The sequence below is a fragment of the Candida oxycetoniae genome (genome assembly GCF_023343755.2).
Source record: "Candida oxycetoniae strain CBS 10844 chromosome Unknown scaffold7, whole genome shotgun sequence".
NCBI lineage: Eukaryota > Fungi > Ascomycota > Pichiomycetes > Serinales > Debaryomycetaceae > Lodderomyces > Lodderomyces oxycetoniae.
In genome coordinates, this window is record NW_026055364.1 from 1 (window position 1) to 138,850 (window position 138,850).

Here is a 138,850-nt window from a genome sequence, read left to right on the forward strand (position 1 = left end):
CGAGTTGGAGGATCTTTAACCTAATAACGGAGATCTTGACATGACAAAAAAAAAAAAAAAAAAAAAAAATAACCTTTTTTGAGCTCAGGATAAAACCTATTTCCGTAAAATCTCAATTAGCAACAGGCTATTGGTTTCCTCTTTCTCGCTTTTCCAGCTTAGCAACTATTTCCTACAGCAAAAGGTGTTGTTCAATACCAATGTTGTGTTGAAGAATGTCGATTATTCTAAATAAATAAAAAAAAAAAACTGAAAAATTATTCAATTTTTTTAAAAATGAGTCAACGGGTAGAGATTAAGGTTAAAAATTTCTTTTTAATACAAGAGCCATTACTAGTAGTTATGAGCACCATCACTAGACAAAAGGATATATAGTCAGGAAAAGGAAATCGTATTTACAGTCCTGAACTATTTTTAGTTGTACGATTTTAAATAGTTCAGTAAATAGGTTTGCTTGACTAAGTGAATTTCTTGCTGTAGAGATTTTTCTAGGTTTTCACAGTCTCGGCACTATCAAGCAGATCGAGATAGTGGAGCTTACTGACTTGGCTAAAAGGATAACATCTCTAAAGGAGATGCCATCTACTAACTACTCTGATTCCAAGTCACGTGATTTCGGCGAATAGTAGAAAAAACCGTTGAATTGCACAGCTCCAGAGAACCATCCAATTCCAAGTGCTCAGTGGGGGGGGGTTGGGTTTATTTTTTTTTTAGAGTTAAAGATTGCTATTTGCAATACATTTATTTAAGCCTTTGCTTCTACATAGAGTTGACTGATATTCGAAAAGTTTTATTGAGCAGTATGTATCGTTTCAAATATTCTCTTTGTGTCATTGGTCAAAATTTGCAGCCATTTTAGCAAAACTTGTAAGACAAAATATTGAGTAGAATAAACAGCCAAACACGGGCAAAAGCAGGTAAAAGCAGGGAAATTATTGTTCCAGGTAAAATCAGGGAAATTATGGTTCCAGGTAAAAGCAGGGAAATTATGGTTCCAGGTAAAAGCAGGTAAACTCATGGTTCCAGGTAAAAGCATGTCTTTCAAGAGTTATTACTTGAAGAACGACTGTTTGATACTGGCTCAATTGTTGCATGCACACGGGTTTGATTGGTCAATGAGAGTGTTTCGAAATGATTGAATATTTGCATACTTGACGACTTTAACTTTCAAGTCCTATTAAATGTCAAGGATCCTCGCAAGTTAGAGGTTAAACCAACACCTTTCAAGGTATTACAGCTATATGGTGTCCCTTTAAAGAGTACTGTATCCACTAGAACACTACTACTAGAGACTTCTACTATCTCGAGGGGAGACCACTAGAGTACTTTTATTGAGTACTATCTACTATTTGTTCCTAGATAGTAGATACTCAAAAGCAGATTATAGAGCACTACTACTAGAGACTTTCTTCTATCGAGTATCTATTGGTCAGTACTGCTCAAAAGGATGCTCAGTACTGCTCAAAAGTGTTGGTCAGTACTCCACTATCGAGCAAAGCGAGATAGTGGCTAGGTTGGTCAGTACTGCTCAAAAGTGTTGGTCAGTACTCTACTATCTCGCTTTGCTCGATAGTGTCTAGTTTCCCCTTTTATATCACGTGACCAGATTCAAAAAGAGGAGTCAAGGATGTAATCAGTTGTAGTTTATAATGATTCATTTCTCCTCATTTCAACCAAACTGTAGTGAAACATTAAGCTTTTCTTGAATGAATTTCAAGAGTAGAAAGGAGTAAGAAAAGTAAAATTTGAGGTTGCATGCCCAAAAGTAGCTACACTCTACACTATCGAGCGAAGCGAGATAGTGGAGCAAGAGGCTGTTTAAAAATGCTACAAATCTCTAGCTACACTATCGAGCGAGTCTCTAGCTACACTATCGAGCGAGTCTCTAGCTACACTATCGAGCGAGTCTCTAGCTACACTATCGAGCGAATCTCTAGCTACACTATCGAGCGAATCTCTAGCTACACTATCGAGCGAATTTCTAGCTACACTATCGAGCGAATCTTTAGCTACAATATCTCGCATTGCTCGATAGTGGAGCAAGAGGCTATTTAAAAATTCTACAAATTTCTATTGACAAATCTTTATTGGTATTTATTTCTTGTATTTCTACTCATCTCTTTGATACTATCGATTATTGACTATCAATCACTACAACACAACTATAGTATTTATAGAGTACTACTATCTTATCGCTACTATCGAGCGAAGCGAGATAGTGGAGCAGTACTGACCAATACTCTTGAGCAGTCAGTGATTGATAGTCAGTGATTGATAGTCAGTGATTGATAGTATCAGTCAGTGATAGTATCAGTTAGTGATGCTCCACTATCTCGCTTCGCTCGATAGTGTCGCTCAATAGTGTCGCTCAATAGTGTCGCACAATAGTGTCGCTCGATAATAGCAGTCAGTGATGCTCCACTATCTCGCTTCGCTCGATAGTGTCGCTTGATAGTGTCTCTTCCTATTGTCTCTTGTCACACCTCCTGTAGACCTAAAAAATTTTTCTTCTTCCAACTGGTTCGTTTGATCGTCTGTTTTTGATTTCCCTTTCTGAAAATTGTAATTTTTTACAATAATAAAACAACAACAAGACAAGTTGAGCAAAGTAACTCTTGGTTGGTAAACGCTTTTTAGAGTTGATATTACTGGTACTAGTATACAGCTACTACTATACTTTCGCTTAGGCTACAGTTTCCCCCCCACACCCACACCCACACCCACAGACACCCACTCCTTTGTTATTTGGGAAACGCAGATTGGTTCCGATTTCAGACTTATGATTGATTACTTATTCCCCTGTTAATGTCCCTATCCAGTTCGTCGCTACAAAATGATCAAGATTATGAGTATGCTGTACAGGATCTTGAAAAGGAAAAGCAGATGGTTACTGCTTTGAAACGTTTGTCCATAGGCCATATGATGCAGTATGATCCTGATCTTCCTCCAAATACCAGCTTGTCAGATATCAATAGTGGCTCCATTTTCCCCACTTGTAATTCAAGTGGCTCTGCTAACCCGGCCCAGGTTTTCGCTGCAACTGGCTCCATTTTCCCCACTTGTAATTCAAGTGGCTCTGCTAACCCAGCCCAGGTTCTCGCTGCAACTGGCGTCCTGTTGCAAGGCGACGAAAACGAAGGTGCTGATGAAGAGATACCTTACCACACAATACCCGTCTCAAGAACCTCTCCAAGAAGGCAAATAACCCACCATCACCACCATCCTTCTCGTCAACATTCAACTTCCTCCAATGAAAATCATCAAACTGCAACAACAAGCAAATCCCCTAGTCCCATCAAGAGAAAAAGCCTCTTGAATGATAACTCGAGTATAACCACCGCAGAAAGTCAAGATCTGTATTCCGACGCGACAGATGATCAAGTTTATGACTCCTCTAGTGGCTTAATTTGGGTACCTGCAAATATGCACCCGCAGATTAATCCGGAATCTTTTAAATCGCTAATTAAGAATCAGTTTGAGGAGATTTTGGATAAAAAGTTGACAAAACAGAAAGTCTTGTCGAGAAGATCGACATTGTCACATAGCACTTTGGACACTACAGAAACAACAACACAAGGAGGAACAGGTGGAGAAGAAGGAGGAGAAGAAGAAGGAGAAGGAGAAGGAGAAGGAGGAGAAGAGGAGGAGGAGGAGGAGGAGGAAGCATCATTATTAGCTGCTGCTGCTACTGCTGCATCGGGAGCAAGAGATGGCACAACAGACATGAAATCACATTCACTTGAGCAAAATGCTGGTGATGAACTCGATCAGAAAAGATTCTCATTGTCAAAATCTCTGAACTCAGAGTCGAATTCACCTCTGAAAGACTCATCGGCAAAAAGAGAATCTCAAAAGAGAATTCTGAACCCATCGTTGAGAGAATTAACTTCAGAATTACAACAATTGTCGAAAAAGGCTGGATTGGATAAATCAGATGCAGTCACTGTGGCTAGAACATTATCTTCAAACTTACTAGGGTATACCGATGTGGAAAAAATGGCATTTGATGAGTTGAATAGATCTCCTCCTAATGAACTGGATGAGGGAAATGCCCCCTCGAATACTTTACATTTGCAACACCGCTTACAGCAACAGTTTAAACAATCCTTGTTACGTTCATATAAAGATTCAATAGATAATCTTGATTTGAGTATTGGGCCCTTTCCAACCAACACCAATAATTCAAGTGATTTTGCACTAAAAAGGAGTAGGAGAACAGATTATCGAAAACGGGACATGGACTATTCTCCTGCTAGTGAGTCAATGGCTACATCATTGCCATCACCAACATCATCATCATCGGCGTCAGCGCCATCATTATTGCCATCTAAACACACCAATAAAATACTCCCCTTCCCACCAACTCCAACTACCCTGTCATCACCTTCCTTTCAAAGGAAATATAACTCAAGGAATTCTCAATTATTATTTAATTATAGAAAACCTAGTGATCCTAGTTTAGAATCACGAAGAAGCTCTTCTAGTAAGGGTAACTTACAGTTCCCAATTGACCTATCAGTGGAGAATATGCTGACATCATTGTCAAATAGTGGTCCATACATGACTGAGTCCCCACTTGTGAATTTCAATCGTATGCCTACTAAGAAATCCAAAGACTCTCCACCAATTAAGTCAGAATTTTTACACATTAATAAAGACAGGAAAAATGCAAATACATCAAACTCTTATGGTGGTGGTGGTGGAAACCATCGGAGAAAAGATGAAGAGTCTCGTCGTCACCGACCGACTTCACCTCCACAGCAGTCTATGTATGGATCGGCCTCAGTGCATAATCATAATTACCAAGAACAAACTCAGCTGTTGCATATGTATCCGGAACAAGGGTTATATCAACAAAAAAGCCGTCATAGTTCAATGCCAGATGGATCAGTACGCTCAAAACAACAACAACAACAACAACAACAACAACAACAACAACAACAACAACAACAACAATACCAACAATACCAACATCAGCACCAGTACCAACAACGCCAGAGCCAACACCAACACCAACACCAACACCAGCAACAACACCAGCATTCAAATTACTCACTCTCGCCAATTTCTCAGACCCCCTCTCAGAGGCACAGAGCAGCAACAAGTAACAAGCTCTCTTCCGCCTCTAACATTGACACTAACGATTTTATGGTTCTGACTCCTACACGATATAAGCAACAGAGATTACAATACAAAGAAATAAATCGAAATCAAGTACAAAAAGGGTTAAAGGTCAAAGACACAAATACTTTGAAACATCCCACTAAAGAGAAACAACATGGCTATCCACCAGTGTCCAATGTCATGGTCCCGCGCTCACAGCAATTGCATCAAAATTTAGATTTGTTAAGGTCAGAAATTAATGAGTTTAAGGAAAGTTTAAGCAAAAGTGAAGAAATTAGTGAAAAACAAACAAGTAGGAAACATAGACAAGCCAATTATGACGATTATTATCGTACACGTCCCCCACTTTCCGATTCTCGTCATAGCCGTTTTGGTTCTCGTCATCATGCCAATGAATATGACAAAGTAGATGAGCCAAAAAGCCAGCTAAAATTTGTTGAGCAAGACGATGTTATTGGTAAAGGCGTAAGTCACCCTGAGATCAGTTTTGACTTGAGCTATCAAGATTTATCTACTGATGATCCTTTAGGTATGCAGAATGATACAGAATTGGAGTTTAGAGGTATGGAGAACATTAGAACACCATTCCAAGTTAGGGAATCGGTAGCTTCTAAGGTCAAGGATGAAGATGAAGATATTTTTGCAAATATCCCTACTGTTGATGGTGCTTATTTGGATACTGTTGATGATGATGACAACAACAACATCGAGCAAGGAAAACCAAATCAACAACCATCTAATCAAAATGGATCATTCACACCTCAAAATAAGGAGTTACGTCTCGATTATGCCCTTCCGGCAACGCCACTGTTACAAGAATATTATTCTCCGTTTACCGAATTGGAACAACAACAACAACGACAACAGCAGCAGCAGCAGCAGCAACAACAACAACAACGACAACAACAACAACAGCAACAACAGCAACAACAACAACAACAACAGCAACAACAACAACAGCAACAACAACAGCAGCAGCAGCAGCAGCAGCAACAGCAGCAACAACAACAACAGCAGCAACAAAGTAAATCCGGCACGGAACGTAAATATGGTAATACTTCAGATGCTCTGACGGTGAAAACATCTTCCAAGGCAACCAAGGTCAATACCAAATTATTCAACAAGGCTAGTGTTCAAATTATTGATTCAAATAATTACGAGGAGAAAATGGGTATTAAACAAGGAAAGAAGAGTGATGACAACAACAATAACAAGAAGAAGGAAGATGATAGTCAATCGATGAAGAATGTAAGAAAGAAAAAATCGTTTGGATTGTTACCAGGTGCAATTACTGACGAAGAAGCAAAATTGAAGAAGAAGAAAAGCTGGAATTGGCTAAGAGATAGATCGTCTAGTTTGTCTTCCATTGATACTTCGAACCTACCACCCGTTTCCGAAAATAACAAGGTACCTATTAGATCATTTTCTAGTCCCGAAGTGCGTGACGAGTCAAAAGAAACATTGTTACTACTGCAAGAACCAAAACATCGAAAATCATCATCGTCACATACAGAGAATGCCGAACTTGCTTCGTTCAATTCGGATAAGGAGAATGTTTTATCTAAATTGTTCAAGAAGAAATCCAAGGCGAATTTGAATAACGCCTCAACCACGCAGTCCATTCACTCACAGGATAGTAATAATAGTAATGGTAATAATAATAATAATAACAATAACAGTAATAGTAACCAAATGGACGGTGTTGCAGTTGATTATGAATCCAACCATCATAGTCCCACTAAGCCATTGAAGAAGAAAACTAGTGGATTGTTTAAGAAGAGATCGAAAGTGAAATTAAATGAAGTGAAGGATAAATTAAATTCGTTGAATGTTTTGAAAAATGAAGGTTTAGCACAAAAGAAGAGGTTGAGTGAAGAAAAAGCTGAAGAACAAAAGAGTCATACTATCAAGAAATCTTTTTTGCATCAGCATGGTGCGAACCAATCACCATTAGCTAGTGACGATGTTGATAGGATGGAAGTGGTGCAGTCGAAAACTATGACTCAAGATCAACCTTTAGAACTGAGCAGCAGCAACAACAACAACAAATCCAGTAAATCCAGTAAATCCGGTAAATTCAGTAAAGATGAAAAAGTAAAAGAATCAATAATATTAGTTGATGATAAGGGAAAAGCAGCAGCAGCAGAAGGAGAACGCAAAGACACTGATGAAAATGAAGAAGAGGAAGAAGTAGAAGAAGAAGAGGAAATTAGGAAGAAACTGATTATAAAGAAACATAAACGAAATCGTCACAACAATAAAAGAAAAGAAAAAGCAACACCAACATCATCATCATCTTCTTCTTCATCATCATCATCATCTTCATCAGCGCCCCAAGTTGATGATAATACCAAAACTTCACAATTAGAGCAATGCGAATCCGAACAACAAGCTCCATTATCACCTACCAGCATAGAAAAAGAACACCTTAATAAACTTGATATTCAAGAAAAAATCAAGAAACAGATCAAAAGAACGTCAAAAGCCAACCAGCCCATACAATTCACTGATTCAGCATTTGGTTTCCCCTTGCCACCACCATCACAATCCACCATTGTAATGTTGGATTATAGATTTCCTGTTCATGTTGAGCGGGCCATTTATCGATTGAGCCACCTAAAATTGGCCAACCCCAAGAGATCACTTCGTGAGCAAGTACTCTTGTCTAACTTTATGTACGCATACTTGAATTTGGTTGACCATACTTTACATGTAGAGCACATGGAAAGTGAGGATATGAGTGTTAGTGGCAAGCTCAGTGATGATGAAGATGAAGATCTTGAACATGATGGTGACGACGATGACAACAACGAGGAAGTTGTTGTTCAAATTAAGGAAGATCAGATGCACTTTAGTGAAAACGAGGTGATTTTTGAGGAGGAGGATATGCTAGTACCATTAACAACTGAAGAATATAAAAATGAAGGAAGAAAAAGAGGTCCTGTTGCAGAGTACATTACTGCCGACAATATTCATTACGAGGAGGAAGATGAGAGGGATTCGATATCCATTGAATTGGATGTGGTTTCTAATGAAGATGGTGCAAATGTAACGTTGAGTAGAGACTCTAGTATAATTGCATGAAAATGAATTAGGAATGAATATACAAAAAGAGAAGAAGGGCGTTTTTTCCATAGAGGGGTTTGTTGTAGTGTTTACTTTGAGCCATTATAAGCCACTGTGGGCCACCACAGTGGGTCTAGGGTTCGTTGTAAGCCACTTGTAGGAACACATTTCTGGTTTTCAGTTGAACCAAATGGGTGTTTGTCTCTATGTATAGATACAATTTTTTTTTGCAACCAAATATTAATTCCATTGGTAAAGAGTCTTGGTGTAGTTAATACACGACAGGCAAGTATGATCACATATACGGACCCATTTATGACGAGCAGTAATGATAGTAGCCCACAAACTTCCAACTCCGAACGAGAAGTACTTGATGGTGATTTGCTTCAAGATTTGTTATCTACGGAAGGAAGTTTCTATTTTACGCCAACATCGCCATTGGCAGAATCCTTGGTAGAGGAGTATGAGTATACTACATTAGATCCAAAAGCTAGAGGATTTGAGATTGAATTTGGTAGAAACGTGAATGATGGTGGTGAAGGTGGTGAAAATGTAAATTTGCTTGATGGTGGTGAAGGTGGTGAGGATGAAAATTTGCTTGACGGTTTTTTTGTCCCCGTGCTTCCTGTACTGGTGAGCACTGAAGTTGGGGAAGAAATTGAAAAAGGTTATACATCCCTACATGGGGGGGTGTACAGTGGTGGAGGGTGCAAGCGCATCAAGGCTAAAAACGATAGAGAATTAGAAGTTATAGCTGAAATCAGTTCATTATTACAGATTTTGATCGAGATTGATTTGCAAATTGTTGACGAATTGAAAAAACTACTCACTATCGAGGAACTAGACTGCACACTATCGAGGAACTAGACTGCACACTATCGAGGAACGAGATAGTGTAGTCGCATGGCTGTAGTCCAGTTCCTCGAGTGTGTAGACGCATAGCTGTAGTCTAGTTCCTCGAGTGTGTAGACGCATAGCTGTAGTCCAGTTCCTCGAGTGTGTAGTCGCATAGCTGTAGTCTAGTTCCTCGAGTGTGTAGACGCATAGCTGTAGTCTAGTTCCTCGATAGTGAGTCTAGTTCCTCGATAGTGTAGTCGTATGGCTTGAATAGGAAAAAAGAAAGGCATAAACAGCAGGAAATAATCTCTAACAAAATAAGGAAATAATCAAACAAAATGACGATAATCTCTAAAAAAATGAGGAGATAATATTTAACAAAGTCTACAAATCATATGGTCTTGTAATCCCAGAGTCTAGTAATCTACAGTCTATTAATCTACAGCCCAGTCCTCCCACAGTCTAGTCATCTTGTGTTACTTTGATTAATTACTAGGTGGAAAAACGCGTGAGATTATTTTTCCATTGCTCGGCTCATAGTGGTACAGAAAAAAAACAAAAACTTAAACGACAAGATGAAAGATTAGCTGGAAAAGAATACAATACATAAACCATTAGACAAAAATTCACAGAAGCAACTAAAAGGATTTAAGGATTTAAGGATTTAAGGATTTGGTTAGATGTTTTGTAAAAGAAAAACTACTATTGGCTAATGGAGGGCACACTAGCTTCGCTCGAGAATGTCGCGATGGTGTCGCAATAGTGCCGGTGGCAGCTAGTGCTGCTCCACCATCTCGCTTCGCTCGAGAGTGTCGCGATAGTGCCGCTACTTTAGATAGAGTCAGTGGTGCTCCACCATCTCGGCTTCACTCGATGGTGCAGAAAAAAAAAACATAAATTGAAGCTACGCGAGAAAAAAGATTCCCCATTGCCTATTTAAGCCAAACTTGTCAATTACACCCCAACTCTCTTCTAAGCTTTGAGGTGGGTCCTTGTTATTGCTTTTTCTTTTTTCAACACAACCCACTGCTGCTGAAAAAAGAAAAAGAAAATGGCGAAAACCCATATGTATGTATTGGTGCACATGCCAAATGTCAAAGGACTGGATGAAAAGGAAAATAGAATAGAGTTTTGAAAAATTGAAAAATTGAAAAATTGAAAAATTGAAAAATTTTTTTTTTGGTGCATTTCAAAATAGATATAAAACTAAACTTATTTGTCACACCACTTGGTACCACGGAGCAAAGAAAGTGTGTGAGTGTGAGTGCAAGTGTGTGAGTTGAAACGCGTAATTTGTTTTATAAAAATAGTCAAAGGTACCAACAAAAAAAATAACAAACAAATCAAATAAAAGCCAAATCAAATAAAAGCCAAATCAAATAAGTGCTAAACCAAATAAGTGCTAAATCAAATAAGTGCTAAACCAAATAAGTGCTAAACCAAATAAGGTCCAACCAATAAGTGCTACACCAAATAAGGTTCTCCTCAGATTAAGGCAAACCAAATAAGGTCAACTTAGACTAGGCCAACTTAGAATAAAGGCGATTCAAACAGAGTTTTCCTCAGATTAAGGCAAACCAAATAAGGTCAACTTAGAATAAGGGCAATTCAAACAGAGTCCTTTCAGATTAAGGCAATTCAAACAGAGTCCTTCTCAGATTAAGGCAATTCAAACAGAGTCCTTCTCAGATTAAGGCAATTCAAACAGAGTCCTTCTCAGATTAAGGCAATTCAAACAGAGTTCTCCCCAAGCTAGATCCATTTTGTAGATGTCACGAAGTTTACCCTTGATATCGGCAGCAGAAGTTGCTAAACATAACCAAAAAACCGACTGTTGGGTGACATTGTATCAAAGAAAAATCTATAATGTTACCGGCTTTCTCGATGAGCACCCTGGTGGCGGAGATTTGATATTGCAGTACGCAGGTAAAGATGTAACCGAGATCATGGCTGATTCCGCAAGTCATAAGCATTCAGAAAGTGCTTATGAAATGTTGGACGATGGTATGCTTGTTGGATACATGGCCACGGAGGTTGAGGAGCGAGAATTGATAAATAACAAGAATAAAACCTTGGTTGAAGTCAAGTTGAATTATCCCAACGAAACAGAGTATGACATGTACGAATTTCACGAGAATTTACCTACATTGGATAAATTATGGATTCAAACTGATTTCTCCAAGGATGCCACAGTGCACAAGTTTTTGGATTTAAACAAACCTTTGCTCATGCAACTATTGAAAAGTAACTTTACAAAGGATTTTTACTTGGATCAAGTTCATAGACCAAGACACTATGGTAAAGGCTCAGCACCATTATTTGGTAACTTTTTGGAACCTATTTCATTAACTCCTTGGTGGGTCGTTCCTTTGGTTTGGATTCCTCCAAATTTTTATTTGTTCTATATCGGATTCACGAACCAACATCCAGTTGTTGCTTTGAGCCTTTGGGCTATGGGATTATTTGTTTGGACACTTGTGGAATACTGCTTGCACAGGTTTCTTTTCCATGTCGATAAACATTTACCTGATCATCCTTATTTCTTTTGTGTGCACTTTTTGTTACATGGAATTCACCATTATTTACCTATGGATGGTTATAGGTTAGTTTTACCCCCTACCTTGTTTGTCGTATTGGCATTCCCATTCTACAAATTGATTTTCAAGTTGTTTCCATTTTATATGGCTTGTTCAGGATTTGCTGGTGGTACTTTGGGTTACATCATATATGACGTTACTCATTATGTCTTGCATCATTCTAGGTTACCAAAATTTTATCAGAGTTTGAAAACCTATCATTTAGAACATCACTACAAGAATTACGAAATGGGTTTTGGTGTCAGTTCGAGGTTTTGGGATGTAATCTTCAACACAGAGATTGAGACTACTTACGAAAAGGGAAACTAAAGGTATTTCTCACTAGTGTTTTTAGTGGGGGGGGGAGGTTTTTTGCTTTTGTTTTATTTGTAAATTTTGTTTTTGTTTTTGTTTGGTTTGGGCATAGATTAGGAGGGAAAAAGAGTAGAAGAGGTAATTTATTTGGGGAATATAAAATGTTCATATAATAATGTAAAACTAAATTGATTAATTTTGAATATGATCTTTAGATTGTATAGGTTTTGACTAAACTTTCCTTGTCTAACATCACCAGCTGCTGCTGTTTTTGTTGTTGTTGTTGCTCTCTGGCAAGTTTCATGATGTTTAAAATGTTCTGTTCTATTTTTTTCTTCTTGAGCACTTCTTTTTTTTGATTCATAGTTAAAGGAGAAGAGGAATCGTAACCAACTCCACCACGAGAGCGTGGGAAATTCGTTAAATACTCGCGATAGCTGGACACGTTAAAGCCTCCGCTTTCTGTGATTATTGAGTTGCGTTGAGACTCGTCCATTGTGTCGTCGAATTCATAAACGTTCCTTACATTTTCAAATAGATCTTTAAATCGTTGATGTAGCCTTTCATACATTTCAATAGTACTAGCTGTACTACCTGAAGCTGATTGTAAGTCATTGGTCATTGCTGCTTGTAACACATCGTACCATCGTATTACATCATTAAGTTTTTTCTTTTGGTTCGTAGGAACATGCAGTTGCATTAAAGTATTGAGCATCAGATCAAATTTATTAGCAAGTTGACTGTGTACGACAAGGATGTCCCCCGTTAGTCCCGAGTCAGTCATGCTCAAGTTTGTTTCTATTTTACCCTCCTGTTTCATTTTAACAATCTTTTGATGTATCTTAAATTCAATAAGGGCATGTATGCAATTCATCAAGGCCAGTTTTGCGTTCGGTAGCAGCTCGATATAGGTAACTTCATGAATTGGCTTATTTAGATCCTGCTCTTGGTGCTCTAGGTCCTGGTGCTGCTGCTCTAGGTCCTGCTCCTGCTGCTCTAGGTCCTGCTCCTGCTGCTCTAGGTCCTGCTCCTGCTCCTGCTGCTCTAGGTCCTTTACTCTTTTTTGGTTTTTACGCCGCGGTTTGATCACCCTATCATACTGAAGCAAACAGCTTTCGAATATTGTATTTTCCACCTCAATATCTTGTTCATATACCTCATTGTCATACACATTAATCAAGTTATCAACATATTTGACATTTGGGATAGGTACGTCATTAAACAGTTTTGGCCAATTTGCCCATATTTTGCGAGGAAATTCACAATTAACTCGGTGTAGTAAGAATGTAGAGTACAAATGAATGGACAAATTGTCAATAAACTCTTGTTCTAATGAATTAAGAATTTGGTTTATCTCTGTTTTACTAGCCATTTCCTCATACTAAACATTACCTCATCGCGATGTCCTAAAGTCCAATTGAAAAATTAAAAAGAAAAAAAAGAAATTCACACTATTCTACTCCACTATTGAGGTACACTATTGAGCTGCTACACTATCGAGCTACTCAACTATTGAGCTACACTATCGAGCTGCTCCTCTATTGAGCTACACTATCGAGCTACTCAACTATTGAGCTACACTATCGAGCTGCTCCTCTATTGAGCTACACTATCGAGCTGCTCCTCTATTGAGCTACACTATTGAGCTACTCCTCTATTGAGCTACACTATTGAGCTGCTCCTCTATTGAGCTACACTATTGAGCTGCTCCACTATTGAGCTACACTATTGAGCTACACTATTGAGCTACTCCTCTATTGAGCTGCTCCTCTATTGAGTTACACTATTGAGCTACACTATTGAGCTACTCCTCTATTGAGCTGCTACACTATCGAGCTGCTCCACTATTGAGCAACTCCTCTATTGAGCCGCACTATTGAGCTACTCCACTATCGAGCTCTGCTCAATAGTAGAGCAACACATTGACTAGAAAATCAAACGATAAAGCTAAAGGGAGAGCGTCTACAACAGGCGGCACCATCGGCGGTAAAAGCTTTGAAAGTAATGAACGTGGTGGAGATGAATGTAGTGAGGCAATGAATGTACTTAATGTAATGAATGTAATAAAAGTTAGTTGAAATAGTAGCACCAGCAATAGCTAAAGAGAAAAATCTCGTGGTTTTACAGTTATCACCTGATTAGTGAGTTACAGTTGAATTTCTATACAATTGGTTTAATTCATAGCCACACCCCCATCACTACTAACCTATAACTACTAACCTATAACTACTAACCTATAACTACTAACCTATAACTACTAACCTATAACTACTAACCTATAACTACTAACCTATAACTACTAACCTATAACTACTAACCTCTTCCTGACTTCTCACTTACTAGTACCTCCCTCCTCCTCCCTCTTCTAAAGCCCCTATTTATTACCGCTACTTACTCCCACTTTCCACTACTTTCTGCTTTTTTCGACTGCCCACCTGCCTTACCCCGATTATCGCTCTATGTAAGCGCATGAAGCCAGATTAAGTTGAAAAGATAAAAAGCCAGATTAGTTTCTGTCCAATAAGCCACAATTTACAACTTCAAACAATACTCCAATATACCTTGCAACGTTTTTTAAAGATAAAAAAAAAAAGACAAAGGATTATGGAAGATTTCCGGGTTTGATATTATTCAATTTTTTTCCTCCTTGAGGCAAAAGTTTGCATTTTTGCAATCGACTTTGTTGATCGCCACAATTGTGATGAGTACACTACCCTTAAAATCCTCTCTCGACAAGCCAGCCAGCCTGCAAAATAACCAAACCTTCAAAGCCAATCTTTAAAAATTTAGTCCCTTTACCTGTTCCATCAACAATAGGTTGTTTATTCTCTATCTAAAAATAATGTTGCTTCTCTATCAATGTTGCTTCTCTATCAATGTTGCTTCTCTATCAAAAAAATGATGTTGCTTTTCTATCAAAAAATAATATTGCGTTTTAATATTGCGTCTCAACAATAGAGGTAACAACCACTAAATATTTTTTTTTTTTTTTTTTAATTGAGACATGTCGTATACGTACAAAAAGGAGAGAAGGACGACATAATATGCATATTATCATCGTCATTACCTATTATCATGGATGCGCATTATCAAGATTATGAGTAAGAACACACGAGTTTGTAACTAAAAGCTTCCCCACTCTTAAAAAAACAAAAAAGTGATTTATCTTATTTTATCTTATTTTACTTTTTAACGTTGGAGAAAAGGGGAATATTATCGTTTAATCGAACTTAATTGAAACAAAACGGTTTTTTTGATGAAGGGGGAGAAAAAAAAAAAAAAAAAAAAAAGATGCAAAACACTTATGTGCCAAAAAGATATGATTATATTCAACCAATGAGAGAACAATAAACTTACTGTACATATATCTCAAGTACTCTGAAATGCTATTTGCTCCTCTTATTATTAGGAGTCGGCCAATCAGCGTTCATCTTTCCAGTTATAATAATCTACTATCGTCAAAAAAAAAAAAGTCACCACCTTTTTTTCAAAAGTGGTTTTGAGGCGTAGAGTTGCATATCTTACAGAAAAAGTTGTCAAGGGTAGCGCATTTGCATCGTAATTTGTAAATATCTCGGTTGAATTTATATCCACATGCCGTAAACTATTAGGCAATCCTTCACTGGCATATCATTTATGTAAACAAACGTCTAATGTGTATCAATCTATCTTTAAAAGTGATTCCATCTATACCTGATTTTTGAAGAAGATATAGATCTATATCTGATTTTAAGAGGTTCCATCTATATCTTATTTTCAAGAGATTCCATGGATATCTAATTTTTGCAAGAGATTCCATAGAAATTTTATCTTTGCAAGAAATTTCATGTATATCATATTTTGATGTAATCAAAATATAGCTATTTACAATCACTACCATTTAGGTTTACTATGCAACTCATATACTAAACAAGATAACAATATACAAAAAATAGGAAACGATAGGGCAGTTAAGTTGAAAAAAATTAGCACGTTTTCCAAAACAATCAGGGGAATCGTGCTCAATGTTTCTTTTTACAATAGATCTCTTTTTATGCTGATAGAGTCATAATGTTTATCCACGTTTATCCACATTTTGTTGATTGGTTTTGTGTGGGAAAAGATTTTCTATTGTGTGGGAAAAAAAGGCTTTTTTATTGTGTGGAAAAGAAGCTATTTATCGATAAATGATCCACTCTAATTTGTTTGGATGCTTCTTTTATTTTTTATTTTATATTTTTACCGGGGATTAGAAACTTGCATATTGCATCTAAGGTTCCTATCGAATGCGGCGATTAGGTGATTCTGACAGCTTTTAGGGGGAGATTAGCCAAGTAACACTAATTTCGAAAAGAAGAAGTAGACGATAAAATTAAAATCAGGTGAAGAAAATGTAAAGGCAAGTAAGGTAAGCTGATGAAAAATGTAAAGTCAAAGCAAATAAGGGACACCACGCTGATGAGAAAAAAGTTAGTGATGGCTTCTATTGTACCGAAAATTTAGTTTTTGGTTGAACAATGTGTATTTGCCCTCAACTTATCGATATACCCTCTCCACACCTTTTCTTTGTATAATAATAGTTACTAAAAAAATGTGTGGATGTGCGCAATTTTGGTTACTTGATTTGCCCGTTTTACACAAAACGACAATTATCACCAATTACTAACCACCACATTTAGTATCTAGAGTGGCAATTGGTCAGTCCCCCCTTCCCCCCTCCCCCCTCCCCACCGTAAACTAACCAAAACGAATCATTTACTAGGTACAAATGCATCTTGGTTCATTTCTTTTTTATTCTTTGTTCTTCTTTTTTGTTTTCTCTAGTTTATAGAATACCTCTAATGCATCTAATTTAAAGAGTCCTAATGCATAAACGTAACGGAGTGATCAAAGGGAATGGGTGATGCAATAACTTTAACAGTTTTAACGACACCCGAATTTGGGAAACAAAGTGCCAAGTAGAGAAAGCGCATTCCAAAATAAAATGACTAGTGTTGTAACCGGTTTCGTTAGATCAATACAACTTTGATTCAGTATATTCTATTGATGGAAAATTCTGGTTCTGGCAATATCAACTCTTTTGAAACGTATGAGAGAGAGTAAAAGTGAGAGAGTAAGAGTGAAAGAAGGTGAGGGTGAAAGATAGAAAAGATAAAAAAAATATCATGCAATTTGTTATATTAGGAAGAAAGAGGATGGGAAAATGTGGTCAAGTAGGGGGTTGTTTTGTGCTGCGTCGTTTAATGTAAGGTTGCGAGTCATGCACTGTTTTTTGCAGTATAACCAAATAATGATAGTAAAATCAAATTACAATAGGTTTCCAGTGTGAGTATTGGTATTGCATTGTCTTGAGCATGTTTTTTTCCAATAAGGAAAACCGCACGATATTATAGTCCTCGGCTTACGCATCCTTGTATGTTGGTTGTCGGATTACAATAGGTTCAAGGTACTTGTCCAGTTTTTCATTCCCAGTTTTCTTTGGTTGTTGCAGGCAAACAGTGCATCTGGAAAGAGTATATAAATACTCGATATGTTTTCTCAACCTTTGACACTTTTCGGTTTCAACTCAGTACCACTAACACTAGTAATATCCATACTTTAGCTAGCTATCGCCATGAAGTTTACTAGCATTGCTGCTGTGGCAACTTTTGTAGCCGCATCAAGTGCTGCCGCTATTTACCCAGATCAGTTTGCGCCTGGTGCTGCAGACCTTGTCATTTCTGGTGCTGCTTATCAAAACTTATTAAACCAATTACATATTGATGCTGTTACTGCTTCTGCCTTAGGTTTGACCGAGGGTAAAACTGCTGCCGAGTTAGCATCTGACTTGTCAAACATCTTAGAAAGACAAACCAAGAGATCTGCTTTTACTCCAGTTTCAACTAATGATGCAAAAGATGGTATCGACGCTTTAGTCTCTGGCTCAATTGATACCGACACTCCTTACGGATTCAACAAGTTGTTGAACATTTTGAACATTGACGAAGATACTGCTACTCAATTAGATATTGTTCAGGGATACCCACAATCCCACTTGGTAGAACGTTTAGCCCAAATTGCTTATCATGATGACTTAGAAAAAAGAGGTATTGCTTCTTCTCTCATTGAACTTCCAGTTCACTTATTAACTGCTGCCATTGACCTTTTGTTCAGGGGTGTTATTGTCCCAGGTGCTGCTGGTTTCGACACTTTGCTCGGAATTTTGGGAATCAACACTACTGTTGCTGAAGACATTGGATTGAAAGTTGACTCAACCGTTGAAGAATGGGTCGCAGCCATTGCTAAGATTATCGGATCAGTTGCTGACAGTGCTGTTAGCGGTATTACCAGCGGTATTAGTGGTGGTCTTAGCGGTATCTTCGACAACAAAGTTAAGGTTGTCGCTAAAAGAGGTATTGCTTCCACTCTTATTGAGATCCCAGTTCACATATTGACTGATGCTATTGACCTTTTGTTCAGGGGTGTTATTGTCCCAGGTGCTGCTGGTTTTGACACTTTGCTCGGAATTTTGGGAATCAACACTACTGTTGCTGAAGACATTGGATTGAAAGTTGACTCAACCGTTGAAGAATGGGTCGCAGCCATTGCTAAGATTATCGGATCAGTTGCTGACAGTGCTGTTAGCGGTATTACCAGCGGTATTAGTGGTGGTCTTAGCGGTATCTTCGACAACAAAGTTAAGGTTGTCGCTAAAAGAGGTATTGCTTCCACTCTTATTGAGATCCCAGTTCACATATTGACTGATGCTATTGACCTTTTGTTCAGGGGTGTTATTGTCCCAGGTGCTGCTGGTTTTGACACTTTGCTCGGAATTTTGGGAATCAACACTACTGTTGCTGAAGACATTGGATTGAAAGTTGACTCAACCGTTGAAGAATGGGTCGCAGCCATTGCTAAGATTATCGGATCAGTTGCTGACAGTGCTGTTAGCGGTATTGCTAGCGGTATTAGTGGTGGTCTTGGTGGTATCCTCGACAACAAAGTTAAGGTTGTCGCTAAAAGAGGTGTCGCAAGTGACCTTATTGAACTTCCAGTTCACTTCTTGACTATTGCCATTGACCTTTTGTTCAGGGGTGTTATTGTCCCAGGTGCTGCTGGTTTTGACACTTTGCTCGGAATTTTGGGAATCAACACTACTGTTGCTGAAGACATTGGATTGAAAGTTGACTCAACCGTTGAAGAATGGGTCGCAGCCATTGCTAAGATTATCGGATCAGTTGCTGACAGTGCTGTTAGCGGTATTGCTAGCGGTATTAGTGGTGGTCTTGGTGGTATCCTCGACAACAAAGTTAAGGTTGTCGCTAAAAGAGGTATCGCTTCCACCGCCATTGAACTTCCAATTCACTTCTTGACTATTGCCATTGACCTTTTGTTCAAGGGTGCTATTGTCCCAGGTGCTGCTGGTTTCGACACTTTGCTCGGAATTTTGGGAATCAACACTACTGTTGCTGAAGACATTGGATTGAAAGTTGACTCAACCGTTGACCAATGGGTCTCAGCCATTGCTAAGATCATCGGATCAGTTGCTGACAGTGCCGTTGGTGGTATTACTGGCGGTCTTGGTAGTATACTCAACAACAAAGTTAAGATTGTTGCTTAAAGAATTTAACACTGCGTTATAAAAAGTTAACACTGCGTTATAGGTGGTTAACACTCCGTTATAAAAAGTTAACACTGCGTTATAGGTGGTTAACACTCCGTTACAAATGACTTCAATTTCTTGATAAAACTCCTTTTACACATTTCGGTTTGATACTTCATTTAATTTACAAAAGTAAAATAGTTATATAAAGACGATTAGAGACCGTTTTAAAGATTTATATAAAGTAATCTCGCTTTGAATCAGTTTTGAAACAACGTTCCAGTACTTTTCTTTACTCTCAACTCATCCTCATCTCTGCCCTCTTTTTAGTAGGAGTCTTTAATTTTTCATCCAATTTGTAAAATCCTATTTTTCTACTGGCCCAGTAAATTCCCCCTTTAAGAAAAGTTTTCTTTCTTCTCATTGCGTCGTGTAGCCGCCATCAACAACCAATGTAGAACCTGTTATATAACTAGCTTTATCGCTAAGTAGAAAAGTAATTGCATTAGCAACTTCATCTGGCTCTCCCAATCTGCCCAAGGGATGCATTTCAATTAGTTGGTCAAATTGTTTTGCACCCAAAAACATTTCTAACAATGGGGTATTGATGAAACCTGGACTAACTTCATTGATTCTGATTCCCAATGGCGCATATTCTAAGGCCAATGTCTTTGTCATCATATGAACGCCTCCTTTCGATGCACATAAGTTTGTAAAACCATATGTACTACTTCTACCTAAAATAGAACCAACATTTACTATATTTCCTCGCTTCTTGAATTCCAGCCAATACTTTAAGACTAATTTATTCAAGGCGAAAGTAGCGGTTAAGTTCACGTTGATTACCTCTTTAAACTGTTCAACAGTCTCGTCTGCGCCAGCTACGTTGGTGTTAATCATAGCTGCATTTGCTACAACAAGGTTGATATCTTTAAATTCGTCAAGTGCATAATTTACTAATTTGACATTATCCTCGTAGGTACCAACGTCAGTACGCAAAAACTTCAAATTATGACTATGTCCTGGTGCCTTTTTGTCAATCAAGCCGAGAATCGGACCAACGTCTTCTACATGTAGGAGGTCTCCTACGACTACTTTTGCTCCAGTGCGCAAAAGTTCAATTGAAGTAGATAATCCTATCCCAGACAACCCGCCAGTAACAATCGCAACTTTGTTTGCGAGATTATAAGACATTTTTGTACATACAAATAAGGGAAGGAGAGAAAGAAGGGAGATTCTAAAGCAAAGGTGTATTCTCTATCTCTATCAAAGATATATAGAAAGGATGGATGAGCAAAAAGAATATGCTAAAATATGCAGAGGAAGATTGTGGGGGGGGACTAAGTATTTAGGGGGCCAATGCAAACCTAGCAAAGCAAGCAAGCTTTTCAATTCACTCTCTGTAAGTCGTTAACAACCACCATCTTCTGTGTGCTCTACTACTTCACAACCAGATCCATCACTAGCCGTTTTCTTCTCATCATCCATTCTGATATCTTTGTGTTTCCTTTTTTTTTCAGTTGCAACTGTAAAGTTTTTCAAAATAAATTCATCAGCAACATCACCATCCAATTTTGCTAATTCCTCTTTGGGTATGACCAAAGGCCAGACCCATTTAGCACATATAGCAAGAAAAAGTAAAACTCCTGGAAATCCAACCGCACCTTTTGTTAGCGTTATCACGAATTCAGCTACACCACCTAAAACTTCCAAAACAGTGTAAATGTAAAGCCATTTTTTGTTCGGTAGCGCATGCATATCTTTCCATAACTGAGGGCAATTTGGGTCGTTTTCAATGTACACCTTGTCCAAGAAGATATACCGTATCCTGTTTGTTACTATATTCTCGTGTAGGCCGGTGATACCCATGATGAAAAACAAACCGGATAGCACGGCTTGCGGTACAAGACCTAGTATCACCAAAAACGGTCTTGACATCATCACAAAGGTCATAGCACCTTGTAATGCGTTACTGATACGTTGTTCAACAACAGATAGTTTCCTTCCGAGGTGGTCATATACTACCAAGGAGTCTGTATGTAGTGGTGCTTGCGGTATTAGCCCATTTGGTGGGGGTATTCCCATTATGCCCGAAAAACCAGTAGTAAGTCCCAACAATAAGAAATCCCAATGGAATGATGCTGGTTTTTTCAATGGATACTCCTTCAGTTGGCACATTAAAGATGACACATTGTGGTCAAAATAAAACAAAAAAGTCAACAAGATGGCAAAGGGAATAGCTAAAAAGACGTCCGCCACTTTGATGTTTTCTCCCGGCCAGAAATGTATGAACCATCCATGTGGTCTTACAGCGCCACTTTCTGTAGGTTGAAATGATTGGGTAATTGGTAATCTCGCCAATGTTGTTTCGTTCAATTTGCCTCCAAAATGAATGAATCCAGTGAAAAAGATAACCGATGCAACTACCCCATAATCAACAAATATTTTACGCACCCATGGTTTGAAATAATGCAAATGATTGCCAAATATAATCGATCCAACTCCACAAATAATCATGCACAACGAGAGCATTACTGAGCAATACCCGCTTGCCAAATCCACATCATCAAACTGGTTTGAAAGAATTTGTATGCCTTTTTGTATATAAACCATATTGATGAAGAATCCAAAAATGTCACACGAATAAAGGCTGATTATTCTTAACCATGAAATGTAGTTCCCTACTGCAATAACAATATGAAACACCATCGACCATAAATACACCCAACACATAAATGCAAAGTAAGGTGTTCCTCGTGGCGTAATTAACTCGTAAACGGTATAGCTAAAGATGGCAACAGGGCCAGTGACACCCACAATACATAAAGGTTGTCCTGAAAATAAGCCAAATACAACCCCTGCAAGCGCGCTTGACATTAGAACCTCATTCACCCCATAAGCATTATTTGTCTTGTCAAACATATCCTGAGCAAACGCAATTGCTGGTAATAGATTAGCGAAAAATATGAATATAGTTGATGGTACAACCCTATAATTCCAGGCATCTTTGAAATCTGAAATGTAATACGGTAGTCTGGTCCTTATATCGTGGTATATACCATACCCATAGTAATTAACATGTCTGAATGAAAGCCCCATGTAAAAAGAAAACTCTAAAGACTCTGTCCTAACAAATGAAAAATGCCCTGGGGCGGAAAAAAAAAAAAATGAAAAATGAAAAGAAAAGAAACCGTTGGTTTGATAATAACGGGGGGTTTATTTATGAATATCAATAAATGATTTGCTTGTGAAGTCAGAAAAGGTTCCGCACTGAATTCTTAAAATGATGGTTGAAAAACATACTATAGGGAGGTTGTCAAGGCTATGGTAAAATCAAGAGCCGTTAATACTTGCACAATTTCACCTCGGGCAATAGTTATTTTGAATTCCATACTAGACTTTTTTTTTTTTTTTAGTTCAAGCTCATCGCAATTTTTTTCTTTAACAATAAACATAAATTAATTAGGGATTATTCTCTTTTAGTTTTATCTGCAATCTGGGGAGGTGGAGCAACACTTTGTAGTTTGCTTCTCTTTTCTCATCTTGCTTCTCTTTCCTCACTTCTCTTACCTCACTTCTCTTACCATCTAGGGATTTTTCTCTCTTCTTTTAGTTTTATTTGCCACCTGTGGCTTTTTTTTCTTAATAGCTTTTCTAGCTCCGATTTAACGAAATTGTAAAAACGTGGCTCATCAAGGGGGTGAGGCTGATTTGTACTTTGAAAAAAGATACAAATAATAAATAACAATTAACCATTTTAGGCCTCCTCTATTTCCATACCACACTGGTCTAGGCCTGGATTTAGCTTCTTCTTCTTCTTTTTTTGTTTTTTTTGTTTTTTGTACTATTTAAACTCCTTTCTCCCTTTAATCATCAGAATCAGAAAATATACAATCTAGGTTCTTGTTTGCAAGGTTTTCCAACTTTGTGAAAAAATCATAGCTATTCTCCTTATTCGCGTCAAGGGCTCTTTTCAACAAATCGTTTGCTATAGGGTCTAGTGGCGCTATAGCCAACGCATCGTGTAAATGGTCAATTGCCAGAAAATAATCACCTAGTTTCATGTGTATCAATCCCACTGCAGATAGAATATTAGCGTCATTTTTATTGTTGATTTTCAACACTTGGTTGAGACATTCTAGTGCCTTATATGGGTCGTTTGACTTCCTATAAACATGACCTAGGTTAGCATGTATTGAAACCCAAGTTTTCGAATTTGAATTTAGGTATTTTGCCATTTGTAATGCTCTTTGTAAATAAAACTCCGCTTTATCGAGCTCATTTTTGTGAAAGTAAACTACACCAAGTTCATTGAGAAGAAGCGGATCTTCCGCGCAGATATGGTGCGAGGCTAAAAGATACTCTTCAGCAAGATTCAAATTGTTCATTTGAAGATGTTGCATTCCCAAGAAGAGGTTTGGTAAGTGAGTACCAGAAAACAACCTAGCTGCATATGCATATGCACTGATGGCTTGTTCGTGCTCTCCTTCAGCGGCAAACGTATGAGCAAATCCGATCCATGCTTGGCCAAAATTGGGATTCAATATTGTTGCTTTGTTAAAAAACTTTCTCGCCTCATGAATCTTATTTATCGACAAGTAATAAGTGCCAATGGCCAACCACGTCATTGGACTTGAAGGGTGAAACTCTGCCAATTGATGGCTCTTGTAGAATAGCTTGTTTCTACCTCCAAGCTCGTACAAGCAGCTTAAGTAGTTTGGCAAAATATCAAAATTGTAAGGATCTTTGAAAATGATTCTCTCGCACAAGTTTAAACAAGCATCGAAATTACACTGTATGTATAGGTAGTCAGCTTGGCTGAGCAATAAGTCGCAGTTGTTATCGAGATCATACTCTTCTCTCAAAATCTGTTCGGCTTCTTTAAACTTATCCACATTTAAGTATTTGCTCAATTTCGTAGCGTATAAAAGCTTTATCAAATCGTCATTGTTGTCCACCTCTCTATAATTCAATCTGGTTGTAACAAACTCCCATTCTTCAAGCGGCGTCATTAAATTGTTGCTTATTAACTCGTTAAACGCTTCGTAGCATTTGACATCCACCAATAATGCTTCTTTATAGCACTCTTTTGCCTTGTCAAAACTAGTTTGCGCTGCATAGATTAATCCTCTCAAATAGCACATTGATGCCTCAAGTTTAACTCCGCCATCGTCATTCTTCAAGCGGTCATCCTTATCAAAGGGGTTATTTTCTCCAATGACCTCCAATGCGTCTTCCCATTGTTCTAGCTTAATTAAACTATACCCGGCCAAGTATCGACATATAATACTCCTCGAAAATTCCTCATTTGATAAAATCAATTCCTTACATCGTAGATAATTACCCTGGTTGAAATATACTTGAGCTAACCAAAACGCATCATTGGCATCCGTGGTCAAGTCCAAAATCTTGTCTCCTAAAAATTCGGCTGTCTTGTACTGATGCTGCATAATAGCATCGTGTCTCCACAATCTGAGTTTTTCAATTGGCGTAAGCAAATCGGCCTGCAGCAAAGATTCGTCACTTCTGTTATGACTCGCTAAATTGTTATTTGACGTTGACGTTCGATCAAGATTGAAAAACAGCGATTTGGTCGACGAACCTGGCGTTTCAAATATCTTGTTACTCTGTTTTGAAGTCGTCGTTGTTGTTTGATTTGGCGGCGTACGAAAGAGTTCCTTCCTTCGGTTCAACATTGGCGAAATAAACAACGTAGAATTATGCTGCTGAGGAGTCTTTTGGTTCTGAACCATACCTAAAATTTGCAACTAAAACTAAAAACCAATATATCAAACAACCTAGCTTTGGTATACTTACCTTTGACCTTGACGATGTTTCACTCTGTTAAAGAAGGAAAAAGAAAAAAGATTTTTGTTTATCTCATCTCATCTCATCTCATCTCATCTCATCTCATCTCATCTCTTTTTGCTTTATACCGAAACATGTCTGAATCTATAGAAGCCAATGCTTCTAAAGATGAGTCGAAAAGTGTGGCTTTTGACAAGGTAAATATTAAGTCATCTTTAAAAGGTGGGAACGGTACATCTTCAATTTCTGTTACACTTGCAAAAGATTGTCCAGTTACTTTATCGATTCAATTTCGGATATTTGTTGGGTCTTATGAGCATAATCTTCTTTGTTTATCAGTAATGCTTGACCCTAAGAACGTTAAAGAACCTGTTTTCCAGCCGATATTTCATTTTCAAGCCCATTCCTTGTCTATTAAGTCCATTGATGTTGCGAAAAGGTATTTGGTTACAGGATCAAATGATGAGCATATACGAATATACGATTTACAGAAACGTAAAGAGCTTGGAACATTATTGAGCCACCAAGGAACGATCACTGCATTGAGGTTTTCAAAAGAAGGTAACCATAACTCTGCTTCTGGTGGTGATGCTGCTGCTCCTGCTGCCGCTGCTGTTGCTGCCGCTACAACGGCTGGAAAATGGCTTTTATCGGGGTCAGAAGATGGCAAGATAATAATATGGAGAACTAAGGATTGGGAAATTTTTGCAACCTTGAAAGGTCATACAGATAAGATCAATGACTTGAGTATCCATCCAAGTGGAAGAGTGGCAATAAGTGTTTCTCAGGATAAAACAATTAGACTATGGAATCTAATGACTGCGAAAAAGGCAGCTGTTTTGAAAATTAAAGGTAAGGATCATTTGGGGCAACTGGGTCAGTTTGTCAAATGGAATAGCACTGGGCATCTATTCATTGTTGGGTTGAGTAATACAGTGTTTGTTTACAAAACATCAACTGCCAAAATCGTTAAGAAATTAAAGTTCAAGTCTACTTTGATGTGTATGGATATTGTTATGATTGATTCAAAAGAATGGTTAATTATTGGATTTGGGGATGGATCAATTGGGGTTTTTGACTTTGAGAAAGTATCAAAAAGCATTCTGGACTCAAATGAAGAAACAAAAAAAGAGAAGGAGGAGGAGAAGGGGGAGAAGGGGGAGGAAGATGAGGAGGAGGAAAAGGGGGAGGAAAAGCAAATCGAACCTGTTTATTCACTAAGAGGACACACCAATAGAATAAAAGATTTCCAAATTTTCCAAAACGAGGATACACAAGACATTCCATTTTTGATTTCTGTTTCTTCAGATGGTAAAATTGTTGTTTGGAATTTGCTGATTAGAGATCAGGTTGCAGTTTACGATACAGGCGAGAGACTAAATTGCATAGCTTGCGCTCCAGAATATATTGAAAAAGTAGATACAATGAAGAAACGGTATATAGAAGAAGAAGAAAAGGAGAAAGATCTTAGTGAATCTGAGTTTGAAACTGATAGTGAGGAGATAATGACGATAATGAATGGTCAAAAGAAGAAAAACAAAAAAGGAGGGAAATTAAAGAAAAGCAAAAAAAGAAAAGTTCAAGTTACCTTGGAATGATTTTCAATTCAAAGTTGTTTTTTGTTTTGGAGCAATCTATGCTCTATTTTTTTTCCTCCAATCTGGCAACGTTCTTATCAAACAACTGCTTAGCTCTAACCCAAACTGATGCAGTGTCTCTTTCCGGTAATTGCAACAAACTAGGCATTAAATCTTTTGAGAAAAATTCTGAGGCTTCTCTTGGTAATAAACTAGGTAAATGGTCAATAGAACAAACAGATAATTTAGGGCCTTTACTGGTTTTAACTTCAACGGTTGGATCGTTAAAGACGGTAGCAATTTCATAAACTGGAATAGGATTATGAGGGTTTGTAGTATCAGCACTTACGTCAACAATTGTAGTTAATTTTCTATCATCAACATTCAAACTTTCATAGTCTACAAAAGGTGGAATTGGTTGAGATAAATAGATACAATTAACAAAGATATTGGTTTCAATAATCTCTTTGAATGGTCCGCCTTTGGCAGTTTCTTTCATATCCCATTTAACAACATTTTCATCAGGAATTCCCACTTTTTTAAAGAAATCAATAGCACCAGAACCGCATCTACCAAGCGCGCCAATCACCAAAGCTGTAGGATATTTACCACCATTTTTAGCCAACGCTTTCTCCAATTCCGTTTTTACATCTTCAATTAACTCTGTTTCGTTGGGATATGGGGTAACACCAGGCAAGTTTTCTTCTGGTTTATTCAACTGCTTAAAAGCCCAGTCCAAAACACCAATCGCGGCTCCTGCAAACCCAGCATAGAAACCAAATGCGGCAACTCTTCTTCCTTGATCATTTTCTAAAAACTCCAAATCATAAAGTATACCATTTCCGGCTGGGAATCTACCCAATACTTTTTCCCATCCCAGTTGATTTTTATAACAATGAGCAAATTGAATATGCTCATGAACCAATGGGAACGTTTCGTTTTCAGGCAATTCTTTTAACCCAATAATCAATCGGTCCTTAGGTGCCTCTTTCCATGATCCTTCGGGAACAATTGTAGCCCCAACTTTTTCATATTCTTTAGCATCAAATATCGATTGCGAACTCTCTTCAACAAAAACTTTAAACCCAGCATCGAGCAATTGCTTCGTAGTAGTTGGCGTCAAAGCCGCTCTAGCTTCTAATGGTTTCGTCTCTGCTCTCAAATGAAGAGTTACTTGTCCTCCACTCATTTTTTTTGTTGTTAACTCTTACCTTAATGTTACTTCTTCTTTACTCTTTTGTTATATTAAAAGAAAACTCAAACGAATTTTTCACTTTTTTTTTGGGCGTGGAGATTTGTGAGTCAACGCATGTGGTAGCGTATTTATGATAAGAAAGTAATTGCAAGATATGTTTAATCAAACCGACTACCTTGTTATAACACTAGCTCGCTTCACTCCCTAGTGTAGCAATACTGACTACCTTGTTATAACACCAGGGAGCAAGAGCTCACGTTGCTCCCTAGTGTAGCAATACTGACTACCTTGTTATAACACTAGGGAGCGAAGCGAGCTAGTGTAGCAATACTGACTACCTTGTTATAACACCAGGGAGCAAGAGCTCACTTTGCTCCCTAGTGTAGCAGCACTGACTACCTTGTTATAACACTAGGGAGCGAAGCGAGCTAGTGTAGCAATACTGACTACCTTGTTATAACACCAGGGAGCAAGAGCTCACTTTGCTCCCTAGTGTAGCAGCACTGACTACCTTGTTATAACACTAGGGAGCGAAGCGAGCTAGTGTAGCAATACTGACTACCTTGTTATAACACCAGGGAGCAAGAGCTCACTTTGCTCCCTAGTGTAGCAGCACTGACTACCTTGTTATAACACTAGGGAGCGAAGCGAGCTAGTGTAGCAATACTGACTACCTTGTTATAACACCAGGGAGCAAGAGCTCACTTTGCTCCCTAGTGTAGCAGCACTGACTACCTTGTTATAACACTAGGGAGCGAAGCGAGCTAGTGTAGCAATACTGACTACCTTGTTATAACACCAGGGAGCAAGAGCTCACTTTGCTCCCTAGTGTAGCAGCACTGACTACCTTGTTATAACACTAGGGAGCAAGCGAGCTAGTGTAGCAATACTGACTAGCTAATGTAGCAGTGCTGACTAGTTAATGTAACAGTACTGACTATCTTGCTCTGCTCAATAGTGCAAGAGCTCACTTTGCTCCCTAGTGTAGCAGTGCTGACTACCTTGTTATAACACTAGCTCGCTTCGCTCCCTAGTGTAGCAGTACTGACTATCTTGCTCTGCTCAATAGTGCAAGACCCAATAGCTTCAACAAAGTTCAAATATATCCTTTTCATCTTTTCATGTGCATGGTTTTGCCAATCTTCACTCTCGATAAAGCAGTCGCTATACAGTTTAAACCATTTTTTCACTCTGGATATTTCATACTCTTGCTGTAAAATGTTATGATCTATAGCCTTGTTAAAAAGAAGCATGGCAAATTCCCGATCATTATTTATTAGACATCCTAATATTATTGCTTCAGTAAGCAACCCCTTTTGCGATTTACCCTCGTTGATAGTGCTAGAGACCTTGTTAATCCAGTAATTATACAAATTCAAACCCTCATCAATATTGAAGTAGCATTTGAGCAATATGAGGATTTGCAATACTGAAACTGTTGTCGTTGTTGAAGGCTGAATTGCCTCAGCCATTGAGATGTATACCGGTTTGTCGTCCCTTATGCCGCGGTAGGCAAAAACCTTAACCATTGTCTTTTTATACTTGTCCAGTCCGTCATAGTCTTTCAATCCTTCATACTGGTTATATTTTTTCAATGTAAGTTCCATATCACCAATTGCAATCCCATAGGTTTCTAGTAAAAGTGTTCTCAAATTCATCTCACCAAGACTCACGTCAAGTTTAGATTCATTTATCTTTTGCAATATCTTGAAAACCAAGTTATCAAAGTTTAAAGTATCGTTATCATTATCGTTTCCATTTCCATTTTTCTGCTTGAAAAACAGCTCAAGTTGGTTTCTATGGGAATTGAATATACTCAAAACAACTTCAATCATCCACATGTCCTTACTAATATCCTTCCCCTTTTCAATGAGACTTTTTACATACTCGATAAGCGCAAATTTCCCCGATAGTGTATCCAAATGACGAACAAGAATACTGTTGTAGGACCCCACGCTATCACCAATTGTAAAGAATCTCCTAATCATAAACAAATCATCGCGCAAAATCATTTCATTTAATATCAATTCATTCAACTCTTCCACCCTACTACTAGTTTTCCCTTTATACTGATCAGCTAATGTGAAAAACTCATTCAAGTCGCCCAGTTCACGACCAATATACTTCATAGCCAAGTCCTCAACTAAGAAATCAATCAATGCACTAAAATGGACATCATCATTTTCAACATGGTGTTTCTTGTACAATTCAACATTACTCAACACTCTACCGGGATTAACCTCAATTAAACGTAATAACAACTGGTTGTCAACCACATCAGGGTCAAGCTTGAAGTAGTACGAGAAATCAGGCACTAGCTGCTCATACAACTCGCGCTTATAAGGATTGGTGGAATTGACTAGTCTATGAATTAGTGTTTTGCGACCCTGTGTATCATTTTGGTCTATCGACGCTTGGATTAGATCTTGAGGCTTGATCCCAACTATATCTCGTTTGAGCAACGTTGAAAGTAGCCTTTTCAACTGAAAACATGAAACATGTCCAGCTCGTATCATCTTGTCTGGTAAAACCTTTCATCAAAAGGTTTTGAAAAAAAAAAAAAGAATACATCTATATATACAAACCATTGAAAAATAGAAAATGTGGAATCGCTACTGATATGTATGTATTGAATCTCTAATAAACAAAGTGGTTTCTCGAAAGTTAAGTTGAATCTGTCTTTAGCAAAGTTTCCTCCATCTTAGCCAACATTCCAACGCCTTCAAAATACTCTTTCCATAAGTTTTCCTTTGTAAAATCCTCTAATTCATCACCATCATCAAACAATTTTTTAATATACTCGTTATATCCAATAAACTCTCCCCTTTGTTCGCATTCAAAACTCCAACTTGCCTTAAAAGCGCCACCTAAAGCACATGCATTAGGAATCTCTACTTTGAAATTGCCATTTTTGGCACCTAAAATCTGGGACATTTTATGAATTATACTAATATTATTAGAAGCACCACCCGCATAATAACATTTATTTGGTCTTGATGTAAGTGAATCAACTGTCTGCTTCTTCCCATCAACAAACAACTCACCAAACTTAGAAACTACTTGATCATATATTTCCTTTTTCCCTTCATTGTTCAAGTGCTTTCTGTTATTGCCATCATCATCATCATCTCTATCCTTTTTACCATTCTGGTTGCCAGATTGGCTCAACATAGAACCTGCTCTTAGTCTACAACTTAACGTTTGACTTTCCACAATGGCTAATGCATCTTCATTAATGGTAAACCCATATTCATTTAATTCACACGATCTTACTCTGTATACTTCTTGGTTCTTCTCTAAAACGGCTCTTATCGTTTGAGCAGACGCCTGTGGTACAATCTCGCCAATGGGGAAATAAATACCCAATTTCCCATTGAACCCAAAACTTTCATCAAGTTGCTGATTAAACAAATCCCAGGTCTTTGAGTCTTCAACTGAATTTTGTTTGTTGATTTCGTCTCTTGCCTTTTCTCTAGCTAATGCGCCATTGGAGTAACAAATCATACCCATATAGTGATTGGGCATGGCAGGGTGTTTAAACAAATGATACTGAGATGAAGGTTGGTAATTTTCGGTGATTACTAGAACCGTTGTTGACGTGCCTAATGACAAGAGACAATCATCGGGTTGTAAGGGCAATGATAGTATCGTAGCCAAATTATCACCGGTGAATGAATAAATGCGACAATTTTGCAGAAATCCATACTTGGAAACAAAATAATCACTAATGACTCCTAAAGACTTATACGTAATAGGAGTTATAGGACCCAACTTTTTTTTCAACTCATCAATTGAACTTTGATAACAAGGATCATTCTTGGCAACATGATCAGTTTTAGTATCCACGCCAGAGGCAATAGCCAACAAGTCATCATCATACTTTGACTTCTTGATATCATATAAATTCATGCCACAAGCATCACTTTCTTCTAATTCAGTAACGTGGCCCAACAAGACACTTGCAACAAATGAACTCACAAGAGATATTCTTGCAGTATGCTCATACTCCTGTCTATGCGATCTCGTTATAAATTTTCTAATTTGTAAACCTGTGAATCTCAAATGTGCTTTTGAGCCAGTAATTTTTGCCAATTTTTCCTTCCCAATTACATCATGGAAAATCGTTGCCTCGGGGCTAGTTGAATGATCTTGCCAATTAGGTGACATTTCCCAAGAAAAGGCATCTTTCAATTGTGTACTCAATTCTTGTTTTGGCGACAAATGCAGTAAGAGATTATCTGCATTATACGACCAGTATACTGATCCATGTTGTTGTCCAGAACCACTTATTCCAACAACTTTGTCAAATGGAAACCCGTCCTTTTTCATTTGAAGGAATAAATAATCAATAGCATCAAGCCACATTAGTACGGGACTCACAATTTCTCCGTCATCACCCGAGATCACCCCTTTGTAAATCCCATATTTTTCTTTGAATTGAGAATCAAACTCAACGTTATAAGTTTTAATTGCTTTTAGATTTTCTGTAGTAACTATTATTTTCAATTGTTGGGTAGATAGGTCAAACCCAAGAAACAATCTGGACTCAAAAGAAACCGTCATAGCTTTTCAACAATGTTAATAACTTTTCAAGTTACCTCGGAGTTGATTGCTTTTCATCTTCACCTTTTTTTTTTAAACATTAGATTAATATGAAATGCTACCAAGTGTATATCAAAGTAGATCCAACACGATGAATTGAGCCCTTTACATAGAACCAGACTTTTATAGACACTATCGAGCAGAGCGAGATAGTGGAGCAGCACTTTGTAGTTTGCTTCTCTTTTCTCATCTTCTCCACTCTAAACCTCACAAACCTCTTCTTTTTTACTTCACACCTCCTCCGACACTATCGAGCAGAACAAGATAGTGGAGCAGCACTTTGTAGTTTGCTTCTTTTTTGGCTCCTCTCCACTCTAAACCTCACAAACCTCTTCTTTTTTGACTCCTCTCCACTCTAAACCTCACAAATCTCACAAACCTCCTCTACTTCTTCTCTTTTCCGCGTTTTCCTCTAACTCAGTTGAAACCCCACTCTCTCGCCACTAATGGTATCTGTGGCATTCAGTGCTGCATCAAAGTGCTGCCTCCCCCCCCCCTCCCCCCAGTGTCGGTGGCAGTCAGTGCTGCTCCACTAGCTCGCTTCGCTCCCTAGTGTTGCTCCCTAGTGTCGCTCCCTAGTGTCGCTCCCTAGTGTCGACAGGTCATTTCAATACTCGACGCTTAACCATTCAATAGGTTTTTCCTTTTTAAACAAGAAATTTGGCGCAGTAATCAAAACAATCAATATAGATTGTATGCCAAACAGATAACATAAATATATCAAGGAATCAGTAACAACGCCAACTAACAATGACGAAACAATGTTTACCAAAGAAGCAATCTTGATGATTTTTTCAACTTGCGGTTGATTAGGAATCGTTACCGGAAACTCAACAATTTGTGCTATTTCATTCATATTTTACTACAAGATATAAAGAAATAAATAACAACCTGTAAATCTTTGTTCGTGGCTTTTCAAGTTTGAGCTCTAACGTTTAGTTGGTTACTCGTTTTGAAATTGTTACTCGTTTTGAAATTGTTACACGTTGTATATTATTCCTTCTTTTTTCTCTCTGCTCCACTAGCTCGCTTCGCTCCCTAGTGGAGCAGCACTGACTGCTACCGACACTGACTGCTACCGACACTGACTGCTACCGACACTGACTGCTACCGACACTGACTGCTACCGACACTGACTGCCACCGACACTAGGGAGCGAAGCGAGCTAGTGGAGCAACACTAACTGCCACCGAGACCTTTAGCAGTGACGGGTTCTATTGCTAATAGTGAAGATTACAGAGTCGGTAACTTATTTATATTGCTTAAAAACAACTTAAAGATTGATGCGACACTATTGAGCAGAGCGAGATAGTGGAGCAGCACTTTGTAGCAGCACTTTGTAGCAGCACTTATTTATTTTGGCATTGATAATATATGAGCGATGCTATCGAACGAATGCCCTGAGTGCCACCGACACCATCGAGCGAATGCCCTGAGTGCCACCGACACCATCGAACGAATGCCCTGAGTGCCACCGACACCATCGAGCGAATGCCCTGGGTGCCACCGACACCAACGACACTATCTCGCTTCGCTCGATAGTGGAGCAGTTTGTTTCTCTTTTCTCATCTTCCTCTAAACATACTTGGCATTTTTCATCTATACTTGTAGTTGCTCGAATCATAATAACATACTGAAAGCGTTAATTTTCAAGAAAAAAGGGCGTGTAGCTCAGTTGGTAGAGCGCTTGCCTTGCAAGCAAGAGGCCTAGAGTTCGAATCTCTACTCGTCCAAGTAATTTTTTTTCCACTTCTCCTTATCAGGTAAGTGGTCATGAATTTTAAAGAGAAATCATTTACTTGGAAAGTCCTTTATTTTAGAATCATTTACTTAGAAAGCCCCTTGCTTTAGAATCATTTACTTATCAAGTCCCTTATTTTAAAATCATTTACCTATAAAGCCCCTTGTTTTAGCCTTTTAAGTTTTTGTTTTCAAAGATTAGCCTTTAAAGTTTTTGTTTTAAAAAAATTAACTTATGGTTAATGATTTATTATTACTTTATATAATTATTGAATTACAAAGTTATTCTTTCATCAAAATTGAGATTTTGGATTTGATAAGCTTAAAAACTTTTATCAAGATTTGATGCAAATAAATACAACATTGTTTTTTGCACACAAAATCTTTATTAGAAGTATCATGTGACTCGTATATAAACAAATTACCCAAATTAGCAAGGTTACTTTTCCACCTATTTTGAAAGATAAAAAAACTCAGATTCATCGAGAGATCCAATTGGACAAACAAGAAATAATAATATATTTAAAAACGTTAATGATCAACTTCAAATGTTTTAGTTTGGTTACTCCGCCTTTTCTACAACGTGACATAGTTATTTACCCCACCTTTAGATAGTTCAACGCTCTAACAAAACCTCCAACTTTGCTTCACAAAACCTCCAAGATTACTTCACAAAACACACACGGGGTTAAATGACAATTTATTTTGCATCTGTCTACATTGCTATAGAATCCTATATTGCTACCAAATACAACAATAGAAACTGAAAATTAGTAGGTTCTAGAAATTGTGGGGAAAATAACTGAAACTGCATGGAAAATTATCAAACTATGTCAAGTCGAATTTTTTTTTTCTTAAATTTACGACAACAAAGATTTGCCACTTGAAAATAATTGTAATGCATCCTATCGACACTATCGACACTATCGAGCAGAGCGAGATAGTGGAGCACTGATTACACCGACACTATCGACACTGACCACACCGACATTAAGCCTGATATAATCACACTGATTACACCGAGACTAACTACACCAACCACACCGACATTAAGCCTGATATAATCACACTGACCACACCGACATTAAGCCTGATATAATCACACTGATTACACCGACACTAACTACACCGACACTAATCAGTGTGCTCCACTATTTCGCTCTACTCGATAGTGTCGCCAAACATTATAGACACATTTTTATTTTTATTTTATTTTGTGTGATTATTTTTATTTTATTTTTTATTTTTATTTTTATTTTTTCTTTTCGGCCCTAAATAAATACAAGTACTAAAATTGGTTGATGATATGTATTGTTAATAGCTGTACATAGACAAAGTTACATCAGCAATAACAGCAATAACGACAATACTCTCTTGCTACGACATCTATCTGCAAAAAGCTGCTTCTTAATAAACAGCGAACTTTACAACTTTCCACCAAACCTAAATTTCTTTGAATTAAATACCCATTCGACACTATCGAGAAGAGCGAGATAGTGGAGCAGCACTTGGTAGTTTGCTTCTCTTTTCTCATCTTGCTTCTCTTTTCTTATTTCTCTTGCTTCTCTTTTCTTGCTTTTCTTGCTTCTCTTTTCTTGCTTCTCTTTTCTCATCTTGGTTCTCTTGGTTCTCTCATCCTATTTCTCTTGGTTCTCTTTTCTTTTCCTTCTCTTTTCTCTTGGTTCTCTCATTCTCTGTTAATTTATATTGTTATACAATTTATGCTTCATTGAACACATAATAATGTTATAATTATAATACAATTGATTCACCAGTTCAATAACCAAATCAACGAATAATAAACACATTAACACCAAATTCATCAAATAGTATAGATATGTGTCTAATAAATTGTAACAAGCCTCTATAACTCCAGATATTCCTGTCTTCTCCGATAATACCTTGTCCAGTGGTTGCTGCTGCTGCTGCTGCTGCTGCTTTTGTTGCAGATGCTGCTTCCTCTGTTGAAAAGTGGTAATACTATTTCTTAGTATTGTAATTATGCTCATAGGAAAATGTGTAATATAGAAAAATATGTAAATGTAAAAAATAGTAAAAATGTATATATTTGACGCTCTCACTGGGAGAAGTTTTGGATAAATCGTAAAGGTGATACTATAAATCCTAATCAAACCCGTGTGGATATCTCCAAACAATGAGGTCGAGCTTACTGGGTTTCAAATATTTATTGGTATTTTCAGAAATAGGACATTATTAGAAGTATTTATAAAACAAAGAATCCCTTTTTTTCTTTTTTTTCTTCTTTTCTTATACAGTTGGTAGCACTCCTTAAACTAAGAATCCCCCATCTATTTTGAGAGATGAATGCAAAATGCAAAATGCAAAATCCAAAAGAAAGCGCTTAGTTTGGTCATTTTAGTTGTAACTTCCCCCTTCTCCCCTCTTTCTAGTGACTACCACTTATCATTTCTGCCATGCATTCAACTTACTCTTGTGCAATTTGTACTAGTTTTACAAAAGCAAAAAAACCCGTGTGTTGTTCAGTTCCATGTCACAATATCCAGTGAGCACCCGTGTCTTAGGTGCTACACATGACGCACAACACAACACTATATATGAGACCCAGTTAACATATATTTGAAATTTGGTGTACACACGTCTTACAAATAATAGGGTGTGTTTTACATCAAACATCATATATCGAGTTGGTACAACCTACAACCTACAACCTATTTTTTTATTTTTATTTCAATTTCGTACGAGACCGTTCTCTCACCTAGTTTAATAAACCAAATATTTATACTTTCTCGTTGTTATTTGCAATTTGCAATTTGCAATTTGCAACTTAAAATTCATAATTTGCACCTAAAATTTTCAATGTGCAACTTGCGTCTACTGTAAAGGATAAAAAATAGGAACGGAAAAAGAAAATTTTGAGTTTATTGAGAATATACAAAAGAGAACAGTACTATAGTTAGGTCCATCCCCTCACTCGTCTTTTACTTGATGTCAAAATAGCAACAAATTAGAAATAGCAAGTGAAAAAACTACAAAAACCAATATAATCTATATACCCACCATCTCTTGTCAATCACCGGCCCGCAATGATTTAATCACCTGCCCACAATGATTTAATCATCCGCCCACAATAATTTAATCATCTGCCCGCAATAATTTAATCCCGCCCGCAATAATTTAATCCCGCCCGCGCCATGACGATCTTATTTTTTTTTTTTTGGAGTTCTTTTTCCTTATTCCGATTTTATTACATAAGTAAAAGCCTCTCGATGACATTTAAATTATGTAATATTTGGGGAAAAAAAAGTTGATTTTTCGTCAGTTGCCAACATGGCTAGTAAGTTACGTTATATAACTAACCAGCTGCCTTTTCAACCTCAAAAATTCGAAAGTTGATGATGATGATGATGATGATGATGCTGTTGGTTTTATGTTGATTGTGATGTTAATGGTTTATGGTTCATAGTGCTTTCTTATTAAGTTGTAAGACCTGTATCATTTAGCATGTGAAAATATAATAGAACTACCATAGTCAGTTCTGTAGGAACTACTATATTGCATGTCTAACTATCACCATTTTTTTTTGTTTCTTCTGTTTTGTTTGCCATTAATTTAAAAACCTTCGATTTCTTTGAAATTTCATGTAATGGAAGATTCTCATACTAGTAGATAACATTTTTGACATACTAGAGAAAAAAAAGAAGATGAAATTTCTCAACCTCTGAATGAGTTTAGTAATAGAGTCCCACTGAAACTAGCAGGTTCCCTGTAGAGCACCAGAGCACCGCTAAAAGTTTAGTTTTCGTCCTGTACTCATATTTCTTTCTCCCTTTTATATGCAATCCCCCCTCTCTAAAATAGTATAATTTGACCAACTATCAATCAAGGTAACCAAACTCATCGCTTTCCATCAGTTTGTGAAGATATATGAGCAATTTTAAATGTTAAAAAATAGAGGTGTTCTAATAAATACTTTTATTTCATATGTTTCGACACTATCGAGTGGAGAGAGACTAGACGAGTGGAGAGAGACTAGACGAGTGGAGAGAGACTAGACGAGTGGAGAGAGACTAGACGAGTGAAACGAGTCTAGTCGATAGTAGATAGATCAATACCATTGAGCGACACTATTGAGGAGAGCAAGTCAGTGTAGGTGTAATCAGTATTGCTCCACCATCTCGCTCTGCTCGATAGTGTAACTAGTGTAGGTGTAATCAGTATTGCTCCACTATCTCGCTCTGCTCGATAGTGTAACTAGTGTAGGTGTAATCAGTATTGCTCCACTATCTCGCTCTGCTCGATAGTGTCGTATACATCTCTTTCAATCAAGTGGTTTTATTTTTCAACTCTGACCTGACCCATCCTTCTAATCCACCCTTGACAATAATATCCTGTAAATTAGTCCCCAATTCGCCAACTTTCTGTTTCAACACAGTTTTCCCTTCAGAATCAACAACTTCTACCAAAGCTCTAGTAACATCCCATTTCAATTTCCACCCAGTACGGATAGTCAATTCATCCCGTCCTCTATATACTTGCCTCAATTTGTTAATCAAATTGGGTATCTCCAAAGTCAACAAGGCATTGTTAATGGCATTACGGCTGAATATATTGCCAAATGATCCTGCAACAACTAACCGCATACCACGTGCTAAAATGCATGTTGCCGCTTGCTCTCTTGAGGAACCTGTACCAAAATTATATCCAGATACAATAATATCACTGGATTTGGTTTTGGAATCAAATTCAGGATCATAATTCTCCATGCACACTTTGGCCATTGTTTCTTTTGTAATATCATCCTGATAAGTATATTTACCGGGATAAATTCCATCCGTATTGATATTATCAGCATTGCAAAGAATCAATTCACCTTCAATCAGTTTGGGGAATCCTGGGATAATCTCAACTGCTGCTGCTTCTGTAACCGAACCCTTTTCACTTTCTCCCTCATCGGATTCAATTTCTATACTTTTAACTATTTCACGACTTGCATTGGCCTTACCACCGTCCAATTCCTCAGGTGATCCAATTTTACCAAGCACAGCACTTGCAGCTACAACCTCAGGCGAAGCCAAGTAAGCCAAAGCGTCCTTTGAACCCATTCGACCTTTGAAATTTCGATTTGTAGCACTTATTCCAATCTCTCCATCTTTCAATAATCCGGACCCTAATCCAATGCATGGACCACAACCAGCAGGTAATGGTTTGGCTCCTGCATCCAATATAGCTTGCCATGCTCCCGAGTTTTCGGCATCCTTTTGAACTAAAGAAGATGCAGCTGCAACATAAAACTCAACATCACTATGAACTTTATGTCCCTTGATGATCTTTGCAGCTGCTTCAATATCCGATAATCTTGAATTCGTGCAAGATACCAAATAAGCTTTATTTATCCTGATGTCATCCTGGGACAACTTGTTTAATGGATTCGAAATCTTTACCGAGTTAGGACCAGAGACATATGGTGATAACGTACTCAAATCAATAATCAAATGTTTAGCGTATTTTGCATCAGCATCACTCAGGATCTTTTCCTGCTTCAAACGTGCAATGGTTTCCTCGTTAATTCTCGGATGCCCCTTTCCTACTCTTTGCAATCTTTTTTCATAAAAATCAATCAATTTGTCATCAACTGGGAATAATCCACTTAATGCTCCCCATTCCGTAGTCATGTTAGCAATTGTCAATCTATAGTCAATTGACAACTGGTCAACCCCATCGCCGATGAATTCAATAGCATGGTTCAATACTTCATCCCTATTGAAAACTCCACATAATGCAACAATTATATCCTTCCCACTAACTCCCTTGGGCAACTCCCCTTTAAGCTCCACTTTGGCGACCGGCGGGATCTGCCACCATGTTTGGCCCGTAGCCCAAATACTGGCGGCATCAGTACGTACAATAGGTGTCCCCAATGACCCCACCCCACCATAAGTATTACTATGAGAATCAGAAGCAACCGATAAATTCCCTGGAAAAGCATATCCTTCCTCAATCATAATCTGGTGCCCAATACCTCTACCTGCGGGATAAAAATCGATTCCCTGCTCTTTGGCAAACTTGGCGATATTAGCATACTTGCGTATGTTTGCCTCGCTCTTATTCTGTACATCATGATCTAATGTACATACAATTTGTCGATTATCCTTGACTTTCTTAGCTCCTAAACCCATAAATTTCGTAGCCACAGGCCAGGAATTATCGTGCGACATACAATACTGAGGCTTAATAGTAACATAATCTCCACTATGTACTTTTTTCTCGAGGGCAGCTCCTCTTCCATCACCACTACTACTGGAGCTGGAGCTAGAGGTGGAACTGGGGTTTTGCGAACTCAGTGGAAAGATAGCATACTTTTGTACAATCTTCTCAGTAAGATTCTGACCAGCAAAGTAGCGCGAAGTGGTACTAAACACTCGCACTCGCACTGTTTGACAAAACCTCACTTTATGACCAATACTCATTACAAATATCGAGGCCGTCTCGTCTATACCCTTGGAATATAAATTGCAAAATATAAAAGAGCTTTGTGAAAAAAGTGAAAAATTTCAAATGGGGGGGGTCCTGCATGTAGATACAATGCCGCATGCGATAAGGCGCACCTCACAAAACGAAAAATGAGTCAGAAAATTTACAATAAAAGTTATTGGTCTATGCTAATGGCGACACTATCGAGCGACACTATCGAGCAGAGCGAGATAGTGGAGCACACTAGCTGCCACCGGCACGACACTATCGAGCGACACTATCGAGCAGGGCGAGATAGTGGAGCACACTAGCTGCCACCGGCACTAACGACACTATTGAGCAGAGCGAGATAGTAGAGTAACACTTAGTAGACACTATCTCGCTCTGCACACTTAGTAGACACTATCTGCTCTGCTCGATATTGGAGCACACTAGCTGCCACCGACACTTATCTACATCTCTTTAGCAGAGACTAGAGCCTCTCCTTTCCCTAGTGAAGAGACTCTTTCTGTCTCTTTAGCAGAGACTAGAGCCTCTGCTTCCTGAGAAGGGGTGAGAAGTCAGTCCAGTTTCGTAGTATTGGCATCTACTGACTCAATATCCAGCAGTCCAATCTCTAACAATGCGCCATTACCTGATTTAATATCCAGCAGTCCAATCTCCAACAATGCGTCATTATATGACTCCTCACGATTCAGTAGACCCGAAGTAGTAGAGGGCAGCGAAGCCAACCCGTGATAAAACACCCATTTTCCAATTGTATCAACTTTTTGTTTGAGTTTTGCTCGTTTCCCCACATGACTCGTTTCTATATCATAGTATTCGTCGTTTTTCCCATCGGCAATGCTATCAGATACAAACTCCTCTTCTAGAATATTGCCCTCATGTTTCAAAGTATGCGATTTCTCAGAATGTATAATTTTGATCCACTTGTCAATTTCTTGTTTGAGTCTCTCACGTTTCCCAAACGTTATTTCTCTTGAATAACACTTTTCTAGGTCATCTCGTGATGCTACATCTTTTAAATTGACCTGGTCCATCTCACCCTCTAAATTGACCTGGTCCATCTCACCCTCTAAATTGATCTGGTCCATCTCACCCTCTAAATTGATCTGGTCCACGTCACCCTCTAAATTGATCTGGTCCACGTCACCCTCTAAATTGATCTGGTCCACCACCTCATTTTCAGACAAACTGTAGCAGTTTGTGCTTTTGTCAATTTCAACTTCACCCTCCTCTATGTCTGATGCATTTTTTTTTTCCATTTCCCTTTCCCTTTCCATTTCCTTCTTCTTCATTTCATGCAAAATACTTGAAAAAGTATATGGATCATGCATTTCCCGGATTTCCAGTTGCAACTTCCCCATCGACCAATATTCACCAGCTTGTTTCTTTATACGCTCTCTTGACTCAAAATTGGCTGTATGGTATAGCCTTACAAGTGTTGATTGTGGTCGATTATGTAAATTATTCTCAAGTGGCGTGCCATCTACCTTTATATCAACTTTTTTGGGGCGTTTAATAAAATAATGTCTACTCACATTTATATCTTTAATCGTTTGATTCAGTACCTGGTGCCCTATAGATTTCAATTTCTTATTACCTTGTTCAATCGCAAAACTAGGCAGTAAAAATTGGAAATTTGTGCCTTCTTTTTGTTGGATACAAAGTGACATTCTCTTTGAGAACTAGGATAATCACCAAAAGTCAAGTGGAGATATATGCTACATTCTTTACTTGACTAATGAGAGGGGGGGATTCACCTCTTTTTGCACCCAAATTTCATTATGCCGCTTTTTTTTTTTTTGTAATCCACACACTTGGTAGCATTATATGTCGTGTCGTATTTTTCTTTCTTTATTTATACGACACATCATCGAAGATGAAAATTGGCAAGGATCAAGGTTGACCTTTAAAGACAGGAGGGAGTATATTTGGAACAAATTAGGAGGTATTAGGGCTCTCAATTGTCGTCTATGATATCTCAGAATGTTGTAAAAGTGGGATACTATGATCCGTTTTCAGTTTGGCCCCAGATAAAGGAGAGTGTTTTGCTGAAATTGCCATTGAACTTGTATGTTCGTCTTGACTCGAATCAGAGTTTGAAAACGATTAGTCAACTTGGTATTCAATTTGAAGAAGAAGTACCGAAAAAGGGGGATTATTATTCGTTGAAAGATGATCGTATAAACAGCAATGTGTATGTGCGGCTCATGTTTGTTGCCATTGATGATATCGAGAGATATAGAGGTCAAGTTCGACCGTTGATCAGAGAATGGTTGAAAAATCTCATATTCAAAGCTCATGATTGTACCTGGATGATCGTCTTGTATATTTCGCCAGATTCTCGAAGTAGACACAACTCGCTTATAAAAACCTCCTTTTTTGATAAGCTAAAGGTTGATTTTGGTCCACAGGGGAAACAGTTGAATACCATATTGCCTGGCTCCGAAGACATATTGACTAAATATACAAACGAGCGATGTTTTAAATTCAAGCATCACCACAGTGAAGTGGACATTCTAGAAGAGTTTGTATCTCAATTGAAGACTTTGTTGATCTCATCCTTTTCCCATAGATTTACCAAGTTTAACGATGTAGTACGCAATGAACAGAGTAGTACGCTACAAAGATTATTGGCAAAACTTGAAATGTGCTTTTTATTTCAAGATATGAAACTATTAACAGATGCATTGATAATTAATGAACAAATTACAGAAGAATTGAAAATCATGCGGATAAACCACCACCCCAGCCCTGCTGTATTTGATTACCTGATAGTAAAGCCAACATCTCTCGACAACAAGTTTCAATTCGAGCATCTTATTCACAAGAAAATCACTGAAGAACAGTTAATTTCGGGAGAAGATGTAAACGTGTTCCAGTTGAGATGTCTTTTATTTGGTAGCGAGTCGGCAATTTTAATAGCCCTTGCAAAGGAAGCAATGAGCAAATCTTTAATTACATCAGCTTCAAAAGAAATTTCACGATTGTATCAGAGATTAATGCGATTCTTGAGCGACTTTGAATCGGGGTATAATTGTGATTATGAATTGGAATTTGTTATCATTGGGTATTTTTTGAACTTGGATATTGTTAAAGAGTTGATAACGTTGATGGAAAAGTCATCTGTTGAAAAAGAAAAGGTTGATGGAAACGAAATCGACGAGAATGAGGAAAATGTGGTTCATTTAACCGAGTTTATGGAGATGAGAGCTGAATTGAAATTGTTTATGAGATCAGTCGTAATTAAAATTGCACAAAACCACAATATTCAAGTTGAGGGCTTGGACAGGATAATCATGGAAGAAATTTCACTTGAGGAGACTCCAACAACAACAACAGCTACACCTACAACAAAAATCAACAAACCATTGACAAATCAAGAATTAATCCAGATAGTCAAAACCAAATCATCTTACCTTGCCTACTTTGAAAGTCTAACCGAAGAAATCATTAAGGATTTTGTTAGCTGCGGTAGAGCAAGAACAATTGATATTTTATCGCTAGATTTGGCAGTTGTAAACTATGAAAAAGGCAATTATAAACAATGTCTAACAACACTTTCGTACGAGTATTTTGCTCTGCATGGGTGGAACCTAATTGGTGGTGTTTTACTCGATGTGTATTTGAAATGTATCGAGAAACTAGAATCAGAGAATAAAAAAGAGATATTGCACGCTAGTGTCAATTTGCTTTCTATGACCAATACTTTACCAATGTTGCAAGATAAAAGGCGTATTGAACAGCTATTTAAAAAGATTGGAGAAGTAGATGACGACTATGTAGTGGAGTTCCCACTTGTAATTTTCTTTACCAAAACACTAGTCAAACCTTTTGTTTATGCAGATGAGTCGTCTTCAACGGATATATATTACATTGAAATACATTTAGAGAACCCATTTGGAGTTGAAATTGATGTGGCACAGATTGAACTAGTTTTAATTGATGAAAGAGGATGCAAGGTGATTTTCAGTAAATCGGAAATCAAACTCTCTGCTTCAAAAGGTGTACAGAGTTTTAAGTTGAATACCAGAAATATCATATTTGGGGTTTTTTCATGTCACAAATTGTTAGTTCGTATCGGGAAGAATTTGCTTTTGGAACAAAATTTTGGACCAAATCATGGCAATAAAAGTATATTGATATGCCAGGATGAACATAAATTCAGAGCACGGTTCATACGTGCTCAAAATCGATCATTACTTGAAAACAACCCGAGTTTGAAATTGACAAACGGTAATAACCAAGTAAATGATTTGAAAATTGAACTTTTTTCAGATAACAGTGACATCAAACTTGCCAATTCAGTAATTGATATAAAGACATTGTCACCGAGTGAAATAAGGGAAATCCAGATTGCTTTAACAGTCCCTGTTGGTATGAAATTAGCTAGTTTGCATGCCACCGGACACTATTCTATTGATGGTGAAAAATACAGCTTTCAAATTTTCGATAGTATCGATATATCACTAAGCATATCGGTCTCAGTTCAGGATGTGTTTAAGCCGAATTTCTTATATTCACGATTCCAAGTAAACACAGTAAGTTCTCAAGTGCCAATTCGATTAATTTCACATAGTTTGGAAAACGAAGATTACGAAATTAAAGGAGGCTTGCAAATGGGCGATGTCTTGGCGTTTGGCGAGCAGCCAATTTCGCTAGTTTATCGAATGACGCCAAAGGAAAAAGAGAATATTGTTCATGGTGGAGGGAAACCACTTAAATTAAGTATCAAATATCGAAGTACCAAAGATGAAGTAGAGAAGATATTGTTGAGCATGATTATGAGAGATTTGGTTGAATGTGACTTGGCGAAATATTACTACTTGTGTGAATGTTATATTCTTCCCAAGATGAAATTCGATTTGAATCGGTATGCTAATACAGGGATCATTGAAATATTAAATGTAGACCATTTGTTGCTTAATACTGAAAAATTCATTTTTCAATATGTGGAAGCCGATAAAGATCAAAACAAATTATTAAACATATTCAAAAGATACACCGTCCCAGTAATGAAGATAGATAAACCTGGTAATAGTGATCAAGAGGACTTTGATAGATTATACATTGACGTTCCTGTTCCATTACTTCAGTTTCTCCACTCTGTGGAATTTCACTATTCAAAACAAATAATGGTTGTTGGTGAACCTGTACCAATGACAATCACAGCTGCCACAACCACGAAATGGGCGGGTCCCAAGCAACCACAACAACAATCTGAATCACTCAATAAAGAAGCAATATCGTTGGTCAAGTTCAAATTAGAAATAGCACAGGGCAACGATTTTTTGATTGACGGTACAACAACTCATGTTTTTGAGGTACCCAAGAACGAATCTAGTTTTAGTATGGATATAATTCTTATTCCCTTGGCAGTGGGGAAATGGAAATTACCAAAAATTTCAGTAAAACAATTAAATAGAGATAAGACGGATGTTGAATCGTTTTCTGAGGTTTATTTGGTAAATTCGGGCGAATTGGTGACTGTTGTTCCTCATACTAATGAAATTGCATTTACATTTTGAAAGTTAAGGAGAAAAAAGATGGAGGAGGGGGAGGGGCAGGGCAGGGGAGTTATAATAGAAAAGAGTAAAGACTCTTCTACCAAATTCTAGAATGACGCGTGTTCTAACATGAAAGTCTACTTTGAGTCCGCTGTTTTAAATTTGTTTCTATAGGGTATTTGATCTAAAACTAGCTTTCCGAAAAGAATACAAACAATTGTAACTTTTTAACTCTTTGACTTTGATTTTTTGTGAATGATTTTACAACAATTGTGCGTTCCCATTTAGCCAAAATGTAGGCCATAAAACAATTTGAGCAGATTGTTTTATGGTCTGGACAAGATCAAAGTGATGTGGACTTGTCTTAACTCCAAATGGCACCCACATTCAACAATTGTGAAAAATTGTGAAATGAATAAAAGAAAATAAAAAAAGTATGTTTTATCTTTAAAATATCCCAAAAACCCCACACATTACTATTGGATGCTATAAGAAGGTGATTGCAGCTCAATCGGACAGAATATCCAAGACATTAGCGAGGTCATTAATGAACAATATAGGCTATTAATACTCAAGATGTGAACATATACATTGTTTTTCCTAGAGATGGAAATACCAATTACTGCAAAAAAATGAAAACCCGTTAGACATAACAATGGCTGCTCAACAATCAAACACTAAAATTGAAAGCTCAACTACTGCCTCTAAAAAGAATGCATCAAGAGATAACTGGTCAAAGAAAGTTAGCAGAGGGTTCACTTGTGGAAGCTGCCTGCACTATCGTTTAGTTCCGCTTCCTCCAAAGTTTTTGAGAGTTGCTGAAGATATGCTTATCTTATTTTTTTTTTTCTATGTTTGTGTACTGCAACAGGTTTCCAAGAGTGAACTTCTTAAAGAAAATAAATGAGGTTGTGTGTGAGTGAAGTGTGGATATGGTTGGTACACAAGGAATAATTTTGTCAGCGTATACTTGAATCTATATCTCCAAGATGAATCAAGATAATCCATAGAATCATGTTTCCAATCCAGGAAGGAAGATAGAAGGCGATACTTTAGACGCATATTCCGTTTTAATTTAACTCCGAGTAGCATAGTTTACTCTAAAGAGGAGGGGGGGGTTTACTCTACCGCTTAAGATCCAAAAAACTCATTTTTTTTATGATAATAAAACGTTTTAAGTTTCTCTATAATATCTATACAACAAAGCATTCTGTGTAGCTCCTAATCCATTAAGAAAAAGAAAACAATATATACATATACATATAAATATAATATGTATATGTATTAAATACATCAATAATCCATGCTTAACCAATCCCATTCATTACCATTGTTGGCAGTTGCACCGCTCCCCGTGGTAATGCCACTAGCTCCAACACCATAGCTTAGATGCGAGTTCACATTGTCATCGACCATCATCATCTGAGTGTGGTTCACTGGGGAGTTATCCATTTGATTAAAGTTTTGACTGACTATTGGTGTATGCAATCCAAATTCATTTTGGTTGATAATTGGTGATGATTTTTGTGTGAGTTTATCATCATTGTGGTGCTGTAGATGAAGCGCACTGTTTGTAGTATTTATGAATGATGCATTAGCGTTGACATATGCCGGCAAGGATGTTGAACTTATCCCAAGACTAGACTCAATATTTTTGGCAAGCTTGATATCGGTTAATTTTGTATTGGATCTGTTCTTCTTCATGCTTGGTCGACGTGGTTTTCTTAAAGTAGACACGGTTGATACTGTAGAAGTAGCTGCAGCTGTAGTTATGGCTGTGATTGTACCTGTAGGTGTAGCTGTAACACTACATTTTCTAAATGAAGTTGGGTTTAAATCATCTCCATCACTTTTCATTTCTTTCTTGCTTATTTGGTTATTTCCACCACTTTTCGTAGCATTGGCACCGACACCATTATTACTAGCTCCACGTTGACGCTTTTTAATGACATCTGTCTTTAAACTCAATGGTCTTACAACTCCATGTAGTTTCAAAAACAACCCACAAGCATTACATAGTGGTTGTCCTTTTGGGTTCCTTCTCCATAATGGCGTTGTTTTCGTATCACAATTTGAACATGATACGCCGCTTGTCGTGTTGGAGTCGTTGGCTCCTGCACTTGCACTTGCACTTGAACCAACACCAACACCAGCACCAGCACCAGCGCCAGCACCAGCGCCAGCGCCAGTGTCCATGACCGTTGTGACTGCGTTGCGACTCTCAAAATCGGAACCGGAAGCTGAAACGGACACAGATTTCCCCCTTTTTATAACTTTACTGTTCCCCTGTTTCGCCAGTTTTTGTTTTCTCAATCTTTTGGCAGACACTATGTCGGACTGGCTAGGGAGGATAAAATTCCCATCATTTGTAGCCAAGGGAGATTGTCCACGCTCGAAAAATGAGTCATTGCGTAGTTGAGCATTGAGAACAGCATAGCTTTGCTCATCGTTTTGGTCTGTATTATATTCAGGTAATGATACAAATGATTCTTGACGTACTAGATTGTTTGAGGGTGTTGATGCTAAGATATCAGTTGATTTGTATTGACTTGCTATACTATTACGTGGATCGTAGAATGTTTGGCCTGGTAAAGATGACGAAAATTGCGTAGTTGACGGCGTGATTGTAGGGATTAAGGATGAAGAAGTAAGCCTGTGTCCGTCTGAAGGGTTTATATAGTCATCAAATAACGGTTTTTCATAAAACGACGACGCTATACTACTCAGAAAGGACGATTTGGGTTGGAAATTTTGGAAATTCGTGTTGGGACCTTCAAATGCAAGGGGATCTAATGAGAATTGAAACGAAGATTGTTGAGGATAATGGAGGTGACTCAGTCGTAAGTCCATATATTGATGATCATGATGTATGCTTTGCTGATCATGTATTGGATCAGGACTAGAACTAGTATTATTTAAAAAATTCATTTGGTTGAAATTGTCAAATTGTTGAGGAAATGATTGTAGTTTTAGCTCAGTAACAACCTGTAGGGATGGAGCTGCTCGTTTTCTAGAAACATTACTAATTGAGGTCATACCTCCTCCATTGTTTAGTAGTTCCTCCTCCTCCTCCTCCTCCTTCTCCTCCTTTTCCTCCTCTTTGTATTGCTCGTCTATTTTACTTCCTCGGAAGATACTAGTGTTGCTTTTAGCAAAGTCATCATTATTCTTGTTGATGTGGGATTCCATTTTTCTAATATGAGCAACATAATCAAAATCTTCTTCCACCACGTTTGGGTCAGAGGTATTATTTCTTTGGTGGTAAGGATGACGAGGTAACAATGTACTCAGATTTTGGTCTTTATTTGCAAAGATGTGATAATTTTGTTTATGTTGGCGAGCATGGTGTGGCGGCTTTGCAGTAGTAGTTGAGTGTGGCATGAGACCACCAAGTTGATTCTCTGATTTTCTATTTGTATTTAGTTGCGAATAGTCATTATAGCTTCTATTCCTCAGCTCATCGTTATAGCTTCTATTCCTCAGCTCATCGTTATAGCTTCTATTCCTCAGCTCATCGTTATAGCTTCTATTCCTCAGCTCATCGTTATAGCTTCTATTCCTCAGCTCATCGTTATAGCTTCTATTCCCTAGATGAAACGAATCGTTGCGATTTGTTATAAACATCATTCTCCAAGTAAGATTCTCCATTCTTGTCTTATAGGGTAAGGAGTCCTTAGCCTTATTGTACATTCTCCATAAACCATCAATGTGGTTTATTTCATTTGACACCAAATGAGCCAAATTCACTGAATTGTTGACCCTTGAGTTGTTCAAGTTGAATTTGAACTTGCATTTGAGTGGTGAAGAAGATTCTGACGGATTATTCATATCTTGTCCATATAAGCGAGCTTCTTTCTTTGTTGGTGAATCTTGATAAACCAAAGCGACAAAGTTATTCTCCATTACTAGAGAGTATTGCAATTGGCAATAACTTTAAAGTGCTATAATGTTTCTCAATGAGGTGATGAGATGAACAAGAAGAACAAGAAGAACAAGAAGAACAAGTGGGAAAAAATGCCTCGGCCAAAGTTGAGAGAATCAAACCCACTATCGAGCGAAGCGAGATAGTGGAGCAACTGGGACAAGTAAGAGAGCAGAGGCTGCAATCAATGGGGTGGGGGGTGGGAGAAAAAAGAACACTATCGAGGTCCACTATCGAGGTCCACTATCGAGGTCCACTATCGAGCGAAGCGAGATAGTAGAGCAACTGAAACAAGTAAGAGAGGGACAAGTAAGAGAGGGACAAGTAAGAGAGGGACAAGTTGGGGGCACGTAAGAGAGGGACAAGTTGGGGGCAAAGAGGGCTAGTGAAGAGGCGGGTTTTCTCGCTAGTGTCAGTTAGTGTTGCTCCACTAGCTCGATTCGCTCGCTAGTATTAATTGCTCTATACTTTACAATATAAGGAAATACCTCACATTGCATTCACAATAGCCATTCATTCCTTTTGAAAGCCGCTCCACTATCGAGCAACACTATCGAGCAACACTATCGAGCAACACTATCGAGCAACACTATCGAGCAGAGCGAGATAGTGTTGTAACAAGCTACTGAGTGTTGTTCCACTATCTCACTCTGCTTGATAGTGCCGATAGTGTCAGTGGCAGCTAGTGTGCACCACTATCTCGCTTCGCTCGATAGTGTTGGTGGCAACTAGTCCTCCACTATCTCGCTTCGCTCGATAGTGTTGGTCGGTGGCAGCTAGTGCTCCACTATCTCGCTCTGCTCGATAGTGGAGCAGCATATCTAGCATTACTAATTTTAGACTCTATTGGTCAATTCAAATTGACCTTTTTCCAACTTATAACCGAGTGAAAATGATGTATCTAGTCTTTATTAAGTTGGGTCAATGAGTTTATTCCTCTTTTGTGTAAGGGTCTTGGTTTGTTTGATTTAATTGGACGATAAGACTTTACGATAAGACAAAACTATCGAGGAAGCGAGATAATGGAGCAAACTGCACTACCACAGAGCACTATCGAGGGAAGCGAGATAGTGGAGCACTAGCTGCCACCAACACTATCGAGCGAAGCGAGATAGTGTTGCTCGATAGTGGAGCAGCATCTTGTTAGCTTGTTACAACACTATCGAGCGAAGCAAGCTAGTGGAGCACCCTGTAGCTTGTTACAACACTATCTCGATCTGCTCGATAGTGTAGCTCGATAGTGTTGATAGTGTCGGAAAAAAGAATATCAAAAGAGTAAAAAACTGATAAAATTGTCAATGATAAACAATCTAAAATTTTTAAAGAATTTTGTTCCCAAATTAGCACTACTACCATTTTGGGAACTTTTTACTAAAAAAATCATTTCCAACGGTCAAGTTTAAAAAAGAGGTAAAAACAAAAGAAAAAATACTCGTTTTTCGATTTCTAATTGACACTATCGAGCGACACTATCGAGCGACACTATCGAGCGACACTATCGAGCGAAGCGAGATCGTGGAGCAATACTTTGTAGCCAATCGAGCAAGCGAGACTAGTTGAGCAGATGTCTATGCTTTTGAGACTAGTTGAGCAGATGTCTATGCTTTTGAGACTAGTTGAGCAGATGTCTATGCTTTTGAGACTAGTTGAGCAGATGTCTATGCTTTTGAGACTAGTTGAATAGCGGAGGTGTAGAAACTAGTTCAGCGGAGATGTCTACACTCTTTCATCTATTTACACTATCGAGCAGAGCGAGATAGTGGAGATAGTGTCGGTGGCAGTCAGTGCTGCTACTAAGTATTGCTCCCTAGTGTCTCTAGTCGCTGCTGCACCGCTATCTCGTTTCACTCGTCTAGTCTCTAGTCTCTAGTGTCGATAGTATATCTACTGTCAATAGTGTCGATAGTCTATCTACTGTCAATAGTGTCGATAGTCTATCTACTATCGACTAGACTCGTTTCACTCGTCTAGTCTCTAGTCTCTAGTCTCTAGTCTCTAGTCTCTAGTGTCGGTATTTTCATTGTATATTTCTCTACTTCTAGTAGATAGTTACTGTGGTTATACAATTATTAGTATTGAGCACTTCTATTATACACCTTTCTAATCCATAAAGTTTGGATTGACCCCAGGCTTTAGATTTGGCGGTATTTGTTCCCAGCAAAGAGTTTTCCCTGGGTATCTCAATAATGTCCAAATCACAATCAACAAATTCCGATTCAAACCTATTTAACAAAACTGGCGCCATCTCCTTGAAACACGAGGCGCGGAATTGATGGAAATATAACGATGACTCAATAGTACCAAATTTCTTACTCTTTATTTCCCAGTTACATCTATTCCACTTCATAAAATTCAAATCTTCGCTAATTCCACCATTATGAAGAACCACTTTGGTCACTACTGTTTTAGATTGGCTTTGATTTATTCGAGTATGTGGCTTTTGTAAGTCATATAATAGATCAATGCCCAATCTATAGTAATTGTGAAATTTGTTGCAAGATCCCACTCCTTCTCCTGCTGCTGCTGCTGCTGCTGCTGCTGCTGCTGCTCCTCCTCCTCCTCCTTCACGATCCTTCTCTTGCCCATCACCACCACCACCACTACAATGCTGGTTGAGGAAATGGTTATGTATAAGTAGGCGCAAATCAGACTTGTTGAATGATTCATCAGGTGGTCCTAACATACTAACCACATCTTGCTGTGTCGACTTGCCTATTTCAATCACATCTTTTTCATTTATCACAATCTTTCCGTGATCAATATCTACCTGAACTTGACAACTCTCCTCTATATGCGGCTTCTCTCTAAACGCTTCCCATGACTGACCTCTAAAGATTGCAATAGAGCTACAGCAAATGTCTTCTAACCCTTCCCAGTTGAGAAGTTCATCCACAACAACATCTTCTGCTTTGCCTTTTAATTTTTGTAACAAAACCTGGCTCAAAATCTTGAACTTAAACGCTATCCCTGGATATGACAAAATGTACGACTTTGCATGTAAATTCAACACTCCAGGGTAGGTTGGTCCAAAGATCTTATTGTAAATACTTCTAAATGTAGGACCTACAGACGCCAAATGAAAAGTATTCCTTTCATTGACTGACAGGGAGCTCGTAGCAGCATTGACAGTAAACTCCTGGTCGATACTACTATCACTACTCGTGGTACTCGAAATGCTTTCAAACTCATTCAAATGCTGTTTCTTGTAAGATAATCTCAATGGACTTTTCATTGACCCCTGATCAAGGTCCAATAATTCAATAAGATATAGCCGCTGATCTTTCCGGTTACTGAAACTCAATCGCAAGTTCATCCTGTGAACTTGGACAATAAGTGGTGCTTCATAGTAAGCATTCTTATCATAAACCACCGTATATTTATAGTTGAACTTATTAAGACAATTGATCACATCGTATAATGATTTCCCAAGATTAATGCTATTACCAATCCCCTGTCCTGGGTTTATAACCGTATCATATATCATCATAGCTCAAAATAACCAACTTGTTTCCAATCTCCTTATACAAAAACGAAATCGTGGGGTTGACATTTGTTTCTTATCTTTGTAGGCTTTATCTTCATTTTTCTTGTGCAACGGCAAGGCGATCTCCGCCGCGGATTGAGGCGGCAGCTGGCGCGGCTGTGACGGTAACTGCGTCGCAACGGTGGCGGTAACCTCCAAAAACTCCACCGCGCGAGTTTACATAAAGAAACAAAGGTAAGCTTGTATTCTTTTCCTTTTACACCCATACAAAAGTCTAACTAACTAACTAAGAATATCGCCTAATGATATTTTTGATCGTACAGTTTCAATTGAAGCTGAAACAGGAACGTCCTTTATTACATGCTTTTTGTAGATACTTGAAATTAGATCCGACGGGTTCGCTATACCGTAGTTGCTACCGTCCAACGGCATTTCCAAAAGTGCTCGAAGTGACGTTCCTTCTTTTTTGGTAGATAATAGTTCCGTATCTGTTGAATGATAACAGGACTGACATATAGATTTTGATCCTATTGTGGGCCACCATTTCGGAGAACTGCGCGTGCTACATTTTTCACAATAGCGTACAGCGTCATTGGTTATTGATGATGATAATGACGATGATGACGATGATGATGATGATGATAACGATGATGATGCAGCGGCAGCAGCGGCAGCAGCAGCAGTGGCAGCAGACACATATGAATTATTGAAAAAGATATTCCTGCTCTCGATATAATTTCGAGATTTTGCGTGAGGCCCACCTACTTTGGGTTTATTGTTCTTTGTTTCGTCCTCAAGATACAATTGAACAATGGGCTTCATATCGGCATCTCTTCCGCTTACTCTTTTACCCAATGTCCTTAAACTCATGATTGTTTCCCTCGATTGATCATGCATGGGACAAACCAAGATTGGTTTCAATTTACCCACTTTACCATCGACATTCACAAGTTGCGAGTGCTTGGTGCCATGCTCCAATTTAAACCCTAACTTATAATTCGGCGTGTCCTGAGCACACGTTGGATGGTAATAGTTACCTGATACACACAAATTGCATTCTATCATAGCCCCATTATATGACTCACAAATTGAACATTTCTTTTGCCAATTACGCAAATATATCTTGGACACATCCACTAGCGACAACTCATTCCATCTATTTTCACGTCGATTCTTTTGGAAAACCGATACGCCGCCATTGAATATAGCACACAAGATATGACACCAATTGCCATCTTCTGTTGATTTCAAAAAATCGGGTCTCACATGATGCGATCCGAGAATTGATAATTCAAAGTTCGTTTCACGCCCAAAACATAAAGAGCACGAGTAGCTAGCAGTATTTATTGGCTTCATGTCGTTAACACATGGTTCACAAAGCCACTCTTTTATTGGATTTGTTGTTGTTGTAGCTGTTGTAGTAGTTGATGACAACGTTGTTGCTGTAGTAGTAGTATTAGTATTAGTGGTAATATTTGATGATGGTGATGATGATGATGATGATGCTGTTGTTGTTGTTGTTGTTGTTGTTGTTGTTGTGGCCTTTTCAGGTAAAGGATAGCCAGCACATGAAGCATGAACATTCACTCCACAATAAGAGCAAATCAACATTTCTTGAACAGATTCTTTGTTAGTATCGTGCTCTCTGCATACACAGCACTTTCTTTCATGAGGCAGAAAAGGTACCTCGATATCCGTCACGGTAGATGTATTGAAGCCATTAAACAAAGACTCAAGATCACATAGTTGGGTTATTCTAGACTTTTCAACAAACTCAACAAAGTTCGAAATAGGCTCTTCAACATTTAAATACTTTCCAAATTTGTATAAACGAGGAGCTTCACAATTGCTATTAAATAACATTGCTTGTATATGTTTACCTAGTCTTTTACCAATAACTTCATCAATAGATGCTGTTGAAAGTGAGTATAGAGGTCGAGGTACCGAGACACCAGACTCGATCTTTACCGCTGCCAGATCTACAGGCGTCATCATGATCAACGATGCAGTATTCGACCGTGCCGCTGCTGTCGCTGTTGCTTTGGTAGCAGTAGCCGCACTCTTTTGCGTTGACTTATCTTCAACTTTAATGCCAACAATATCTGGAGTTGATCTTGAAGCTTTGTTTGTAGATTCTTTTCCTGAGGTAATTTTCGCATTACCATTAGTCTCATAATACTCCAAAATTGCATTTGCATCCTCCAAGAGTTCCCATTCTACTCTCTTTCTAGAACTACTAGACTTGCTTGAATTTTTGAGTACTTCGTTTGGGTTGACCCACGTTACAGCGTACCTTCTCCATAGTTTGGCACACCGAAAACATAATGCAACAACCAATGAATCGTCAAGCAACTCTTTTGCATCATGTCCCGTGATTCTGAACCATTGCAATGACTCGTAAGTGGAGCAGTGTTTACAAACAAAATCCGTCTGTCTGGAAACAGCTTTCTCATTGTCGTATGAAGAATCATCATTCGGATTTGCCAAATCATCAATAATCATTTGAGGCTTTGAGGCTTTCTCTGTTTCTTCTTTTACTAAATTCTGTACTTTTTTATGTGCCCTACCTTCAAAGTTCCCCCAAATTTTCCTACCATTTGCGGTTTTTTTCCAAAGATAATAAAATCTAACAACTTGACTCATTGATTGTGTCCTGACTCTTTTTTGAACATGATACAATTCACTTCCAAACTCCTTTACACCAGCTTCAAATCTTCGTACCTCTTCTTTGTTGAAAACAGGCTCCTTGAGCTTTTTTTTGGTGAGTTTTGAAACCTGTGCATAGGCCAGTTCCACATCTCTACCACATTCCAAATATGCACGTAATATCGCATCAACAAAGTTTGGTGAGTTAGGAGATAAGCCAAGTGATTCCGCTACGCACTTGCACTTTTCGACATACGCATCCAATTGTTCAAAGTTATCCTTTATATCTTCATCTGGTGTTTTCCAAAGTAAACAACACGTGTCATTGCTCTCGTTCCCGTCATCAACACCTCTCTCCACGTACCCTTTTGGCCGAGGTTGTAGCCACAGAGGGTACTCTGAAGGATTAATGTCCTTAAATTCAGTTGGAACCTCTAACTTCTCCACTTCCTCGCTTTTTGTTTTGCTTTTTGATTTATTATTCGCACTTTTCTTTTTCGGCAGTTTTTCAACATCGTAATATACCAAGGGGTGTCCATTACACTCTGGGATATATACTGCTTGATGTCTAGCTCCAATTCGCGTGGATGCTCTAGGATATGGTGATTTATCTTCCAAATCCACTGCCTCTTCTAACTTTGCATTGAGGCCTAAATATCGCATGCACCATTCTTCTTTCACTCTTCTTTCATCTATTGAAAGAGCCTTGTCCTTTTCCAAAAACTCAATTGCCATTACCTCGTAATTGGGCAAAAAAGCATGGACAGCAGCTGCAGCATCAACAACAGCGTCGTTGCGGCCAAATCCTTTATCTTCTTCTTCTTCTTCTTCTTCTTCTTCTTCTTCTTCTTCTTCTTCTTTTGATGCAGCTGCACCTAGAGCTCGAAGCTCCAGTAACTCCTCTACCAAACGTTCTTGATTAGATGATTTATTATCATGCAGCAACATCAAAATCTTCTTCCTGTGATATTCAATCTCCTGTTTCTTTGCACATGCTGCACAAGACCATGAAAATCCTCGGCTGGGCTTTTTCAATAGTGGCGGATCCAAGCAAGACATGTGGAAATATGTTTGACACTCAGCACATGTCACTGAGTCTGCTACGTCGCACCATAAGCCACAAACATCACAAGTACATGTATTTGCTTTGAATGAGTTTATCAAAGCCTTAGCTTTCTGGGTTTCGCAGAATATATACTGAAACCTCTTGTTTAATGCAATTAAAAAGTTTTTGGATGTGTTTTCTTCATTTTGAGCATACTGCAAAAGATTCTTCGTCAGCAAAACGTCATAATACCGAATCATATACCTGTCATATAGCCTATCAAAATAAAAACAATTAGGCTGCCTGGTGAATGACTCCAATGCCGAAAGCTCAACAATGGACAGCGGAGATTCCAGTTTTTTAGACGACTTTACAGAATTCATTCGACTATTCTGAAACCTCCTATTTGCAACATAACTATCCTCGATATCTTGTTTCAACTCAACAGTAACAGTGCCCCGGAAACTGCTCAAGGGACAAGTATCTGAATCCATCGTGGCAAATAGCAATCTTGAATCAGAAGAAGTCCTTGAAACGTCTCGCGGTCGGAAGAACCACTGAATCGAAAAGTCGTAGCCTTCGGCACTAACAAACTTCTCACTTTTTGGGTTATCAAGATTTTCCTTTTCCTTTCCATGGCACTTTTTATTTGTAAATCCTCGTATCCGGCCAATGAAATAAGGCTCACCGGGAGGTTCACTAACCATGTAGATACATTGATTCTTTTTCAAAGAGAAAACTTCACTTTGTCTTTTATTACTTCTTGTAGGTTTACAAGTATCGTTTTTATGCTCGGGGCAATACAAGATCTGCTCTTTCAAGTCAATATATGCGTTCTTCAAATTCAATCTGTTTGAAAAATAGTCCTCGGCTCGAGGCAAAGGTTGCCAATTTAGCGGTACTGCCAAGTTGGAAATACCACCGTTACTGCCGTTACTGCTGTTTCCATTGCCGTTGCCGTTGCCGTTGCAGCTACCGTTGCCATTGCCGTTGCCGTTACCGTTGCTGCTGCTGCTGCTGCTGCTGTTATTGCCCTTATTCGACTTTGTCTTTCGAACTTTTTGCCTTTTGTTCTTAGGTTCTGCCAAAACAGGAGTTGAGGAGCCAGAATTGGCAGAGCTCGACGAAGTCAATGTAGTATAATCATCAAGAAGGATATCCACGGAATCATCATACGACTTGTTTGCTGCTGCTTTCCTCTTGGGACGAAGTGCAGTCATAAAAGAGCTTTCCTTTTTTTTTTTTCAATATTTAATATTTTCCACTATGACGGATATAATGGTGGCGGTTTTTTTAGTACAAGTCCAATATCGCTTTAAATTAGCTTAGCATATGAGGTAACACGAGTTTCTGCTACTAGGAATACGAGAAACTTCAATAAACCACTTTGGTGTCTATCAATCTGGTGGGTTCTGGTGGAAAAAAATTCAAAAAAGAAAAAAAAAAAATCTTGTTAGAGATCCTGATAAGAGAGGGTTTTATCAGCGACTCTATCGAGCAGAGCGAGATAGTGGAGTACACTAGCAACACCTCTACACACGGGTTTTATATACTCGATGTTATATATCGACACTAGGGAGCGGAGCGAGCTAGTGGAGCAGTATGTAGAGAGTAGAGAGTAGCAAATCTGAAGCAACAGCTGGAGCTGTTGCTGAATAGTGAAAAGTATCAGCCTCTGAAACAACAGCTGGCGCTGTTGCTGAATAGTGGAGAGTCTTTTGTAGTCAGTACTGCTCCACTATCGACACTATCGAGCAGAGCGAGATAGTGGAGCACACTAGCTGTCACCGACACAATCGACACTAGCCGAATCTGACTCTCAATAGTAGTTGAATCTGACTCTCAATAGTAGTTGAATCTGACTCTCAATAGTAGTTGAATCTGACTCTCAATAGTAGTTGAATCTGACTCTCAATAGTAGTTGAATCTGACTCTCAATAGTAGTTGAATCTGACTCTCAATAGTAGCCAGTTTTTTCCACTTTGGTAATGTTTTACCACGTTTGTCTTTAATATGACCTTTCTGGGGTTGAACTGCTTTGTACATGCAACCTCTTCATTACTAGTAGTCAGTTTTAACCTCTTCGATATTGGTAGGAATTGTAGTAGCCAGATCTGACCTCTTCGATACTAGTAGTCAGTTCCCGTAGTCAGTTCTAGTAGTCAGTTCTAGTAGTCAGTTCTAGTAGCCAGTTCTAATAGCCAGTTCTAATAGTCGGTTCTAATAGTCAGTTCTGCCCTCTCCGTTACTAGTTGTCAGTTCTAGTAGTCAGTTCCCGTTGTCAGTTTTAGTAGCCAGTTTTAGTAGCCAGTTCTAGTAGTCAATTCCTGTAATCGGTTTTTGTAGCCAGTTTTTGTAGCCAGTTCCCGAAGCCAGTTCCCATAGCCAGTTTTAGTAGCCAGTTCCACTATCCAGATGTCACCTTTTCAGCAATGTCGTACCACATTAGTTAGTGCAGCTCCACTATCTCGCTTTGCTCGATAGTATCATCTGAAAACACAAATTTATCCTTTATACACCTCGATGTCATATATCACCAGTTTTTATGAGCTGCTCTATACTTTCAACCTCTTCAATACTAGTAGCCAGCTTCAATCTCTTCATTAATGCCTCCTTATCAGATTTTGATAATTTCTTCACCACAGCGCTCATTTGTTTATCCGAGGGAGGCGCTATGTGCTTCCCCTTGGCTTCAATGTCTAGTTCAAGATCAAACATTCTCTTTGCTTTCTCATTGAATGGTTCTTCTAGAGTGCCGAATAGTTTTGAGGCAGCACTTCTCTCTGCAAGTTTGACCTTCTTAAAATCCAAAACCCGAAGAGACGGCACAAGCCAGATCATAAATAGTCTATAATCGAAATGTTTGGTAATGGGATTGCCTATGAGAACCAAATTCTCAACCTTGTCGAAAGCAGCTACAAAGTTTTGTTGAAACTTGTAAATATTATTATTCATAAACGATATCGACCTTAGACAACCAAACTTATTTGCCACGCAAAACTCATCGTCCACATACGTGATATTGTTATTAGCTAGTAGCAAAACCTCTAATTCTTCAAATCGGTCCAGCAATTTCCCCAAAACTATCAACTCATTATTGCTCAAGTCCAAAACTTGATACTTATCTAGTCTCATACCTGCAATATTCGTGACATCGGTCAAACGTAGATCCCTCAAAACCAATGTAACTTTATGTTCAGGATTCAAAATCAAGGGTGCTTCCTGAACCTGCTGAACAGTCAACCTCATCCGCTCAATCCAATCCAATTCCCCTCGAACGAACCAACCAACAAACAACTGGCTATGAATCAAGATTGAAATTTTTCACTTCCTTTTTTCCGATGAGAAGGAAAAATATCAACAATAAAAAGACAAAAGGATATACTAGCCAAGGATTGGGGGCCCCAGTTGAGAGGATAGGGAAGGCTAAGATGATACAGTTAGAGGATAGAGATATTCCTATAATACCAGGTACGAAACTTGATGAAGAAGAGGCGCATGAATTGCGGTTTATGGTTGCTGAGCTACTAGGAAGAAGAGCAACGACATTTCCAGGGTCGCAGCCGGTATCGTTTGAGAGAAAACATCTTGAGGAAACATTGATGCAAAAGGATTACTTTGTGTGTGAAAAATCCGATGGACTAAGGTGTCTTTTGTTTCTAATCAACGACATGCAGAAAGGCGAAGGGGTCTTTTTGATAACTCGTGAAAATAGCTACTATTACATTCCTCATATCCACTTCCCGCTCTCGGTTCACGAATCACCCGGAAATATGACTTATCACCATGGCACGTTGTTAGATGGCGAGTTGGTCTTGGAAAACAAAAATGTAAGTGAGCCGGTATTGAGGTACTGCATTTTCGACGCCTTGGCAATCAATGGTAAATGCATAATAGATCGTCAACTACCGAAAAGATTGGGGTATATCACGGAAAATATAATGAAACCTTTTGATCAGTACAAAAAATCGAATCCCGAGATTGTAAACTCCCCCGATTTCCCCTTCAAAGTTGGGTTCAAGAGTATGTTGACATCGTATCACGCAGATGATGTTTTGAGCAAAATGGACAAGTTATTCCACTCGTCGGATGGGTTGATATACACGTGTGCAGAAACTCCTTACGTGTTTGGAACCGACCGCACATTGTTGAAGTGGAAGCCGGCAGATGAAAACACTGTTGACTACCAATTGGAGTTTGTGTTTAACAAGGTACAAGACCCAGATTTGGATGAAAGAGACCCATCATCAACGTATGTCGATTACGATAGTAAACCAGACTTGATAAAACTTAGAGTATGGCAAGGTTCCAACGTACACACGGATTTCGCTGAACTAGATCTAACCGATGATGATTGGGAAAGATTAAAGGCTTTGAATGAACCATTACAAGGTAGGATAGCCGAATGCCGACAATCCACCTCCAGAAAAGGTAAATGGGAAATGCTTAGATTTAGAAATGACAAGAGTACTGGAAACCATGTAGGAGTTGTTGAGAAAATCCTCATCTCCATCAAAGACGGAGTTAGAGAGAAGGAGGTTATTGAAAAATGCCCCGAAATACAGCGGGCCTGGAAGCAAAGAGAGGTGGAGAGGAGGAAAAGACATCTAAATGGTGCAAATCTGAGCAGGAACTCTTCCGTTGCTCAATCTCATGAAGAGCCACCAACTAAGAAGTTGAAAACTAATATAAAAAGCGATGGAGAGTCTCAACAACAACCACAACCACCACAACAACAACAACCACCACCACCACCACAACAACCACAACAACCACAACAACCACAACAACCACAACCACTTCGCTCCGAACAAAAGGAAACCGCTCAGCTTGATGAGATACCAACTTATGTAGATAGTGACGACGATGACAATGACGAGTGAATGTATTAATTATGTATTTATATCTATAAATTTAACCTACCACCAGGCTTTATTTTGTTCATTTCTTTTATCCAATTACATTTGTATATTTTTAATCATCCTCTTCATCGCCCATACTTCTTACGTTCCACAGACAGTCGATATCCCACCTGGAGCCTTTTGCATTGATACTAACATACTTGATGAACTTCAAAACTGATGGGTCTCTCACCATCAAAATGAGCGAGTTCCATTTACACTGGTTGGTATGCAACACACTGTCTTCATCGCCTTCCTTATTGGACCTGTAAATTGCAGGGTCATCTTGTTCCAATCCATCGTCACTACTTGGTTGCACCATGCACAACTCATAGCCACCAAATTCTCCTGATTCCCAGTTTTTAGGATTACTGGCTGTAGGAGTTAAATTCAAAGTAGCTTCTAATAATACATTCTCCTCTTCAGGGCTACGAGCCACTTGAGGTTCGGTCGTTGTTGCGAGAATAAAGTCATTTCCTGGTCTAAACCTTCTTACCAATACATTTTCCGATGTCGGGATGAGGTCGGTAACAATCCTGAGCCACCTTTTGAACTCGACTGAAGCAAGAAACTTTGCTAATTCACAAAGTTTTGAGTCGGCAATTGAAGCAGGAGATTTCTCAACAGTGTTGTTGTTGTTGTTATTATTATTAACATCATTAGATGTGTGCTCTATGTACATGAATCTTTGCTTATGTGGAGGTACAGCAATTTTCCATGGAGCTTTAACGTCTGTAGAACGTTGTGGAGTTGGTTCGTTAATCTCCACGTCTCTAAGAGACTCTTTCAATGTGCTAGCAAAACTGTCATTCAAAATGCTCTGTACCTCAAGATACGATTCTTTGATAAAACGGTCTGCTAATTTCTTATAGACTTCTTGCTCTAAGAAAATAGGGTTGAGATATTTTTTCAAAAATTGAGTTTCTGCTTCTGTGAGCGGCTTTGAAGGCTCGAGCATACTCAATTCCTCCCTTGGTAAATCTTTTCTAGTGCACTTTGGAGCGTCAAACTCTTGTAATTCTTTACTTTGCAATTGATTCAAAGTTGACATCGACTCTGTTTTTTCCTGTTCGCCTTCAATAAAACCATCTTCACCTTTTTGAGGAATATGGAACCATCCTTGTATCGACAATCTGTGTTTATCCACTCTCACCTCCTCAACATCGTGGAAACTCAAGCCAGGCTGAACTGTGAAAAATGCAATTTGATTAAACTGAGGTACCAATTTACATTCATAGTCTGTGTGAGGCACATTCGGTACCACTGACGGAAACAAGCGTAAAGCACCTCCATATTCAGGCTTCCAAACTTTGTCTGGTTCTGGTAAATACAATATAAAGCTAACTCTTCTACTGCCAATGACATCATCATGAGTCAATAAATGGCACCCCTTTGTATACGAATTGATGGACATATCCGTTTTCAAACCGCTCAATTTTCCGCATCCTGTGACTTTTGATATCACGTCTCTAAACTCTTGTGAGTAGATGGCAGCCCTTAGCTTATGTAGCGAGGGCAATCTAGACAAATCATCCCAATCCAAGCCTGACAAATTCGCCAAGTCTCCCAGCTGGTACACTTTGTAAATATCAGTCTCCTTCTTGGTAAATGCAATTTCCGATAACACCTCTTTACGAACTTGTCGAAGCAAAGTGTCGTCCATAAGTTCCTTGATGGTGCCCCAATTATAAGGACCACTATTGGCAATCAGCTTTTGCACCTTATCTTGAAACTCCAGTCGCCAGATCTGCTCATTGAAAAACAGTCTGATATCTTCTTTAGTGAAAGTCGTATTGGCTTTTTTCAAAAAGCAGGTCTCAACTTCGTCTTGTTCTGCCAATCTCTTCTCAACCATCTTATTCTAAAGCTTAACTTGTCTAACCTAACCTCGTTATTCAGAAAAAGTTCAAGATGAGTGAAACAAAGAAGAAAAAAAAATTCCTTTTACGAAAATGGAAATCATCATGCCATGAAGTATCATACGATTCGAGTTGTAGTTCCAAACCCGTGTGTTTACTTGAGAAAAAAAAGAAATTGTAGAGCAAGTAGATGATATAGAAACAATACTGAATGTTGTAATGATAAACTGGGGACTACAAAACCAAAAATTAATAATAAAGAGTCACTTTATTGAGAATTGGGTCTCATCTTTTAGCATCTCTTTTAGTATCTCTTTTAGCATCTCTTTTAGCATCTCTTTTAGCATCTCTTTTAGCATCTCTTTAGCATCTCTTCTAGGATCTCATCTTTTAGCATCTCTTCTAGCATCTCATCTTCTAGGACCACTTTTCAACTTGCCCGAAATAGTCCATTCGGTATTTTGTCAATGACAAACTGTTTCGCACAGCTAATCGTAATTCGTCAACCATTTCTGGATTACCACATCCAATAAATGCTATAGATGAATCTGCAAACTTGGCTTCGTATTCAACTATTGCTTGCATGCTTGGTTTGCCAATCACAATGTCAACTTGCGGTAACTCACATTTATACTCCTCAATAATGTTGTTGCAAGTTGCACTGTAATGGTGATGGTGATTGAAACTTTCCTTTTCAGAATTGGAATCAGACTCACGCTTAGTTGTTTCAAACGAATCTTCCAATTCACAAAGATTATCATTTGCATTTGTAACATATACACTCGCTTCAACTCTGGTACCCTCTAGCTGTTTCAACTCCTTCTTGAACCATGCCAAAGATTTAAAGTGTCTTATAATCCACTTGAGTTTAATTGTCTTGTTTTGTGGCGCCCACTTGTCCACGTCTATAATTTCGGAATAAAGAGCAGGGATTCCTGTGCTACTTGCAACATAAGTCATATTGCCACATCTGTACCCGGCGCTTGAACCACCATAACTTCCTTCACACATGATTTTGATATCTGCAGCCTTTGATGGACATTTTACCAATTTGTTATACAACTGACGAGTAATACCGTTTTTAACCTTAATATAGAATTTCAATTCATTGGTATCGCATATATAATTGTGGTCAAAGGGGTGTGCTTGCCAAAAGTACGGCCACTGCAAAAAATGTACAAAGGCGTAGCCTCCCGCATTTGCTTTCCACAATTTGGGTTTTTGGACTGAAAGTACCAATATTTCATCAGGCATCAACATCAAATGACCAGTTTTTATGCCAAATAGTGCTAATCTGACTATTCTCAATACTCTTTCAAAAGCCCACACGGCAATTGCTGCCCAATAGTAACCACCATAACCAACAGGGAATGCATGTCTATAAGCACCAATAATGAAAAAAGTCGCCAATAACAAATGGAAAACGTAAAATGTTTGGTACCAGTTTCTCCTGAAGAAAAGTATGGCGAAAAACAAAATGAATCCTCCACATACTAAAGCAGCAATACCCCATGTAATTCGTGTTGTAGCCATTCTGTCTTTGTATATCCCTGCTTCTTTAAACACAATTGTAAACGCAATAGCATGAATAAATATCAAAATAACAACAATTCTTGCAATCCAACGATGATACAAGAGGAAAGTCGAAAACTTCAACCCCGTCAACCATTGTAGAATATTGTTTCGTCCTGTGAATAACACAAGTAACGGAACCAAATAACCTGTAAGTATAATAGTTCGAACTCCAAGTAACGCACTTAGTTCCGATTTGGTGCTTGCATTCAATGGATTTCCATCAATGTGGTGAATGTGCACGGCTGTTACCACGATAAGTATAGCTAAAAAGACAATCAAAACAATTGTTTCCACTCTTGTGGGAATGAAACCACCAGGAACATGATATCTTCCAAATTTGAAATTGAACGAGCGTAGATTTCGACTTTTGAAAGTTGAAGACATCCCAAGATGTTTTTTGTATAAATTGACCAAGGGACGCCAACTGCATCTATTACTATTGCGTCCTCGGGATTGGGTTACTTTTGAAAAAAGATTAGATAGAGCAGCAATTAAGAAAATTATACCCCAATATGTCAATAAGATAGCTCCATATTTAATAGAACGATCTGTATTTTTGAAATTCATCTCATAAGAGTCCTTGTAAACTTGAAAGGTTCCATTATCATAATTCAACAACACCGGATTTGATGACAAATCCTCTGCAGTAATCTCACCCCATCTCTTAGTCAAGAACTTATGATAACCATCATCATTACCATCACTACCACCACCACTACCACTTAAGGAAGTCGCATTGTGCGTGATCTCCGCCCTGTATCTGGCATAAGCAGCATCGATTGACATATTACATGCATCGGCAAATTCTGTAATAATCTTGGTTTTATTATTGTATCCTTGAACCAAACAGTCCATCATAGTTGCAAACGCAGCATCACTTTTGCAGTAACATTCATAGTTACGTGCACCCCATTCCTCAGGTGGTACACAAAGTGGGTGATTATTAGTGATGTACTTGTCGCATGCCAAAAACCCAATATCTAATTGAGTATATCTATACGGCGTTTTCTCTGCTATTAAGCATGTTAGCGAGACTATAAATATTAATAGAATTCTCATGTTTGGCTTAATTTCTCTAACCAAAAAAAGTGCAAGTACTTGGCCATTGGTATAAATAGACGAAAATCAAAAAAGAAACAAAGCAAAGAATACCCACTCAAAGAAAACCCCCATTCTCTTTCTCTACATTTTTCTTATTCTTGAGTCTCTTTTCAGTTAATGTTTCTAGTTTCGTTTCTTTCTCTAGTTCTTTCTTTCTGTAGTCCTAGTTTAGTGGGATTTTTGCATGTTTAAACAATAATTGACTATGCTGATGATTAACTCAGCCACAAGGTATGCAATTTGATGTAGATGAGTCCACTTGAGGGATTATTTGTCAAACCCCTGCGTTTCAGCTATCTTAGCAAAGCCTTCCTCCTTCTCTTCCTCTCTCTATTTCTCGTAATTAGTCAACATTTTAGCCCATCCCCATTTTTTTTCTTTTTTTTTTTGAACTAACCAACCAATATATATTTCCAGTCTTCTTTTCTTTTTGATTGTCAAAACTAAAAATTCTTCTTCCTCCTAGTGAAAATGCAAGTGGCATGAAAATGCATAAAGTTACAACGGGTCTCCACCCTTCCTCCCCTCTCTCTTATGTAAATTGATTTAAACGGGTAATATTGAAAATTGCAACAGTTTAGTCATGCCGAAATTAGAAAAATATGTCCCTATCCTTGAAAACCCACTTGGTAAACAGCTAGCATATGGACAATATGTAGTTGATAATGAATTTGAAAAATGTACTGGGCTTTATTAATTTTTGATTTTATGTCTATGTCACGTGATGTACCATATATTTGGGGTTGGTCACGTGATGTAACATGAAACTATGATTACAAAGATTCACCCAGGTGTGTCTTTGCCTTTATGTTTTATAGTAGAAATGGATTCGATAACTGAAAACCTTAGTTGCAACTCATTAGTAATGATGTCAACAACAGAGACGTAAAGCTACATTTAATGCTCACCCCCTTCCTATGCTTTTTTTGGCAATCAGACACAATGTATATCATATCCTCTCGTAATATGCATTTGAGACAAATACCCAAACACCCAAACTGATAGATACTGAAACATGCTCTATCGAGATGCTGAAATATGTGCCATAAAGCGACTGTGACATGCTCTAATAAGCTACTGTGACTGAAACTTGCTCTATCGAGCTACCGAGACTGTGACATTCTCTATCGAGCTACTGTGACTGAGACATGCTCTATTAAGCTACTGCAACTGAGACATGCTCTATTAAGTGAGCGGCAATGACAAATAGAGCAAAGTGCACGATGTGGGTCTGTCTATCTTACTTTACACGCGACTATGCTTTTTTAAAGGCTCAACAACCAACTTATCAAAAGTGTACATCTGGGATATCGTAGTTTGTCTAGTCAATAACGCCAAATTGTCGATCCCTTCATTATATAATTTAGTGATCTCATTAGGATCAGTCAAGTTCTTATTTTGTTGGAACAAATCATGGACACGTCTTCTTGAATACTCCCTGAAATTGTACGTATTAAACTTATTTGATTTTTCAAGTAATTGTTTATATAACTTAAGAACTTGTCTTGAACTAACCATGGTCATAAGATATTGCTACAGCTAACGAAAGAAGGTGATGATAGTGGTTAACAGGGTGCTTAAAAAGATTGGATTTTTATACGCCAAATTTTTATTGGTCTTTTTGCCACTGAAACACGACTTCATCAAACCCCCAAGTAAGAGATGATGAGATGATACCTTTCAGGTAACTTATACATCTCCTTCTCCTTACCTGTTTCATACTGAGATATTCTCTATTAATAAAACTCTATTCACCAACAACGCATATACACGTACACGTACACACACACATGCCGCTAGGTCTTTTTTTTTTTTCCTTCTTCTTCTTCTTCTTCTTCTTTAGTCTTTTCAAAAAAGATGGTGTTTCCCTTCACGTTTCTTATCCTTTTTAATCTTAGCGTCAGCCATCATCTCCTCAAAGATTCTAGCATCATCGTCTTCCTCTGGAGATCTCTCAATGCTCAACATTTCCTTTCCGATATATAACAAAGCATTGGCTCTAGCAACTCTTTCTTTCTTGCCCAATTTTTTACTATGCAAGACATTTTGACAAACCTTATTTAGTACACTAGTAACCTCAAACTTAACCAAAGACCACCCAGTAGCCAAGAATTTCCCAGTAACAAATCTTTCTCTTTCTGCTTGTTGAGAAATCTCAATCTGTGTTGGTTCATAACCATGCTCGAGTTTCAGCTGGAATGTTTCTTGTTCAACCATGACTTTCTCCATAGTTTCTTGGGCATCAAGAGCTGTTTTGATGATGCTATATCCATTCTTTACAGTTTCGCTTGAAGACTTTACTGAGGTGTATAATTTGCTCACACCAAAAGTCTTTGATGCTTGTATTGTCGCTTTAGCTTGATTTGTATAGATCTTACCGATAAGGTGTAACAATTGAATACCAAAGCTTTCCACCTTCATATCATCAAATTCTTCTCTCAATTTTCGAGTAAAGTGTTTCAATCCTTCTGGATTGGTAGATGCTGCTCTGTAATCATCAATCCTAATTATAAGATTCTGAGATAATTCTTCAATCCGTTTAAGTTTAGCTTGTCTTCCTTCTTCATGTATTCTTAAAATCTCTTCACGCTGCTCTTTGGTCATTTTTTGTTTCCTTTTCTTTTTCAAATCTTGTGATGAGATGGTGGACTCTTTTCTCGCATGCAAGCTGTTTGAATTTCCTTTAGTTGAATCAGCTAGCGTCAACGAGTCAAAATTCGAACTTAAAGAGCCATTGGAATTTGAAGTCTCTTTGAAGTCGTCGTTAGAAGAATGATTGAAAAAGCCATGACTATTGTGGTGTTGATGGTGGTGGTGGCCAGCAGATGTAGCCTGCTGATGCTGTCTCTCTCTCTCTCTCTCTTTCTCTTTCTCTTGCTCCTCCTCCTCCTCCTCCTCATCCAAATTTAATACTTCGGCAGATTTAGTCAAATCGTCCATCAACCCCAATTTCCCAATCCAGTCTCTAAATGCTACTCCGCCAAACACCGTTTCAAAAAACTCACTAGGATCAATATTTGCAGCTGCTTGTTCAGCATGATTCTTCATGCCTTCAACACCGTACTGGTCATAAATCTTTCTACTATCTGGATTAGACAAAACCCCATACGCTTCACCTAAATCTTGAAACTTTTCCGCTGCTCGTGGATCATTCCCATTCTTATCAGGATGTAATTTGATAGCTTGCTTTCTATACGCTTTTCGTAACTCCGCTTCGTCGGCAGTTGGCTCTACTTGCAAAATATCATAATATGTCGTATCCACTACCATTTTCTATCAGAATTTCAACCTCTAATGCTACTTAATAAGACTAACTTTTGTTCAATCTCTATCTATAAAATGAGATGGTAAGACGAAGAAAAGGAAAAAAAAAAAAAGAGAAAAATTACTTAGCGCGCTTTCCGAAAGAGTTATGACCATATCGAGATGGATAGTACTGGTGTCGATGAATAAGCTTCCTGATACAAGTAAGAGTATCAAAAAATGTCATAAGACTTTGTAGAAACACGCAATTTTATTAATACATCTACCCTCATTCTTCTACCCCCATCCCTCTAGCAACAACCTGGTCCTAAGAATTCTTGAATAAAAAAGAAGAAAAACTCGACACTAGCTGCCACCGATACTTTTGCAAGATTGGTGCAAAGTGACAGTAATGATGAGGCTTCATGTAAACAACTCATAAAACCTAATGAGGCTTCATGTAAACAACTCATAAAACCTAATGAGGCTTCATGTAAACAACTCATAAAACCTAATGAGGCTTCATGTAAACAACTCATAAAACCTAATGAGGCTTCATGTAAACAACTCATAAAACCTAATGAGGCTTCATGTAAACAACTCATAAAACCTAATGAGGCTTCATGTAGTGACAAATCAGGTGATACAATGTCGATGAAACCAACGATAGCTTCCACAATGAGGCTCGTAAGGTTTCATCATACCCCCACAACTGCCCAATACATTATATGAAAAGCCTACTTTTTTCCTTCCTTTCAGTACTTCTTTAACCTGTGTCGATTCTTCATCCTCTTTTTTCCTTCTTTAACCTGTGTCGATTCTTCATCCTCCTTTTGGTCCTTAAGGTGGTACACCACTGATTCAAAAGTCCTTTCAACGTTTCAGTTTGAAACAATCCTATTCGTAGCAAAGAAAAAATATGTAAAACACACGTTGGTGGCAGATAGTGTCGGTGGCAGCTAGTGTGCTCAACTATCGAGCAGAGCGAGATAGTGTCACTCGATAGTGTCGGTGGCAGCTAGTGTGCTCCACTATCTCGCTTCGCTCGATAGTGTTGCTCGATAGTGTTGCTCGATAGTGTCACTCGAAAGTGTCAATAGTGTCGCTTGCTTTCTTTAGCCATCATCTTTGTGGAAAGTGTAGTTGTAGACATTTTGATCAAGGTCACTCCAGCCTTTTGCAGCAACAACATAAGGTAAGCTAGACCCTAAAATTCCAAAATAAATCAGGTTATTGGGAAATCCCAATAATTGCTGATACTGTTTCATTACAAAAGTGGGACTCACGTTTTTTAACGGTATAGAACTAGTAATGTTGTGGTTAATATTTCTGTTATTGTTAATATTGGAATTGTTGGTAATGATACTTGTACCATCTAGTTTTCCGTTATCAACGTACCCAAATTGTTGTTGCTGCTGCAGATGCTGCTGCTGCTGCAGTTGTTGTTGTTGTTGTTGTTGTTGTTGTTGTTGTTGTTGTTGCTGTTGCTGTTGCTGTTGCTGCTGTTGCAGTTGTTGTTGTTGCTGCTGTTGCTGCGGAAGACGTATATTAGTTCCTCCTGTCTGTTGCTGCTTTTTCGATAGTGCGGCAATAACATGATTGCTATGGTTACTAGAGGAATTTATTTCCTTTGTTATTTGTTTCCACTTATATTTCTCACCAGCGATTAACAATTGTCGTAAGATTTGAATATCTGTACTTGTAAATTTAGAACTAATTTGTGGATCTGTAACCATTACTGAGGCACCTGTGCCTGTAATCATGTGTGGTACAATAGTAGCTGACGAATGGTTAAGATTCAAATGGGAGGCAGCGGCATGAGAATTAGAGTTATTGTTTCTCGCGAAATGGGCATCAGTAGAAACTTTGTTTAGCGATATTGAGTTTGGTCTTAAGGATGAGCCTGTTGTGGTGGATGCTGTTGTTGTAACTGCAGTATTAGGAGTTGTAGAGTTGTTGGAATTTGCCGTTGAATTAGCAGAAATGGTGGTAGTTGTTGGATAATACTCGTGCTTTGGTTGTTGCGATTGTTGCTGCGGCTGCAAATGGGGGTATTGAAACCCATTAAGATTAGTTGACATGGTTCTTATTTACTCCTTGAATGATGATAGCAAGGATTTTTCCTTTTTGGCTTGTTCAACTGACTTCTCTAAAGGAGCGTTTGAGTGGAAAAGGCTATGGCTATATGAGGCTAATCAAAGTCTGTATCAAGCGGAGACTGGACAAGTAATATCCTGTATCTTTATGAGTATGTCTCTGAGTCTTGAGTATATCTCTTTATGGTATGTCTCTGAGTCTTGAGTACACCTCTATGAGTTTTTAGTATGTCTCTGAGTCTTGAGTACACCTCTATGAGTTTTTAGTATGTCTCTCTGAGTCTTGGGTATACCTCTATTTGTATGTCTTTCTGCGTCTTGAGTACACCTCTATGAGTTTTGGTATCTCTTTCTGAGCTTTGGTATTTTGTTCAAAAGTGGTGTTTTCACAATATATAAATATATAATTTCCTCAGCTTTTGAAATAATTATCAAGTGTTTAATTGGGAACCATAATAAATAAACTCAACTGAATATATATGAACCGAATATCAACCAAATTATACATAGACAAGTCCTTATAATATATTGATTTCTCTTAATAAGCAAGAGAGACAAAAAAGAAAGAAAAATAAATCTATATGGAGCTAATAATATTTTTATCTTTTTCTTTTATTTTCTTTTCTATTGAATTGAGAATGAGTAAATGAATCAATATTATCTTGATAGTTGTTAGGTGATTGACTAATGCAATGATGCGCAAGGAAATGCAAGTTTTATGTTGGTGTCTTGGAGAGGCTAAAAAGCGACAATGAGAAAAAAGAGACAAAATAAATAACACTAAACAGTAGCAACACTAGCGAGTGAAGCGAGTAGCAACACTAGGGAGCGAAGCGAGCTAGTGGAGCAATATGTAGTGAGTAGTAAGTGGCGCCAAAAGTGTCTAGACAAAAGTGCCCTCAAGAAGCGCCGAGAATGCCCCTCTAGAGTGCCTGCAAAAAGCACCAGCTCAGCTCTAAAAGCCTCTCTAGAGTGCCTGCAAAAAACACCAGCTCAGCTCTAAAAGCCTTAGTAAGCTCAAAGTACTTGTCTGGAGCACCAAAAGCATCAAAAGTGCCTGCTAGGCACTAGCAAAAAACCTTCAAAACACCAGCTTCAAGCAATCGTTACATCTCCCGTTACATCTCCCGTTACATCTCCCGTTACATCTCCCGTTACATCTCCCGTCACATCTCCGTTACATCTCCCGTTACATATCCGTTACATCTCCGTTACATCTCCCGTTACACCTCCTATTACAGCTCGTGCACCTGTTTCAATTTCATCACCACCACCACCACAACAAAGAATTAATACAATTATTTTCAATACATTTTTCTTCAGTATAATAATAATCTAGCAGTTTTGGCTCAATTTTGGAGCAACACGTTGTAATAATAATTGTACAACTATTATCTTGGATTATTGAAAATTAAAAGGTTGACCAAACAAAACTAATCTACCACAATGAGCAACACATAATGAGCAACATATGGGTTTTTGCAATGAGGCCTACTGACACAACTGCAACTAATATATTGTATAGCACGCGACAGACACGACATAGCGAATGCGATACGATTTACGACACGATATTAAATGACAGACACGACATTATAAAGTGCAATACATCACTCAACTTCACGACAAAACGCGGTCAAATATTTTTTAGTCAACTTTGACTTCTTTTCCCAAACTGGGGAGATAAAATCCTATTGTAATGATCTTGTGTAGTACATTTCCTAAAACTATTTTTTCAACCTTTTACTCACTATATTGGGGTCAATCTCTTCTTTTTCTCTTTTGGGGTCGGGTCAATCTCTTGAAATTATAAAAGTGTAAAGTAGAGTAGAGGAGTTAGAACCCCTCCACAAAGTGTTGCTCGATAGTGTCAACAAGACAATTTCTCTTGCGTCTTGTTAAAAACTCTGATTAATGGCAGAATCCTTGTTGCCATCTATCTAAAATTATGCTTTTGTTCAAACCCGTTGGTAAAATTCCATTTCAACCTAATCAACCAATTTTTCTCTATAGTACCATAATTTGCCCATAAATTGCCATAACTTGTCATAAATTGCCATAAATTGCCATAAATTGCCATAACTTGTCATAAATTGCCATAAATTGCCATAAATTGCCATAACTTGTCATAAATTGCCATAAATTGCCATAAATTGCCATAAATTGCCATAATTTGCCCATAATTTGCCCATAATTTGCACTGTTTTTTTTGACGGTGTTATTTTATTAGAGGTCATTTAATTAGGGGTCATCTTTAAATCAATCGCTATACACAAAGTCATTACATAATTAATTTTGCAGCTAATTTAATTTATCTAATTATTGCCAAATGAGTTGATAGTTGACAGAGCTTGAAATTGCTATGGTACAGCTTTTATGGTACAGCTTTTATGGTGCATCTTTTATGGTACAGCTTTTATGGTGCATCTTTTATGGTGCATCTTTTATGGTGCATCTTTTATGGTGCATCTTTTATGGTGCATCTTTTATGGTACAACTTGTTGTCGACAGTAGAGTAAAGTTAACAAATTGAGATTGATTCATTCAAGCAATCAAAACCGTTTATAACACTAACTAGCCTGTAACAACACTAACTAGCCTGTAACAACACTAACTAGCCTGTAACAACACTATCTCGCTTCGCTCGATAGTGATCAAGGGATGTCTAAAGTTTATTTTCTCTTTAACGTTTTCTCTTTAACGTTTTCTCTCCTTTTTCTAATCAAGGAACACAATTACCCCCTTTTTATGTCTTGGTTCTACAAATTACTCATTAACAATTTGTTTATATCTCACTACAATTCTATCAATACAATTCTATCAATACAATTCTATCAATGCAATATGCTCAACTAGTGAGTATGCTCAGCTAGTCAGTATGTTCAGCTAGTCAGTATGTTCAGCTAGTCAGTATGTTCAACTAGTCAGTATGCTCCACTATCTCGCTCTGCTCGATAATGTCGGTCAGTATGCTCAATAGTGTCGGTCAGTATGCAGTTCCCGCTTTAATGGGTGCACGTGGGGGGTGGAAGGTCCTCTCAATCTTGTAAATTACCGCTTAAGGTGCAATTGGGGCTTTTCGCGCTGTTTATCTCTGGTCACGTGATGTACTTTTAAGCTGGATGATGGGAATTTTATCTAATGGAGAATACTAGAGAAAGGTAAGTAACTTAAAAGGATATTAGGTAGAGGTACTCATGACAAAAGGTAAGGTTAAATTACTCATCTTTTCCCATCTCATCTCATCTCATCTCATCTCATCTTTTCCCATGAGTTTTTGTTTCGAGCCGTGCATCGCATCGTCTCTCGTACTTGAATAAAATTCATTGTGAAAAATGATATTGTCCTTTTTCCACTCTTTTACAAATAAAGCTTCTCCTGCCTCACAACTTGAAATTGGTTGGGCATCTCCTCTCCTTTGACTATACATTCTGCATCTCCTCTTTAACATCCTCTACATCCCTCGTATTGTCTCCTCCCTCCATCTCTTCCATACCGTTTCCTTCACCTCTGCTCTTGCGGTGTTAAACGGCGCCAAAAAAAAAAAAAAAAAATCAAAATTAATTCACTAAAAAAAAAAAAGAACCAAACTTGTTGGTAAGAAAACAAGCAAACGGTTGAGAACTTCAGGTTGATATAGGTGCTATTCGGTATATTTGCAAAGAAAGAAGGATAATTCTGCTTGTTTGGTAAAAGCTGAGGTAAAAAAGGTTCTAATTATAGTTGCTATACAAGCTTACAGCTAAGTTACTTGAGGCTCACCAGAGAATTTTTCACTATTATAACAGTTTCAATTTTTTTTTTTGGGGGGGTCAAGAGGATATTAAGAATTCATCTTTTGTTATTAGTTGCTATGGAGCTGCAGGTTTGGAACTCGACGTTTTCTCCAGATAACCAAATAAATATAAATGGGTCACCAACTGGGAACACTCCTAATAAATCGCCATATTATCCAGATATAGACCATCATGGTACTATTTCTAGTCAAGTTTCAAATAGTACTCAATCTCATCAGAATCCTTCAAGCCATTCAACTCCAGCTGGGATCAATAATGGTTCTCACATCAATAGCCAATTAGCTTCTCATCATATAAGTGCAAATACTCCTAATTATAGCGAGTCGGAACAGATGTTTTTGAATATTGAACAAAACTTGTATGAACAACAGCAACAGGAACACCACCACCATCACCATCACCATCATCATCACCCAATCACTCAATCACTACCACCAACACAACAACAACAAGAACAACAACATCATCAACATCATCAACATCATCAACAACATCAACAACATCAACAACAAGAACAACATCAACTACATCAACAATTTGAATTTGGACTTGAAAACCTAAACTTCATCATGCCTGAAGAATTGAATTTTGATGACCCAAACAATATGTCATCAGCATTCCCACCAGATATTTCCACAGACCAAACACCAAGTTTATTAGCAGTTAATGCTTTGAAGAAAAGCGAATTATCTTCAAACAATCCTCAAGGATTTGCATCTCCCATTTTACCGGGACAAAATGAACAGCTGTATAATCACGAACATTACTATCACAGTCAAAATTCATCTACAAAAATATTTACTCAAAACAGTACTCATGTTTTGCAAGAACCGCAACAACATGTTAGACCAGATGCTGTTTTCACTCCTTTAGTGAGTCCCGCTGTAACACCTTTGGATAAGGGAGCAACAGGAGCATCATTTTCACAACAACACAAACAAAAACACCAACACCAGCATCTTCAATCACCTGTAAATATCAATTTTGAGCCGCTTACATCACCAGCATTAAACGCTCAGGTATCCTCAAACAATAATAGAAATAACAATGATAACAGCAGTAATAATGATAATACTATCAATAATATCAATAACAACAATAATATCAATAACAACAATAATATCAATAATACCAATAACAACAATAATATCAATAATAACAATAATAACAACAGTATTAATGATAAGAGGAGAACATCTAGTTCGGTTTATGCACCTTCTTCGGAAGATCAAAAGCCCAACAAGAGAAGAACCCCTCACAGTACACCTGTTTTGGTGGCAAATAACAAGAACTACACATCCCCATCAGTAAAACCTAAACTAGTCAGTTCGCAATCTTACTCCGAACACGCACATGAAAAACTACCGGAAACATTAATGGGTGATGCATACGGAAACAAGTCCGATTTGGGAGATATGCTCCCACCAGTGAGGAAACCGCTAGATATAAATAATACCCCCTTGATGGGATTTACCATGGGGAAACTAGCAGAAGTAGAACAAAAGGTGCAATTAGAACAACAACAGCAACAGCAACAGCAACAACTGCTGCTGCTGCTGCTGCTGCAAAAGAATTCCAACAGTCCGCCGCAACTCAAAACCAGAAAAAGATCAAACTCTAGAAAACTATCAATAAAATCCACGTCCAAACCATTGTCCTCATCGTCGCTGGAAACAAATTCAAACTCTTCATCTCCTAAACTCACCAAGAAACCAGAGAAACTAGCAACCAAGAAAGCATCGCATAAATTAGCCGAGCAGGGACGACGAAATAGAATGAATACCGCCGTGGCGGAACTAGCATCTTTGATTCCTCAGGTGTACCATGATGAAGTGGCTATACCGTCTAAGGCAACAACGGTTGAGTTGGCATCTAAGTATATAAAGAGTTTGGTTAGTGAAATTGAACAATTGAAAGGTAAAGAGGAGAGTAGGGAATAGACACGACACTATCGACACTATCGAGCGAAGCGAGATAGTGTTGTTACAGGCTAGTTAGTGTTGCACACTAGCTGCCACTAGAGGAGAGCAGGGAATAGACACTAGAAGAAAGTATGGAATAAAAACTAGAAGAGAGTATGGAATAGAAACTAGAGGAGAGTATGGAATAGAAACTAGAGGAGAGTATGGAATAGAAACTAGAAGAGAGTATGGAATAGACACTAGAAGAGAATAGGGAATAGAAACTAGAAGAGAATAGGGAATAAGACACTAGAAGAGAATAGGGAATAAGATACTAAAGGAACAGTAGTAAAGGATATGATGTAGAGTAGCAAACACTAGGATCGCGTTCGGCCCTACTAGTAGAGAGTAGGTACTAGCTTCTTCAAGTATATTTTGCCAAAGTACAGATACGTTTTTAATGGGGAATACATAATTTTCATAGTATAAATGAACAGGTTTGTAGTATATCTGTTAAGTGTGGTAAGGCCCCCCTACATTGAAGTGAGTGCAAACTCAAACAGCACTATGTATTATGTAATGACACGCTATTTGTTTATGTAATAAGACGACATTTGCTTATGTAATGACACCAATTACATAAATTATCTAATTTTTACATAATACCCCGACATTGAGCGACACTGACTAGCTGCAATATCGAGCGACACTATCGAGCAGAGCGAGATAGTGATGTAACAAGCTACTGAGTTTTGCTCGACTATAGAGCGACACTATCGAGCAACACTATCGAGCAGAGCGAGATAGTGATGTAACAAGCTACTGAGTTTTGCTCGACTATAGAGCGACACTATCGAGCAACACTATCGAGCAGAGCGAGATAGTGATGTAACAAGCTACTGAGTTTTGCTCGACTATAGAGCGACGCTATCGAGCAGAGCGACACTATCAAGCAAAGCGAGTTAGTGGAGCACACTGACTACCTGCCCACTATCAAGCGAAGCGAGTTAGTGGAGCACACTGACTAGCTCCTACTATTATCGCATGCTTTAGATGCTTCACTGTTACTCTCTTTTATTACAGCTCTCTTATATCATACACACTGAATTACAGAATTACAGCTACTCTCTCAAATTAAGCCCGAGTGTTGGTGATAGCTAGTCAATGCTAGACTATCTTGCTTTGCTCGATAGTGTCAGTGACAGCTAGTCAATGCTCCACTACCTCGCTTTGCTCGATAGTTGGTGACAGCTAGTCAATGCTCCACTACCTCGCTTTGCTCGATAGTTGGTGACAGCTAGTCAATGCTCCACTACCTTGCTTTGCTCGATAGTTGGTGACAGCTACTCTTTTTATGTATTACATAATATTTTCTTACTATCTTACATAATATTCGGTATTGACAACGAAACGAAAAAAAAGCCAACCAAGAAAGAGTGAAAAATTAATTACTGATACTAGTTGGTGAGGAGAAGATTAAGATTTATCAGTGGACTTTTCCCCACGACAGATTCGTGACTCATTGCAAGGATGAATTTTGAAGAAGCTGAAGACATCAATGGTGTTAGATTCGCTTGGAATGCTTTCCCCTCGACTAAGGCCGAAGCTGGTAAAATCGTTGTTCCTATTGGTGCTTTATATACTCCACTTAAGCAAAGAGACGACTTGCCTATAGCGGCATATGACCCGGTATACTGTTCGAATCAATCTTGTAAGTCTATTTTGAATCCATACTGTGCAGTTGATCCTAACGGGTTTTGGAGATGTCCGTTATGTCAAGGTAGAAACGCATTACCTGCTCATTATCACGGTATAAACTCGGAAAACTTACCCTTGGAGTTACAAAACACAAGCTCTACAGTTGAGTATATCACTGCTAGACCCGTTCAAAACCCTCCTATCTTTGTATTCGTTATTGACTTGTGTCAAGACGAAGAAAATTTGAAAGCGTTGGTCGACGACATAATTCTTAGTTTTAACCACTTACCACCAAATGCTCTTGTTGGATTGATCACTTATGGTACAATGGTTCAAGTCCACGATTTGGGGTCAGAAAAAATAAACAAGAGCTATATCTTTAGAGGTGATAAGGAGTATTCTGATAAACAAATTAGTGATATGTTGAATAGACCAATTGCGTCTGTTTTGAATCAGCAACAACAACCGCTACATCAACAAATGGCCAATTCATTAACCAGGTTCTTTTTGCCTTTGGAAGATGTTGAATTTCAATTGACTTCGCTTTTGGAAAAGTTAAACAGGGACCCTTGGGCTGTAGCTAATGGCGCAAGACCCTTGAGGTCTACTGGTAGTGCATTGAATGTAGCTATTAGTTTATTGGGATTGACATTCCCTGGATTCGGTGCAAGAGTCATGTTATTCGCTGCAGGACCTGGTACCTTAAACCCGGGTTTGATTGTAGGTAATCAGTTGAAAGAGCCAATTAGGTCTCATTCTGATATTGATAAAGACAATGCTAAACACTTCAAAAAGGCCTCGAAATTCTATGATGCATTAGCTGCTAAAGCAGTCAAGAATTGCCATACTGTTGATATTTTCGCTGGTTGCTATGATCAGATTGGATTATTAGAGATGAAGAATTTGTGTAATCACACAGGAGGTACAATGTTGCTTTCAGATGCGTTTACCACATCTATCTTTAAAAGATCATTTTTGAGGTTGTTTAATAAGGATGCAGAAGCATATTTACTAATGGGCTTTAACGGATCATTTGAAATTAGAACTTCAAAGGAATTGAAAGTGAGTGGAATGATTGGTAATGCTGCTTCTCTTGGAGTCAAGACCTCAAACGTATCTGAAAACGAGTTAGGTATTGGTGGTACTTCCCATTACAGACTTTGCTCAACGTCTCCAAGACATACTTATGCCGTTTTCTTCGATGTTGCTAATACTCAACAATTGCCACCAACGGCACAAAGCTACATTCAGTTCATTACCCATTATCAACACTCGAGTGGTACATACAGAGTTAGAGTCACAACTGTGTCCAACTATTTAACCAGTGACGAACAATCTTTGACCAACTCCTTTGACCAAGAAGCGGCAGCAGTAATAATGGCCAGAGTCACGCTATTCAAATCGGAACAAGACGATGGAGCAGATGTTCTTAGATGGGTTGATCGTATGCTTATTAGATTATGTCAAAAATTTGCCGATTACCGTAAAGACCAAGAAGAAAGTTTTAGATTGGGTCCCCAATTCCAGTTGTACCCCCAATTCATTTATTATTTGAGAAGATCACAATTTTTACAAGTTTTCAATAATTCACCCGATGAAACTGCCTTTTATAGACATGTTTTGTTAACTGAAGATACTAATAATTCGTTGATCATGATTCAACCCACATTAACCTCATTCACATTAGATGGTGAGCCAGAAGCAGTATTATTGGATTCAGTCTCGATCAAGGATGATAGAATCTTATTATTAGATACCTTTTTCCATATATTGATTTTTCATGGTAAAACAATCTCAGCTTGGAGAAAAGCAAATTACCAAGATCAAGAAGAGTATGCCAATTTCAAACAGTTGCTTGATGAGCCAAAACAAGAAGCAGCAGAGTTGTTGGCCGATAGGTACCCCTTGCCTAGATTTATTGATACCGAAGAAGGCGGTTCCCAAGCGAGATTCTTGTATTCAAAATTGAATCCTAGTGTTACTTATAATACAAATGAGATGATTGGAGCACCAGGAATGGGAGGTGCTGGTGGCGCCATCGTCTTAACCGACGATGTCAGTTTACAAGTATTCATGAGTCATTTACAAAAATTGGTTGTCAGCGGATCAAGTTAACCGAGACTTTGGGGAGGGGTGAAAAGACACGGAGAGAAAGAGGTAGAGAGAGATATCAGTAAAGATAGGTAGAAATATGTATATTAGACCTATTTGATAGCATTATTTGGTAGCATTTTGACATGGCCAATTAATTGTTGAACCTATATATATATATATATATATAACATATACATATATATTAGAAGTGAATAGTGCGCCTAATTATTCAAGGGTGAGGAGTAGTGAGTATCAATGAGTATGATGAACGATGACCAAAAGTTTCTAAAATCTATGCTTTTGCTTAACCAATTGTACATCTATTGCTTAACCAATTCTACATCTATTGTTCCTTTTTACTTTTTCTCTACCTCCTCCCCCCCCCCCCCCCCCCCCCCCCACACACACACACCGTATTTTTATGGGTAGTGAAATCAAATTTCGGATATCGCCGATTATCTTTGATTTTTTCTTTTTTTTTTTTCTTCCCCAATCCAATCAGATTAAATCAAAGTTAATCTATCAAACGAGAGGAAATGAAAAGAGATAAGGCGCATTACAATATCTGCGTGTAATTGTGTTTCTATAGTAAATAGGTAAGATACCATGTATAACGATACTCATTGCCTTTCGATGCACATAAATTTGTAAAGCCATAAGGCATAGGTGGTAGAGGTTATGATTGTCTCTTTGTTCCCCCAGCCGAAGAATCAGCGATGGTCAGCCTATTGACTATGTTCAGCTTATTGACTATGTTCTTCAAGAAGATGTTATTGAACTAAAACTGAACTTCACACTAAATCTCACTTTTGGCAAAATGCGCCTCAAACAAGCACCAAAAATGAAAACTGATAAAACCCAAGATAAAGAAAAAAAAAGGGGAAAGAGCGGCGCGGGCCCTTGTGGCTGCTCCACTATCTCGCTCTGCTCGACAGTGGAGATAGTGTCTATGGCAGTTACTGTGCTCCACTATCTCGCTCTGCTCGATAGTGATAAGATGAAAAACTCATTCATTGGAAACTCCTCATATATTCTTAGTCGATTCCCAAGGCTAAGCCCAAATTAGGCCAAAAAAAAAATACACTCTTCTCGCTCTCGATAGTGTTGCTATAAAGTGCTGCTCGATAGTATCGAGGTTTGAGAGTAGTCAGGGTGCTCCACTATCTCGCTCTGCTCGATAGTGTAGAACGCATACAAGACGTACGCACCCCCAGTTTTCAAGGCGAAATCTCTCCTACACTTTTCGCAAATGTCTTCCCTTTTTAATGTAAAGTTGGTTAATTTTTTTAATTGTTCTAGTATTTTTTTATTACTCAAAAAAAAAAAAAAAAAAATTAATTTACTTCTAAAAGCGTTGATAAATGTTGATTAATAGATCTTCGGTTTTATCCATTGATTTATCTTTGATACTAATTTCATCTGATAACAACAATAGCCTTCTTTGTTATTCAAGTTACAAGTTTCTTGGTCTATAAATGGCCCTTATTCCTCCACTTGGGGTTCCTTTTGTTTCTATTTTAATTCCTTTTTTTTTTTCTTTTTCTTTTCGCAGCCATCAACAGCAACCACCAATAAACCCATTGTGTAGCAATTTTATCTATCTATCAATTGTACAATGTTCAACTTTGCTGTAACAGCCAAAAAAATATTCCGTAAATGGACAACGAGGAATGGATTACTAGGTGATTATGACTATGCATATCTATTCACACCAGATATACCTTTCTTATCAAAAGAAGCTAAAGTGCAGCCATTTTTTGGCCTAGACTCAGAAATGCCCATTTTTTTGGGTGCAATTTTGGGATTACAGCATTCCTTAGCTATGATTGGTGGTCTAGTTGTACCGCCTATTCTAATTAGCGTGGCTGCAAATTTGTCTTCAGAAATTCAACAATATATGGTTAGTACTTGTTTGATAGTATCTGGCATACTATCGCTTTTACAAATCACTAGGTTTCATATTTATAAAACTCCTTATTATTTGGGTACCGGCCTCTTATCGGTGGTTGGACCAAGTTTTGCTACTTTAGCAGTTACGAGTAATGCTTTTCCTATGATGTATGCAAATGGAACGTGTCCCATAGCTGAAGACGGGACTAAATTGCCATGTCCTGATGGATATGGTAAAATCTTGGCCAGCGGTATTGTATGTGGATTGTTGGAAATGTTATTATCATTTATGCCAGCAAGAATCTTGCAGAAAGTATTCCCGCCTTTAGTTACGGGCCCAGTTGTTACTTTAATTGGTGTTCATTTAGTTGAAACTGGATTTGAAGACTGGGTCGGCGGCTCAGGGTGTGTTGGGAAAACATGTACAATGGGAAAGTTCTCAATGCCCTGGGGTTCAGCGAATTTTATTGGTTTGGGTTTCTTAGTTTATGTATCGATTATATTAGCTGAAAAATTTGGAGCTCCAATTATGAAAAGTTGTGCCGTGATTGTTGGGTTATTGGTTGGTTGTATTGTTGCTGCTGCTTGTGGTTATTTTGATTCTCATACTATTGACGAGGCAAAAACCGTTAGTTTCATTTGGGTCCATACGTTCAAGTTGCAGGTTTATGGTCCTGTTATACTACCGTTCTTGGCTGTCTACATAGTCTTGATGATGGAGGCAATTGGTGACATCACGGCTACTTCTGATGTGTCACGATTACCTGTTGAAGGAGAAGAATATGAATCACGTATTCAAGGAGGTGTTTTAGCAGACGGTTTGAATGGTATAATTGCCGGTTTGATGACTGTTACCCCAATGTCTGTTTTTGCTCAGAATAACGGAGTTATTGCCATTACCAAATGTGCTAATCGCACAGTCGGGTACTGGTGTTCTTTCTTTTTGATTGTTATGGGCGTTTTCGCTAAATTCGCTGCTGCATTTATTTCCATCCCCAAACCTGTCTTTGGCGGTATGACCTCGTTCTTGTTCTGTTCAGTTGTCATTTCAGGTATAAAAATCATCTCGTCTACCGAATTCACAAGAAGAGACCGGTTTGTATTGACAGCTGCAGTCTTGCCTGGTTTAGGCTCAACTTTGGTGCCAGATTGGTTCAGCTACGTGTTTACATATAGTGGAGATAATCAAGCATTGAAGGGCTTTTTCAATGCAATTATTCTCGTTATGGAAACAGGGTTTGCAATTACAGGATTAATTGGAGTTATTTTGAACTTGGTATTACCGCAATTACCTGATGATGTAGAAGAGATTAACGAATTAGTCTTGGAAACAATAGGATCAGCTGACCAACACGCAAGAGAAGAATTTGCAAGAAAAGAAGGTATTACTGTGGAACAATTAAAGAGCAACTTGTCTCATAAACAAATGGTCACTAGCCTCGGTTCTTCAGATGGAATACCTGATCTTGCATAAAATGATAGAATAGACTACTTATATTAGACATTAATCAGTACTTTACATTAATCAGTACTTTACATTAATCAGTACTTTACATTAATCAGTACTTTACATTAATCAGTACTTTACATTAATCAGTACTTTACATTAATCAGTACTTTACATTAATCAGTACTTTATATGTATATATCTTTAATAAGCATTTCGTTTTGACTGTAGTAAACGCAGACGACGTCTAACCGCATATCATCTATTGGGGTTGTTTTTTTTTTCCTTTATTTAGACCGAGGTGTGAAGGGAGTAGTGATGTTCCAGCAGCTTTGCGCGCGGTAAAATACGAATCTATTTATATCCGACGAGGCACAAAAAAGCTTGAAAAATTTTGAAAAATTGAATAATAATAAGCACTTTTAAAAAGAACAAGAGTCAAAAAATAAAAGAGAAGGGCCTGTCTTTTGGTCAAAAGTGAGTAAGGAAATGGGTCTATCAAAAGCTTCTGTTATGTCGCCACTGTATAAGTTGAGGTCCCCCGGAGTTCTTCCTTTAAATGTGGTGCTCCAATTAACTAGTTTACTCAAGAAATCGATATTTAGTAGGAAATTTTATCAAGAGATAAATGATAAGGTACTTGCCAAATCGTCAACCGTGGACCAAAACCTATACTTTATATGTTATTTCTCTCTATTAGTCTCATCTATACTCAATAACAAATACAAGATATTGGATTTTTTGCGCATGCAACGGTACAGGTTGCTACAGCTAGTAAAGTCAAGTGCGCACCATTTGAATATTAATACCTCAGATATCAAAATCTTGAATGAACCAAAACCACAGCCAGTGCCAGAATCTCAACAAAAACCATCTCAATTGGCTTTTCATTTGAAGAAAATTAACCTGTACCTTGCAGATGTGAGAATTTTCAATAGATTAACAGACTCAATAAAGTACATGCCTTGGTTAATTGATGAGTATCATGCATGGAAAAACCCAGGTTCAAGTAAAGTCCCTAAACTAAATAGTTTCATAAACTTTATTCAAGCACTCAACTGCATAGTTTTGGAACTTTTCGAAAACGTGGGGTGGCTAACCGACCATGATTGGATAGGTACGGGAGACAATCCATATTGGTGCACTGAAACTTATATTTGGTGCTGTTGGGTATGGGGCGCATACCTAGTAATTGAAATTGCTGAATTACTTAGAAGAACTCCAATAAGTAAGTGGAAAAACAGTAGATGGCAGATTACATTATTCAAAAACGCTATTCAATTACCTTTGGTCTTGCATTGGTCTCTTAGAAATGGATGCTTAACGCCATTCTGGGTGGGAGTATGTGGATGCGGGGCATCATGGTGGAATTTTAGAGATATGTGGAAATCAATAGATTTATCTTAGGGAACAGGACTACATTTTCCTTTTTTCATTTTTTTTTTTCAATATTTATATATATATATATTTATACAAATGAGCCAATGGTGGGGATTCAAACCTACTTTATTGTTTTATCCTTTGTTTTTTGCTTTTTTTTTTTTTGCTTTTTCTTCTTCCTCTTCTTTCTTTGATTTTACTCAAAGCCACTGGCACGGTCGGCTTTGGCTGCTTTCTTCTCCATTTCGTCCCAATCCTCTCCACTTTCTTCACTTTCAGCTTCGCTTCCACTACCACTACCACTACCAGAGAAATCGCTTTCTCCTTCACTTGCATAATCGTCTTCACTTTCTTCGCTTTCATCTTCAGGGTCATCGTCACTTGCTTCAAACTCACTCTCTTGGTCATCTTCCTCGCTTTCATCTGATTCTCCTGTACCTGTTAAAAATGACCAACCTCCATCCAAAAAGAATTGGTAGGGATCAGCTTGAACGGTCTTGATAATCTGCACCCAGTTCAAATTCATTTGACCTTCACTTAGTGGGATATCCACATCAGTTAGCCATGATTTCACATCCTCTAATAGTTCCATGGGAATGGTATTGATATGCACTACCGGTTTCGCAAAATCCTTGAAAACAAACACTAAATCAAAATTTTTCAACCCAAATTGAACTCTTTCCAAGTGGGCAATCTCAACTTCCTCTAATGTAACCACCAAATATGGTGGATCTATTAACTGAACAAGACAATCTCTTGTAGGAATACACAATACTGAAGACCTGAATGGAACACCTTGGAAACCCAACTCTCTGAATGGTACATCCAAGTCAACAAGTCCATGAGAGCTGTCTGCTATCAATTCGGCAAACTGCTTGAATTCCTTATCCAACAATGCTTTCCTCCTTCTTTCTTCTTGTTCTTGTTGCAATTCATCTTCATCACCATATCTATACTTCCTTTTCCTACCTCCAGTTTCATCAAAAGCCATATCACTAGCTTCTCGATAAAACTGTAAATCAAAAGTTTTCCTTTTACCAATCATAATAGGAGTCTTCAAGTGACAATGTATAAGTACAATCAATTCCTCTTTACATGGTTGGAAAAACAAATGTTTGATATTAGAAAATAATACATCAATCTTTCGATCGGTTTTGAAACTCGACTGGTATCTAAGACCATTTTCATGAATTTGTAATAAACCACCCAATTTTTTTGTATCTGGAGTAGGTCTGACAAATACATTCTCCAATTTCTTAACTCTCGATCCTTTAAATTCAACGAGATTAGCTTGTGTGACAACATCCGCCATCTGTTTCCTCTCTTGATCTTTTTTAACAGAGTCCTTTTTCAAATCTTGGATAGCTTTAAACACATCAACCATACGATCATGATCTTTTGATCTAATGGTGATAGAACGCAAAAAAGTATTTTCAGAAGAGTCTTCATATGGAAGCTCGGTTCTCCTTGTAACGTTACCTCCAACACCAGGCGAGTTAAAATTTAATCTTAAATAGGTATACTCGCCTTCTTCATTTTGGGAGCCGCTCTTGTATGCGTTGATATGGAAAGGAACAGGACGACCTGAAATAGGCAATATAATGGTTTGATTTTTATAATCAACGTGAATCCTCAAATCGGCAACGCTCTTTGGGATTTGAGACTCGCGTACATAAGACTCGTATTTTTTGAAAACTGGCTTATAATCTGAAGAATCAGTTGCATCGGCTTTAGAAAACCTCGCTAAACCTTCTTGAGTTCTCTTTTCGTGTAATTTCGCTTGGATTTCCTGTCTTAGTTTTTCAGCATTCTTATCATCTGCGTTACTGTTCTCGTGTCTTAATTTAGACTTGAGAATCTTTGAATTATCTGTATTTTCAAGGACTTTTCTTTCAGGTTGAGGTTTCCTAGTTTCCTCTTCATCGTTGAAAAAGAAGGATATTTCTGACCTGCTCTTGGTATAATTTGTTAATAATATAGGCTTGTCAACACTTACTTTAAATGTATCTGTTAAAAGCAAAGAGTATGGTTTTTTCTTCCCATTGGGAATATTGTTGAATCCAATAGTTAAGGAAATCAATTGACCGTCGGCTAACTCTCTATCCGATTTTGCGTTCAAAACAAATGTCGAGTCTCTAAACTCAATACCAATTAACCAACCGCAATTTTTGGTGAAATTTGCTGCCAAATTAGGTTTCTCCTTGTTGATGAAATCTAGAGCACCTGTATAAACCTTGCTAGCCTTGACTCCATTCTTTAATAAGTTCTGTACAATGTATTCCTGTAACTTTAAGAGAAAGTCGTAATTACTCTCCATGTCCTTGGTTGGGTCAATCAAAAATGTACGTGCTACATTGGAACAATAGGATTTATACCTCAACCCAATAGATGCTAGAATCACTCCATCTCCAACCAAAGGTTTCTCAGTTGAAATCGCACTTGGTTTCAAGTCGTATTCACCTCCGCTTTGTATAATCGGAGAATAACACCACTCCAAAAACTCGGGGTCAAAATCTTTAATCAGCTGTAACAAGTTCTTACCCATTTTTGATTTCAAATACCACTTGTTGTTTTCAATCCTGTCCTCGATCTGATCGGTCAACTGTGAATTGGTAATTTTCTTCTCCTCGTCAACTATAGTCATCATCTGATCAACAAAAGTGTCCATCATCACAACACTTGAATTTGAGGCGATCTTCATGTTTTCAAACTCTTCCGAATCCTTCAATTCCATTGCTTTGGAAATAGCCAATGCTAGGTCAACTTGTTTCAACCCGCAATCTTTACTTATTTCGTTCCATTCATCGACAAATTTCCCTTCATACTTATCCTTGAGCACAATACCATAGTCGTCACCAACTTTTTTCATTTCCTCAATCAAATCGCGGAATAATTGCTTATTCTTCTCAGCATCTTTACTCCTTGTCCACAACTCAACCAAATCAGGTTTACTAGTCAAATTCTTCAAGTATTTTGCCTTTCCTTCTGATGTAATAAATACACATTTCTTACTAGTGAAATAAATGCAAGTGTGAACAAACTCGTACCCAAGTAGCCAGTTTTGCAACACTGTTGATTTCTTGTATGTGTTATCGTCATTACGCGCGCCAACAATGACTAAACCTTGCTGTATAGATTGCTTCTCAATTTCTCGTTGTAAAATCGACAACCTCTTATAAAACACATTAGCGTCAATATGAACATCAGACATTGTTTTCAAGTCAACCAGTCAATAGACAACCCCAAGTGAAGTTTTTTTTTGTTTTTTCCACCACCAAAAAAATAAAATTAGGCTCTTAATTTGACAAACACTCCAACGCTAGAATGCTAACTCTGTGTTTCAACACCAAATCCAATAATATCCTTTAATGACGTCTTATATCCCTTTTGGCATTGTTGAATCTTTGCTTCTTTTTTTTTTTTTTTTTTTTTTTTTCAGACGCGAGTGTCGCATAATGGGATGTGTCGTATTTTTGAGACGTGTTATCACGTGAAGGAGGCACGTGATAAATATCATGTGATGTGTGCCACGTGATAGATGCCACGTGATTTGCGCGCGCTTCTTTTTTTTTGTTTTTTTTGTTTTTTTTTGGGACGCGTTTTGTCTATTTCATCACTCAATAGCATTTCATTAAAGGTTTCTCCAAGGGTTTCTGATTTTCAATAAGCTAGCGACAAGGTGTCTTTCTGTTGTCTTGTAGTCATTGATTCATCTGATTATTCCTATTCAACATGTTTAGACAGGTAAAGAGGAAAACTGCTGGGAGGAGGAATTTTGAAGACAAGAATAATTTTTCATCATCACCATCATCATCGGTCATCCAGTATAGTCTACCGAAGCTATTTTCCAGTAGATTGTCCTTCTACGATTTACCGCCGACTGAAGAAATCACATTAGAAGAGTTTGAGAAATGGGCTATCGACCGGCTCAAGATCCTAATTGAGATTGAATCGTGTATTGCTAGAACAAAGACTCCCCAGGATACAGAATTGGCTATAAAACCACTTCTTTTAAAATTCATGCCCTTGAGCTCTAACGGAGCTGCTGCAGATGAAGCGGTGATTATTCAAGAACGGATGAAGGACTATTATAGTCACTTTATTCTCAGGTTGGTCTTTTGCAGAAGTGAAGATTTGAGAAGGAAGTTTATCAAGAATGAAACTATATTGTTTAGAATTAGATACAACATGTTACAACCAAGGGAACAACGGGAATTTGTTGAATTGAACCTGTATAAATTGCCGTGGTCATACATTTCAAGTAAGGAAAAGGAAGAGTTGATAGACCTGTTGTTTGCTGCAAGCGGGAACATTTTAAAGCAATATTACAATTTGGAATGTGGACTCGCCTTAAACAATGATCAAGTAAAACAGAGAATGATAATGAAGGAAAACTTTATTAAGCTACCATTTGAGAAATTGAACCAATTGGTTTCAAATAGATCAGTCTATTTGCATAAAGGTTATGGGTATCTACCAACCAGTTTGCAACTAAACTTATTGGCAGCCGAGTTTCTGGAAAACTTGAATCAGATTTTAATAAGGACTTTTCAAGCTATTCCAAGACTAGAGGAAGATGATAGGTTGATACCCTTGCTCAATAGCTTATCCAAAAATTTTGCAAATTTCCAATATGATTCGGAGGAAAATAGTGAATTCACATCTGATATCAATGCAATTACAATAACTTCCAAAAAGATTATGTCTCATTACCCGCTTTGTGCGACTCACTTGCAGCGTGGTTTGATGACCACATCACATTTGAGATATAATGGAAGGCAACAATTGGGTATTTTTTTGAAAGGTATAGGTTTGAATGTTGATGAGGCATTGAAATTTTGGTCGCAACAATTCACCAAGAATGGTAAGCTCACGCTAGATTCATTTAATAAAGAGTATAAATATAACATCAGACATCAATATGGTTTAGAAGGTGCAAGAATCAATTATAGACCATGGGATTGTGCAACCATATTAAGTAAACCAAAACCTAGCTCTAAGGAATTTCATGGGTGTCCTTATAGAGATTTCTCACTACAACAATTAAAACAAGCCCTTGATGAAAGAGGAATCACAAATCAACAGGATATCAATTCAATCATGGACAATGTAGAGAATCACGAATATACTATTGCTTGTACGCGAGTGTTTGAACTTTCACACCAAAGGGAACTAATCGCTCTTAACAAGCCAGGACAATCGATCCAACAAGAGCATATCAACCATCCAAATTTGTATTTTGATAGAAGCAGAAAATTGGAAAGGGATATGCAAAAAAAAGAGGAGGTAATGACTGAAGGTCTGACTCAGAGATAAGAGAAATACTCACTACACTTTCACAGCTCACAGCATTGCTATACGTTTCATATTTCCCATATTTAATAAATATTTCATCTATTTTAAACATAAAAAAAAAAGGGGGGAGGAGGAGGAGGGGAAGGAAGAAGAAAATCAGTATAACTGTAGTGTCCGTGTATCCATGTATTCAAGGTGAAATGCCAAAAACAAATGAGGACTTGTAACGTAGCCTACCCTACCCTATACCCTCGTGTTTGTTTGTTTTTTGTTTTATTTTTTTTTTCTTAATGGTCCCTGAATCTATTTACAATTTTTTTTTTTTTTTGGCTTTGTAAATCATGTTTTCTTGACATGGTTTGTGTATTACATCAACTGTTTAAGCTCAAGACATCTCTATATCCATCCTTTGCTTCTCCTGATTTTTTAATCACAGTGTTACTGATAGTTTTCTCCTTATTGATGGCCTCCCCTTTAACAATTTTGATCATTTCATCCTTTGTCAATGTTTCATATTCCAATAATCCTTCAGCCAATCTCTTTAATTCCAATCTCTTTTCCTGTAATAACTGTCTAGTTCTTTGCTCGCTGCTAAGCAAAAAGTCACGAACCTCATTATCAGCCAAATTCTTGATTTCCTGCGACCAACTCTCCCAATCGTCACTCAATTTAACAGGTCCTATTTTATCACTCATACCATATGATAAAACCATTGCTCTAGCAACACCTGTTGCATTGCTCAAATCAGAAGAACATCCAGATGTAACATTCTCTTTCCCATTAATCATTTCTTCTGCAATTTTGCCACCCATGCATACGTCCAACCTTGCAAAGCATTCTTTTTTACTCATATCAACCTTATCCATCTCGGGTAGTTGAAATGTGATTCCCAAAGCTCTTCCTCTGGGTAAGATAGTAGCTTTGTATAATGGGGTTGCTCCAGCTGAATACATTGCCATAATCGCATGACCGGCTTCATGATAAGCAGTATTAATTCTTGACTCTTCAGTAATGACCATCTTCTTTTTTGCAGCTCCCATCAAGATCTTATCTTTGGCCCATTCAAAATGTGACATATCCACCGCAGGAGCTGATAATTGTGAGGCGTGAACAGCAGCTTGGTTGACAAGATTCATCAACTCAGCACCACTTAAGCCCGGGGTTCCTCTTGCTATAATGGTAGGGTCTACATCCACAGCAGTTTCAACATTCTCCATGTGATGTTTCAAAATATCAACACGACCTCTAACATCTGGCAACTCAACAATAACTTCTTTATCAAATCTTCCGGGTCTAGTCAAAGCCTTGTCCAAAGATTCTGGGAAATTTGTTGCTCCAATAATAATAATACCTTGAGTTTGACTGAAACCATCCAACTCAACCAATAACTGATTCAAAGTTTGTTTAGCATACGCCTGATCCTTGGGGTTTCTCTTACCTCCGATGGCGTCCAATTCATCAATAAAGATAATTGCTGGTGCCTTCTCTCTGGCCTGGCCAAACAATTCTCGGATCCTCTTGGCACCAACACCAACATACAATTCATCAAACTCCGATCCCGACATGAAAAAAAACGGAACACCTGCCTCTCCAGCAGTAGCCCTGGCTAACAAAGTCTTACCTGTTCCTGGTGGTCCTGTGAGCAAAACACCTTTCGGAAGCTTACCACCCAAACTCGTAAATTTAGATGGATCTTTCAAGAAATCCACAATTTCCTCTAATTCGGCTCTTGCTTCATCACATCCTTGAACGTCTTTAAAGCGAACGGTACTTTGGCTTACATCCACCGATTTATCATTCACTTCTGCATTCTTGAAAATAGTTCCATTTTCAACAAGGTAGTTGAACGCATTAGTTGCTCCATAAGTAATCAAAGCAACTGGGATAAGCCATTTAAGCCACTTGGATAAGATTGTTAAAAGTGACTCACTAACAACAACATGTACAGGCTCGTATCTCGAGCCAAACCCATGAGGCAATCTAGTTCCAGATAACTGGTTGTTGCCATCAATACCGACACCGGCACCGGCACCGGCACCGGCACCAACATTGCCAACTTGATGGAAGTTGTTATTCTGTAGGGCGTACGCCACTTGTTCGGCTTTTGCCTTGTCTCCGGTCTTTTTCAAAGCTTCAATATAGAGTTGAGCACATTCTCTCGAAGATGCGACATTACCATTTTCAAACCTCTCAACTACGACATGGGGGTAATTATTGGCCAAGAGCAGCTTGTAAAACTCAAGCTGAGCAGTAGGATTATTCAAGTTATTGTTGGCTGCTTGTTCTTGTGACTGAAGTAAGGCTATAGTTGAGTTGGAGACTGATCTATACTGTGCATATGGCATTTTTGCCCTCGACGCAAAAGATGAATCATAGTAGTGGTGGTTTTTGAAGCCATTTGGGGCAAAGCTTCGAAATAAATGGGTCGATAATGTTCGTATAGCCACCCGGCTCCGAAGGTGTTTAATACTACCCTGTTTCAAGTATAAAGTCCTTACCGGATTACTCATCTTGTTATTGTAATGATGATAACAAATGTGGAAAAGAATTTATCGCTTCTTAATTTTTTTTTGGGTTCTCTTTTGCTTTTCTTTTTTTTTCCTTCAGCTTCGTTTAGAGATGGCGGGGGGGAGGGGGCGGAGGGGAGGAGGGGGGAAGGGAAGGTTGAGCGAGAATGGAGGAGAGTGAGACCACTTTGTCGCGCTAGCCAGCTGACCCAACGAGGGGGGACGAGCGAGAACGGAGGAGAGTGAGACCACTTTGTTGCGCTAGCCAGTTGACCCAACGTGCAAAGAGTAAGTAGAGGACAGCTGTGAGAAAAGGAGAAAAGGCAAGAGTATTACCGTTGGCAGCTCTTTCAACAGAAAAAAGATTATCGCTGTTAGGCGTCACTATCGACGACACTATGGAGCTACACTATCGAGCAGAGCGAGATAGTGTTACAACAAGCTGCTGAGTATTGCTCCACTATCTCGCGCTGCTCGATAGTGTCGCTCGATAGTGTTACAACAAGCTGCTGAGTATTGCTCCACTATCTCGCGCTGCTCGATAGTGTCGCTCGATAGTGTTACAACAAGCTGCTGAGTATTGCTCCACTATCTCGCGCTGCTCGATAGTGTCGCTCGATAGTGTTACAACAAGCTGCTGAGTATTGCTCCACTATCTCGCGCTGCTCGATAGTGTCGCTCGATAGTGTTACAACAAGCTGCTGAGTATTGCTCCACTATCTCGCGCTGCTCGATAGTGTCGCTCGATAGTGTCGCTCATGTTATTGAATTAAGGTGGTATCAAGCTACCAAGTGCTGGTTCACTATCTCGCTCTAGCTCTATTATGTGATTATGCAACACCTCCTCACGTGACTCCTAGACACCACTATTCAGTGTCGCTAGTCAGTGCTGCTAGTCAGTGCTGTTCCACTATCTTGCTTCACTCGATAGTGTCTAGGTTTGTAGATATTAGTAGCGTATCAAGGTTTGAGATCAATGTCATTTGTTTCAGAGTGGTGACTTATTCACCTGTAATACTTTGTTTAGGATTTAAATTTTTTTAATCAATTTTGATGCAAAATTTAATACACTGTTGAAATTGAATGAGACAAATAATCAAGATCGAAAATCTTTCAATTTTTTTAGCAATAGGCTATAAATATATACCATTTTACAAGTCTGGTAGGAAAATCCAGGAGGAAACAGGTGTAGAAAACTGCTCGCTTAGCTTAGTGGTAGAGCGTTGCACTTGTAATGCAAAGGTCGCTAGTTCAATTCTGGCAGTGAGCAAATTATTTTTTTTTTATGCTGCAGCATAAGAAATAAGATTAAAGTTTTTTCTTTCTTTTTTTTTTTGATCCTTCTAGATAACAATTAAGGGGTAGTGAATTGGTACCACTTAAAGTGAAAATTATGCCTTCTTCTTCTTCTTCTTCTTCTCCCCTCCCCTCCCCCCCCTACATTTTTGTTATCCCAACATCACATCTCATAAAAAAAAAAAGGGTCCTCTTCCCCTTAGGAACTAAAATCAACACTAAACTCAACGGCTGAATTGCATTTGAGTGGGTCCCTCTTTTTATTTTTGTTCCTTCACCAAGTGTGAACGAAGCTTATACTTGATTACAGGGGTTTTTTTTTTTTCTTTCTTTCTTTTTATCAATTACATGAAACAATGCAGTATATGACCTCACTACTACTTCTATCTACCAGCACGTTTCTACATCCAACATTTACATATTACACTCTACTGCAGAACAGCTCTGTTGAAACCGGCTCCTTATATTTGAATGTGACAAACCAAATCGCATCTCAACCCAATGAGTTTTTCCATTTTTTGGAAGAAAATGAAAATGAAAATGAATCTGATCTGAGCCGTGATATCATTATTGGTGGTGGTGGTGGTAGTAGTAGTGGTAGTGGTAGTGGTAGTGATAGTGATAGCAGCGGTAGTTGCGGTAGTCGTGTTAGTTCCGGTAGCACTGATGGAGGTAGTGACCAAGACTCAGACTCTGATATTACTACAGAATTGTCAGATATCAATAACGAATGTAACAACGGAGTGCATAAAAAAGAAAATAACAAGGAAAAGAATAGTTACCAAAATAGCGATACAAACTCAATAAGTAGTGACAGCGATTTAGAGGAGGGGAAGTATAATAGTAAGGAATTTGGAAAATACGGTGGAAAAGATTATTTGAGAGCGCTGAAAAACTTAAAGACAACGTTAAATGACAATGAACGAAGGCAAGGTGATCAAAGGGTTCAAATTCAGCGTCGTAATCTTCGAAATGGAGATCACGATTTACGAGAGTTGGCAAAGAAGGTATTAAAATGGAGGGTCAAGGATCATTTTACTAGAGTTTATAATCCAAGTCCAAATCCAAGTCCAGGTCCAAATCCAAATCCAAGTTCAAGTTCAACTCGACTGAAGCATACTCTTGCAGATTTTTTGAAATCACCAGTCCTACATACAAACATGACAAAGATTGTCACTCTAACAGTTTCCAAAACAGTCACCGTATCAGTGAGTCCACTGAGTTCAGTAAGAACGAAAAAAGAAACATGGGATTTCCTTCCAAAAGCCAACCATACAGTCACGGTTTCTAGAACAGTTACGGTTTCAGTCGACACCAAGAACTTGATGAAAGAAATAACAAAGTTCTTTTCCAAGAAAAAAATCGGAGTACCTGAGATGACTGCTGAAATTGGTGGTACTGAGTCATATCTGGCAATTGAAACATTTAAACAGGATAGCAGGATTGGAGTCACTGATGAACTACTGATAATTAAAACTGCAATCAGACCTATTGAAATTGAAACCGAAATTGAAACCGAAATTGAAACCGAAATTGAAACCGAAACTGGAATTGAGGCTGTAACCGAAACTGAAGCTGATGTTGAGACAGAAACAGAAGTTGAGGCAAATATCAGTGAGACATTGCTTGATAATTATGAGCCAGATGGTACTGAGAGTTATGGGACACCAGTGGAAACTGGAGATTCAGACGAATATGAAGACAGGTCAACAAAAGAAAAGCTTTTCACGAGCTCAAAGATACTTGTTGAGTATAAAGATGGTCATTTAATCATTGGCACAAAGAAGAAGGTGAGGACCAGTAAAGAAAAGTATCAAACAGATGAAACAACAGTAGCCACCACCATCACCACCACCACAACAACAACAGAAGACTATGAAGATACATATACGTACTCTATTGTCCAGCCTCCAAAACTGAATCCCGATAAACTCACCATGTCTAATGAGGATGAAAAGTTAGATACAGAAGAGACCCCTTCCCCCAGCACAGTGAAGGTGAAACCTAAAGAGAATCTAATAAGTATTCTCCCCATTGGTGGTACAACAATAATACTTTATCCAACAACGTCCTCCATGGTCATCTCTTCAAAGCTCCCCACTGTCTCTACAAATCTCCCCAGCGTTGTCTCTGCCAAATTCCCCACAATATATCCAACATCTTCTCACACATCCAATACAAAGAAAACCGCTCTATCTCTTCCACGATTGAAAAGTCGAAATCCAAGAGAAGGTCGAATCAATTTCAAGCCTAGCACCATTGTAACAAACTCAACAGATTTTAAAAACGGCGATAATAGTGCCACAAGCGACACAAACCCAATAACATCAATAGCATCAATAACATCAATAATATCAAGTAATTTCAAAAACGGTGCAAAGTTGATCTCCACTTATCGTGGTAGTCATGCAGTTTTCACAGGCGTTATTTTACCTCCGAAGCAGCACATCTTGCAGTCCGTCTCCACAATAGTAAATCTATCTGGATGTCATTTAGTAATAGGCACTCTAGTTTTAGTACTGCTTGTCATGATATTATGAGAATGACAACTCTACCACTGTCTTAGAAGTAAAAAATACCGCCCTACTGGTTATTCTACCACTGTCTTATAGTTATAACGTCTTACAGCTCTACAGTCATACAGTCTTACAGCTCTACAGTCTTACAGCTCTACTGTCATACAGCTCTACAGTCATACAGTCTTACAGCTCTACAGTCTTACAGTCATACAGTCTTACAGTTCTACTGTCTTACAGTCATACAGTCTTACAGTTCTACTGTCTTACAGTTCTACTGTCTTACAGTTCTACTGTCTTACAGTTCTACTGGTTATTGTATGTTCCTTTTTTTTGATTGTTTTTTTCAATACCCATTTTGTATTGAACTCGATAGTAATTAACGGAACACCAAAGCTGTAGAGGTGTGACAATGTCGCTGCTATCAACGTGGAGACAACTTCAATTGTTTGACTTTACGCCTATACGAGATCCAAATTATCAATCTCATGAGCAGTTGTACTCTGATCCAACGTTGAGTGCAATCAATGCAACTAAAACATACTTGATAATTGCCGTTAATAATTCGGTATTGAAAATAATTGACCCCAAGTCATATACAAGCATTGGACAATTTCAAGCCTACGATATAGATTATCGGATAACTTTTATTGAGCCGCTTCAAAACTCAAGTAATTTGGTAGTTACACTCGCCGAGAAACAAGGGTTCCCTCTGGTGATTAAACTATGGGACATCTCAAAGATATTGAATATTGAAGGTCTTGAAGAATCAGAATACAAGTTCAAATTCCAAACACAAGTTATTGTGAATAATCTGGGCAGTGAAGGCATAGCTGATAACTCGTTCCCCATTAGCTGCTTCAAGTTCAATTACGATTTAACGTGTCTTGCCGTGGGATACACTAGTGGAAAAGTTATATTGATCAGAGGCGATCTTCTACGAGATAGAGGGGCAAAACAAAGGGTGGTTTACGAGAGTGTGGCAAATGACCCAATCACTGGTATTCAGTTTAACGAAAATGAGCAGTTGTTGTACCTAACAACGACATCGAAAATACTAACTGTGACTACTACCGGAAGAAACCAAGGGAAACCTTTGAGGATTTTGTCGCAAAAGACTGGGGCTGACTTAAACTGTATTGCTCTTAGTCATGACCAAAATCTAATAGTGGCTTTTTCAGATTCAATAGCATATTACGATTCGAATAAGAAGTTGAAAACAATCAATTTCCAAATCCCCAAGTCTAAGTTGGTGCGATTTGGTCAATTTTTGGTTATGGTAAGTCCACAAGAGAATGAAGGAAGTAAGCTCCAAACTAGAATCATTATTTTGGACTCAAAGAACAGCCATATTTCCTTTAATTTGTTAATCCCAAACAGTGCCATCAAGTTTATTTTCAGAATGGCAAATGAAATTTACTTGTTGTCCAATGATGGTGTTCTATACAAACTTTTTGAAAAACCAATTAATCTGCAAATTGAAACTATATTAGAGAGAGAATTGTATACTGTTGCTTTTAACTTGGCTAAGCAGCTGAAGCTTCCCACGAGTACCTTATTAAAAATTCAAAAATTACACGGAAACCATTTGTATGAAGAGCAAAAGTATGAGGAAGCGATAGATATCTACATCAAATGTCTTGATTTATTTGATAAGAATCTAGAAGATGACCAAGAAGAATTCATTATGGATATAGTTACCAAATTCAAAGATGCAACAATAATTTCCTGTTTGGTTCAATTTTTGAACAGACTCTATGAAAAGTCTATTGCAAATATTGATCACATAACGTTGTTATTGTGTTGTTTGTGTAAATTGAAAAGAACTGATGAGCTAGATACATTTATTGACAATTTCGATTTGTCTATTGATAATCTTCAAAATTTGAATTTTCAATTGATTATCAATCTATTTAAAGAATGTGGTTTTTACAATCAAGTATTAAAATTGTTGCATAAGTTGAATCAGCCTAATTTCATAGTTGATTTACAATTGTATGATTTGAAGAAGCCAAAACTAGCTTTGAACTATATGAAATCGTTGAATATTGATGATTTATTGTTGATATTAATTGAACATTCAAAGACATTGTTGGATTCTTGTCCAATTGAAACCACTGAGTTGCTAATCAATGTGTTTACTGGGAAATACAAACCAAAAGAAACAGAGGAAGCAGTGCCCAACGGTATAAAGAGTGGTCATAATAACCACGAGGAGAAGGAGAGTACAATTGAATTGACAAATTACGAGGCGTTTTTGAATTACTTGACACTACGCGGAGGGGGAGAAGAAGGAGACAAAGGACTGGGGGAAGTGGTTGGAGATGAGGGAAAAAAAGTATCTACTGATTCAGAAAATGCCGAACCAACATATCTCCCACCAAAGCCCAACTTGATTTACTCAAGTTTCACAAACCATATTAATGAATTTGTTATTTTTCTTGAAGCGTGTATCGAGACTTTTGATAGGTACCAGGGAAATATTGTGGTTAAAAAAGAGGTACTCATTACTTTATTAGAGTTGTACCTTTCGCTATATACAACAACTCAGAAAAAAGAATGGTTTGATAAAGCACAAGGCTTGAGTAATCAGTATCATCAATTATTGGATAACAAGTCGTTATTATTACTAAGTCACATTTACGATTTCAAACCGGGCGAGATCAAAGTTAAAGAAGATAATGGCGATGAAGAGAGCTTATTCATGTCGTACCAAATAAATGAAGATATACAAGGATGTTTCAAGATTTTGGAAAAATTTGGCGAGACCAAGCCTAGTTTATACAAGATGATGCTTGAGTTTGTTATTTCCAAGAAATCGATATTTGAAAAGGTTAACCTGGATGATTTACAAGTGATAATACGACAGATTAAGTATTACAAGTTATTTGATCCCTTGGAATTGTTAGATTTGCTAACTGCAACAAACCAGGAATATTTCACATTTGGTATTTTGAGAAACTATCTTTTGGACGTACTCTCCAACCAACAACAAGAAATCAACAATAATGAAAAATTAATTGAAATGTACGAACAAGAATCAGTAAAGAGCTCCATCAAGATTTCAGAATTGACCAATCGTCCATTTATTATCCAAAATAATAAATGTTCATTATGCAAATCGAAATTAGATTTCCCCATGGTTCATTTCAAATGCAAGCACTCATTTCATCAAAAGTGCCTTTCAACAAATTTGATAGCCTCGAATAATGGAAATCAAAGTTATTTAAAAGATGACGAAGATTCAAAACCTAAATGTCCCTTGTGTATTCAAAATATCAATGAAATGAAATATGTCAAGAATATGCACTACAAATTGAAAGATCAGTATGATTTATTTGCTAGTTCATTACACGAGAGTAACGACAAGTTCAAATTTGTTGCTGATAGTATTGGCAAAGGTGTTATGGAAGAAGAGTCAATGACGTTTGACTCATAAAGACTTAAGAAGTAGGAAGAAGGGGAGATTACCCTTTGCAAAAAACAAAAAAAAAAGAAAAATAAGAAACATGATTAATATGGGAAGGTGTAAAGCCTGTATTCTCTTAATGACATATAAAATACACCAAAAACCGTTCTAATCAGTGCTGCTCTACTATCTCGCTTCGCTCGATAGTTTAATTATTATTTTCTATTCCTCTTTTATCCAGCCCTTCCATTGCCACCCTCTACTCTTCCAGCAAATACAGTATATTATACAAGACCTAAAAGAACAGAGGCACAATTCAAGCTAATTGTGTTTGGAAAAAAAAATAAAAAAAAGTTGTTTATGCGCAAACCCGGAATCGAACCGGGGGCCCAACGATGGCAACGTTGGATTTTACCACTAAACCATTTGCGCGTTTTTCTTGACCTTTTGGTATATTAGTAAACTGGGCTATGAGTTATTGATATAATTGACCACAACTATACAAACACAGCCCCATCCACCCAATATATATCTTAAAAAATAAGACAAATAGAAACTTGAGAACCAAACAGCGTGTGCGTGTGTATGGTTCTGGTACTCAAAAGCATATTTTTTATTAAGGACATTAACCATCCAAAACAGTAATTCACATCAACAATTGCGAAACCCAACCTAAAGGATAAGGAGATTCTCACACAATATGGAATAGATTTTTGTCAAGTTGTGGCAAGCTCATACTAATAGTTGAGATTCGAGATCTTTTTTTGATAGTGTATCAGGTTGAACTATTCTTTATTATAATAAGGGTTCCTCCTAGTAAGTAACATTATTTTCTATTGTATTCTTTTAGAACACCTCTCCAAGATTTTTTCTTCTTGATGACCCCCTGTGGTATTAAAGTAAGTTCAACTTGCCATATATTATTTCCTCATCAGTTTACACATAACTTCAATTACAATACTATTTTCTTGTTCAAATAGTGCAAAGTCTATCATGCACGACTCTTGAATTTCTGTATGCAAGGAAGTTAAAGTTAATTCATATATCTTGGAAAATATACGTTGCGAATCACCGAGTAGTCCTGATAGTAGCTTATTTTGGAGATAAAAAAAATGCAATGAGACAAAAGATTTGCGTGGCTTCTACACTTCAAACCCCATTAGTCGAGAAAATACTGAAACCTCCACCTTATTTTTTATACCCGTTGCCCCTATCGCCTATACTTTTTAGGCTAAATGCCATCTATACCGGTGATGGAATAAACATCTTGGTAACGTAATCTCTTGCGCTACTCGACCTGATAACCTTACAACTCGTACTACTTTTTACACATCAATTAAAATTAAAGTCTTTCCCCTTCTCTCTCTCTCTCTCTCCCCCTTAAGACCCCTCACTTTTTAGTTCGTACATATTAAAGGATCTTTGACGTATAATGCACTATAGAATTTCTATAAAGAACACTGAATTGACCATACATATAGAACTGGGTGCAGCTATTCGTAACTGTTGAAAGAATCAAAGAAAAGCTGACGTAAATACAAAATAACAAGATAACATAAGAAGTACATTAGAGTAAGTAAAATTTACACCCAGTCTCAGAATGAGATCGTTTTTAGTTTTTTTAGCAGTATTAATATCATCGTCAAAAAAAAAACACGTCTTATTGGCGACAGGCGGAGGTCGCGAAGTGACCTCGAATTTTTCCGAACTAAAACTACGATTTTATATAATATTGCAAACCCTTGTCGTCTAAGTATAGTTAGGGGTAGAGAATCAGCCGGTTTTGTGTCATTGTCACTTTTTTTTCGCAGCCAAATCAATACAAATTGGATGCAAATATAAAACAAGGGGATTTAGTGGTCTACATTAATCGAGGGAAACGACAAAAATTAGGGTGGAAAAACAAAGGCTAGTGAGATTAGTTTTGAGATCAAAAGTGTTACTAAGAAAATAAAGTTATAGTTCTCTTTTGTTTTTGATTTTTTGTAGTGTTTGTGAGTTAAAGTTTCTCTCCATAATCTTAGCTCCACGTTTACCCCATATGTACAAACAAGTGCATAAAAGTCTCTAAAATTACTGAGCATATTGTGGTAGAGTAACAATGTTTAGTTGGTAGTTTGTCTACTTCAAAGGGCCTGCTGCACCCTACAAGTCTACAGTTATGGTATCCCTTTTTTAGTAACAGATGTGTCACACTTTCTCACTAATACGAATATTTTTTTTTTTTTTAGTTTTCTTTTCAAGTTTTTGAAACAAAGAACTTGGAATAAAAACAAGGTTTATTTCTTAATAGAGCCAAAAACATATATATATGTGTTCCAACCCTTTATATATTCCTCTAGATATCCTAACTTTTTTGATTACTCTTTCCATACTTTTGTAAGCACAATCTGTTTAGGTAAAATAATCAAATTTGTCGTCACCTTGCCTAGACTAGTAGAGTAAAAAAAAAACTAAAAAAGTTTAAAAAACAATACCTCCTGAAAGTTTGGGAACCTTATCTGCCACCTTTCCTAGCGGGGTACCAAAACCTTGAAAACCTTGAATATTACAACCTCGTGATCAAGTAAATTAAAAAAATAGGAAATTTTTCTTTTTGAGGAAGTAGTCAATGAACTTGAAACATTCGTATTCCAACAATACGGATAAGATAGTTGACGAAGAAGAAGAAGAAGAGGAACAAGAAGAAGAAGAAGAGGAACAAGAACAAGAGGAACGAGAAGAAGAGGAACAGGAAGAAGAGGAACAAGAACAAGAGGAACGAGAAGAAGAGGAACAAGAAGAAGAGGAACAAGAAGAGAAAGAAACTGTTCAGCTTCAACCGTTAGTATTGTTAAAAAATTCGGCAAACAGTACAACTAAAAAGTATACAAAGTTGAATACTGATCGTCACTCTTTAGCAAGGAACTCTCATACACCAATAGTAACATTGAGAAAACCTGCATTAAAGGATTCAACTGCATTGGAAAATTTTTCTTTTTGCTTGCCAAATCTGAACAATAGGAGGCTAATAAAGCAACGAAAAATTTCTCTTAGCATTGACAAAAGGCAAGTACCCCGTGGGCAACTCCGCAATAAAAAACAACATTCGATGTTGACAAGTTCTGGAGTTGTTTTGTCACCAGTGACTGAATCTCGTGAAGACTCGGTTAGTCAAAACGGCAGTTTTGTCACTGCGAGTACATCTACACTGAAATACAAAAAAATCAACTCCCCAATGACAAATGATTTCTTCACTCATGATTTAGTTAGTGACTGTAAGTTTCAGTACCAGCAACATATCATAGAGTTTCTCAACTATGTAATTGACAAATTTAAGCAGTTGGACAATTTCATTGAAGTCAATGGCCTACTATGGAACGATTCACCAGAAAGAGGGTTGGTGCTTTACAACTTAATCAAAATCAATAAAGGTTATAAGAAAATGATCTTGAGTATATTAACACGATTGAGTAAACATTCTGGAATAGTTGTATTTTCAGACTCGAAACAACAAGAACAACCACAGGAGAACTCCGAAATTGATTTAATCAGCTGTAATATCTTTCAGTTTGTTTACAATTGCTCTATTGAAGAGATCAATATTGGTAATTTAGTCAATACCTCATTATTTTCAAATGAGTTTAAGTTTAACTTGTTGAGCTACTACTATAAGCTTAATTTTCTATTAAGCAAGCAAGTGAATGATTCCAAATGGTTAGTTATTCCTATGGAGATTTGGTACAAATTGCCATCATTTATCAAGCAAATTAAGGATCATTTATCTAAATTGAATAGGGAAAGCTGTCAAGATTTAGAGATTTGTTTAGTCAAGCTAAACTCAATTACCTTGAAATATCCTATTATCGACGATTTAAAGAGAAGTAATGGAATTGCAAAATGGAAGGATTTGAATAAGATTGATGCATTATTAGAGGCTAAATTCCCCGCATATTGCGACAAGCTGTATAAAGTGTTCAACAAGTATTACAATCAGCAACTATTAGCTGATTATGAGAATAGGCCATTGAGTTCCTCACTAGATAATGGTATAACTCACGTAAAGCAAGTGATGAGCCAAAAAACAGCAGTGGCAATCCCTCCTAGTGACTCTACACAGACGTTGCAACCTCCAAACAAGCCAGCAGCAGCAGCAGCATCATCAACAATATTATCACCATCATCATCAAAAACGGCGTCACTAAAGAAATCAATAAGCAAAATAATTACTCGAAGCTTATCTACAAATGACGCAGAAAGAAACCGGTTGCTGAATGATCCAATCAAGGAAGTTTTTTCACCAAGTGATGAGTCTCAAAATGGGAAAGATACTAGTATAGAGGTATTGCCTCAACGACACCAATCATTACAAGAACAACATTTCCGCAAGGAGAAACAATCCATCAAAACACCTGAAAAGGAAGCCTTCTATACGGATCTTAATGAGAGACCCTTACCGAAACTCCCTCATGCATCAACTCAGCGACCTTCTCAATACTATAAAGATTATTACCCGCAAAACCAGAACCAGAACCAAAGTCAGAGCCAGAGCCAGAGCCATAGTCGTAACCTGAGTATCACAGTGCAGCCAATAATGAAGCCCACAATTGAACGACATAGAACTGTGAATAGTAAATCTGGATCTTCACATAAACACAAGAAACGTGTAGATAATTCACAAATTCAATACCAATTGAACTGTTTGACACAGTTTAGAAAGAAATTGTTTCTAATTGGACCTCAATTGATTGAGTTTTTGACTCTACAGTTGCATTATTGTGAAGCATGGCAGAGATTTCTTGACGATGATTATGACGATGGTGATGACAATTTTAATGTTGATGTTAATGCTGTTGATGATGTTGGTGCTGTTGATGATGTTAATGATGTTAATGATGATGATGTTGTTGTTGTTGATGATAATGATGTTGATGTTGAACTGGAAGGAAAAGAGGAGGAGACGGTGATGGGAAAAGAGAAGAGTAAGAGGAAGAGTGGCACGCAAAACGAAGTAGAGGCAAAACTAGAGAACAAACAGGAAGGGCACCAACGACATAGTAACAAAAAGGGCAAGTCTACTGCATCAATTCATTCGCTAGAAAATAAATCCGAGAATAATAGGAATGTATTCATCACGAGGAATATAGCACATAGGACCAAGGTTAATGAAAAAAACCCATATATAAAGTCAATATATCAACTGTTTAATGAGAAACTACGCCATCAAATAGAATTCACCAAATCGACAATCATCTTACATATTGCAGATAGGCTTATTATTCCTATCGACGAGTGTTTAAAACTTTGTCAACTTGGTAAGGGCAATTTACAAAATGTCAATAAGTTTATGGAGTTGATTGTCAAGCAGTATAATAAGCTATATTGTGATTGGCTTGAAGGAATGATTGGTCCCAAGTCTATTATGGAGTATCAAGAGTTGTGTAATCGCATAAATGCTTTGCAGCATGGGAATACCAGTGAAAATGGTGCTAATATTAGTGGTAAAAATAGGAATAGTAAGAAATATGGTGTCAGACTTGGTGATGATATAATTAAATATTATGATCAATTGACCAAATTAAAAAGTTTATCAGCCTAACATCCTATACACTGTCAGATGATACGCTGTTGCCCCAGTATCGAGCAAAGCGAGATAGTGGAGCTACTGCAGCTAGTATCAGATGATACGCTGTCAGATGATACACTGACAGACTTGATAACATCCTAGAGTATATAGTTATAAACTAATAGTTAAATACAAATTAACAATTTGTAGGATATAGAAGTTGGATATTTTGGCTCTTTTTTGCAAAAATTTGGATATTTTAAAATAAAAACACCATTTTTTCAAAAAAAAAGTTGTTTTTGTTCCAAATGGAGTTAAGAATTGAAGTTCGGCTAAAAATATTTTACTGTTCCTAAAATGGTAACGGCCGATCTATTTCCCTTTTTGAAACTTTTTGAAAGCAATTTTTTACCAGAAAGCAGATAGAAAAAAATGACAAAAAATGACAAAAAAAATGGCAAAAATGGCAGAAATAGTAGAAATGGCAAAAATGGCAGAAATGACAAAAAAATGACAAAAAAATGACAAAAAAATGACAAAAAAATGACAAAAGAATGCTTGGTACGTATTGTATGTCGTCAAATGTCGTAGAAGACATTGCTTTTTGTCGTATGGACCATTAGAGGCAGCTAGTGTGCTGCACTATCGAGCAGAGCGAGATAGTGTCGTATGGACCATTAGAGGTAGATAGTGTCGTATGGACCATTAGAGGTAGATAGTGTCGTATGGGCCATTAGAGGCAGCTAGTGTCGTATGGGCCATTAGAGGCAGATAGTGTCGTATGGGCCATTAGAGGCAGATAGTGTCGTATGGGCCATTAGAGGCAGATAGTGTCATATGGACAATTGCTTTTTATCGTGTGATGTGTTTATACAATTTTTTTCTTGCTTGTATTAGTCGTGTGAACTCTTTCACTTTATGTAAATGCAAAGGGACACACAATGCCATAAGATATAATACGAGTCAAACCCATGTGTCTTGAAACCAAGAAATCAAAGATGAGCTAAATCACCGAACCTCTCTAGATAGAAAAAGAGATTAATTCCGTAGTAGTTGTTCCTATTTTAGACTATCCGAGATTTTGCACTACATCACCATCTCATTTACAACAAGAGTACATACAAACAGTAGTAGCAAGAAAAAGTTTTTTTCTTCCTTGAGCGAACAAATTACTGAATCATTATGAACCTCTCCTTGAACATTTGAACCTTGATTGCCGTATAGCCTTATAGTTATGGTTACCTTTATAGCCTTATAGTCATGGTTACCCTGGTACCTACAGTGTATTAGGACAATCAATGGTCAACAGGTTGTAAGTACTTTGTAGAAACTCTTGTTAACTATGGGCAAAAATCTTTTTCCTCTGAAATTTATTTTTTTTTTATTTTTTTTTTTTTTTTCCTTTAAATCATCAACGAATTTCTTTAAATTGCCACATTATTCTGTGATAACTACCCCCTTCTTTTTCTTGAGTTCTATCAAAACAAGGTATTGATACATTGCCACTTTACCGCCACCATTCTGTAAAGAGGTCTCTATTATTTGCATATACCGGTCAATTGATAAACCTGTTATCCCTAAACACAAGTCCCCCAGGTATTCTTGTTTTAATTTATTCTTTTTTTCCTTCGTCATGTCATCAATTCCAAGTCAACCTTATGGGCTGAAGCAACAGCAACAGCAACAGCAACATTCTTCTACAATTCCAACTGGTTCGGATATACCTCCTCCAATTATTGAATCAAAACCAACTAGTAATTTCGAATTGTCTCAATCCAATTCCATCAAGCCCTATCCATCTGTTTCAGACGCCACTACTACTACTACTACGACCCCCACTGTCCAAGGACAAGGTCCACTCTGTTACTTGTTAACCTGGAAAGATCCAATCTACACTGGTAAAGTATTTGGCTCTCTCATTCTCGGTTTAGTTATCTTCAAAACCGTCAATTTGGTCAATATCTTTTTCCATGTTGCTTACATTGGTTTATTGTTTTCTGCTGTAGCCGAGTACTCGGGTAAATTGATTACGGGAAGAGGTTTTGTTACCAACTACTCCAAACGGTTTGCAAATTCTTCTTGTGCGGAAAAATTCAATAAAGAAGTCTTACCATCAATTGCTGGTTTTACTGTTTGTTTTGAAAAAACTATCAAGAAAATCGTTTACGCTCAAGATATCGAGTCTACTTTGAAAGCTGCTGCTGTTTCTTACATCTTGTACAAAGTAACCTCATATGTCACATTGTTCAAATTGTTGATTACTGTGATCTTCTCGGCATTTACAATCCCATTTGCTTATAATAATAAGCAAAAGGAAATTGATGCATTTGTTAGTGCAAGGACTCAATGTGCAAAGTCCCAATTTCAAAAATTACTCGCAAAGATTAAAAAGGAAGCTGGTCCTCATATTGATAACTTGATCAAGAAGTCGGGTCCAGTTGGTGCATTTGTTCAATCCAAGATCCCCGTTAGAACTGCTGGATCAACTGTTGGTGACTCAAAAGCTACCAGTTATGGTACTGCTGCTGATTCTCACAGCACATCATCACCATCACCATCAAAACCAGTAGTTGGTGCACATTCATCTGGTGTTTCTTCAGGAGTAACTTCATCAACTACAGTCCCAGTGAATGCAACCAAACCTTTCCCAACTGTTCCTAATACTACAGTTGGTGGAGAGTTTGACGATACCGATGATTTTGCTGACACTACTCAAGAACATAAACCAATCTACTAGATCTACAGTGGAAAGAGAAATTGATTGTGTTTTCACACATGCGTTCAACTATAAAGTCTTCAAAAACAACCCCACTTGTTATTTATCCTGGTTCTCTCAAAATCTTTTTTTTTTTTTAACCTTTTTTGAATACATTATTCAAAAGTTTTTATTCATTAATTAAACTTTAAAAGTTTATTCCACATAATCGAATAAAATCTTACTACTATATATTTAGGAAAAGATTTATAAATATATCTATATATTTATTTAAATGTTTATATATGTATGTATGCATTTATGCATGTATGTATGTATGGATATGTATATCCTCTATTCACAATCTTCTGGATTCGGTAATCTTTCATAACAAGCAATCCATTTGGATCCCTTATTTCTAGTCACTTTTTGACCTTCTTCAGTTGAATTATACATTATCTTTACACACTCATCTTTATCTTCCCATTCTTTACTTAACCTCTGGAAAAGCGGATGTTCATCCAAGTGTTTAACCATCCAGTTGTGCAAATCTTCAACATCTGTTATTGTGTATATTACCCCGCCCTCTCTCAATGCATAAGCATATTCACTTAGTAAAGTATTTGTAATAATCCTAGCCTTGTGTTTACGTTGCTTAAAATGAGGATCGGGAAAACAAAAAAACATCTTCTTTAATTGTCCTCTTGTAAAGAAATTTGGCAAGAATTTCATTGCATTGCCCCGGATAACTCCAATATTATCATACTTGTAGCTCTGATCCCTATGCTGACTTCTTAATGCAACAATTCGATCCTCAACATACTGTGTAACTTGCACTCTGATTTCCATCCCCAAAATCAAACAATCAGGAAATCGAGGGCCTAAATCAATCATTAAACCGCCAAATCCACATCCTATATCTGTTATCTCAACTTTTCTTCCGTTAGCAAGTGGATAAATCGTTGACCAGTTCATTGTTTCAGGCGATTTGGGGTATGCCAATTTGTGATCAGAAAATGGATTGGAATGGGCCCTTTGACGGTAATACCTCTTTTGCGGAAGCTTCATTACCGTATTGGTGTCCAATTCAGAAGTAGATGAGTCCAAAGAACCCGCCCCAGTGTGCTCTTGTATGCGCACTTGCTTCTTGCGGTTCTGTTCTTGGCTATCTCTATATCTCTTTCGCGTAGTTATGGCATTGGTGCTTCCCTGCACCTCTTGTTCTCGTTCTTGCACATGCTGCTGCTGCTGCTGCTGCTGCTGTTCTTGTTCTCGTTCTTGTTTCAGTTGCTGGTTTTCTCCTACAACCAAACCTGACTTCCCTTCCAGATGTGCAGTAGCTGGCTCACACATTCTTAACTGAACCTTGACTCGACCTGGAGAGTCCGATGAGCTTGAAAAATTTCCAGCTTCTTTTTTTTTTTTTTATTTCTTTTTGTGCGACATTTTTGCAACTTATCTTTTACAAGGTTGATTTTGTTGAAATGAGATCATACATAAGAGCTATATACAATGAGAAGGGACCTCACTCACACTCGCTTAGCTGCTTTCTGTTGATTCTGCTTCCTTGCTGTTAGGATCTAAGTCCTTTGCTCTAGTATCCATAGTCAAGTAGAGCAAGTGTGCTGGAGTTTCCAAAGTATGAACTAAACCAGAACCACCAACCATTGTCAACAATCCCAACAATTGACCTTGTAAACCTACTTTAGTGGGTAAGTTCTTAAACTGATCAAGTTCGGCAGGGTTCATAAACGTATTCTTTTCAACCTTAGCTCCCATTATAAACAATTTCTCACTAAATTTTTTCAACACTTTATTAATCTGCTGAATTAAGCTTGGGTCACATTCTGGAATGCTTATACACCCCGTGGGTCCAACAAATAATGGTGCTAGTGGGTGGTGCACGTCTTTGTTCCTACTTGAGACTCCCAAGCCTGCAGGATCTTCTTCATGACTGCATCTAAGATATGTGCGATATATGGAATTGTTCAAAATCGTCAATTTAACGCCACTAGCACTAGCACTACCTAATTTCGCTTCATTCTCAGTTCTTTTCGCTACTTTTATTTTGGCTAGTTCTTGTCTAAACTGTTTATTCTCAGCTTTGCTGAGATTATTGTGATGGACAAATAATAAAATTTGATTATTGTCATTCAAGTGTTTGTACAAGTCCATGAGATATGTCTTTCTTGAAAAGAGTGGTTTCTCGGTACGTCTGTTGATGAATGTTTGTTGCTCTTCGTTCGCTGGTACAAAATTTGGGTACAGCGACTCGGGGGTCGACATAGCTGTAGCAGTAGAGTAGCAAAAAGCCATTCTTAAATTTGCATTATTTTGGAATAAAGAAAGTCGCGTACAGCTCCCAACTATACCTGTAGTTCGCCATACACTGTTCATATTTCGATACAATACGATACGATACTATGGAATCTATACTTTGGTGATGACAACCATACAAGAGTTGAAAATTTTCAGTTCTTTTGGTTGGTTTTTTTTTTTTGTTTTTTTGTTTTTTTGTTTTTTTTCAACGAATTCTGTCATTATGGTATTTTGAAAAGACAGGACAAAAGTATTACTTGGATAATACTTTACAGTTATCAGCAAGTACCAAGGTAGTTATGTACTGAATCTTTTGCCGCTATTGCTATACTGCCGCTCCTGCTGAATCGTTGCTCCTGCTATACTGCTGCTACAGATACTACTATTGCTACAGTAAGAAATCAGAGTTGATAAATCACAATTGAAAAAGGCTCGATATGTCGATATCTGAGTTCAACCTGTTTATTAGGGATGTTGAGGGTTCAAGTGGAGAGAATAGCAAGAACACTGAAAATGTAAAGAATATTTCTAATGTTGAAAGCGTCACTGATATTTCCAATGTTCCTGTTCCATCTGGTGTTTGTGACTTTTATATCCCAACGAAAGATGATACTACATTATGCCAAAAAAGACAACTGCAAATCATGGATGAAGACGATCGAGGTGGATGTAAGAAAAAATTTAGGGTCAATGATTCCAGATCTTCTCTGGCTGTCAGTGAGTCTATATTTGACAGACCACCACCTCGCAGTATTGGTTTCCTAGATTTACAAAGATTGGAACATGCTACTAAATCTATGCAAAAAAGTGTCGCTTTGATTTTGAATCAAGCACCCTCTATCAATGAACTAACTTATATGATAAACTCTCCAGATATTGACAGTGGAACCAAAAGTGAATTGCAACAAAGCAATTTGATCTCATTGGCTTCAAAATTGAAGTCAAAATATATGGTAGGAGATGCTCCCATCTTGGATAGTATCTTCAGCGGCGAACTCGTTCTCTCAAGGGAAAATCTAGAGGCGTTGACAAAAGTTGAAGGAGAACTAGATTCAAAAAAGGTGGAAGTTATTTTTCCTAGAAACACGGTTGACGATGTTCCCCCTACTGGCATCAAAGACAATTTACCACCTTTACCTATCATCAATGATGCAACATTATACGAAAAGGTTTTTGTTCACAAATCTACCGTCAACAACAAAACTTATTTAGGTTCTGAAAACTTAATTCATTGTCATAATGAAAGGTTGGAATTTCTTGGTGACTCTATTTTGAACAACTTGGTTACTTTGATCATCTTCAAAAGGTTCCCAAACAACACTGAAGGCGACTTGTCCAAAATCAGGGCAGCAATGATTAATAATCGTGTGTTGAAAGACTTGGCTGTTTCATATGGCTTTGATAGGAAATTGAGAACAAGAATCCCTGAAGGCTCTTTAACCCTTGGAGACCAGAAAATTTATGCCGATGTTTTTGAAGCTTATATTGGAGCGTTAGGACTTGAAAGAGGTTTTGATTTGGATGAAATTAAATCATGGTTAGAAAGCTTGTATGACAACTTAATTATTGAGTTACAACTGGAGTTTATTAAAGATCCTTTGGATAGAGATGCCAAAACAGAACTTTACTCCAAAGTTGGAACGGCTGATTTACATCCTGATTACAAGGTTGTTACTGTTGGCGACGGTTCTAATGTCGAGTATGTTGTTGAGTGTTCGATCAATGGTGAGTTCTTGGGGAGTGGCTCTGCGCCAAGCGCTAAAGAAGCTAGTCTCCGAGCAGCAATGAACGCTTTGAAAAATACGCCCGTAGTCGAGAAATACTTTTTGGAACGTAAGAAAACTACTAAGCCTATTCAACTACAAAGAAAGGAAAGGAACGAACAAAAGAAATTGGAGAAATTGAAAAAATTAGAAGAAGCAGCTGCAAATTTAGCAAATGAACCCAGCACTCCATTTACACCGCCTTCTCCAATCCATACCGAGATGTTCCCCGTCGAAGTGGATTACGAATGTAAGTTAGATTGCGATGCAAAGAATAAATTGTATGCAAAAATCGGCAAGGAAACAGGTACACAACCAGAATATATCATTGCTGCTACTGAAAATAATCAGCATACCGCTCAATTGAGGATCCGAAATTTGAACGTCGCTGTAGCTACTGATACCTCTAGAAAGAAAGCAATGTCCAGAGTTGCAAATGCTATATGGAACAATAAAGAAGCATTGAGAGAATTGTGTAAACGTTTTGACCCACCAAAGATATCTAGAATTGAGGAATAAAGTTCGAATGTACACATTTTTTTATTTTTTTTTCTGTTTGTTTGTTTGTTTATCTCTTCATGTTGTAGACAACCATTCAAAGCTAGAAAATGTAATTTGATCTTGGTGGAAAACCACTTAAATCAATGAGATAAGTTTTGGATAAAAAAAAAAGATAAAAAAACTGGGAAAAAAACTTGAGGAAAAAAATGGTCCCTAGCAGGATCGAACTGCTGATCTTGGCGTTATTAGCACCACGCCTTAACCAACTAGGCCAAGGGACCTGTTTCTACATCAGTAGCAGTACCATTGGCTTTAATAATAACTCTACAGCTAGATTTTTCAAAGTAGTGACACCATCGACCAGAGAGAGATAATGGAGCAACACTTTGTAGCTTGGTCTTTCAACTGGAAAGCAACACTATCGAGCAGAGCGACCGCTACATCTTTTTGACCCCCCCCCTCGCCTCACTCTTGTGAAAACCCAATTTGTATTAATCTGTAACAATGAATGAATAATCACTACCTAACTCAGATTTTAAGAGGTGCCGTTTGACTTCAATCCCCCATTTATAGCCATTGAGTTTGCCCGAGAGTGCAATGACGCGATGGCAAGGTACCACCACCGCAATTTTATTTGAACCGCACCCGTTCCCAACAACTCTACTTGATCCAGGCAGTAGCTTCATACTATCAGCAATCTCTCCATAGTGTTTTGTTTTACCAGGAGGAATCTTCATCAATTCACGCCAGATGCGCTGTTGTAATTGCGTGCCAAAGATAAACTCAACTGGAATAGTATTAATCGTTTCCTTTCCAGGATTATTCATTAATTTTTCAAACTTCTCAATCGATTCTTTAACCAATGATCGATCCGAGAGTGTTGAAAGTGGTTGTAGTTGATATTCTCGTTTCGGTTTAAATTCCTCAACTAATTTCTTGCAAAGTTCCATAGCATCTTTCCCTATTGACGCGTACATTAACGCGCCTTGGTCATTCAATACCAAGAGAGCCTTGAACGGTGTTGAGTCAATTATTGTATAGTAAAGCAGCTTCATTTTGTGTGACATATTCGATGCAATACTTATTTCAAGGATGGTTTCACTATGAACACTCTAAGTCATATTCATACCATACCATACCATACCATATTATACCTTTAGGTGTTTGTTTTTATTTTTTTTATTTTTTTTATTTCATTTATCTCATCAACATCAAAGCAAAATTTGCTTGAAATTGATGCAAAAAAAGAGAAAAAGAACAAGAGAATCGAAAACCTCTCATTCTCTTTCTGAGTGCAATATAGACGGCACTCATTTCCACTTAGTATGAATGTGAACATATAAAGATATAGCACATATATATATAGCACATATATATTTATCAAAGCTCTACTATCCAGCGAAGCGAGCTAATGTCGCTAGTTGGTGGCAGCTACAAAGTGTTTCTCCACTACCTGGCTTTGCTCGATAGTATCGTTTTCCTATGAGATGAAGGTTCATAGTAAGTTCTTTGCCCTGTTATTAACCTTTTTAGCAACTCACCTTCCATATATATGGAATTATCTAGGTAAATGGGTCGTACTTGTACAGGGAGTTACAACAATATATTCACTATCAAACGCTACCAATAACCAACCTCATTTCCAGATTTTGATAGTGTAAAAATTTTCGATGATCTTTTTTTTTTTCAGTTTGTTTTATTTTTCATCTCCCTCTAGAAACTTTCACCCAAGAATGACCGTCATAGGTATAACCTTTGGTAACACTTCCTCGTCAATTGCTGTGGCAACCCAGGACGGTAAAGTTGACGTGATTGCAAATCCAGATGGTGACCGTTCCATACCTTCTGCTTTATCCTATGTCGGTAGCGATGAATATCATGGATCTCAAGCGGAAGCAAGATTAATTAGAAACCCAGAGAATACTATTATTAACTTTAGAGATTTCATTGGTGAAGAATTCTCGGAAATCAAAGACGACTTTTCTTACGGGGCTAAACCAAAAGATGTGAATGGCGAAATTACATACGAAATTACGAATAACGGGAAAACCGAGTTATTGTCAGTCCACGAAATTGCAAAGAGGCATTTCAAACAATTAAAGTCTGCAGCAGAAGACTATATTGGAAAACCAGTTGAAAAAGTAGTTTTAGCGGTCCCCACTGATTTCAGCGAGCACAAAAGGGAGGAGATTTCCAAAATTGCTGCAGATGCAGGCTTGAAAGTATTACAGTTGATCAATGAACCATCTGCTGCTTTACTAGACCATTTATCGACCGAGAATGACAAATTGAAGGAAGACAAAATCTACGTTGTTGCCGATTTTGGAGGCACCAGGTCAGATGGTGCTATTATTGCTGTAAGGGGCGGTGTTTTCACAATTTTAGCAACTTTCCATCAGCATGGTTTGGGTGGTGACGATTTGGACGCATCATTATCCGAATTTTTCGCCAAGGAGTTTGAGAAAAAGTACAAGGTTGACCCAAGAAAAAATGCGAGATCTCTTGCCAAGTTGAAAGCAGAGTCTATTGTTGTTAGAAAGACTTTATCAAATGTGCAAACTTCAACTTGTTCAATTGAGTCATTGGCAGAAGGTTTTGACTTCCACACAAGTATAAACAGATTAAGATACGAGTTGGCTGCAAGGGAGCCTTTAAGCAAGATGACGGCATTTGTTGAAAAACTCATTTCAAAAGCAGGATTGGAGCCTTTGGATGTTGACGAGGTTTTGTTAGTAGGTGGTTGTGCTCACACCCCTAAATTAGCCTCCAATATTTCTTACCTTTTCCCAGAATCAACTAAAATAGTTGCACCATCTTTAGACCCCAAAGCATTAAATCCTTCAGAGTTGATTGCTCGCGGAGCTGCCTTGCAAGCTTCCTTGATTGAGAGCTTTGATCAAGAAGAGATCAATGAATCCTTACAGCCAATAGTTGTAAACACTCAGCACATTTCCAAACCAATTGGTATCAAAGACAACGAAGGAAAATTCCAGCCGATATTAGTTGCAGAAACTGCTTATCCAATCAAGAGATCGATCGAAGTAACGAATGGAGAACATTCAACTGCTTTAGTACAATTATACGAAGGAAAAAGAACAGTTAAGGAAACAGTGGTTGAAAAAGAGAAAAATGAAGACGATTCAGAAGAAGAAGAAGAAGAAGAGGAGGAAGATTCGGATGAAGAACCAGAAGTTGTGAAAGAAGTGGTTTATGAAGCAGGTGACTTGTTAGCTGAATTATCCTTAAAAGACTTGACACCAAATTCAAAATTAGAAGTCACTGTGAACATCACCCAAAATGGTGTTTTACATTTAACAGGTAGAAAGTTGAAACAAGGATCAGCCCCAGTAACAGGCGAAGTTTTATCACAATAGATGCAAGTTGTTATTCTAATCAGAATGGAAAAATTGTTTATAGAAAATATTTATTTTCACCTATACTCAACCGCAATTGTAGTATCTAACTTACAACTACTCTTTCTACGTCTTGTCTCTCTCCACTACATACTCTTTTCCTACTCTATCTACCATTCAATTTACACTTTCAATGGTCGTTGATCTGCAACGTATTTTTATTCTATCCAAATGCGAAAAGCAATTAATTTTTCCGTTTCTTGTACAATTTTTTTTTTTTCTTCTTCCTTTTGACATGAGCATTTGTATTTTTATACGACGCTACAACAACAAGTACAGCAACGACAATTTGCTTCACTTTCAGTAATATTCTCAACTATGGGGAGAAAGAAGCAAGAGATGGTACAGGTGTATAATGGGTCTAAAAACGAGTTTATATTTGGAGAAGAGGGAGGCAGGGGTAAGAATTTATCGTCATTTTTAAGGAATTTGTCATTAACTGGGTCTAGTAAAAGTAGCAGTGGTACTTCTCAAAGATCTATTGATGAAGCAAATAGCAACATTTATGGAAGTCTATCTTACAATAAGCAATTAGGCAATTCAAATCCAAGCTTGACAAGTGGCTCGGTTTTGACACCTCGTCCATCTTCGAGTCGAGCGGTTTCGTCCAGTGCAATCAATCTTTCGCAGAATATGATGTTTAATCTGGACATGGATAAAGCAAGCAAAAGCAGCAATTCCCACCATCACCATTACCACCACCACCACCACCACAACCACCAACGTGTTCATTCTATGTATAAGGACTTGGATGATGATTGGAATGCAGAGATTGAGGAAGAAATAGCTCGAGGAAGAGGTGGAGGTGGTGGAGGAGGAGGGGTAACAAGTTCCGGAATGAATGAGTTGTATTCCGACATCAGCACATTATCTCAACAACAGCACAGTCATAATCCACCAAGAAAAGAACTGATGGAACTTAGAGAAGAATTACCCAAAAAAAGCTCTGGAACTGAAAGTCAAGGGCATAGTAAGCTTGCCAAATTCAAAAGTGTTTTGACATGCGATAATGTGATAAATATTCAGGAATTAAGAAAATTGTCTTGGAATGGAATACCAAATGAGCTACGGGCGCTTTCTTGGTTATTACTTTTAGGGTATCTTCCAACGAATCGGTCACGGCAAAGCTCTACTTTGAAAAGAAAACGTCAGGAGTACCTTGATGGTATTGCCAGTGTTCAAATCAATTTTGATGGAGAAGCGGACTCTAATGTTTCTTCGAGTACTTTCAACGGAAGCAGAGAAAATCAACTCTATCATCAAATAAGAATAGACGTGAAAAGAACAAATCCAAACTCGAAACTATATGCTCACCCAATAACGCAAACATCCCTTCAAAAAATCTTGTACCTTTGGGCCATTAGGCACCCTGCGAGTGGATATGTCCAGGGAATCAATGACTTGGCCACGCCCTTTTATCAAATTTTCTTGAGTAACTACATATGGCAACTTCAAGAATGGAAGCAAAAGAAACACAAGGAAAATGAGTTTCTTTTCATTCCCGGGTATATGACATCCGACGATGCAAATGAAGTTATTGATTCAGAACAAAAGTTATTTGAGGATACGAGACTATTGGATTATAACTTGAATAACTTTGATCCTAGTTTGTTGAGTTCTCGTGTTATTTCGATTATTGAGGCCGACACATACTGGTGTTTATCTCGCTTACTTGAGAACATTACCGACAACTATATTCATGAGCAACCAGGAATTCTTCGACAAGTTGGTGAGTTGAAAACCCTTATTTCTAAGATAGACAACGACTTGATATTGCATTTTGAAAAAGAGGGTGTTGAGTTTTTGCAGTTTGCATTTAGATGGATGAATTGTTTGTTAATGAGAGAATTGCCAATTGAATTAATTATCCGGATGTGGGACACATATCTAAGTGAACAACCTTTAGGGTTCAACACTTTTCATACATATGTATGTGCAGCGTTTCTCATCAAGTTTAGTAGCGAACTAAAGCAGAAGGACTTTCAAGAGATTTTGTTGTTCCTACAGAATCCACCAACTTCAAACTGGAAGGAGAAGGATATCGAATTGATGTTGAGTGAGGCATATATCTGGCAAAGCTTGTACAAGAATGCATCTGCACATTTAAGGTGATGATGATGACAGAGTTACCTCTAGCAGGGGTATTTTTTTTTTTAAAAAAAAATTGTCAGCCAGACTAAGAATTCCCACCTGATAACTATTTTTTTATCAGTGCAGGGCAGTGCAGGGCAGGGCAGTGACAGGACCCCAAGAAACCCATGCTGCCTAAAAGCTACAAAATTTGGGAGAGTTCTTTTTTTTTTTTAATTTTTTAATTTTTTTTTTTTGCTTTTTTTTTTTTTTTCACACAAAGCGACAAGGTCAGCACGTAAACCCTCAGGTATCACGAAGTTGTATCCTAATAATGCAATTCCTAAGTATTGGATATAGAGAGAAATAGTAAGAGTGTGAAAGAGAAAGAGAGAGACAAGATATATAGAATTATGTGTCAAAAGGTAAAAATAAAAATGACATAATTAGATATTTTCTATGTGTATGTATATATATTTTTTTTCCCCTGTTCTCTTCCTACTGTCAAATTATTTATATATTAGATAGACATATTTTCATCTCATCTCATCTCATCTCATCTCAATCAAATTAAGTCCGAAGAATTCTTTGTTTTTCTAAATTGTACAGCCATATTCATCTAGGCCATGTCTAGACCAGCCGGAAGAACTATATTGGCTTCAACCATTGCCAAACCTTACCAAGAAGAGGTAACTTCAGCAGTTCAGAAATTGACCTTCAAACCAACTTTAGTGGGACTCCTTGCAAACGATGATCCTGCGGCTAAAATGTATGCCAACTGGACTGAGAAAACTTGCGAATCTTTAGGATTTAACTATCGGTTGATTGAGATGAAAAAAAACGATTTAGAATTGTCCTTGATCAAAGCAAACAAAGATGATAAAGTTAATGGTATTATGGTTTATTTTCCAGTCTTTGGAGACAAACAAGACCAATATTTACAGCAGTTGATCTCTCCAGAAAAGGACGTGGAGGGATTGAACTTTTTGTACTACCACAACTTGTACCACAATGTCAGGTTCTTAGATCCGCCACATAATCAGCAAAAATCGTTAATACCATGTACCGCTTTAGCAATGGTAAAGATCTTGGAATACTTGGGCGTCTATAACAATATTTTACATTACGGGAATAGATTGTATGGAAAGAAAATAATGGTTGTCAATAGGTCAGAAATAGTAGGGAGACCCTTGGCTGCGTTGTTGGCTAATGACGGGGCCACTGTTTATTCAGTTGATATAAACGACATTCAACAGTTTACCCGAGGTGACGATTTACTGGAACATAGACATTTAGTAAAAGATTTGGATAAAAATGAATACACTTTAGAGAAGTTGGCACCACAATGTGACGTGATAATTACTGGTGTTCCATCTGACAAGTATAAATTCCCCACCAAGCTCGTTAGATATGGAGCTATTGTCATCAATTTCTCTAGCTCAAAAAACTTCCACGATGATATAAAAGAGAGGGCTGCGTTGTACGTGCCATCAATCGGTAAAGTGACAATCGCAATTTTGTTAAGAAATTTGTTGAGGTTAATTGATAACAAGCAAATAAGAGAGTCTAACAAGAGTGACTAACCAACGGAGGGAAAGAGAGGTTTATGACTCAGGATCTCAAAAAATTAAAACAAAAAAAAGGCTTACAATGGGATCAGTTCTACTCAGAAAGGCTTACAATGGGATCAGCTCTGCTCAGAAAGACTTACAATGGGATCAGTTCTGCTCAGAAAGACTTACAATGGGATCAATTCTGCTCATAGAGATTGACAATTTTTCTTTACTTGGTTAAGTTTATTAGTAAATAAGCAAACAGTATGATTTTGTTTTCTAAAAGGAGCGGAAAATCTGAAAGAAGCACCCGCTAATTAATAGAACGGTTCTAAAAGCGGGTTTTTTAGCATTCATTTTTTTTTTCTTTTTTTTTCTGTTTCGTTATAGTATAGTTATAGTTATAGTTATCTATACTTTTACTATCAAGTCCCATGTAGATACAAGTGGTTTGACTCTAGATACGAAAGCAAGCAAGCAAACATATCATATAGACCAAAGGGGTAGATTGTTAATAAGGCAATATTTTTAGCTTGTAAGGTGGGGGGAGGATTGAAACATCAACTGTCAGTATCTAACTTCTTTTGTGTGTTGCAGGGTACAGGAAATCTGGCAATGCCAATGATGAGTAAGCTACCACCACTGTCACAAGTGAATCCTCGCAAAAGACTCGTGCCTATAGATCCATTGGCTATCACCGAGTCTCTAGGCCTCCCGACGTTTCGGAAAGAACTGCGCAAGTCATGGACAAAGGAAGAAGATCTGGTTTTATCTGAATTTGTTACTTTGAAATTAATGGAAAATGCAAATTTTGAGAGCTTAGACTGGGAGAAGATAGCCCAAGCAGTTTCACCCGATGGCTCAAAAAAGAGCAAAGACTGTCGCAAAAGATGGACCAACTGTCTAGATCCGGCTTTACGGAGGGGCAAGTGGACTAGTGCAGAGGATATGCAATTGGTGAGGGCATTTGAGAAATTTGGAGCTTCTTGGTTAAAAGTTGCACAAGAGATTGAAGGAAGGACTGAAGACCAGTGTGCTAAAAGGTATAAGGAAGTCTTGGGCCCAAAAACAAAAGATAGGTTGAAGCCATGGACAAAAGAGGAGGATCTCTTGTTAATTAAACAGGTTAAGAATTATGGTACCAAATGGAGGACAGTATGCAGCGTTTTTGAAAGCAGACCATCTTTGACCTGTAGAAATCGTTGGAGAAAACTTGTAACAGAGGTTGTGCGTAACAAGGCATGCCCGGAAATTAAACAAGCAGTTGAGGGAATTACCAAAGGGAAATCTTTGATGTTAGACTCATTGAGTGAACAACAACAACAACAACAACAACAACAACAACAGCAACAACAACAGCAACAGCAACAACAACAGGAGCAGCAACAGCAACAGGAGCAGCAACAGGAGCAGGAGCAGCAACAACCAACCAAGTATAATCAGAATCTGGATCCAGAATTGAAAAGGAAATTCAAGAAGAGAAAGGAGGATTACAAGGTACAAATGCAAGAAGAAGTACACGAAATGCACGATGAATCCAATGGTTCGAACCACACACATTGGAGTTATGACTTGACAGGCCAGAACAAATCGGATTTTGTTTCGCATGCGGGAGTAATAAAAGACAAAGCATCTGTAGACCTTCTTGTTGCGCATGCAAAGTCCAAGGGTTTAAATCTCACAATCCATCAGCATGTTCACCACCACTATGGACGATCGGGACAAACAATACGAAGCAACAACAATAACAATAATAGTACAACCAACAGCAATAATTTCATTGCCGAAAGATACCCCGCTGAACCTGAAGAACTGATGTTGTCGCGATTTCAGCATTTTAACTATTTGCCACCACGTACCGAAGTTCCAAGATTGTATTCTTCAGGAACAGTAACAGGAATAGCATCAGTATCAGCAACAGAGTCTTTGGAAATAAAACAGCATCATCATCATCATCATCACCACCACCATCATCACCGTGAAGAAGAAACGACAACCAACAAGAACTCTCATCTGGGCTCTGAGGCCATGAACACTGCCACATCATCATCTTTACTACGAGATTTCTCCACCAACAGAGAATCCGATATGCTGAAACTATTAAATTCTGATGTCTATAGAGGCCAACATGCCGAAGAGTTACCTACTTCCAATCCATTGACACCATTGACACAGGCGGTGGACCTCATAACTAATGCTGAAAATAATCAGAATTTGTCATCTACTGCAGACTGTAGGATACTGAGTGACAAGGAATACGAACAAGGACAAGGACAGGGGCATGGACAGGGGCAAGGACAGGGGCATGGAAAACAGGGGCATGGACAAGGAAATGCAGTTTCTGAAAATGGTGATCATGGTTTGGATTTTTGGGAAACCATGAAAAACATGACGGAAACTGGAAAGAAACGTGGACGACAGCTATATGATACTGATATGATTTCTAATAAGAATGATACAACGGAAGGAAATTCCAAGAGCAGGAAACAGTATAGTAGTACCCTTTCTGATAACCTTGTTAAACCAGTTTCTCAGCACCACCCACTACACCACCATTACAATAGCTATGCTCAAGCAAACACACCACAAGTTATCCCTTCAAATAAAGCGCTGAGTGTCCAGGGACTAAGACGCGAGAGCGGTTCTGAAGATTTGGATGACGAAGACAAAGTCTTGGCAAGGGAAGTTGGCGAAGCGGGTGTTGATCAGGATATCTTAAACTCGTATGGTTTGTTCTACGACGTGTACACCAAGGAAGGGTCTACATTTCCCGATGTCCAATCGAATCAACTACATCAGCTGCGTAACGACTTGAAGAATCAAGCTAGTGAAAGCATTTATGACCAATGGGGAAGTGGCTTTATAATACCATTTAATCCGTCGTAGAAAAACATAACGTATGCCATTTGAAAGAAGAAGAACCAGAGAAAGAACCAGAAAAATTGATAAATCTAGACTACTCGTTGTTTTTTTTGTCATGTACTTTCTCTCTATGCATAAAAAGTTCAAAAATCTGTGTTCCCTCTACAATATTACACATCATGCTCGTATTAGAAAAAGACCTTATAGATAAAATGCGATAATGATTTTGCAATTTAAAATAAATTAATTAAAAAAAAAAAAAAAGAAAAATTTATTAAGAAAAAAAAAGGATTATATAGGTTAACATATCGAGTTCTTACCTACGTATATTCCTCAACCCTCCATATGGAAAGTAGATAGACTCTATGAGTTGGTAGTAACGTATAGCCAAGAAAACAGAAATGTCACAGAGACCCCCAAAACCGCACAAGTCGACATCACTACCAATCATTGAGGATAAAAGGGCCTTAGAATCTGAAGTACCGCAATCCCAATCAAATTACCTAGTGGAGGAAATCTATCCCGACAAGAAAGCGGCCGGTGAATCAAACGAAGCAGCAACTAGAGAAGTAAAGGCGGTTAAGATTTCTAAAGATAACAATAAATTAGAACTACCCCAGAGGGAGTCTCATGTTATTGCACAACCTGAACAAAGTCATGATAACCCAACAACAGGAGGAGGTCCAACAGGAGGAGGTCCAACAGGAGGAGGTCCAACAGGAGGAGGTCCAACAGGAACAGAGGTGCTTGAAGCAACACAGACGAGCCTGACCGTTAACCGAAATCAGAAACCGTATAATTTGCCAGAACTGGTCTCCTCAAATCAAGCAAATCCACCGCCCACTCCTTCGAAAGCAATTGTGACTCCCAATACCCAAAATATGCAGATTAACAAGAATACCATTTCCAATATCAATAAATCCTTGAAGGTGAAACAAAAGATTATAAACTCTAGAGAGCCAAACCCCAAAAACCCCACTTTGATATCAAGTATCATTAATAAATCACCCCAGTCTGCCGTTTTCCCGAATCTAGCAATGAATTCGAGTAAAAATGATATCGAAAAGTCCTCTTCCACTCAGTATGCAAATTCCTTGACAACAAGCAACAGTGCAGTTTCTACACCTGGGATAGGTCCTTCAAAAACCAGTAATATCTATAACTTAAACGATGAAAATGCTTCAACAATACGACAAGATCAACAAATATTGGGCCCTCCTCCCGCTGTTTCGTCTACCCGACTTTCACTGCCGTCACAAGAGTTACAGCCTCGATTGCAAATGCAGCAAACAGTCACCCCATCTGCAAGTTTCATGCTACATCCAAACGGCTCAAGTATGCATGCGCCGTCTATTACAAACTTGAATGATACAGATAATACGCAAAGTAAAAATACAAAGCATAAGAAGGTGGCTAAACAAAACTCTACAAAGACGGATTTTTTTGCGGCAAAATTGGCTAGTGCTGTTGATGATGTAGAAAGCAGTGATAGTGATGAGACATTTGTTTACGAGAACAATAACGACGAATTTGATATCACCAACAATAGTAATCAATTGGGCACACTAGACAACATTAGTGTCAGCGGAAGCGTATTTACTGGTTCTGGCGGGCCCAACTATCGAGTATCTTCTGCATTGGATGGCGAGAATCATATCGACAATAATAAACAGCACAAGGTTTCGGTCAATAAAGCACATTCTATAGCAAACTCGATGAATAGTATCAATCATTTGGAATTCACTGTATCAAAGCGTCCAAATCAGTTGGGAACATTGTCAACATTTTCCAATAATGATGCTGAGGGTAGCAAAAGCCCCTTGCAACCAGGAGCAGCAGATAGAGTTTCAAGTCACTCCTTTGGACTTGAAAGCAACCACCCACATCATCACCATCACCATCATCATCAGAATCATCAAAATCATCAAAATCATCAAAATTATCAGAAAAATATAGGTATTGTTCATTTGTCAAACGAAAATGACCATGATGATACTTTCTCATTCAATGAAACCGATGAAGATTTGGGCGAAATAGAACTGGTTGATGGAACAGGAGGAGATCTTGAAAAGAAGGTACCAGTTGCACAATTGGAACATACTTGTCAAGCGGCTTCCAATATCAATACTAATACTAATACTAATACTAATACTAATAACAATAACAATACAACTACTAATACTAATAACAATACAAATACAAATACAAATACAAATACAAATACCAATAATAATACTACTAATTATAATACTAATACTAATACTAATACTAATGTGCCAGCTTCGAGACTTCAACACTTGTCTGGTGCTCCATCTATATCTTCAGGGAGCAAGAACACATCAAAGAAAAATTACCAAACGTCAACAACCTCTTCAAAGTTGAGGTCAACCACTTCAAAGCTATTCGATAAAAAAGGTTCACAACCTAGAAGATACAGTATAATACCAGACGACATTGACATCGAAGATTTTGACGATGAGCTTATATACTATGATAACAATGTGGGTTTTCCTCACAATAATGAAACCACTCCCTTGTTAAACTTTAATCAAAACATCCCCCATTTCAGGTCGCTTAATTTGCATTATCCGGCAATGAAGCATCAAAATAGGAGATACTTATCGACGGGTCAAGCGTTAAACAATTCTGATCGCGACCCGAGCAAAGAAAGCAAAACCACATTCCCTTTTCCTTATCAGGATCTGCACTCTAATGTCTATTATGACATTGAAGCTTTTGATCGTGAGTCAGAGCAATACGATCCGAATTTTGATCTTCCTGATTTGTCTGTGAAAAAGAAAAACTCCGGGATATTTGGCGGTAGAGGGCACCAAGGTGGTGTCAATCGAATCAACAACCACCCGTTCTTGTTGACTCAAACAACGACGGCAAACAAGCCAGGTTGGTTGAAATCTTGCATATACACTTTGTTTTGTATATTGGCCATTCTTACCGTTGGCTTTATTTTGGGTTTCTTTATGGCAACAACAAAGGAGTTGACGGATGTTGAAATAATTTCAATTGAAAATCCAATTGTCAGTAAGGACGAGCTAGTATTCAATATTGTTGTGGAGGCATTTAATCCAGGGTGGTTTTCAGTGGATATTGATGATGTCGAGTTGGACTTATTTGCTCGCAGTGGCTACCTACCAGACGATGCAACTACTAGGAATTTCAACATCAACGATTCTAGGCTACAAATTTCGAAAACAGCGTCAAAAGTAGAGACAGTGAAATTAGGAACTGTACTTCGTTTAGAATCCTCGATGAATTTCAAAGCGGGCTTTTTTTCAAGAGAACCATCGATGCAAAAGGGAGAAATTAAGTTATTAAACCCAGGTAAGAATAGTACAGTAGAGGAGCCATCAATGCGGTCAAATGATACTAATTCCGACAATTCTCAGAAATGGACTGTTATAAGTGAAAATCCATTCGATTTAATCATCACGGGGGTATTGAAGTATACGCTTCCGCTTGGTACAAGCACCAAATCCGTTGTTGTGAGAAAAACAGGCTACATTGACCCAACTCTTTTTTTATACTAGAATTAATTAATTAGCTTTAGCTTTAGTTGAAGTCCTTTACCTTCTTTTTTATGTTTTTTATTTTTATTTTTTTTCTTATTTTTGAATAATATAGTATATATTAGCTTTTATATACCCGTCACTATATCATGTAATCTTTCGTATCCTGGTAGTTTTCGAAGCTTTAGTTGTATGTAATGGGGCTGTGGCTCAAATGAGGTTGCTCTCGGATTACGATTATTCTTAAAAGGATCCATATTCATTAGTAATGTCAGTGGTGTATTAATCTCAAACAACAAAAGTAATCTCACAATAAACATGTAAATTTCTCTGAGAGCCAAATTGTGGCCAGCACACATTCTCGAGCCTGCTCCAAAAGAAAAGTGTTGGTATGTGCGTGAAGCCTGTTTTATGGTGTTTGTATTCCGGTCCAACCATCTCTCTGGACAAAACTTAAAAGGCTGATCAAAACGGTCAATATCATGATTGGCAGCATAGGCATTCATAAAAAGCTGAGTATTGGCAGGTAGTTCAATATTGTTGCAAATTATCAGCTTTGTTGTCATCCTCGGTAAACTCAAGGGTAAAACAGTAAAGTGTCTCAAAGTCTCTAGAATCAAAGCGTATACGTATACGTTCACCATTTCAGGTTGATTCAGCTGCTCCCACGCCAACACTAAGTTCCCATTTGAATTTTTTAGAATCTCCTCTAGCGCATTCATTTGATACTGTAATCCAACTTGCGGTTGTGAGAAAACCCCTAATAGATAGTTCAAATTGAGTGGGGTGTTATCCAAGCCGGCACTAATCAATGTTAAACAGATACTGTGGATTTCTTGATCTGTTAACAAATTGTGACATTTTTCGATAACTAGTTTACCAACAATGCTATTGAGGCAGTCATCTTCATCCTGCATTATCCCTTTGGTTAGCCTGTCATATAGAACACTCATATACTTTTCCCTTTTCACCCCGCAGTTCCGCGCAAACAGACTATTTGTAAGTATCGGGAGTAATCTTAAGAGTGGAACTGAATCCTGCAAGTTAGATACTGGTGATCGCAACCTGATAATATCTGCTTCATTGGTAATGATCTCTCGAGCAAAGGTCATGTCGCTACCAAAACAGTCCAAATGTATTCCATAAGCCATTGATATAACACAGCGCAAAACGAAATATTGCAAGTGATGGAGAACACTCATGTCTTCACCAGTAGCTTCTTCCATCATCTTTCTGAAAGCAACATTCAATTCATTACTGAAAAGTGGGATGTGGTGTTCAATAGACCTTTTATTCAACCGTTCAGAAAGAACCTTCTTCTTCTTTTTAAACGTCAAGCTTGCTGGTGTTGATCCAATTGTGAAACCTTGAAAAGAGCTTACCAAGCCATGAAAAGTATAGTTTACCGGTCTCGAGTTGTTCTGACACGAATGGTTTACCCATAGATTAACTACATCGTTATATGAATTAACAACCACAACCCTCCTCACCCCCAATCTTATTTGGAAAATCGCTCTATCATACTTCTCTGCCCAGCTCAAAAATACCAATGCTGGGTTATCTAGCACATAATGTAAATGGCCAACTATTGGCCATTCTTTGGGTACAGAGAATACCCCCTTTATTGTATTTGGACGACTTGAAACCTCGTATAGTAGTAAACTCGATATAAATGCGAATATAGCTACACAAATTAGGAAAAAAAAATCCTGCTGGATGGACTTAGCTAGGTCTAGCAGATGTATCGACAAACTTAGCAGCAACATGCAAAATTATGTGAATTATTTAGCAAAATGAATATAGTGAGAACGGTTATCAAGCAATTAAAAAAAAAAAAAAAAAAGAAGAGTTACACATTGGGGTCTGGTATAGTACATATGGAGCCACTTATCTTGATGGAGAGGAAAATTGTTATTTTGAGATTTCGCAGCCATCGATCAGATTCAACTTGAAAAAAAAAAAAAAAAAAAAAAAAAAAAAAAAAAAAAAGATAAATGGGGTTTACAAGCTGAGTAATATCATTCATCATTTTCTCCTTGATCCAAACAAAGGCGACTTTAATTAGTGTAATCTGTATTTCATTGGTTGATATCATTCAAACCATTTCCTCCTTTGTCTCTCCGAATTTTTGGTTCTTGTAGTGTTCCCTTTGTTGCTCTTGTCGTGCCATTTCGTTTTCCTCGGCAATCAAGTCATCTAGGTCATAATCGTACTTATTCGGATCCATATCCAAATCTACTTCTCGTACCTTTCTCTTTCTTATGTGATTATCCTTATCGACAAATTGATTTAACTCAATTCTAATTGGTAAGTCCTCCGAGTGTAGTTCAAGTTTTTCTTTCAATGCACTGGCTTTAGATTTGAGATTTGCTTCTTTTTGGATGTTATTTTCAAGTTCGTCGGGTGGTATATAAGTATAAACACTACTTGCGTCACTTGATTTAAATTTTGTTTCTTTGTCTTGTCTCTTTTTAACTCCTGAGGAATGAGTGTTCCGCTTTATTGTGGTAAGTCCTGAGAACTTTGGCAAGATCAATACCAAAAACGCTAACACAAGAGCAACAGCAAGTATGATAAAAAACATAGTGAATTAGCCTAAAGACTAACTGACTCCTTTGTTCTGACTATTGGTGAAGAACAATTTTTGTTCCATCCATCAGATGAAATGCCTCTTTTTTTTTCGGGCTTTTTTTTTTTTTTTTTTTTTTTTTTTTTTTTTTTTTTTTGTTTTTTTTTTTTTTTTTTTTTTTTTTTTTTTCAAAGTACGAATTTTATTTTTTATTTTTTTCAATTCCTTTCCCCAGAGGAGAAAAAGATTACTTGAAGATTACTTTTTCCAAATGTTTCGAAGAGCTTTATTCAAAAGTGGTGCGTTAGGTATCAGATCAATAGCCTGGGTTTCGAGGATACCTAAGCATAGCAAGGTTTTGTTTGTTACGCCAAGATGGGTACTGCAGACCTCGCGAATGTACTCATTAAGTACTCAGGGCGAGAATTTAGAGGGCAAAATCGATCAGTTGAGCGATAATGAATATAGTAGACTCTCCAATGAGTACCTAGAGGAATTGTCTGACTCTTTAGAAGCTTTGGGTGAGCAATTTGGTCAGGTGGATTCCGAGTTGAATCACGGTGTTTTGACATTGACTCTTCCACCCAACGGAACGTACGTTATCAACAAACAACCACCTAATAAGCAGATATGGTTGAGCTCCCCTATAAGCGGTCCCAAAAGATTTGATCTAATAGAAGGCAAATGGGTAACTTTAAGAGACGGAAGTTCCTTAACTGAACTATTAGAAGAGGAGGTGTCCAAGGCAATTGGATCTAATTTTAAGCTCAACATTGATAGATAACAGCAGCAGCAGCAGCAGCAGGAGCAGCAGGAGCAGCAGGGTTTATATTTAAAGGATTTTCTACAAGACTACCAATATCTTGTTTTCTTTTTTTTCTTTTTTTTTTTTTCTTTCTTATTCTTTGAGTATTGCAAGATATATACGTTGTGAGAGTTTAACTGTGAATTTACTCTCCTCTCGTTTTTTGTATGGATCAACTTTTTTACATTTGATTATCATATTAAGAAAGAGAAAAGAAAAAAGGATTCCTTCCAATGCAATTGACTCTTTTTGAATAGTGCTTCCTCGTTGATAATAAAATGAAAATTTGGAAGTAGGACGACATGGAAAATGTGCATCATAATGATACATCCGAAGCGTTACCTAGCAACTTTTGACGATTGTTAAAATAATTTTCAGTGAAAAATCGACCAATTTTTTTAAACCTTTCTTTTAGAGAAGAAGAAAAAAAAAAGATGTAGTTGTCTAACTTTGTGTATATAGTGTATAATTCTCAAATTCATTTACGTATTGGGACCTACCATGAGACGTATTTTATTAATGGAACAAATTTCAGGTGGGAGAGACATATAGCAAACGTGTTTGATTAGAACATAATCTTGGTCGGTTTTTTTTGTTTTTTTGTTTTCCAAGACTTAAATACACAATCATTCAAATACTCAAACACCCAAATACTCAGTTACAATGTCTCATGCACCTCAAGCACCCAACTTGCCAGAAGGTTGGACAGCACAATGGGATGAAGAATACAAAAGGTTTTTTTACGTTAACAAGTTTACAGGAAAATCGCAATGGGAGCTTCCTACTGAGGCAGCAAGGCCACATGAAGGAGAGCATAGGGAATCAGGATCAGCTCTGGAATTTTACGAGCGTCCAATTGAAGGACCTCAATCAAGGTACGGCAGTGACTTGCCAGATCAGGGACAGCAAGGGAAGAATGATCTGGGAGAGCAATCTGATAGAGGAATAGGTTCCTTTGTTCTCAACCAAGCAATTAATTCCGTTATGGGATCTAAACAACATGCAAATAACAACAACAACAACAACAACAGCGGCGGCTTTGCTAGTGGGGCAAGCTTGGGTGGTGCTGCTGCTCTTGTAGGGAGCCTTTTATCTTCCCAATCAGGTCACACAAATAATTCCAGTGGTGGAGGACTTGGTGGATTGTTAGGCAGTCTCGGTGGTGGTGGAAACAATAATCAAAATCATCAGCAAAATTCTGGTCAATACGGAGCTGGTGGTCGTTATGAAAATAATAACAACAACAACAGTAATGAAGGAGGAGGAATTTCAGGAATGTTGAGTAATTTCTTAGGGGGTAAATCTAACTCGAACGAAAATCATAATCGACCATCGGAGGGTAGTTTTGGTGGACAGGGAAGATATGAAGGTGGACAGGGAAGATACGAAGGTGGGCAGGGAGGATATGAAGGTGGACAAGGTAGATACGAAAGTGGACAAGGTAGATACGAAAGTGGACAAGGTAGATACGAAAGTGGACAAGGTAGATACGAAAGTGGACAAGGTAGATACGAAAGTGGACAAGGTAGATACGAAAGTGGACAAGGTAGATACGAAGGTGGTCGTCGTAATGATTTTGATGATGGAAATAGATTTGAAGGAGAAAGACACGGTAATCGAAACGAACAAGGGAGAAGAAATGAGTTTTACAATGACGAGGGTGGCAGTTTTGGTTACAAATATAGTGGAAATCAGCAAAATAACCAATGGTGATTCCATCGAAACTTTACGATAAATGCTACCCCCCTCCAGATAAATATGCTTATGTATTCTATAGTTGAATCTCTTTATCAATTCAAAGTATTTTTTATTGGACCGAAACCACTTACATAGAGAATCTAAATGGCGTTTCTACAAGATAAAATTAATTTTTATTTTTTATTTTTCCACCTGGAAGGCATAAGGGCATGATTTATTGAGTAGCAAAATATCTCAACTATCCTTAAAGAAGAAGATTTTTACAACCCTTGCGGTACAGCTTTTGCAAAAAGCAATCTGAAATAACGCTTGCGAAAACCACATAAGCCTATTACTCCACTATGCCGCGGCATAAGGTTTTGGAGGTGCCTAATTTGTGTACAGAAAACGTCTCTATAGTCAAAGAACTCCACCCCCGTCGAAAAGTAAAGAGAATCTTAGTCACTATTCGACTACAACCACAGTGCTTAAAATCTATCATTGGAGATACCAAAGAGGACAAGAATTTGAGCAGCACAATAACAAATAAAGATTTCAAAAAAGGTGGCGGGTCAAAATCAAGATCAAGGCGGAATTCCAAGCGAGCAAATGTATCAAATCCCGAGAAACACCACTCAGAAAAGGAAGATCACGCAGCAACTTTGCCTAAGATGCTTGAGACTGAGCTAGGGCATAAAAAAGATCTAGAAGACCTCGAAGCCTTTGAAAAGGAATTGTTATCACACATGACCGAGGAGGAACCCCCCAAACTCCTGAAATCTGAAGAGAACAAAGTCATACAAGAGAATGTTGAACAGGCTACACCCAAGAATAGTTCTTCAAAAGAAACCACAGATGTGCTGGAGAACAAAGTTACAGGAGCAGAGAATTTGCCTTCCACTGTATACAATCGTTCTCTGTTTGAAGAGAAAAAGAAGATACCGTCTTTGCTTCTGCCACTGCTACTGCTGCTGTCGCAGAGTCAACAACGAGCAACAAATATTGTACACTCATCAGAAAACAATACTAGGCACAAACAACTTCCGCCAAACATCATACCCTTGCTCGAAGCCGAGCTAAAAGTGTTTGAAGAAGACGAAGAAAACGACGATGAGGATGAAGCTCAAGTTGACAAGGTTATATTTTCATTGAAAGATCCACTAGGAGGAACTAGAATAACGTTCCCCGTCAAATCTCAGTTTTGTAAACACTTTGAATGCTTTGATTATTACAATTTCTGTTTGTTTAATAAACTACCTGCCTCAACTCAAGCTGTGACCAAACGAAATATTCTCAAACAGAATTATGAAAAGTTATCCCGAAAAACTGGTATTAAGAAAGAAACTGCTAAGAATCAGGGCTCAGTCATGCAACCACAACTAAAACCATTGGATTTGAAATCTAAGTCCCTCCAAGAGATCAACTTACCGTCATATGTGACGATTTTGAATAGTCCAAAGTCAGAATACACTTCAAAATTCATTAGTCCGGGCTTCAAGAATTGTCCGTTATACACGTGCCCAATATGCGATACCAAGTTTCCTTTAGGTGCGCTAGTTGTTAGTGATGTTTTTAACTACTTTGTTAAGATGACGCTGCTGCAAATTGAGAGAATAGAATTAGTTGGTTTTGAGAAGTACCGACCGATAGGTGACATTGAGCCTACTTTTCAAGGAAATGGGAATAATAACGGCAACGAAGAAAATTTGATATTAATTAGCTCTGATGATGATGATGATGATGATGATGATGAGGGGGAGGTAGGGGAGGATGAGGATGAGGAAGAAGAAGGAGAGGAAAACAATAACATTAACGACAACGACGAGACTATTAGTCACGACGCCAGAGAGAAAATGGCTATGGGAAATCTTCTTACTTACGACAATAATTCGGGATGGCGACCACCCTTTTACGGTACTGCGTTTCGACCATGGTATCGTAAGCCACTGGAAGATGAAGGTACCAGTTGGGACAACCCCCTAGTTCTAGATTAGAAAGATGAATGGCTCCAACATGAAGGATACAAAATTTAGTTCCCTTGAAAGCCATAGCAATATAATAATATAAGGATATCAATCTTAAAAACCTATTACGTGAAGGCACTTATAAAGACTTGCTAGAGTGGTTACATATTGGTTTTTTGATACGTGCTGAACTTTGATATTGACTGTCTCTTTCCAGACAAAATTCAAGATAGAACAACCTATTTTATTCTTATCTCCCGTATAGCACTACCATCTATGTTTTATTTTTATTTATTTAACATATTTTTTTTTTTTTTAATATTCTTGTTTTCCTTGAAGGAACTTTAATTTTTCACAAGTGGGAGAGATATCCCTCAAACTCTTAAACTTTTACAGTACTCAAAGAAGAAAAATGTCGAGTATAGAAGAGAGGGTCAAAGATTTAGAGGCATTAATTGAGAAGCAGTCAAAAATCATTGCTACAACTGGTCAAAAATTGATAGAGATTCAAATCAATGATGTTAAGTCAAGAATGTCACTGATGGATTCAAATCCAAAAAGTACATCTCAAATAGACACTGAAGATTATGTCACTAATGAAGACGTGGTTCAACTAGTTACCGAACTTCAGTCCCAGTTAGACTTTTTAGAGGATAGAACTATACGTCGAACTTATAACACATCAGTCATCAATGACGAAGAAAAAATTGCTCCGTTGAGTAATAAGGACGGGGACTTTCCAACTTTCCCAATTCCTCAAACATTGGGAGAATTTAAATCATTGGCAAAACGGGATACTTTGAGATTGGGGTTATTCTATGAGATAATATTGCCAAACGAAGAAGAGATAAAACATACTCTTGAACATGGAAGCAATAGCAAGAATGGCATAATCGACCTCGCTACGAATAAAGATATCTCTCAGTTAGAATCACAATTCGACAAGGAGCAAGTGAGTGAAATTTACGATGAGTTGGCTAGGTATTTTGGCATTAAACATAGAAGGCGAAGTGATGGATGGTAACCCGTGTAAAGTATTTTAAAATAATTGTTGCGATTATTACAGAACAGCTTTGCAATTATAAGATGCAGTTGGAGCTAGTTCACTATTTGCCGAACTTAATAATGAATTCTCCTCCACCGTTTTTTAAACACAACCCTGCTTTCTTAGTCCAGTTGGTGTGGATTCTCTGTCTCTCTCTATATATATATATCACTTCACCAATAGTAGTGTGCAGGAACTCCTTAGTAGTTTTTTTCAACTTTGTAAAAAAAAAATACGTGGTTTGAAAAAAAAAAAATGAAAATTATCTAACTTGAAGACCTTTTGACACAATTTAGACACACAACAGTACATCATGGCCGACGAAACAGAAAAGCCAATACCGGAAGCGGTAAAAATGTCTGTATTTACACCATTAATTTATGTGGGTGTTGTACTTACAGCGTTTATGATTTTTTCGATATGGTATAGGAAGAAAAGGGTCGACAAGTTTAAGGAAGTGAAACCAATATTTAAAGAAAACTCTAATGCTCTTATATATCAGGAATTGAAAAGTCAATACACGGATCCAAATTTGGCAAAAGATAAAAAGCCCCACGAGAAGGTTATGAAGGCAGCTTTATTGAGAAGAGCAGCGGAAGCAATTAGAAGATCCATGAAGTTGAAAGAAAACGAACCGATATTTCATAAACTATACCAAAACGGATTGATTGGTGATGACATGTTCAAACAACTAGAGTTTCAAATCAAATTTCAGGAAATCGAATTGAAAGATATTGTTGTGGAGTGCGAGCTGTACAAGAAAGGGTGGTCGCAAACTTTTTTTCCTTTAGCACAAGAGATTTGTTTCAATGAAGCTTTGAGACGAAGAATGAATGCTATGGATGAGAGATTTGAGAACTTATCCCAATTGTGGGATTACCAGGCAAGTCCATCTAAATAGAAAACAAAAATAGAAAACAAAAAACAAAAGTATTATACCTATACGGAGGACAAAAATGTTAAACATGGGCGACAAGCACTGAAAATATGAGAGCCACTATTCCGTCGAAACAAGGAGTCTGTAGCCACCATTTTTTCTACTACAATTCTACTCTTGTTGTTTGAAGATTTGCCATTTGAGTGAGACAATGTATGAGAAAATTGTTCGACGCGGAATTATGAGATTTTTTCATTTTCATCTTCTCTTTTTTCTTTTTTTTTTTACAAGATAATACACTTGTATGTACATATTTCTTGGAAAGCCCAGGGCAGGCGATTGAGCTACATTAGCTAATTTCCAAATGGATAAAGTATTTGTATCATCAATATCACGCTCGCAAAGTGGGAGTATCAGAAGAAGAGATGTCACCGGTAGTAGTAGAGTTGACATTGATGAAGATTCATCAGCCACAACAGTTGAAGGATACACCAGCGATATAGATGAGATTATAGAGAAGACTTCAAAGTTGAAAATAGAAAACGACAATAAGCAGACGATATCTAAGCTTGCACGAATCATCAGTCCTTTAATTTTAACTGCCCTCTCGGCATTTGTACGAATATACCGTATAGAAACGGCCAATAAAGTTATTTGGGATGAAGCGCATTTTGGAAAATTTGCGTCCTATTATATTAAACGGGAGTACTACTTCGATGTGCATCCTCCATTAGGGAAGCTTTTACTTGGTCTCTCTGGGTACTTGGCAGGCTATGATGGGAGCTTCAAGTTTGAAAGTGGAGAGGAATACCCGGAGACCATGAATTTCATCTTTATGAGAATATTTAGCTGTTTCTTTGGAATACTAGTAACTCCTATTGCGTACAAGACGGCACTTGAAATGGGGTACAATCAATGGACTTGTTGGCTTATCTCATTAATGGTTATTTTTGAGCAGTTATCATTAACTTTATCGAAATTCATCTTACTCGACTCAATGCTATTATTTTTCACTGCCTTCACCTTTCTATGTTTGATGAACTTACACAATATAATTAGAACTAATTCCGAGCTATCTAAAAATGGGTTCAAATGGTTTACATTGACCGGGTTACTGATTGGCTGTGTATGTTCCGTGAAATGGGTAGGATTATTTGTGACAGTACTCGTTGGGTTGTATATTATTCAAGATTTATTGACAAAATATTTCTTGCTCACTTCAAAGCGTGGCATCAGCTGGTCAAGATATTTGAGTCATTGGGTCTTGAGAGTCACGACCTTGATAGTTATCCCAGTTGCTGTATATATGCTGGCGTTCAAAGTTCATTTCTTAGTCTTGAATCATACAGGGCCAGGCGATGGATCAATATCTTCGTTATTGCAAGCTTCATTGATTGGAAACGATTTGCAATCAGGACCAAGATCAGTCGCGTTTGGCTCATTAGTAACAATAAGGTCTCAAGGACTATCTCCGAACTTGTTACATTCCCATTCCCATGATTACCCAGAGGGTTCTAAGGAACAACAAGTTACAACTTATGGATTTAAAGACGACAATAACGATTTCATTATAGAGTATCCTAAGAAGAATCTAGACATGAACCAACAAAGTGAGCAATTTATTCAGAATGCAGATTTTATTAGACTTTGTCATAACAAGACAAAGTGCTGCTTACGTGCTCATTCAATTGGTGCTCCAATGAGTAAAAACCACTTTGAAGTTTCATGTTCCAACGATGACAGTGCTGATCAATCAAACTACGATTGGATTCTCGAAATTCAGTCTCAGGAGATATCACCTTCGCCTCATTTCCAAAACGAAAGCAAAACAGAACTACACCCCCTCTCGACAAATTTTAGATTGAAACATAGAAAACTTGGTTGCTATTTAGCAACTACTGGGAGATCTTATCCATCATGGGGTTTTCAACAAGGCGAAGTTGTTTGTAAGAACTCAATCTTTGACAAGGACAAGAACACTTGGTGGAATGTGGAGAAGCATGAAAACAGATTATTGCGGCTACCTACAGAGCCTTACTCCTCTCCCAAACCCAAATTCTGGAAGGAGTTTGTGCTTTTGAATTATGGAATGATGGCCTCGAACAACGCATTGGTGCCAGACCCTGATAAATTCGACAAAATAAGCTCAGAATGGTGGGAATGGCCAATTTTGAGAACGGGGTTGAGAATGAGTGGGTGGGG

At 37.8% G+C, this 138,850-nt stretch overlaps 49 protein-coding genes and 1 pseudogene across 50 annotated transcripts in view; 27 read left to right on the forward strand and 23 right to left on the reverse strand. All coding sequences in view use genetic code 12, as the record gives it.

Moving 5' to 3' along the window:
- Nucleotides 1-2,805: 2,805 nt before the first annotated feature.
- On the forward strand, nt 2,806-9,057 carry ZDS1 (Zds1p; the record flags this gene model as incomplete). Its single annotated transcript, XM_049326015.1, has 2 exons — nt 2,806-8,177; nt 8,514-9,057. The coding sequence occupies 2 exons, from the start codon at nt 2,806-2,808 to the stop codon at nt 9,055-9,057; spliced, it is 5,916 nt and encodes a 1,971-aa protein (XP_049182358.1).
- Nucleotides 9,058-10,796: 1,739 nt separating this feature from the next.
- Nucleotides 10,797-11,933, forward strand: SCS7 (fatty acid alpha-hydroxylase; the record flags this gene model as incomplete). Its single annotated transcript, XM_049326026.1, has 1 exon — nt 10,797-11,933. The coding sequence occupies one exon, from the start codon at nt 10,797-10,799 to the stop codon at nt 11,931-11,933; it is 1,137 nt and encodes a 378-aa protein (XP_049182359.1).
- A 196-nt stretch (nt 11,934-12,129) lies between these two features.
- KGF56_000460 (uncharacterized protein) lies at nt 12,130-14,389 on the reverse strand (the record flags this gene model as incomplete). Its single annotated transcript, XM_049326038.1, has 2 exons — nt 12,130-13,299; nt 14,363-14,389. 2 exons carry the CDS (start codon nt 14,387-14,389, stop codon nt 12,130-12,132), a joined length of 1,197 nt encoding a protein of 398 aa, XP_049182360.1.
- A 3,122-nt stretch (nt 14,390-17,511) lies between these two features.
- KGF56_000461 (uncharacterized protein) lies at nt 17,512-19,497 on the forward strand (the record flags this gene model as incomplete). The annotated part of the gene is made up of 1 exon (XM_049326049.1): nt 17,512-19,497. The coding sequence occupies one exon, from the start codon at nt 17,512-17,514 to the stop codon at nt 19,495-19,497; it is 1,986 nt and encodes a 661-aa protein (XP_049182361.1).
- Nucleotides 19,498-19,899: 402 nt separating this feature from the next.
- KGF56_000462 lies at nt 19,900-22,871 on the reverse strand (annotated as a pseudogene). The gene is made up of 3 exons: nt 22,783-22,871; nt 20,895-22,606; nt 19,900-20,615 (listed from the first exon to the last, which is right to left on the reverse strand). Coding segments are annotated over exons 1-3 (2,517 nt in total).
- Nucleotides 22,872-23,345: 474 nt separating this feature from the next.
- Nucleotides 23,346-25,232, reverse strand: KGF56_000463 (anaphase promoting complex subunit; the record flags this gene model as incomplete). The annotated part of the gene is made up of 1 exon (XM_049326070.1): nt 23,346-25,232. One exon carries the CDS (start codon nt 25,230-25,232, stop codon nt 23,346-23,348), a length of 1,887 nt encoding a protein of 628 aa, XP_049182362.1.
- A 189-nt stretch (nt 25,233-25,421) lies between these two features.
- KGF56_000464 (uncharacterized protein) lies at nt 25,422-26,885 on the forward strand (the record flags this gene model as incomplete). The annotated part of the gene is made up of 1 exon (XM_049326081.1): nt 25,422-26,885. One exon carries the CDS (start codon nt 25,422-25,424, stop codon nt 26,883-26,885), a length of 1,464 nt encoding a protein of 487 aa, XP_049182363.1.
- Nucleotides 26,886-26,928: 43 nt separating this feature from the next.
- LYS1 (saccharopine dehydrogenase (NAD+, L-lysine-forming)) lies at nt 26,929-28,053 on the reverse strand (the record flags this gene model as incomplete). The annotated part of the gene is made up of 1 exon (XM_049326092.1): nt 26,929-28,053. The coding sequence occupies one exon, from the start codon at nt 28,051-28,053 to the stop codon at nt 26,929-26,931; it is 1,125 nt and encodes a 374-aa protein (XP_049182364.1).
- Nucleotides 28,054-29,072: 1,019 nt separating this feature from the next.
- KGF56_000466 (uncharacterized protein) lies at nt 29,073-30,575 on the reverse strand (the record flags this gene model as incomplete). Its single annotated transcript, XM_049326103.1, has 1 exon — nt 29,073-30,575. The coding sequence occupies one exon, from the start codon at nt 30,573-30,575 to the stop codon at nt 29,073-29,075; it is 1,503 nt and encodes a 500-aa protein (XP_049182365.1).
- A 148-nt stretch (nt 30,576-30,723) lies between these two features.
- On the reverse strand, nt 30,724-32,622 carry XKS1 (xylulokinase; the record flags this gene model as incomplete). The annotated part of the gene is made up of 1 exon (XM_049326114.1): nt 30,724-32,622. The coding sequence occupies one exon, from the start codon at nt 32,620-32,622 to the stop codon at nt 30,724-30,726; it is 1,899 nt and encodes a 632-aa protein (XP_049182366.1).
- Nucleotides 32,623-38,705: 6,083 nt separating this feature from the next.
- On the reverse strand, nt 38,706-40,850 carry LYS4 (homoaconitate hydratase; the record flags this gene model as incomplete). The annotated part of the gene is made up of 1 exon (XM_049326125.1): nt 38,706-40,850. One exon carries the CDS (start codon nt 40,848-40,850, stop codon nt 38,706-38,708), a length of 2,145 nt encoding a protein of 714 aa, XP_049182367.1.
- A 564-nt stretch (nt 40,851-41,414) lies between these two features.
- KGF56_000469 (uncharacterized protein) lies at nt 41,415-42,530 on the reverse strand (the record flags this gene model as incomplete). The annotated part of the gene is made up of 1 exon (XM_049326136.1): nt 41,415-42,530. One exon carries the CDS (start codon nt 42,528-42,530, stop codon nt 41,415-41,417), a length of 1,116 nt encoding a protein of 371 aa, XP_049182368.1.
- Nucleotides 42,531-42,830: 300 nt separating this feature from the next.
- On the forward strand, nt 42,831-46,385 carry KGF56_000470 (transport protein particle complex II subunit; the record flags this gene model as incomplete). Its single annotated transcript, XM_049326148.1, has 1 exon — nt 42,831-46,385. The coding sequence occupies one exon, from the start codon at nt 42,831-42,833 to the stop codon at nt 46,383-46,385; it is 3,555 nt and encodes a 1,184-aa protein (XP_049182369.1).
- Nucleotides 46,386-47,657: 1,272 nt separating this feature from the next.
- Nucleotides 47,658-50,267, reverse strand: GAT1 (Gat1p; the record flags this gene model as incomplete). The annotated part of the gene is made up of 1 exon (XM_049326159.1): nt 47,658-50,267. The coding sequence occupies one exon, from the start codon at nt 50,265-50,267 to the stop codon at nt 47,658-47,660; it is 2,610 nt and encodes an 869-aa protein (XP_049182370.1).
- Nucleotides 50,268-52,324: 2,057 nt separating this feature from the next.
- On the reverse strand, nt 52,325-53,773 carry KGF56_000472 (uncharacterized protein; the record flags this gene model as incomplete). Its single annotated transcript, XM_049326169.1, has 1 exon — nt 52,325-53,773. One exon carries the CDS (start codon nt 53,771-53,773, stop codon nt 52,325-52,327), a length of 1,449 nt encoding a protein of 482 aa, XP_049182371.1.
- A 279-nt stretch (nt 53,774-54,052) lies between these two features.
- Nucleotides 54,053-58,681, reverse strand: KGF56_000473 (DNA-binding E3 ubiquitin-protein ligase; the record flags this gene model as incomplete). Its single annotated transcript, XM_049326179.1, has 1 exon — nt 54,053-58,681. The coding sequence occupies one exon, from the start codon at nt 58,679-58,681 to the stop codon at nt 54,053-54,055; it is 4,629 nt and encodes a 1,542-aa protein (XP_049182372.1).
- A 1,306-nt stretch (nt 58,682-59,987) lies between these two features.
- On the reverse strand, nt 59,988-60,710 carry LEA1 (U2 snRNP complex subunit; the record flags this gene model as incomplete). Its single annotated transcript, XM_049326190.1, has 1 exon — nt 59,988-60,710. One exon carries the CDS (start codon nt 60,708-60,710, stop codon nt 59,988-59,990), a length of 723 nt encoding a protein of 240 aa, XP_049182373.1.
- Nucleotides 60,711-60,802: 92 nt separating this feature from the next.
- CGT1 (mRNA guanylyltransferase) lies at nt 60,803-62,344 on the forward strand (the record flags this gene model as incomplete). Its single annotated transcript, XM_049326201.1, has 1 exon — nt 60,803-62,344. One exon carries the CDS (start codon nt 60,803-60,805, stop codon nt 62,342-62,344), a length of 1,542 nt encoding a protein of 513 aa, XP_049182374.1.
- A 91-nt stretch (nt 62,345-62,435) lies between these two features.
- Nucleotides 62,436-64,217, reverse strand: OFD1 (oxidative DNA demethylase; the record flags this gene model as incomplete). The annotated part of the gene is made up of 1 exon (XM_049326212.1): nt 62,436-64,217. The coding sequence occupies one exon, from the start codon at nt 64,215-64,217 to the stop codon at nt 62,436-62,438; it is 1,782 nt and encodes a 593-aa protein (XP_049182375.1).
- A 421-nt stretch (nt 64,218-64,638) lies between these two features.
- On the reverse strand, nt 64,639-66,855 carry FRE3 (Fre3p; the record flags this gene model as incomplete). Its single annotated transcript, XM_049326223.1, has 1 exon — nt 64,639-66,855. The coding sequence occupies one exon, from the start codon at nt 66,853-66,855 to the stop codon at nt 64,639-64,641; it is 2,217 nt and encodes a 738-aa protein (XP_049182376.1).
- Nucleotides 66,856-68,745: 1,890 nt separating this feature from the next.
- Nucleotides 68,746-70,167, reverse strand: KGF56_000478 (uncharacterized protein; the record flags this gene model as incomplete). Its single annotated transcript, XM_049326234.1, has 1 exon — nt 68,746-70,167. One exon carries the CDS (start codon nt 70,165-70,167, stop codon nt 68,746-68,748), a length of 1,422 nt encoding a protein of 473 aa, XP_049182377.1.
- Nucleotides 70,168-71,255: 1,088 nt separating this feature from the next.
- KGF56_000479 (uncharacterized protein) lies at nt 71,256-72,221 on the reverse strand (the record flags this gene model as incomplete). The annotated part of the gene is made up of 1 exon (XM_049326245.1): nt 71,256-72,221. One exon carries the CDS (start codon nt 72,219-72,221, stop codon nt 71,256-71,258), a length of 966 nt encoding a protein of 321 aa, XP_049182378.1.
- Nucleotides 72,222-76,089: 3,868 nt separating this feature from the next.
- On the forward strand, nt 76,090-77,973 carry PHO4 (phosphate-sensing transcription factor; the record flags this gene model as incomplete). The annotated part of the gene is made up of 1 exon (XM_049326257.1): nt 76,090-77,973. One exon carries the CDS (start codon nt 76,090-76,092, stop codon nt 77,971-77,973), a length of 1,884 nt encoding a protein of 627 aa, XP_049182379.1.
- A 1,491-nt stretch (nt 77,974-79,464) lies between these two features.
- SEC23 (GTPase-activating protein) lies at nt 79,465-81,747 on the forward strand (the record flags this gene model as incomplete). The annotated part of the gene is made up of 1 exon (XM_049326268.1): nt 79,465-81,747. The coding sequence occupies one exon, from the start codon at nt 79,465-79,467 to the stop codon at nt 81,745-81,747; it is 2,283 nt and encodes a 760-aa protein (XP_049182380.1).
- Nucleotides 81,748-83,341: 1,594 nt separating this feature from the next.
- On the forward strand, nt 83,342-85,090 carry XUT1 (Xut1p; the record flags this gene model as incomplete). Its single annotated transcript, XM_049326279.1, has 1 exon — nt 83,342-85,090. One exon carries the CDS (start codon nt 83,342-83,344, stop codon nt 85,088-85,090), a length of 1,749 nt encoding a protein of 582 aa, XP_049182381.1.
- A 720-nt stretch (nt 85,091-85,810) lies between these two features.
- Nucleotides 85,811-86,470, forward strand: CSO99 (Cso99p; the record flags this gene model as incomplete). The annotated part of the gene is made up of 1 exon (XM_049326290.1): nt 85,811-86,470. One exon carries the CDS (start codon nt 85,811-85,813, stop codon nt 86,468-86,470), a length of 660 nt encoding a protein of 219 aa, XP_049182382.1.
- A 169-nt stretch (nt 86,471-86,639) lies between these two features.
- On the reverse strand, nt 86,640-89,654 carry CDC68 (chromatin-remodeling protein; the record flags this gene model as incomplete). The annotated part of the gene is made up of 1 exon (XM_049326301.1): nt 86,640-89,654. The coding sequence occupies one exon, from the start codon at nt 89,652-89,654 to the stop codon at nt 86,640-86,642; it is 3,015 nt and encodes a 1,004-aa protein (XP_049182383.1).
- Nucleotides 89,655-90,175: 521 nt separating this feature from the next.
- Nucleotides 90,176-91,759, forward strand: PRI2 (DNA primase subunit; the record flags this gene model as incomplete). Its single annotated transcript, XM_049326312.1, has 1 exon — nt 90,176-91,759. One exon carries the CDS (start codon nt 90,176-90,178, stop codon nt 91,757-91,759), a length of 1,584 nt encoding a protein of 527 aa, XP_049182384.1.
- Nucleotides 91,760-92,109: 350 nt separating this feature from the next.
- YME1 (i-AAA protease) lies at nt 92,110-94,248 on the reverse strand (the record flags this gene model as incomplete). Its single annotated transcript, XM_049326323.1, has 1 exon — nt 92,110-94,248. The coding sequence occupies one exon, from the start codon at nt 94,246-94,248 to the stop codon at nt 92,110-92,112; it is 2,139 nt and encodes a 712-aa protein (XP_049182385.1).
- Nucleotides 94,249-95,906: 1,658 nt separating this feature from the next.
- KGF56_000487 (uncharacterized protein) lies at nt 95,907-98,081 on the forward strand (the record flags this gene model as incomplete). Its single annotated transcript, XM_049326334.1, has 1 exon — nt 95,907-98,081. The coding sequence occupies one exon, from the start codon at nt 95,907-95,909 to the stop codon at nt 98,079-98,081; it is 2,175 nt and encodes a 724-aa protein (XP_049182386.1).
- A 388-nt stretch (nt 98,082-98,469) lies between these two features.
- VPS11 (tethering complex subunit) lies at nt 98,470-101,496 on the forward strand (the record flags this gene model as incomplete). The annotated part of the gene is made up of 1 exon (XM_049326345.1): nt 98,470-101,496. The coding sequence occupies one exon, from the start codon at nt 98,470-98,472 to the stop codon at nt 101,494-101,496; it is 3,027 nt and encodes a 1,008-aa protein (XP_049182387.1).
- A 2,581-nt stretch (nt 101,497-104,077) lies between these two features.
- FAV1 (Fav1p) lies at nt 104,078-107,044 on the forward strand (the record flags this gene model as incomplete). The annotated part of the gene is made up of 1 exon (XM_049326356.1): nt 104,078-107,044. The coding sequence occupies one exon, from the start codon at nt 104,078-104,080 to the stop codon at nt 107,042-107,044; it is 2,967 nt and encodes a 988-aa protein (XP_049182388.1).
- Nucleotides 107,045-108,644: 1,600 nt separating this feature from the next.
- Nucleotides 108,645-109,748, forward strand: KGF56_000490 (uncharacterized protein; the record flags this gene model as incomplete). Its single annotated transcript, XM_049326368.1, has 1 exon — nt 108,645-109,748. One exon carries the CDS (start codon nt 108,645-108,647, stop codon nt 109,746-109,748), a length of 1,104 nt encoding a protein of 367 aa, XP_049182389.1.
- Nucleotides 109,749-110,060: 312 nt separating this feature from the next.
- On the reverse strand, nt 110,061-111,059 carry KGF56_000491 (tRNA (guanine46-N7)-methyltransferase; the record flags this gene model as incomplete). Its single annotated transcript, XM_049326379.1, has 1 exon — nt 110,061-111,059. One exon carries the CDS (start codon nt 111,057-111,059, stop codon nt 110,061-110,063), a length of 999 nt encoding a protein of 332 aa, XP_049182390.1.
- Nucleotides 111,060-111,245: 186 nt separating this feature from the next.
- KGF56_000492 (mitochondrial 54S ribosomal protein uL10m) lies at nt 111,246-111,992 on the reverse strand (the record flags this gene model as incomplete). The annotated part of the gene is made up of 1 exon (XM_049326390.1): nt 111,246-111,992. The coding sequence occupies one exon, from the start codon at nt 111,990-111,992 to the stop codon at nt 111,246-111,248; it is 747 nt and encodes a 248-aa protein (XP_049182391.1).
- A 470-nt stretch (nt 111,993-112,462) lies between these two features.
- On the forward strand, nt 112,463-114,307 carry DCR1 (ribonuclease III; the record flags this gene model as incomplete). Its single annotated transcript, XM_049326401.1, has 1 exon — nt 112,463-114,307. One exon carries the CDS (start codon nt 112,463-112,465, stop codon nt 114,305-114,307), a length of 1,845 nt encoding a protein of 614 aa, XP_049182392.1.
- Nucleotides 114,308-114,780: 473 nt separating this feature from the next.
- KGF56_000494 (methylated-DNA--protein-cysteine methyltransferase) lies at nt 114,781-115,344 on the reverse strand (the record flags this gene model as incomplete). The annotated part of the gene is made up of 1 exon (XM_049326411.1): nt 114,781-115,344. The coding sequence occupies one exon, from the start codon at nt 115,342-115,344 to the stop codon at nt 114,781-114,783; it is 564 nt and encodes a 187-aa protein (XP_049182393.1).
- Nucleotides 115,345-116,022: 678 nt separating this feature from the next.
- SSZ1 (Ssz1p) lies at nt 116,023-117,663 on the forward strand (the record flags this gene model as incomplete). Its single annotated transcript, XM_049326412.1, has 1 exon — nt 116,023-117,663. The coding sequence occupies one exon, from the start codon at nt 116,023-116,025 to the stop codon at nt 117,661-117,663; it is 1,641 nt and encodes a 546-aa protein (XP_049182394.1).
- Nucleotides 117,664-118,020: 357 nt separating this feature from the next.
- GYP1 (Gyp1p) lies at nt 118,021-119,814 on the forward strand (the record flags this gene model as incomplete). The annotated part of the gene is made up of 1 exon (XM_049326413.1): nt 118,021-119,814. One exon carries the CDS (start codon nt 118,021-118,023, stop codon nt 119,812-119,814), a length of 1,794 nt encoding a protein of 597 aa, XP_049182395.1.
- Nucleotides 119,815-120,398: 584 nt separating this feature from the next.
- On the forward strand, nt 120,399-121,355 carry KGF56_000497 (methylenetetrahydrofolate dehydrogenase (NAD(+)); the record flags this gene model as incomplete). The annotated part of the gene is made up of 1 exon (XM_049326414.1): nt 120,399-121,355. The coding sequence occupies one exon, from the start codon at nt 120,399-120,401 to the stop codon at nt 121,353-121,355; it is 957 nt and encodes a 318-aa protein (XP_049182396.1).
- Nucleotides 121,356-121,949: 594 nt separating this feature from the next.
- BAS1 (Myb-related transcription factor BAS1) lies at nt 121,950-124,211 on the forward strand (the record flags this gene model as incomplete). Its single annotated transcript, XM_049326415.1, has 1 exon — nt 121,950-124,211. One exon carries the CDS (start codon nt 121,950-121,952, stop codon nt 124,209-124,211), a length of 2,262 nt encoding a protein of 753 aa, XP_049182397.1.
- A 377-nt stretch (nt 124,212-124,588) lies between these two features.
- VAC7 (Vac7p) lies at nt 124,589-127,732 on the forward strand (the record flags this gene model as incomplete). The annotated part of the gene is made up of 1 exon (XM_049326416.1): nt 124,589-127,732. One exon carries the CDS (start codon nt 124,589-124,591, stop codon nt 127,730-127,732), a length of 3,144 nt encoding a protein of 1,047 aa, XP_049182398.1.
- A 107-nt stretch (nt 127,733-127,839) lies between these two features.
- Nucleotides 127,840-129,101, reverse strand: KGF56_000500 (uncharacterized protein; the record flags this gene model as incomplete). The annotated part of the gene is made up of 2 exons (XM_049326419.1): nt 127,840-129,049; nt 129,094-129,101. The coding sequence occupies 2 exons, from the start codon at nt 129,099-129,101 to the stop codon at nt 127,840-127,842; spliced, it is 1,218 nt and encodes a 405-aa protein (XP_049182399.1).
- Nucleotides 129,102-129,806: 705 nt separating this feature from the next.
- Nucleotides 129,807-130,295, reverse strand: KGF56_000501 (uncharacterized protein; the record flags this gene model as incomplete). The annotated part of the gene is made up of 1 exon (XM_049326420.1): nt 129,807-130,295. The coding sequence occupies one exon, from the start codon at nt 130,293-130,295 to the stop codon at nt 129,807-129,809; it is 489 nt and encodes a 162-aa protein (XP_049182400.1).
- Nucleotides 130,296-130,551: 256 nt separating this feature from the next.
- Nucleotides 130,552-131,064, forward strand: YFH1 (ferroxidase; the record flags this gene model as incomplete). Its single annotated transcript, XM_049326421.1, has 1 exon — nt 130,552-131,064. One exon carries the CDS (start codon nt 130,552-130,554, stop codon nt 131,062-131,064), a length of 513 nt encoding a protein of 170 aa, XP_049182401.1.
- Nucleotides 131,065-131,748: 684 nt separating this feature from the next.
- On the forward strand, nt 131,749-132,798 carry KGF56_000503 (uncharacterized protein; the record flags this gene model as incomplete). The annotated part of the gene is made up of 1 exon (XM_049326422.1): nt 131,749-132,798. The coding sequence occupies one exon, from the start codon at nt 131,749-131,751 to the stop codon at nt 132,796-132,798; it is 1,050 nt and encodes a 349-aa protein (XP_049182402.1).
- A 326-nt stretch (nt 132,799-133,124) lies between these two features.
- Nucleotides 133,125-134,756, forward strand: FGR3 (Fgr3p; the record flags this gene model as incomplete). Its single annotated transcript, XM_049326423.1, has 1 exon — nt 133,125-134,756. One exon carries the CDS (start codon nt 133,125-133,127, stop codon nt 134,754-134,756), a length of 1,632 nt encoding a protein of 543 aa, XP_049182403.1.
- Nucleotides 134,757-135,138: 382 nt separating this feature from the next.
- On the forward strand, nt 135,139-135,750 carry MRP8 (Mrp8p; the record flags this gene model as incomplete). The annotated part of the gene is made up of 1 exon (XM_049326424.1): nt 135,139-135,750. One exon carries the CDS (start codon nt 135,139-135,141, stop codon nt 135,748-135,750), a length of 612 nt encoding a protein of 203 aa, XP_049182404.1.
- Nucleotides 135,751-136,084: 334 nt separating this feature from the next.
- KGF56_000506 (Sec63 complex subunit) lies at nt 136,085-136,672 on the forward strand (the record flags this gene model as incomplete). The annotated part of the gene is made up of 1 exon (XM_049326425.1): nt 136,085-136,672. The coding sequence occupies one exon, from the start codon at nt 136,085-136,087 to the stop codon at nt 136,670-136,672; it is 588 nt and encodes a 195-aa protein (XP_049182405.1).
- Nucleotides 136,673-137,012: 340 nt separating this feature from the next.
- The window catches only part of PMT6 (dolichyl-phosphate-mannose-protein mannosyltransferase), a gene marked incomplete at both ends in the record, with an annotated part of 2,304 nt that continues 466 nt past the window's right edge, over nt 137,013-138,850 (forward strand). Inside the window, one exon of the mRNA XM_049326426.1 lies at nt 137,013-138,850. This exon is cut by the window's right edge and continues 466 nt beyond it. Within this exon, the coding sequence (XP_049182406.1) occupies nt 137,013-138,850 (1,838 nt within the window).